The sequence below is a fragment of the Oncorhynchus clarkii genome, chromosome 20 (assembly GCF_045791955.1).
Source record: "Oncorhynchus clarkii lewisi isolate Uvic-CL-2024 chromosome 20, UVic_Ocla_1.0, whole genome shotgun sequence".
Taxonomy (NCBI): domain Eukaryota; kingdom Metazoa; phylum Chordata; class Actinopteri; order Salmoniformes; family Salmonidae; genus Oncorhynchus; species Oncorhynchus clarkii.
In genome coordinates, this window is record NC_092166.1 from 86,139,629 (window position 1) to 86,283,807 (window position 144,179).

Genomic DNA, 144,179 nt, shown 5'->3' on the forward strand with positions numbered 1-144,179 from the left:
CTTAGAAAGACAGTGTAGGATAGATACAGGTCTGTAGCAGTTTTGGTCTAGAGTGTCACCCCCTTTGAAGAGGGGGTTGACCGCGGCAGCTTTCCAATCTTTGGGAATCTCAGACGATACGAAAGAGAGGTTGAACAGACTAGTAATAGGAGTTGCAACAATTTCGGCAGATAATTTTAGAAAGAGAGGGCCCAGATTGTCTAGCCCGGCTGATTTGTAGGGGTCCAGATTTTGCAGCTCTTTCAGAACATCAGCTATCTGGATTTGGGTGAAGGAGAAATGGTGGGGGCTTGGGTAAGTTGCTGTGGGGGGGTGCAGGGCTGTTGACCAGTGTAGGGGTAGCCAGGTGGAAAGCATGGCCAGCCTTAGAAAAATGCTTATTTAAATTCTCAATTATAGTGGATTTATCGGTGGTAACAGTGTTTCCTTGCCTCAGAGCAGTGGGCAGCTGGGAGGAGGTGCTCTTATTCTCCATGAACTTTACAGTGTCCCAGAACTTTTTTGAGTTTGTACTACAGAATGCAAATTTCTGTTTGAAACAGCTAGCCTTAGCTTTCCCAACTGCCTGTGTATATTTGTTCCTAACTTCCATGAAAAGTTGCATATCACGGGGGCTATTCGATGCTAATGCAGAACGCCACAGGATGTTTTTGTGCTGGTGAAGGGCAGACAGGTCTGGAGGGAACCAAGGGCTATATCTATTCCGAGTTCTACATTTTTTGAACGGGGCATGCTTATTTCAGATGGTGAGGAAGGCACTTTTAAAGAATAACCAGGTATCCTCTACTGAAGGGATGAGGTCAATGTCATTCCAGCATACCCCGGCCAGGTAGATTAGAAAGGCCTGCTCGCAGAAGTGTTTTAGGGAGCGTTCATGACAGTGATGAGGGGTGGTTATTTGACAGCAGACCCATTACGGATGCAGGCAATGAGGCAGTGATCGCTGAGATCTTGGTTGAAAACAGCAGAGGTGTATTTGGAGGGCGAGTTAGTAAGGATGATATCTATGAGGGTGCCCGTGTTTACGGATTTGGGGTTGTAACTGGTAGGTTCATTGATAATTTGTATGAGATTGAGGGCATCAAGTTTAGATTGTAGGATGGCTGGGGTGTTAAGCATGTTCCAGTTTAGGTCACCTAGCAGCACGAGCTCTGAAGATAGATGGGGGGCAATCAGTTTACATTTGGTGTTGAGAGCACAGCTGGGGTCAGAGGGAGGTCTATAGAAGGCGGCAACAGTGAGAGATTTGTTTCTGGAAAGGTGCATTTTTAGAAGTAGAAGCTCGAATTGTTTGGGTACAGACTTGGATAGTAGGACAGAACTCTGCAGGCTATCTCTACAGTAGATTGTAACACCGCCCCCTTTGGCAGTTCTATCTCTACAGTAGATTGTAGCACCGCCCCCTTTGGCAGTTCTATCTCTATAGTAGATTGTAACATCGCCCCCTTTGGCAGTTCTATCTCTACAGTAGATTGTAACACCGCCCCCTTTGGCAGTTCTATCTCTACAGTAGATTGTAACACCTCCCCCTTTGGCAGTTCTATCTTGACGGAAAATGTTAAAGTTAAGGGATTGAGATGTCAGGGTTTTGGGGGTTCTCCTAAGCCAGGATTCAGACACGGCTAAAACACATATATCACTATCACCATAATACTATATATATATATATATATATATATATATATATATATATCAATATCACCATAATACTATATATATCTCACTATCACCATAGTATATGGTGTATATGTATACATACCAATATATCACCATAATACTGTAAATATACCATTATATCACGATAGTACTGTATATATACCATTATATACTGTATATATATCACTATCACCATAATACTGTATATATATATATATATATATATATATCACTACCACCATAATACTATATATATATATCACTATCACCATAATACTATATATATATATATATATATATCACTATCACCATAATACTATATATATATATGACTATCACCATAATACTGTATACATACCATTATATCACCATAATACTGTATATATACCATTATATCACGATAGTACTGTATATATACCATTATATACTGTATATATATCACTATCACCATAATACTGTATATACCATTATATCACCATAATACTGTATATATATATATCACTAACACCATAATGCTGTATATGTATATATGACTATCACCATAATACTGTATACATACCATTATATCACCATAATACTGTATATATACCATTATATCACGATAGTATTGTATATATACAGTACCATTATATACTGTATATATGTCACTATCACCATAATACTGTATATATATATATATATATATATATATATCACTATCACCATAATACTATATATATATGACTATCACCATAATACTGTATATATATATATATATATATATCACTATCACCATAATACTGTATATATACCATTATATCACCATAATACTGTATGCATATGTCACTATCACCATAATACTGTACATATACCATTATATCACCATAATACTGTCTGTATATATATATATCATCCTCATCATCACCATCATCCTCATCATCACCGTCATCATCATTATCATCGTCATAATCACAACCCTGTTTATTAGGACTGATCCCACTCAGAATGACTGTTGAGCTTTCTTCTCCACAAGAGCCTTCCAACCAATATTATAGATCCATTCCTCAAGAAACACAGACCACCCCAGAGTCCATGTCACAAGAAATAAGGAAATTGCACATGTCAAGTAGATTAAGTAGAGCTTCTGACTGGGGTGGTGGTGAAGGTCCAGGGTTGGGGGAGGAGGGTGGAGGGGGAGGGGGAGGTATAGTGTTGAGTTGGGGCCACAGAGACCACACATACTGAAGCATTGTCTATTAAAACCATTTCATAAATATCTGTAAGGGGGTAGGTACTGGCAGCAGAGAAGTCAGATGCAGGAGAGAAAACTGTGTTTCCAGCCACCCGAACAAGGAGAGGGACCAACTCCGGCGGAAGTCGTGACAGTGATACCGACCTCGGGGACGACCCAGAGGGCGAGGTGCAGGGCGATCCGGACGAAGACGGTGGAACTCCTGCAGCATAGATGGGTCCAACACGTCCTCGACCGGAACCCAGCTCCTCTCCTCCAGGCCGTACCCATCCCACTCCACGAGATACTGAAGGCCCCTCGCCCGAACAGAGTATGCCGGGGCCCCCCTGATGTCCAGAGGGAGGGGAGGAACCTCCCGCACCTCAGACTCTTGGAGCGGGCCAACCACCACCGGCCTGAGGAGAGACACATTGAACGAGGGGTTAATGCAGCAATCGGGGGGAAGCTGTAGCCTATAACATACCTCGTTCACTCTCCGCAGGACTATAAAATGGCCCCACAAACCGCGGACCCAGCTTCCGGCAGGGCAGGCGAAGGGGCAGGTTTCGGGTCGAGAGCCAGACCGGGGTCAGACCGGGGTCTCACTGCGGTGGTGATCTGCATTATTCTTCTGACGCGTCACGGCCTGCTGAAGGTGGAAACGGACAGCTTCCCATGTCTCCTCCGCGTGCCTGAACCAGTCGTCCACCGCAGGAACCTCGGTCTGACCCTGATGCCAAGGCGCCAGAACCGGCTGGTACTCAAGTACGCACTGGAAGGGAGAGAGGTTAGTGGAGGTGCGACTTCGACCACCGAACGAACAAGGAGAGGGACCAACTTCGGATGAAGTTGTGACAATATCCACGGCTGTACATAACGGAACAAAAGTCGAGGAGGAGCTGGGGACATTTAGTGTTGTTATTGGTAATTAACATGAGGAGCTGGGGACATTTAGTGTTGTTATTTGTAACTAACAGGAGGAGCTGGGGACATTTAGTGTTGTTATTGGTAATTAACAGGAGGAGCTGGGTACATTTAGTGTTATTGGTAATTAACAGGAAGAGATGGGGACATTTAGTGTTATTGGTAAATAACAGGAGGAGCTGGGGACATTTAGTGTTGTTATTGGTAATTAACAGGAGGAGCTGGGGACATTTAGAGTTCTTGGTAATTAACAGGAAGAGATGGGGACATTTAGTGTTCTTGGTAATTAACAGGAAGAGATGGGGACATTTAGAGTTCTTGGTAATTAACAGGAAGAGATGGGGACATTTAGAGTTATTGGTAATTAACAGGAGGAGCTGGGGACATTTAGTGTTGTTATTGGTAATTAACAGGAGGAGCTGGGGACATTTAGTGTTATTGGTAATTAACAAGAAGAGATGGGGACATTTAGTGTTATTGGTAATTAACAGGAGGAGCTGGGGACATTTAGTGTTGTTATTGGTAATTAACAGGAGGAGCTGGGGACATTTAGAGTTCTTGGTAATTAACAGGAAGAGATGGGGACATTTAGTGTTCTTGGTAATTAACAGGAAGAGATGGGGACATTTAGAGTTCTTGGTAATTAACAGGAAGAGATGGGGACATTTAGAGTTATTGGTAATTAACAGGAGGAGCTGGGGACATTTAGTGTTATTGGTAATTAACTGTAGGAGATTGTGACATTTAGTAGTCTGCGTGTATGCTGTACATATGTAGAAAGGAGTGGGAATGTGGCATACTCCTTCTCTCACTATCTCTTGCTGCTATTTGGGATGTTTTACATGTCACGGAGAAGATTATAAATTAATTATACAGTGACTCAAACATAAAATTAAAATCAAGTTGAAAATTATTTTTTCAAACAGGCAAGGCTGCTTTTAAAAAGCTTTCCAATACTAGTGTTGTAAGGAAGCCAAACCTCCAGGGAAGCACCCCTTAATCTGAGTGATCTTGTAGCAGGTGTGTGGGAACAACGTGAGAACGTCAAATAAAAGTGTCATGACTTCCGTCGAAGTCTCCTTGTTCGGGCGGCGTTCAACGGTCCGACGTCACCGGCCTTCTAGCCACCGCCGATCCACTTTTCATTTTCCATTTGTTTTGTCTTTGTCTTATCACACCTGGCTTCACTTATTCAATATAATTGGTTATTATTTAATCCCCTGTTCTACATGTTGTGTTCGTGAGTGATTGTTTAAAAAAAAAAAAAACTTTTTTCCCCAATTTTCGTGGTATCCAATTGTTTTTAGTAGCTACTATCTTGTCTCATCGCTACAACTCCCGTACGGGCTCGGGAGAGACGAAGGTTGAAAGTCATGTGTCCTCCGATACACAACCCAAACAAGCCACACTGCTTCTTAACACAGCTGGCATCCAACCCGGAAGCCAGCCGCACCAATGTGTCGGAGGAAACACCGTGCACCTGGCAACCTTGGTTAGCGCGCACTGCGCCCGGCCCGCCACAGGAGTTGCTGGTGTGCGATGAGACAAGGATTTCCCTACCGGCCAAACCCTCCCTAACCCGGAAGACGCTAGGCCAACCCAGAGAACCCAGAGTCTCTGGTGACACAGCTGGCCCTGCAATACAGCGCCCTTAACCACTGCGCCACCCGGGAGGCCGTGAGTGATTGTTTGTTGTATTGTGGTCCGTATAGTGTGGCCGTGTACGTGTTATGTTTGAAATTTTGAGTTAAGTCTTTTATTACTCATATCTGCTGTCCTACGCCTGACTCATCTATCCAGCTACACACAGACGCCTTTACAAAAAGAGAAACCTGAACACTGCTCTTGCAAACGTCCACTTATTTCATTCAAGCTTACGTGTGGGCCTCCTGGCCTTTAGTCAGAGATTTTTGATGAAGTGCTCTTATCTCTTTTTCTTCCCTGAAAGTCCAACTGAAAGAAGCTGTCAAATTCAAAGTGGTGAGTGGGAGACATGGAGTGGTAGAATCCATACTGTGGTCATTATAAATTAGCAGAGAGCTGTGGAAGACACCACCCTGTGTAGACTCCATACTGTGGTCTTTATAAAGCAGCAGTGTTCAGGTTTCTCTGTGGAAGACAACACCCTGAGTAGACTCCATACTGTGGTCTTTATAAAGTAGCAGTGTTCAGGTTTCTCTGTGGAAGACAACACCCTGAGTAGACTCCATACTGTGGTCTTTATAAAGCAGCAGTGTTCAGGTTTCTCTGTGGAAGACAACACCCTGTGTAGACTCCATACTGTGGTCTTTATAAAGTAGCAGTGTTCAGGTTTCTCTGTGGAAGACAACACCCTGTGTAGACTCCATACTGTGGTCTTTATAAAGTAACAGAGAGCTGCTGAAGACAACACCCTGTGTAGACTCCATACTGTGGTCTTTATAAAGTAGCAGTGTTCAGGTTTCTCTGTTGAAGACAACACCCTGTGTAGACTACATACTGTGGTCTTTATAAAGTAGCAGTGTTCAGGTTTCTCTGTGGAAGACAACACCCTGTGTAGACTCCATACTGTGGTCTTTATAAAGCAGCAGTGTTCAGGTTTCTCTGTGGAAGACAACACCCTGTGTAGACTCCATAACTGTGGTCTTTATAAAGCAGCAGTGTGTGTTCAGGTTTCTCTGTGGAAGACAACACCCTGTGTAGACTCCATACTGTGGTCTTTATAAAGTAGCAGTGTTCAGGTTTCTCTGTTGAAGACAACACCCTGTGTAGACTCCATACTGTGGTCTTTATAAAGTAACAGAGAGCTGCTGAAGACAACACCCTGTGTAGACTCCATACTGTGGTCTTTATAAAGTAGCAGTGTTCAGGTTTCTCTGTTGAAGACAACACCCTGTGTAGACTCCATACTGTGGTCTTTCTAAAGCAGCAGTGTTCAGGTTTCTCTGTTGAAGACAACACCCTGTGTAGACTCCATACTGTGGTCTTTCTAAAGCAGCAGTGTTCAGGTTTCTCTGTGGAAGACAACACCCTGTGTAGACTCCATACTGTGGTCTTTCTAAAGCAGCAGTGTTCAGGTTTCTCTGTTGAAGACAACACCCTGTGTAGTCTCCATACTGTGGTCTTTCTAAAGCAGCAGTGTTCAGGTTTCTCTGTGGAAGACAACACCCTGTGTAGACTCCATACTGTGGTCTTTATAAAGTAGCAGTGTTCAGGTTTCTCTGTTGAAGACAACAGCCTGTGTAGACTCCATACTGTGGTCTTTATAAAGCAGCAGAGAGCTGTTGAAGACAACATCCTGTGTAGACTCCATACTGTAGTCTTTATAAAGTAGCAGTGTTCAGGTTTCTCTGTTGAAGACAACACCCTGTGTAGACTCCATACTGTGGTCTTTATAAAGCAGCAGTGTTCAGGTTTCTCTGTGGAAGACAACACCCTGTGTAGAGAACAGTGGACATATATGGTGGACATATAACACGGTAACACGTCATTTATATTGTTGACGAAATATAAGCTAAATACGCTAAGTTAGCTAAGTACGGTATGTCATAATGACATTGTGAGCGACATGTGGAGCAGGTGAAATATCTCTGTATGTTCACCGTGCTTTTCTGTGTTCAAATGGGGTTTTTTTCAAGCACGTACCTACACAAACTATCTCTTTCTCACACACACACACACACACACACACACACACACACACACACACACACACACACACACACACACACACACACACACACTACAGTCTAGTTGACATCCCCAGTATATGTGGTCACATTTCACTCCTAAACGTTCACACGGTTTATACCCATACTGTCGTCTGTGTGTGAGTGTCTGTCTGAGCTAAGCAGGATGCTGTCTGGTAAGTGGTTTTATAAGAACTGCTAGTCAACCATTAATGCCTCTATAAACGCTGCATCAGTCAGAGCACTCAAACACCAGAATGGACCTTAAATGGTGGAGGTTATTGGACAAAGAACCACAAGTAGGTATTTTACTGTACTGCGCAATGAGAGAGGCAGAGGGGTAGAGAGAGACAGTGGGGGAGACAGAGACAGAGGGGGGGAGAGCGAGAGAGACAGAACTCTTTCATATCATCCTTAACTCTGGCATCTTCCCCAATATTTGGAACCAAGAACTGATCACCCCAATCCAGAACAGTGGAGACAAATTTGACCCCAATAACAGCAACCTTGAGAAAATCCTCTGCATTATCATTAACAGCAGACTGGTACATGTCCTCAGTGAAAACAATGTAATGAGCAAATGTCAAATTGTCTTTTTACCAAATGATTGTACGACAGACCACGTATTCACCCTGCACACCCTAATTAACAAACAAACAAAGGCAAAGTCTTCTCATGATTTGTTGATTTCAAAAAAATCCTACCGACTCAATGTGGCATGAGGGTCGGCTATACAAATTGATGGAAAGTGGTGTTGGGAGAAAATCATATAACATTATAAAATCCATGTACACAAACAACAGGTGTGCGGTTAAAATGCATGCAGAACTTATCCTGTACAACGCAAAACAACTGTAACGGGTGTCGTTTAATCAACATAAACCAGCGTCAACAGAACAAAACAATAAATAATTATGGACAAGGACATGGGGGGAACAGAGGGTTAAATACACAACCTGTAATTGATGGAATTGTAACCAGGTGTGATGGAAGACAAGACAAAACCAATGGAACATGAAAAGTGGATCGGCGATGGCTAGTAGGTCGGTGACCGCAGAACGTCGCCGGAACAAGGAGAGGGACCAACTTCGGCGGAAGTCGAGACAACAAGAAATAATGCATGCAGAGCAGAATTAGGCCGATACCCACTTGACGTTAAATTCTACAACCACCTAAAAGGAAAGGATTCCCAAACCTTCCAAAACAAAGCCATCACCTACAGAGAGATGAACCTGGAGAAGAGTCCCCTAAGCAAGCTGGTCCTGGGGCTCTGTTCACAAACACAAACACACCCCACAGAGTCCCAGGACAGCAACACAATTAGACCCAACCAAATCATGAGAAAACAAAAAGAGAATTATTTCCAATGTGTCAAGCATTTAAAAAAAAACATTAGAGCAAACTAGAATGCTATTTGGCCCTAAACAGAGAGTACACAGTGGCAGAATACCTGACCACTGTGACTGACCCAAACTTAAGGGCATATTGCTTGCTATTGAGAAAGGCCGCCGTAGGCAGACATGGCTCTCAAGAGAAGACAGGCTATGTGCTCACTGCCCACAAAATGAGGTGGAAACTGAGCTGCACTTCCTAACCTCCTGCCAAATGTATCACCATATTATAGATACATATTTCCCTCAGATTAAACAGACCCACAAAGAATTCGAAAACAAATCCAATTTTGATAAACTCCCATATCTACTGGGTGAAATACCACAGTGTGCCATCACAGAAGCAAGATTTATGACCTGTTGCCACAAGAACAGGGCAACCAGTGAAGAACACACACCATCAACCTATATTTATGTTTAATTATTTTCCCTTTTCTACTATAACCATTTGTACATCGTTACAACACTATACATACATAATATGACATTTGTAATGTCTTTATTCTTTTGGAACTTCTGTATGTGTAATGTTTACTGTTCATTGTTTATTTCACGTTTGTATATTACCTACCTCACTTGCTTTGTCAAAGTTAACACGTTTCCCATGCCAATAAACCCCCTTGAATTGAATTTAATTTAATTTAAATTCAATTTAATTTAATTGAAATTGAATTGAATTGTGCGGCAGAGAAACAGAGAGGGCAGAGAGAGGGGCAGAGAGAGAAAGGGGGGCAAAGAGAGCGAAAGAGGGCCAGAGAGGGCCAGAGAGGGCCCGAGAGCGAGAAAGGGGATGGGCAGAGAGTGAGAGAGAAAGGGGATGGGCAGAGAGCGAGAGAGAGGGGGACAGAGAGAGCAAGAGGGGCAGAAAGAGAGATACTACACAGATCTCAAATTCAAATGGGCTATTCTTAAAATCTTCAACAATATCAGCAGCTCTGGCATCTTCCCTAAACTTTCCCACAGTTTATACCCATGCTGTCTTCTGTGTGTGTCTGTCTGAGCTAAGCAGGATGCTGTCTGGTAAGTGGTTTTATAAGAACTGCTAGTCAACCATTAATGCCTCTATAAACGCTGCATCAGTCAGAGCACTCAAACACCAGAATGGACCTTAAATGGTGGAGGTTATTGGACAAAGAACCACAAGTAGGTATTTTACTGTACTGAGCAATGAGAGAGGAAGAGGGGTAGAGAGAGAGCGAGAGAGAGAGAGGGGCAAAGAGAAAGAGAGAGAGAGCAGGGGTTGGCAGAGAGAGAGGGACAGAGAGCGAGACAGAGGGGCAGAGAGTGAGACAAAGGGGCAGAGAGTGAGACAGAGGGGCAGAGAGCAAGACAGAGGGGCAGAGAGCGAGACAGAGGGGCAGAGAGCGAGACAGAGGGGCAGAGAGCGAGACAGAGGGGCAGAGAGTGAGACAGAGGGGCAGAGAGTGAAACAGAGGGGCAGAGAGTGAGACAGAGGGGCAGAGAGCGAGACAGAGGGGCAGAGAGTGAGACAGAGGGGCAGAGAGTGAGACAGAGGGGCAGAGAGCGAGACAGAGGGGCAGAGAGTGAGACAGAGGGGCAGAGAGTGAGACAGAGGGGCAGAGGGCGAGACAGAGGGGCAGAGAGTGAGACAGAGGGGCAGAGAGTGAGACAGAGGGGCAGAGAGCAAGGCAGAGGGGCAGAGAGTGAGACAGAGGGGCAGAGAGCGAGACAGAGGGGCAGAGAGCGAGACAGAGGGGCAGAGAGCGAGACAGAGGGACAGAGAGCGAGACAGAGGGGCAGAGAGCGAGACAGAGGGACAGAGCGCGAGACAGAGAGACAGAGCGAGAGACAGAGGGGCAGAGCGCGAGACAGAGGGACAGAGAGCGAGACAGAGGGACAGAGAGTGAGACAGAGGGGCAGAGAGCGAGACAGAGGGACAGAGGGACAGAGCGCGAGACAGAGGGGCAGTGAGTGAGACAGAGGGAGGCAGAAAGACAGAGAAATACAGACCACAAATTAAAATTGGCCATTCTTAAACATTACTTCCCCATTATTTGTAACCAAGATCTGATATACACAATCCACAAAAGTGGAGACAAATTTCGACCCCAATAATTACAGTGTAATATGCATCAGCAGACAAATCCAGTACCATCAACAGCAGACTAATGTCCTGATCAAATGTCAAATTGGTTTCTTACCAAAATACAGTATGACACCCCACGAATTCACCCTGCACACTCTAATTGACGAACAAACATACAGTGCCTTGCGAAAGTATTCGGCCCCCTTGAACTTTGCGACCTTCTGCCACATTTCAGGCTTCAAACATAAAGATAAAAACTGTATTTTTTTGTGAAGAATCAACAACAAGTGGGACACAATCTTGAAGTGGAACGACATTTATTGGATATTTCAAACTTTTTTAACAAATCAAAAACTGAAAAATTGGGCGTGCAAAATTATTCAGCCCCCTTAAGTTAATACTTTGTAGCGCCACCTTTTGCTGCGATTACAGCTGTAAGTCGCTTGGGGTATGTCTCTATCAGTTTTGCACATCGAGAGACTGAATTTTTTTCCCATTCCTCCATTGCAAAACAGCTCGAGCTCAGTGAGGTTGGATGGAGAGCATTTGTGAACAGCAGTTTTCAGTTCTTTCCACAGATTCTCGATTGGATTCAGGTCTGGACTTTGACTTGGCCATTCTAACACCTGGATATGTTTATTTTTGAACCATTCCATTGTAGATTTTGCTTTATGTTTTGGATCATTGTCTTGTTGGAAGACAAATCTCCGTCCCAGTCTCAGGTCTTTTGCAGACTCCATCAGGTTTTCTTCCAGAATGGTCCTGTATTTGGCTCCATCCATCTTCCCATCAATTTTAACCATCTTCCCTGTCCCTGCTGAAGAAAAGCAGGCCCAAACCATGATGCTGCCACCACCATGTTTGACAGTGGGGATGGTGTGTTCAGCTGTGTTGCTTTTATGCCAAACATAACGTTTTGCATTGTTGCCACAAAGTTCAATTTTGGTTTCATCTGACCAGAGCACCTTCTTCCACATGTTTGGTGTGTCTCCCAGGTGGCTCGTGGCAAACTTTAAACAACACTTTTTATGGATATCTTTAAGAAATGGCTTTCTTCTTGCCACTCTTCCATAAAGGCCAGATTTGTGCAATATACGACTGATTGTTGTCCTATGGACAGAGTCTCCCACCTCAGCTGTAGATCTCTGCAGTTCATCCAGAGTGATCATGGGCCTCTTGGCTGCATCTCTGATCAGTCTTCTCCTTGTATGAGCTGAAAGTTTAGAGGGACGGCCAGGTCTTGGTAGATTTGCAGTGGTCTGATACTCCTTCCATTTCAATATTATCGCTTGCACAGTGCTCCTTGGGATGTTTAAAGCTTGGGAAATCTTTTTGTATCCAAATCCGGCTTTAAACTTCTTCACAACAGTATCTCGGACCTGCCTGGTGTGTTCCTTGTTCTTCATGATGCTCTCTGCGCTTTTAACGGACCTCTGAGACTATCACAGTGCAGGTGCATATATACGGAGACTTGATTACACACAGGTGGATTGTATTTATCATCATTAGTCATTTAGGTCAACATTGGATCATTCAGAGATCCTCACTGAACTTCTGGAGAGAGTTTGCTGCACTGAAAGTAAAGGGGCTGAATAATTTTGCACGCCCAATTTTTCAGTTTTTGATTTGTTAAAAAAGTTTGAAATATCCAATAAATGTCGTTCCACTTCATGATTGTGTCCCACTTGTTGTTGATTCTTCACAAAAAAATACAGTTTTATATCTTTATGTTTGAAGCCTGAAATGTGGCAAAAGGTCGCAAAGTTCAAGGGGGCCGAATACTTTCGCAAGGCACTGTACAAACTGCTATATGAGTTGATGGAAAGTGGTGTTGGGGGAGAAGCATACGACATTCTAAAATCCATGTACACAAACAACAAGTGTGCTGTTAAAATTGGCAAAAACACACACATTTCTTACCACAGAGCCGTGGGGTGAGACAGGGATGCAGCTTAAGCCCCACCCTCTTCAACATATATAAATCAATTGGTGAGGGCACTAGAACAGTCTGCAGCATCCAGCCTCACCCTACTAGAATCTGAAGTCAAATGTCTACTGTTTGCTGATGATCTGGTGCTTCTGTCACCAACCAAGGAAGGCCTACAGCAGCACCTAGATATTCTGCACAGATTCTGCCAGACCAGGGCCCAGACAGTAAATCTCAGTAAGACAAAAATAATGGTGTTCCTAAAAAGGTCCAGTTGCCGGGACCGCAAATACAAATTCCATCTAGACACCGTTGCCCTAGAGCACACAAAAAAACGATACATACCTTGGCCTGAACATCAACACCACAGATAACTTCCACAAAGTTGTGAACGAGCTGAGAGACAAGGCAAGAAGGGCCTTCTATGCCATCAAAAGGAACATAAATTTCAACATACCAATTAGGATTTGGCTAAAAATACTTGAATCAGTCATAGAGCCCATTGCCCTTTATGGTTGTGAGGTCTGGGGTCCACTCACCAACCAAGACTTCACAAAATGGGACAAACACCCAATTGAGACTCTGCATGCAGAATTCTGCACAAATATACTTTGTATACAATGCAAAACCCCCCAAAAGGTGCCCACACATTCCAACACAATGCCCTTACCTACAGAGAGATTAACCTAGCTGGTTCTGGGGCTCTGTTCACAAACACCAACAGACCTCCCAGGAAAACATTTAGATCCAATCAAATGATTAAGGTAGAAAGATTTATTTAACACACTGGAAAGATCATTTCAAAGGCTAATTGATCATTAGAAACCATTTTGCAATTATGTTAGCACAGCTGAAAACTGTTGTCCTGATTAAAGAAGCAATAAAACTGGCCTTCGTTAGACTAGTTGAGTATCTGGAGCATGAGCATTTGTGGGTTCGATTACAGGCTCAAAATAACCCGAAACAAAGACCTTTCTTCTGAAACTCATCAGTCTCTTCTTGTTCTGAGAAATGAAGGCTATTCCATGCGAGAAATTGTCAAGAAACTGAAGTGTCCTACTTCCTTCACAGAACTCCGGGATGCTGGCCTTCTAAGCAGAGTTCCTCTGTCCAGTGTCTGTGTTCTTTTGCCCATCTTAATCTTTGATTTTTATTGGCCAGTCTGAGATATGGCTTTTTCTTTGCATCCCAGAGTCCTTTTAAATTGATAAACTTGGATTAGCTAACACAATGTGCCATTGGAACACAGGAGTGATGGTTGCTGATAATGGGCCTATGTAGATATTCCATAAAAAATCTGCCATTTCCAGCTACAATAGTCATTTGCAACTTTAACAATGTCTACAATATATTTCTGATCAATTTGATGTTATTTTAATGGACAAAAAATGTTCTTTCAGTTTCCCTTTCATATTTAAACTATTCACACATTGTTACAACACTGTACAATAATAGAACATTTGACCCCCATATCTCCTCCTCTACCGTCAGCTTTTTCTCTTCTTTCTCTCTTCTGTCTTCTGTCGAGAGAGAGAGAGAGGGATACACAGACAGAGAGAGAGAGAGAGAGAGAGAGAGAGAGAGAGAGAGAGGCAGAGAGAGAGAGAGAGAGAGAGAGAGGCAGAGAGAGACAGAGAGAGAGAGAGAGAGAGAGGGATACACAGACAGAGAGAGAGAGAGAGAGAGAGAGAGAGGGATACACAGACAGAGAGAGAGAGAGAGAGAGAGAGAGAGAGAGAGAGGGATACACAGACAGAGAGAGACACACATACAAACAGAGAGAGAGAGAGAGAGAGGGAGAGGGATACACAGACAGAGAGAGACACACAGAGCGAGACACACAGAGAGACAGACACAGAGAGAGAGAGAGAGACAGAGAGAGATACACAGACAGAGAGAGACACACATACAAACAGAGAGAGAGAGAGAAAGAGAGACAGACAGAGCGGTAGGGTTGACCGATTTTAACAGCTGCTGGGTGAAGCACTTAGAAAGTAATTTTGTTAAACTTGAATTGATCGTTCGATTTCCACCTCTCTCTCTGCTGCCGTTCACTGTGATGTAGAGGTTACCAGACCTGGACTAGGGCACGGCTAACCCTGGAGATCCATTAAATCTGATCTTAGTTTTTCTATAAGAGCCTTTTAATCTCCTCTAGGGTAATTCAGGCTCCCGAGTGGTGCACTGAATCTCAGTGCTAGAGGCATCACAACAGACCCTGGTTCGATTCCAGGCTATATCACAACCGGCCGTGATTGAGAGTCCCATAAGGCGACGAACAATTGGCCCAGCATTGTCCGGGTTTGGGTTTGACCCTGGGTCGGCCGTGATTGTAAATTAGAATTTGTTCTTAACTGACTTGCCTAGTTAAATAACTGTTATTTGACTGTGTTTGTTTTGCTTTTTTTAATAATAATAATAAGTAATAATTGTTCATTTATGTGCTTGACAAGTCTTCATTGTAAATAGAATGTTCTTTAATTAATTCATTAATTTATTAATCTAGTTTATGGTTAGTCTTATATACACTGATTGCACATGTCATTAAACCAGTTATGCCATCATACAGTAGTTAACAATTAAAACAAGTTTAAACACCTCACTTCAATGAATGCACATTGATCTAACTTGTTTGTAAATGTTAAACCTCTTAGTAAGTACAGTGGGGAGAACAAGTATTTGATATACTACCGATTTGCAGGTTTTCCTACTTACAAAGCATGTAGAGGTCTGTAATTTTTATCATAGGTACACTTCAACTGTGAGAGACGGAATCTAAAACAAAAATCCAGAAAATCACATTGTATGATTTTGAAGTAATTCATTAAATACCACAAACCCTCGAGGTGCCTCATTGCTGTTATTAACTGGTTACCAACGGAGATGGGTCAAGGTTCGGGTGGATGGAGTGAGATTGAAAAAACACGGAGGTGGAAGCAGGGACTCGGAGCTGGGTAAGATCTGGGGCCGTAAGAGTAAGAGTGTTGGTCTAGGATCAGTCTAGGATCAGTCTAGGATCAGTCTAAGATCAGTCTAAAATCAGTCTAGGATCAGCTCCTCTGAGTTTTCAACTCTCTAGAGACAGCAGGAGCGGTTGAGAAACTCTGAAAGATCGGCTATGAACTGACATTTACTCCAGAGGTGATGACTTGTTGCACTCTCGACAACTACTGTGATTATTATTATTTGACCATGCTGGTCATTTATGAACATTTGAACATCTTGGCCATGTTCTGTTAAAATCTCCACCCGGCACAGCCAGAAGAGGACTGGCCACCCCTCATAGCCTGGTTCCTCTCTAGGTTTCTTCCTAGGTTTTGGCCTTTCTAGGGAGTTTTTCCAAGCCACCGTGCTTCTACACCTGCATTGCTTGCTGTTTGGGGTTTTAGGCTGGGTTTCTGTACAGCACTTTGAGATATCAGCTGATGTAAGAAGGGCTATATAAATACATTGATATTTGAAAATATTCAATATGGTCTAAAGGCTAAACTGATCCTAAATCAGCACTCTTACTCTGAGACTCTTTATGGAAGAATATTCAACAACAGACAGTCACAGCCCCAGCTTTCACTCTGAAAAGTCAGTGAAGACTTGACACTTGACACACTTGATTATTGGTCCCCGCTTTGAGTACACGTCCTGGTAATCTGCCCAGTGGATTTGTGAATGTTGACCTGTTTAATGGTTTTGTTCACATCGGCTACCGACAGTGTTATCACACAGTCATCCAGAACAGCTGGTGCTCTCGTGCATGCTTCAGTGTTGCTTGCCTCGAAGCGAGCATAAAAGGCATTTAACTCATCTGGAAAGGCTCGCGTCACTGGGCAGCTTGCGTCTCGATTTCCCATAATAGTTTTCAAGACAGATCCGACGAGCGTCAGGATTCAATCTTAATCCTGTATTGACGCTTTGCTTGTTTGATGGTTGAGCTATGGATGTTGCCTGTAATCCATGGCTCCTGATTGGGATATGTATGTACAGTCACTGTGGGGACGATGTCATCGATGCATTTATTGATGAAGCCGATGACTGAGGTAGTGTACTCAATGTCATTTGATAAATCCCAGAACATATTCCAGTCTGTGCTATCAAAACAGTCCTGTAGTGTAGCATCCGTGTCATCTGACCACTTCCGTATTTAGCGAGTCACTGGTACTTCCTGCTTTAGTTTTCGCTTGTAAGCAGGAATCAGGAGGATAGAATTATGGTCAGATTTGCCAAATGGGGGGTGAGGGAGAGTTTTGAACGCATCTCTTTGTGTGGAGTAAAGGTGGTCTACCTCAACACTTCTTTAATATTAGACATCGCGCACCAGCTGTCAAAAAGACACACAACCCCACCCCTCGATTATCCAGAAGTTGTGTCTCTGTTCTGCCGGTGCATGGAAAATCCCGCTAGCTCTATATTTTCCGTGTCGTCGTTCAGCCACATCTCGGCAAAACATCAGAATCAAGTTGGTATCAATAATAGGAAGTAGAAGACCCAGCAGCAAGGTTAGTGATATAGGAATAACAAGGGTCCCATTATCGAACCCTGTGGGACACCATCTTGGATAACTTGGCCCCGGTAGATGCACATCAATTTGCATGAACGAATTTTTTTCAATCATCAATTAACATAACTATATAATAATTAAAATTATTACATAATTAAAATTAACATAACTATATAATCAATTATGTAATGTAATTTAGAAAGTAATATTGGAACGCTCTGGATAAATAAATAAAAATGCCAAGAGCGTATTCATTTAAGGGCTGGAAATATTTTATCCACAAGTTGCAAAAGAGCCATATCTGTGGAGCAGGTTTTTGTTTTACAAAAAAAACGTACTGGTGCTCATATAGAATACATTGTTGACATGAAATGTTTCAACATTCCCTTCTACACCAATTTTTCTAGGATTTTAGAAAAACTTGGTAGTACAGATAATGGGCGATGATTTGTAAAAGATATTGGGATCCCCGGATTAATAGTAACCTTTTTTTATATTTAGGAACAATACCAGTTTGCATAGATTTTGTTAAGATATATGTTAGAGGCTCAGTCATTGAGGAAGACACTGATTTCACCAAAGAGACACCAATCTCATGATGACCTGCTGCTGATATCTTTAAGTTACCGATTACCTCCATTACATCAGGTGAAATACATGAACAAAGTAGAGTAAATATGTGTGTGTCAAATCAGTGGACTATAGCTGAGTCACGTGTCATAGGCCTACGAGAGGGAGGGTGAACGACCAGCTGATCATACTTCAGGTACGCGATGTTGCCTTTCTTTTGTTCTTCTGTTGGTTGTGTCAACAGAGTCTCCCGTCTGTCCGGCAACGCCAGAGTCTCCCGTCTGTCCGGCACCGCCAGAGACTCCTGCCTGTCCGGCACCACCAGAGACTCCTGCCTGTCCGGCACCGCCAGAGTCTCCCGCCTGTCCGGCACCGCCAGAGTCTCCCTCCTGTCCGGAGCCGCCAGAGTCTCCCTCCTGTCCGGAGCCGCCAGAGTCTCCCTCCTGTCCGGAGCCGCCAGAGTCTCCCGCCTGTCCGGCACCGCCAGAGTCTCCCTCCTGTCCGGAGCCGCAAGAGTCTCCCTCCTGTCCGGAGCCGCCAGAGTCTTCCGCCGGTCCGGTGCCGCCAGAGTCTCCCTCTTATTCGGGGCCCACTGTAAGGGTCCCCAGTCCGAGATCGGCGGCGTGGGTCGCCACTCCAGAGGCGCAATATAAGTGGGCCAAGACTAAGGTGGAGTGGGGTCTACGTCCCGCACCAGAGCCGCCACCGCGGTGAATTGCCCACCCAGGCCCTGCCCTAAAGTTTCAGGTTGTGCGGCCAGAGTCCGCACCTTTGGGGGGGGGGGGGGGGGGGGGGTACTGTCATGTCCTGACCTTAGTTCCTTTTTTTATGTCTCTATTTTTGGTTTGGTCAGGGCGTGAGTTGGGGTGGGCATTCTATGTTTTTGTTCTATGTTTTGTATTTCTGTGTTTGGCCTGGTATGGTTCTCAATCAGAGGCAGCTGTCTATCGTTGTCACTGATTGAAAACCCTACTTATGTAGCCTGTTCCCACCTGTGTTTGTGGGTAGTTGTTTTCTGTTTTGTGTGTCTTCACCTTACAGAAACTGTTTTGTTTTGTTCCCTCTCTCTCTTTATTGGTTTAGTGGTTATTGCAGTGTTCAGGTTTATATATTTAAATTAACATGGACACTTACGACGCTGCGTTTTGGTCTGATCCTTCCTTTTCCTCATCCGAGGAGGACAACGATCGTTACAGAGTCACTTGCCATAGGCCTACGAGAGGGAGGGTGAACGACCAGCTGATCATACTTCAGGTACGCGATGTTGCCTTTCTTTTGTTCTTCTGTTAGTTGTGTCAGCAGTTCCTTTCTTTTGAGGCTTTTCGGAGAAGTCTTTATTGATGACGATGTTGGTTCAACACTATAGATCTGGGTTGTCCATCGGAGAGAAAATAAAGTGCCATTGCTATGTGCCCATCTCTATGAGTATGTATACGTCCTGGGAAATGTTCTTGTTTACTTACAACCTCATGCAAATCGCATTAGCCTACGTTAGCTCAACCGTCCCGCAGGGGGACTCATCAACCCCGAAGAAGTTTTTAAAGACAGAAGTTGGAAATTTAGAACAATAGAAAGTGGCTTTAGCAGTGGATACAGAAGAGAAGGTAGAGTGGAGGGAGGGGTAGGATGGATATAGTTTTCCTCCCTTTCAGCTCAGTTGCCCACAGCCCTGTTCTGTAAACTCACAATGAGTATCTCAGCTGCCCACAGCCCTGTTCTGTAAACTCACAATGAGTATCTCAGCTGCCCACAGCCCTGTTCTGTAAACTCACAATGAGTATCTCAGCTGCCCACAGCCCTGTTCTGTAAACTCACAATGAGTATCTCAGCTGCCAACAGCCCTGTTCTGTAAACTCACAATGAGTATCTCAGCTGCCTGCAGCCCTGTTCAGTAAACTCACAATGAGTATCTCAGCTGCCCACAGCCCTGTTCTGTAAACTCACAATGAGTATCTCAGCTGCCCACATCCCTGTTCTGTAAACTCACAATGAGTATCTCAGCTGCCAACAGCCCTGTTCTGTAAACTCACAATGAGTATCTCAGCTGCCTGCAGCCCTGTTCAGTAAACTCACAATGAGTATCTCAGCTGCCTACAGCCCTGTTCTGTAAACTCACAATGAGTATCTCAGCTGCCTGCAGCCCTGTTCTGTAAACTCACAATGAGTATCTCAGCTGCCTGCAGCCCTGTTCTGTAAACTCACAATGAGTATCTCAGCTGCCCACAGCCCTGTTCTGTAAACTCACAATGAGTATCTCAGCTGCCTGCAGCCCTGTTCTGTAAACTCACAATGAGTATCTCAGCTGCCTGCAGCCCTGTTCTGTAAACTCACAATGAGTATCTCAGCTGCCCACAGCCCTGTTCTGTAAACTCACAATGAGTATCTCAGCTGCCCACAGCCCTGTTCTGTAAACTCACAATGAGTATCTCAGCTGCCAACAGCCCTGTTCTGTAAACTCACAATGAGTATCTCAGCTGCCTACAGCCCTGTTCTGTAAACTCACAATGAGTATCTCAGCTGCCTGCAGCCCTGTTCTGTAAACTCACAATGAGTATCTCAGCTGCCCACAGCCCTGTTCTGTAAACTCACAATGAGTATCTCAGCTGCCTGCATCCCTGTTCTGTAAACTCACAATGAGTATCTCAGCTGCCTGCAGCCCTGTTCTGTAAACTCACAATGAGTATCTCAGCTGCCTACAGCCCTGTTCTGTGAACTCACAATGAGTATCTCAGCTGCCCACAGCCCTGTTCTGTAAACTCACAATGAGTATCTCAGCTGCCTACAGCCCTGTTCTGTAAACTCACAATGAGCATCTCAGCTGCCTACAGCCCTGTTCTGTAAGATCATAATGAGTATCTCAGCTGCCTACAGCCCTGTTCTGTAAGATCATAATGAGTTTCTCAGCTGCCTACAGCCCTGTTCTGTAAACTCACAATGAGTATCTCAGCTGCCTACAGCCCTGTTCTGTAAACTCACAAGGAGTATCTCAGCTGCCCACAGCCCTGTTCTGGAAGCTCACAATAAGTCACTCCACAGAGCAGGAGGGGAAGGCCGAGCTGGGAGGAAAGGGGACAGTGAGAGTCATAGGACGCGGAAAGGGAGGAGAGTAGAGTCGATGAGGCAGAATCAGAAGACATCAGAGAGGATTTAGCGGAATGGAGAGATGATAGAATAGAAAAGGAAAGAGAATACAAAAGATTGCGACGACCCATGACCATCTGGGTAAGGGGCTGAACGGTTAGGTTTGGAGGAGAGGGAGACAGTAAAAGAAACTAAGTAGTGATCAGAGACCTGGAGGGAGGTTACAGTGAGATTAAAACAGCCTCTAGTGAAGATGAGGTCAAGCGTATGAGCCTGCCTTGAGAGTTGGATGAGATTGAGAAAAGGTGGGGTCAAAAAAGGGAAAGGAGGGGAAAGAGAGAGTTGAAAAGAAATGAATCGAAGGCGTCGGGAGGGTTGAAGTCGCCAAGTACGAAGGGCGGTGAGTCATCGTCAGGAAATGAGCTTATCAAGGTGTCAAGCTCATTGAGGAACTCTCCAAGGACACCTGGTGGGCGATAGATAACAACAATGTTAAGCTTGAGTGGACAAGTGACGGCGACAGCATATAATTCAAATGAGGAGATGGACAGTTGAGAGAGGGAAGAAAAAATCTCCATTTAGGAGAAATGAGACCCCCTGTGCCGTCACCATGACAACCAGATGCTCTCGAACTATGAAGGAACACGTAGTCACATGACGAAAGAGAGTTGCTGGAGTAGCAGTGTTCTCTGGGCTGATCCATGTCTCCTGTCAGGGCCAAAAAGTCAAAGAAATGACCGAAATGAACTTGCGGTTCTTGGCCGCAGATCGGGCCGTTCCAAACATTACTAGAGACCCGGAATTCCACATGGCTCGTACGTGCAGGGTACACTGAATTAGATGGGTGTCAGGGGGGTGGGGAGCATCTGTAAAGCCTACAGGGAGAGGAGACAACTGGTATAGAAAATACACATAGTTGCCAAAACTACAGAAAAGCTAAATGAAATCATAAGAAAATAACTAGGTGAGAGTTGTGTGAGAGAGTGGTGTGAGAGAGTGGTGTGAGAGAGTGGTGAGAGAGAGAGTGGTGTGAGAGAGAGTGGTGTGACAGAGAGTGGTGAGAGAGAGTGGTGTGAGAGAGTGGTGTGAGAGAGAGTGGTGAGAGAGAGAGTGGTGTGAGAGAGTAGTGAGAGAGTGGTGTGTGAGAGAGTGGTGTGAGAGAGTGGTGAGAGAGAGAGTGGTGTGAGAGAGAGTGGTGTGAGAGAGAGTGGTGAGAGAGAGAGTGGTGTGAGAGAGTAGTGAGAGAGTAGTGAGAGAGTAGTGAGAGAGTAGTGAGAGAGTGGTGTGTGAGAGAGTGGTGTGAGAGAGTGGTGAGAGAGAGAGTGGTGTGAGAGAGTGGTGAGAGAGAGAGTGGTGTGAGAGAGTAGTGAGAGAGTAGTGAGAGAGTGGTGTGTGAGAGAGTGGTGTGTGAGAGAGTGGTGTGAGAGAGAGTGGTGTGAGAGAGTGGTGAGAGAGAGAGTAGTGTGAGAGAGAGTGGTGTGAGAGAGAGTTGTGTGAGAGAGAGTGGTGAGAGAGAGAGTGGTGTGAGAGAGTAGTGAGAGAGTGGTGTGTGAGAGAGAGTGGTGTGAGAGGGAGTGGTGTGACAGAGAGTGGTGAGAGAGTGGTGTGAGAGAGTAGTGAGAGAGTAGTGAGAGAGTGGTGTGTGAGAGAGTGGTGTGTGAGAGAGTGGTGTGTGTGAGAGAGTGGTGTGTGAGAGAGTGGTGTGAGAGAGAGTGGTGTGAGAGAGTGGTGAGAAAGAGAGTGGTGTGAGAGAGTGGTGTGAGAGAGTGGTTTGAGAGAGTGGTGAGAGAGAGAGTGGTGTGAGAGAGTAGTGAGAGAGTGGTGTGTGAGAGAGTGGTGTGTGAGAGAGTGGTGTGTGAGAGAGTGGTGTGTGAGAGAGTGGTGTGAGAGAGAGTGGTGTAAGAGAGAGTAGTGTGTGAGAGAGTGGTGTGTGAGAGAGTGGTGTGAGAGAGAGTGGTGTGAGAGAGAGTGGTGTGAGAGAGAGTGGTGTGTGAGAGAGTCGTGTGGTGTCTTCCTCTCTGTCCTTCCTGGAACAACTCTGCAGAACTGTCTTTGTTTCGGCGGCGGCCTTAGTTGTAATAAACCACACCCCCTCCAATAAACCACTCCCCTTCCAATAAACCACTCCCCTTCCAATAAACCACTCCCCATCCAATAAACCACTCCCCTTCCAATAAATCACTCCCCTCCAATAAACCACTCCCCCTTCAATAAACCACTCCCCCTCCAATAAACCACTCCCCTCCAATAAACCACTCCCCCTCCAATAAACCACTCCCCTCCAAAAAACCACTCCCCCTCCAATTAACCACTCCCCCTCCAATAAAACACTTGGTGTGTGTGTGTGTGTGTGTGTGTGTGTGTGTGATTAGTAGGGTCAGTCTCTTCAGTGTTTTATATACCATCACTGTGTCCACCCTGTAATGTTTTGTGTTAGATTCTCTGTGTCCCTGGTTCTGTAATGTTTGGTGTTAGATTCTCTGTGTCCCTGGTTCTGTAATGTTTGGTGTTACATTCTCTGTGTCCCTGGTTCTGTAATGTTTGATTCTCTGTGTCCCTGGTTCTGTAATGTTTGGTGTTAGAATCTCTGTGTCCCTGGTTCTGTAATGTTTGGTGTTTGATTCTCTGTGTCCCTGGTTTCCGTCCGTCCGTCCGTCCGTCCATGTGTCTGTCTGTCTCTCCGTCCGTCCACGTGTCTGTCTGTCTCTCCGTCCGTCCATGTGTCTGTCTGTCTCTCTGTCCGTCCACGTGTCTGTCTGTCTCTCCGTCCGTCCAAGTGTCTGTCTGTCTCTCCGTCCGTCCGACTGTCCATGTATCTGTCTGTGTCTACGTCCGTCCGTCCATGTGTCTGTCTGTCTGTCTCTCCGTCTGTCTGTCTGTCTGTCTGTCTGTCTGTCTGTCTGTCTGTCTGTCTGTCTCTCCGTCCGTCCATGTGACTGTCTGTCTGTCTGTCTCTCCGTCCGGCCGCCTGTCCGCCTGCATGTCTGTCTGTCTGTCTGTCTGTCCATCTGTCTGTGTAACTGTCTGTGTGCCTGTTTCTGTCTGTCTGTCTGTCTGTCTGTCCATCTGTCTGTGTAACTGTCTGTGTGCCTGTCTCTGTCTGTCTGTCTGTCTGTCCATCCGCCAGTCCGTCCGTCCGTCCGTCCACCCGTCCGTCTGTCTGTCTGTCTGCCTCTCGGTCCGTCCGTCCGTCTGTCCGTCCATGTGTCTGTCTGTTTGTCTGTCTGTCTGTCTCCGTCCGTCCGTCAATGTGTCTGTCTGTCTGTCTCTCCGTCCGTCCACATGTCTGTCTGTCTGTCTCTCCTTCCGTCCACCCATGTGTCTGTCTGTCTGTCTGTCTGTCTGCCTGTCTATCTGTGTGCCTCTATCTATCTGTCTGTCTGTCTGTCTGTCTGTCTGTCTGTCTGTCTGTCTGTCTGTCTGTCTGCTTGTGGGTAGCAGTCATTTCCTGGAACAGCTTGTCTGGCTGTCTGTCTGTCTCTCTGTCCGTCCGTCCATGTGTCTGTCTGTCTGTCTGTCTCTCCGTCCGCCCGTCCATGTGTCTGTCTGTCTGTCTGTCTGTCTGTCTGTCCGTCCTTCTGTCTGTGGGTAGCCAGTCGTTTCCTGTAACAGCTTGTCTGGCTGGAGGCCTGATTGGCTACGAAGCGTGACTCTTCAGATGTGAGGGTACAGAGAGAGAACAACAGACATGTCTGCCAGCAGTCTCTTTGACGGTATGCTGCATGCTATACCAGACAGACAATGTCAGTCAACGGTTACTGAGGTAATGAAATTTAACAAAGTTAAGGAAATTATGTCATTCATTTGGCTGTAATGTCATCCTCAATTATAAAATGTCTTTATGATTGTAAGATGTGTAGACAAACTGTAAAACGCTGCAACACACTAGAGAATATTGGGCAGGCCCCATGATATCAGGCCCCATGATCCCCCTCCCCTCCCCTCAGCCCCCATGATCCCCCTCCCCTCCCCTGGTCCCCCTCTCCTCCCTTGAGCTCCCTGATCCCCCTCCCCCTCCCCTCCCCTCAGCTCCCTGATCCCCCTCCCCTCAGCTCTCTGATCCCCCTCCACTCCCCTCAGCTCCCTGATCCCCCTCCCCCTCCCCTCAGCTCCCTGATCCCCCTCCCCTCCCCTCAGCTCCCTGATCCCCCTCCCCTCCCGTCAGCTCCCTGATCCCCCTCCCCTCCCCTCAGCCCCCATGATCCCCTCTCCTCCCCTCAGCTCCCTGATCCCCTCCCCTCCCCTCAGCTCCCTGATCCCCCTCCCCTCAGCTCCCTGATCCCCCTCCCCTCAGCTTCCTGATCCCCCTCCCCTCCCCTCAGCTCCCTGATCCCCCTCCCCTCCCCTAGGCTCCCTGATCCCCCTCCCCTCAGCTCCCTGATCCCCCTCTCCTCCCTTCAGCTCCCTGATCCCCCTTCCTTCCCCTCTGCTCCCTGATCCCCTCTCCTCCCCTCAGCTCCCTGATCCCCCTCCCCTCAGCTCCCTGATCCCCCTCCCCTCAGCTTCCTGATCCCCCTCCCCTCCCCTCAGCTCCCTGATCCCCCTCCCCTCCCCTAGGCTCCCTGATCCCCCTCCCCTCAGCTCCCTGATCCCCCTCTCCTCCCTTCAGCTCCCTGATCCCCCTTCCCTCCCCTCTGCTCCCTGATCCCCTCTCCTCCCCTCAGCTCCCTGATCCCCCTCCCCTCAGCCCCATGATCCCCCTAACCTCAGCTCCCTGATCCCCCTCCCCTCCCCTCAGCCCCCATGATCCCCTCTCCTCCCCTCAGCTCCCTGATCCCCCTCCCCTCAGCTCCCTGATCCCCCTCCCCCCAGCCCCCATGAACCCCCTCCCTTCCCCTCAGCTCCCTGATCCCCCTCCCTTCAGCTCCCTGACCCCCCTCCCCCTCCCCTCAGCTCCCTGATCCCCCTCCCCTCAGCTCCCTTATCCCCCTCCCCCTCCCCTCAGCTCCCTGATCCCCCTCCCTTCAGCTCCCTGATCCCCCTCCCCCTCCCCTCAGCTCCCTGATCGCCCTCCCCTCAGCTCCCTTATCCCCCTCCCCCTCCCCTCAGCTCCCTGATCCCCTCCCCTCCCCTCAGCTCCCTAAATCCCGCTCCCCTCAGCTCCCTGATCCCCTCTCCTCCCTTCAGCTCCCCGATCCCCCTCCCCTCCCCTAGGCTCCCTGATCCCCCTCCCCTCAGCTCCCTGATCCCCCTCTCCTCCCCTAGGCTCCCTGATCCCCTCTCCTCAGCTCCCTGATCCCCCTCCCCTCAGCTCCCTGATCCCCTCCCCTCAGCTCCCTGATCCCCCTCCCCTCAGCTCCCTGATCCCCCTCCCCTCAGCTCCCTGATCCCCCTCCCCTCAGCTCCCTGATCCCCCTCCCCTCAGCTCCCTGATCTCCTCCCCTCAGCTCCCTGATCCCCCTCCCCTCAGCTCCCTGATCCCCCTCCCCTCAGCTCCCTGATCCCCTCCCCTCAGCTCCCCGATCCCCCTCCCCTCCCCTAGGCTCCCTGATCCCCCTCCCCTCAGCTCCCTGATCTCCCTCTCCTCCCTTCAGCTCCCTGATCCCCCTCTCCTCCCCTCAGCTCCCTGATCCCCTCTCCTCCCCTCAGCTCCCTGATCCCCCTCCCCTCAGCTCCCTGATCCCCTCCCCTCAGCTCCCTGATCCCCCTCAGCTCCCTGATCCCCCTCCCCTCCCCTCAGCTCCCTGATCCCCCTCCCCTCCCCTCAGCTCCCTTATCCCCCTCCCCCTCCCATCAGCTCCCTGATCCCCCCTCCCCCTCCCATCAGCTCCCTGATCCCCCCTCACCCACCTCTCTCTGATAATCTCCTGGTATTTCTCTCCCCTCACCCCATCTCTCTCTGATAATCTCCTGGTATTTCTCTCCCCTCACCCCACCTTTCTCTAATTTTCTCCTGGTATTTCTCTCCCCTCACCCCACCTCTCTCTAATTTTCTCCTGGTATTTCTCTCCCCTCACCCCACCTTTCTCTAATTTTCTCCTGGTATTTCTCTCCCCTCACCCCACCTCTCTCTGATAATCTCCTGGATTTTCTCCTGTGTGTTTGCCCTCCTCCCATCTCTCTAAAGGACCGCATTACTGCCATCTCCACTAACTTGTCAAAACCAGTTTGCGTGCCTATTATCCCCCAAAACTGATTTCCCCATGACTCTTCCGTGGTAGCACCACCCCCTCCACCCCACCCCTCTCTGCACCCCTCGATTGAAACCCCCCAACACGACCTGTGCACCCCCTAAATAACTCCCTTGCCCCTGCCTGAGTTGGACATTTCTCTCTCTCTGTCTCTCAAATCATTTCAATTAAATTCAAAGGGCTCTATTAACGGTAATTAATTAGAAATTAACAGAAATGTAACCGTTAACATTCTACTCAAAAAATATTTGAAATAGACAGACATTTCAAGTGTTACATTATAGTTGTAGATAGTTGTAGTAGGAGAGGTAGGGGATCAATAAGCAGATAAGGATAGGTGGAATTTACAATGTTGTTTGTGTTCCACTGCGCCTGTTTTCATGGCAACGGGCAGAACACCTTGCTGCTGTGGAAGTTTGGAGATACGGGAGTTTATCAATGTTGTTTGTAGGTCTGAGTGATCTGTGGAAAATGTGTCTCTAATATGGCCGTACACATGGTAGGAGCTTAAGAAGAGCAGCTCATTTTGTGGACGGTGGGCTCATATCCGGTCTTCTCTTGATAGCCAGGTGTGTCTGTAACAAACTCTCTCTCTCTCTCTCTCTCTCTCTCTCACTCTCTCTCGCTCTACGTCTCTCTCTCCCCAATCCTTTCATCTTCTGACAAACTTTGAGCCGAAGAGAACAGAACAATGAAAGAAATACACACACACACACACACACACACACACACACACACACACACACACACACACACACACACACACACACACACACACACACACACACACACACACTCGCTCTCTAATACAACAAGGACAACAACAGCAGCAGTAACAACATAAAAGCCTGTTCAGGACTAGAAAATGTGCCCGACAATGAACCTCATCAACTTGTAATGATTGGTTTATTGGTGGCTACACAGTAGTTTCCACAAACACAATCCTCCAATCCTCCAAACCTCCATCCACCCCCCTCCATCCCTCCATCCAGACACTCCTCCACCCCCTCATTTTAGTTTTGTGAATCCTCCATCCTTCCCTTCACCCCCGCATCCCTCTCTCCCTTCCCCTCCCCTCCCTTCCCTTCCAATCCTATTACTCTCTCTGTCAATTAGCGCCTTCCCAATGACAACATGGAGGATCTTCATTAGAGTAGAATGTTTGATTATATCACTTGATATTCCTTTCCAAAACTAATTATCCCACTTGCATGTTAGCGCTCAGCTGACTGAGCATGCCCTCGCCCCTCTTTCCCATCCACGTCCCAAATGGCACCCTATTCCCTATTTAGTGCACTACTTTTATTAGTGGCTTAGGCTCATAGGACTCAGCTGACACATCATGTACTATGCAGGGAATAAGGTTTGGAATGTGAGGCACTCAGCAGTGGTTACTGATGTGATTTGCTCTTGGCTCCTCTCTCTGTCTCTCTCTCTCTCTCTCTCTCTCTCTCTCTCCCTCTCTCTCTCTCTCTCTAACGCTCTCTCTCTCTCTCTCTCTCTCTCTCTCTCTCTCTCTAATGCTCTCTCTCTCTCTGTCTCTCTCTCTCTCTCCCTCTCTCTCTCTAACGCTCTCTCTCTCTCTCTCTGTCTCTCTCTCTCTCTCTCTCTCTAATGCTCTCTCTCTCTCTGTCTCTCTCTCTCTCTCTCTCCCTCTGTCTCTCCCTCTCCCTCTCTCTCTCTAACGCTCTCTCTCTCTGTCTCTCTCTCTCTCTTTCTCTCTCTCTCTGTCTCTCTCTCTCTCTCTCTTGCTCTCTCTCTCTCTCCCTCTGTCTCTCCCTCTCTCTCTCTGTCTCTCTCTAACGCTCTCTCTCTGTCTCTCTCTCCCTCTGTCTCTCTCTCTCTCTCTCTCCATCTTCACCACACTCATTCACAATCACCCCAGTCGGTCAGTCTAACTCTGAATTACTGATCTCATTATGCTATAGCACCCATTCCTTCCTTCCTTCCTTCCTTCCTTCCTTCCTTCCTTCCTTCCTTCCTTCCTTCCTTCCTTCCTTCCTTCCTTCCTTCCTTCCTTCCGTTCCTCTCTCTCCATATCTCAGTCTTTCCTCCCCCTTCATCCTCACCACCCATCTTATTATTTCCTTAAAAGTTCTTCAGGCTAGGGTCTATTTTTCTCCACTTCCTGTCTGAATGATGTGCCCAAAGTAAACTGTCTGTTGCTCAGGCCCCGAAGCAAGGATATGCATATCATTTAATACCATTGGAAAGAAAACACTCTGCAGTTTGTAGAAATGTTAAAATAATGTAGGAGACTATAACACAATAGACATGAGATTTTGAGATTCTCTGCTCTTCCAATGGAACAAAAAAGAAAGTAATTAAATCCAGCTCCCAGTATGCAATTCCTATGGCTTCCACTGGGTGTCAGTAGTCTTTGTTCAATGTTTCATGCTTGGTCCTTCCAAAACGAGGAAGAATAATGAGTTTTGATCCAGAACTCAGACATGGAAATCAGTGTATGCGCCCGCAACGAAAAAGACGTGCACCTGCTAATATCGCTTTCCTATTGAACATACTTCTTTCCATATTAAATATTATAGTTTGATTACATTTTAGGGTATCTGAGGATTAAATAGAAATGTAGTTTGACTTGTTTTAACAAAGTTTAGCGGTAGCTTTTTGGAATCCTTTCTCTGCATGTTGAACGAGTGGATTACTCAAATCGATGGCGCCAACTAAACTGACTTTTTGGGATAAAAAGAAGTGTTTTATCTAACAAAACAGCACTACATGTTATAGCTGGGACCCTTTGGATGACAAATCAGAGGAAGATTTTCAAAAAGTAAGTGAATATTTAATCGCTATTTGTGAATTTATGAAACCTGTCCCTGTGGAAAAATATTTTGATGTGGGGCGCCGTCCTCAAACAATCACATGGCATGCTTTTCGCTGTAAAGCCTACCGTAAATCAGACAGTGCAGTTAGATTAACGAGAATTTAAGCTTTCGACCGACATAAGACACTTGTATGTTTAATATCCATCATTTGTATGATTATTTATTTGAATTGCGTGCAATCCAGTTTCCCCCGGAAGTTAGCAGGTCCCCTAGCTTGGTATTATGTCCTCCACACTTTCATCTCTCACCACCCATGGTATTATGTCCTCCACACCTTCATCTCTCATCACCCATGGTATTATGTCCTCCACCCCTTCATCTCTCATCACCCATGGTATTATGTATCCACCCCTTCATCTCTCACAACCCATGGTATTATGTCCTCCACCCCTTCATTTCTCATCACCCATCGTATTATTTCCTCCACCCCTTCATATCTCAGTATTTAAGTCCTAACAGTACTTAGTTACCAGTATTTAAGTCCTAACAGTACTTAGTTACCAGTATTTATGTCCTAACAGTACTTAGTTACCAGTATTTATGTCCTAACAGTACTTAGTTACCAGTATTTATGTCCTAACAGTACTTAGTTACCAGTATTCATGTACTAACAGTAATTAGTTACCAGTATTTATGCACTAACAGTAATTAGTTACCAGTATTTATGTACTAACAGTAATTAGTTACCAGTATTTATGTCCTAACAGTACTTAGTTACCAGTATTTATGTCCTAACAGTACTTAGTTACCAGTATTTATGCACTAACAGTAATTAGTTACCAGTATTTATTTCCTTGCCAGTCTTACTTTCCAAACGGTAATTTAGTGCCCCTGTTTTTTGTTAAAAACTAAATAGTGTGCCACAAAATGTTGCCAGAAGATTACAAATGTTTGTCAGAGTTTTTTTTTCAGGAAAACAAGATTATATTTTATTAATTTGTGACAAAAAAATATGTTTTGCTGTTTTCACATCTAAAACCAGTAACCTTTTACGACGCGGGGAGAAGAAAAATCTATTTGGTGCCGATATTTACATTCAGAAACTTTTCAGATCCTTCAATTTTTTTTCAGCATTTTGTAACCTCACAGCCTTATTATAAAATGTATTAAAAAAAAGATATATCTTCATCAATCTACACACAATACCCCATAATACCAAAGTGAAAACAGGTTTGTTTGCACATTTATTAAAAATATAAAACAGAAATAGCTTATTTAGATTCGTATTCAGACCCTTTGCTGTGAGAAAAGAAATTGAGCTCAGGTGCATCCTGTTTCCATTGATCATCCTTGAGATGTTTCTACAACATGATTGGAGTCCACCTGTGGTAAATTCAATTGATTGGACATGATTTGGAAAGGCACACACCTGTCTATATAAGGTCCCACAGTTGACAATGCATGTCAGAGCAACAACCAAGCCATGAGGACGAAGGAATTGTCCGTAGAGCGCCGAAATATGATTGTGTCGAGGCACAGATCTGAGGAAGGGTACCAAAACATTTAGGCAGCATTGAAGGTCCCCAAGAACACAGTGGCTTCCATCATTCTTAAATGGAAGAAGTTTAGGACCACCAAGACTCTTCCTAGAGCTGGTCACCCGGCCAAACTGAGCAATCTGGGGAGAAGGGCCTTGGTCAGGGACCCGGCCAAACTGAACAAACTGAGCAACGTGTGCCAGGCGTGTAGCATCATACCCAAGAAGACTAGGCTGTAATCACTTCAAATGGTGCTTCAACAAAGTACTGAGAAAAAAGGTCTGATGATGGGGGGGGGGGGGGGGGGATATTTAATCAATTTTAGAACAAGGCTGTAACAACAACATGTGGAAAAAGACAAGGAGTCTGAATACTTTCAGAAAGCACTATATGTATATGATGGTGTGTATAGACATTATGGACAGTATACGAATAGAAAATGACTCTACCCACACTCTCACTGTACTCTACCCACACTCTCACTGGTCTCTACCCACACTCTCATTGGACTCTACCCACACTCTCACTGTACTCTACCCACACTCTCACTGGACTCTACCCACACTCTCACTGTACTCTACACACACTCTCACTGGTCTCTACACACACTCTCACTGGTCTCTACACACACTCTCACTGGACTCTACCCACACTCACTGGACTCCACCCACACTCACTGACTATACCCACACTCTCACTGGACTCTACCCACACACACACTGGACTCTACCCACTCACACATTAGACTCTACCCACACACACACTGGACTCTACCCACTCACACACTGGACTCTACCCACACTCACTGGACTCCACCCACACTCACTGACTATACCCACACTCACACATTAGACTCTACCCACACACACACTGGACTCTACCCACTCACACACTGGACTCTACCCACTCACACATTGGACTCTACCACCTCACTCACTGGGCTCTACCCACACACTCACTGGACTCTACCCACACACTCACTGACTCTACCCACACTGACTGACTTTACCCGCACTCACTGGACTCTACCCACACTCATTTGACTCTACCCACACACTCACTGGAATCTACCCACACACTCACTGACTCTACCCACACTCACTGACTCTACCCACACTGACTGACTCTACCCACACACTCACTGACTCTGCCCGCACTGACTGACTCTACCCGCACTCACTGGACTCTACCTGCACTCACGGAATCTACCCAAACACTTACTGGACTCCACCCACACTCTCACTGGACTCTACCCACACTCTCACTGGACTCTATAGACAATCTCACTGGACTCTTCCCACACTGACTGACTCTACCCACACACTCACTGACTCTACCCACACTCACTGACTCTACCCGCACTCACTGGACTCTACCCACACATACCCACTGTACTCTACCCACACTCTCACTGGACTCTACCCAAACACACACTGGACTCTACCCACTCACACATTGGACTCTACCACCTCACTCACTGGGCTCTACCCACACACTCACTGGACTCTACCCACACACTCACTGACTCTACCCACACTGACTGACTTTACCCGCACTCACTGGACTCTACCCACACTCATTTGACTCTACCCACACACTCACTGGAATCTACCCACACACTCACTGGAATCTACCCACACACTCACTGGACTCTACCAACACTCGCACTGGACTCTATACACACTCTCACCTGGACTCTACCCACACACTCACTGACTCTACCCACACTCACTGACTCTACCCGCACTCACTGGACTCTACCCACACACTCACTGACTCTACCCACTCACTGACACTACCCGCACTCACTGGACTCTACCCACACATACCCACTGTACTCTACCCACACTCTCACTGGACTCTACCCAAACACACACTGGACTCTACCCACTCACACATTGGACTCTACCACCTCACTCACTGGGCTCTACCCACACACTCACTGGACTCTACCCACACACTCACTGACTCTACCCACACTGACTGACTTTACCCGCACTCACTGGACTCTACCCACACTCATTTGACTCTACCCACACACTCACTGGAATCTACCCACACACTCACTGGAATCTACCCACACACTCACTGGACTCTACCAACACTCGCACTGGACTCTATACACACTCTCACCTGGACTCGTCCCACACTCACTGGACTCTACCTACACACCCACTGTACTCTACCCAAACTCTCACTGGACTGTACCCACACTCTGACTGGACTCTAGCCACACACACACTGGACTCTACCTACACACCCACTGTACTCTACCCACACTCTCACTGGACTCTACCCACACTCTGACTGGACTCTACCCACACACACACTGGACTCTACACACACAAACACTGCACTCTACCCACACACACACCGGACTCTACCCACACACACCGGACTCTACCCAAACACACACTGGACTCTACCCACACACACACTGGATTCTAACCACAGTCTCACTGGACTCTACCCACACTCACTGGACTCTACCCACACTCACTGACTCTACCCACACTAACTGACTCTACCCACACTCACCTGACTCTACCCCACACTCACACTGGACTCACACTCTCACTGGACTCTACCCACACTCTCACTGTACTCTACCCACACTCTCACTGGTCTCTACCCACACTCTCACTGGTCTCTACCCACACTCTCACTGGACTCTACCCACAATCTTACTGGACTCTACCCACACTCTCACTGGACTCTACCCACACTCTCAGTGGTCTCTACCCACACTCTCACTGGATTCTCCCCTCACTCTTACTGGTCTCTACCCACACTCTCACTGGTCTCTACCCACACTAACTGGACTCTACCCACACTCTCACTGGACTCTACCCACAATCTTACTGGACTCTACCCACACACACACTGGACTCTACCCACTCACACACACTGGACTCTACCCACACACACACTGGACTCTACCACCTCACTCACTGGACTCTACCCACACACTCACTGACTCTACCCACACTCACTGACTCTACCCACACTGACTGACTCTACCCACACACTCACTGACTCTACCCGCACTGACTGACTCTACCCGCACTCACTGGACTCTACCTGCACTCACGGAATCTACCCAAACACTTACTGGACTCCACCCACACTCTCACTGGACTCTACCCACACTCTCACTGGACTCTATAGACAATCTCACTGGACTCTTCCCACACTGACTGACTCTGTTGTGTTGTGTGTGTGTGTGTGTGTGTGGTTTCGGGACACTGCTCAGCCTCTCCCATCCACAGACAGCTTCCACTCTGGCCCCGGCTGACCCCGTGTCAGAACCCATCAGCTCTGTTTACAAGGCATTCTTTAATCGGAATTAGGGGTTTGGGTGCTGGAGGAAGGGTGGTGGTGGTGGTGAAGGGGGAAAGGGGTGAGGGTGGAGGAATGGATTGGTGGAGGAATGGAGGAATGGAGGGGTAGAGGAATGGAGGAATGGAGGGGAAGAGGAATGGAGGAGTGGAGGGGTAGAGGAATGGAGGAGTGGAGGGGTAGAGGAATGGAGGAGTGGAGGGGTAGAGGAATGGAGGAGTGGAGGAATGGAGGAATGGAGGGGTAGAGGAATGGAGGAGTGGAGGAGTGGAGGGGTAGAGGAATGGAGGAGTGGAGGAGTGGAGGAATGGAGGAATGGAGGAATGGAGGGGTAGAGGAATGGAGGAGTGGAGGAATGGAGGAATGGAGGAGTGGAGGAATGGAGGAGTGGAGGGGTAGAGGAATGGAGGAGTGGAGGGGTGGAGGAATGGAGGAGTGGAGGAGTGGAGGAATGGAGGGGTAGAGGAATGGAGGAATGGAGGGGTAGAGGAGTGGAGGAGTGGAGGAGTGGAGGAATGGAGGAATGGAGGGGTAGAGGAATGGAGGAGTGGAGGAATGGAGGGGTGGAGGAATGGAGGAATGGAGGGGTAGAGGACTGGAGGAGTGGAGGAGTGGAGGAATGGAGGGGTAGAGGAATGGAGGGGTGGAGGAGTGGAGGAATGGAGGAATGGAGGAGTGGAGGAATGGAGGAATGGAGGGGTAGAGGAATGGAGGAGTGGAGGAATGGAGGAATGGAGGAATGGAGGAGTGGAGGAATGGAGGGGTAAAGGAATGGAGGAGTGGAGGAGTGGAGGAATGGAGGGGTAGAGGAATGGAGGAGTGGAGGAGTGGAGGAATGGAGGAATGGAGGAATGGAGGGGTGGAGGAATGGAGGAGTGGAGGAATGGAGGAGTGGAGGAATGGAGGAATGGAGGAATGGAGGAGTGGAGGAATGGAGGAGTGGAGGAATGGAGGAGTGGAGGGGTAGAGGAATGGAGGAGTGGAGGAATGGAGGAATGGAGGAGTGGAAGAATGGAGGAGTGGAGGAATGGAGGAGTCGAGGAATGGAGGAGTGGAGGAATGGAGGAGTGGAGGGGTAGAGGAATGGAGGAGTGGAGGGGTGGAGGAATGGAGGAATGGAGGAATGGAGGAATGGAGGGGTAGAGGAATGGAGGAGTGGAGGGGTGGAGGAATGGAGGGGTGGAGGAATGGAGGGGTGGAGGAATGGAGGAGTGGAGGAATGGAGGGGTGGAGGAATGGAGGGGTGGATGAGATGAGGAGTGGAGGAATGGAGGGGTGGAGGAATGGAGGGGTGGAAGAATGGAGGAATGGAGGAATGGAGGAGTGGAGGGGTGGAGGAATGGAGGAGTGGAGGAATGGAGGAATGGAGGGGTAGAGGAATGGAGGAATGGAGGGGTAGAGGAATGGAGGAGTGGAGGGGTAGAGGAATGGAGGAGTGGAGGGGTGGAGGAATGGAGGAGTGGAGGAGTGGAGGAATGGAGGGGTAGAGGAATGGAGGAATGGAGGGGTAGAGGAGTGGAGGAGTGGAGGAATGGAGGGGTAGAGGAATGGAGGAGTGGAGGGGTAGAGGAATGGAGGAGTGGAGGGGTGGAGGGGTGGAGGAATGGAGGAATGGAGGAATGGAGGAATGGAGGGGTGGAGGAATGGAGGAGTGGAGGAATGGAGGGGTGGAGGAATGGAGGAATGGATTGGTGGAGGAATGGAGGAATGGATTGGTGGAGGAATGGAGGAATGGAGGGGTAGAGGAATGGAGGAATGGAGGAATGGAGGAGTGGAGGAATGGAGGAATGGAGGAGTGGAGGGGTGGAGGAATGGAGGAGTGGAGGAATGGAGGAATGGAGGGGTAGAGGAATGGAGGAGTGGAGGGGTAGAGGAATGGAGGAGTGGAGGGGTGGAGGAATGGAGGAGTGGAGGAGTGGAGGAATGGAGGGGTAGAGGAATGGAGGAATGGAGGGGTAGAGGAGTGGAGGAGTGGAGGAATGGAGGGGTAGAGGAATGGAGGAGTGGAGGGGTAGAGGAATGGAGGAGTGGAGGGGTGGAGGGGTGGAGGAATGGAGGAATGGAGGAATGGAGGAATGGAGGGGTGGAGGAATGGAGGAGTGGAGGAATGGAGGGGTGGAGGAATGGAGGAATGGATTGGTGGAGGAATGGAGGAATGGATTGGTGGAGGAATGGAGGAATGGAGGGGTAGAGGAATGGAGGAATTGAGGGGAAGAGGAATGGAGGAGTGGAGGGGTAGAGGAATGGAGGAGTGGAGGGGTAGAGGAATGGAGGAGTGGAGGGGTAGAGGAATGGAGGAGTGGAGGAATGGAGGAATGGAGGGGTAGAGGAATGGAGGAGTGGAGGAGTGGAGGGGTAGAGGAATGGAGGAGTGGAGGAGTGGAGGAATGGAGGAATGGAGGAATGGAGGGGTAGAGGAATGGAGGAGTGGAGGAATGGAGGAATGGAGGAGTGGAGGGGTGGAGGGGTGGAGGAATGGAGGGGTGGAGGAATGGAGGAGTGGAGGAAAGGAGGAATGGAGGAATGGAGGAATGGAGGAATGGAGGGGTGGAGGAATGGAGGGGTGGAGGAATGGAGGAGTGGAGGAATGGAGGGGTAGAGGAGTGGAGGAGTGGAGGAGTGGAGGAATGGAGGAATGGAGGGGTAGAGGAATGGAGGAATGGAGGAATGGATTGGTGGAGGAATGGAGGAATGGAGGAATGGATTGGTGGAGGAATGGAGGAATGGAGGGGTAGAGGAATGGAGGAATTGAGGGGAAGAGGAATGGAGGAGTGGAGGGGTAGAGGAATGGAGGAGTGGAGGGGTAGAGGAATGGAGGAGTGGAGGGGTAGAGGAATGGAGGAGTGGAGGAATGGAGGAATGGAGGGGTAGAGGAATGGAGGAGTGGAGGAGTGGAGGGGTAGAGGAATGGAGGAGTGGAGGAGTGGAGGAATGGAGGAATGGAGGAATGGAGGGGTAGAGGAATGGAGGAGTGGAGGAATGGAGGAATGGAGGAGTGGAGGAATGGAGGAGTGGAGGGGTAGAGGAATGGAGGAGTGGAGGGGTAGAGGAATGGAGGAGTGGAGGGGTGGAGGAATGGAGGAGTGGAGGAGTGGAGGAATGGAGGGGTAGAGGAATGGAGGAGTGGAGGAATGGAGGAATGGAGGGGTAGAGGAATGGAGGAGTGGAGGAATGGAGGAGTGGAGGGGTGCAGGAATGGAGGAATGGAGGGGTAGAGGACTGGAGGAGTGGAGGAGTGGAGGAATGGAGGGGTAGAGGAATGGAGGAGTGGAGGAGTGGAGGAATGGAGGAATGGAGGAATGGAGGGGTGGAGAAATGGAGGAGTGGAGGAATGGAGGAATGGAGGGGTAGAGGAATGGAGGAATGGAGGAATGGAGGAATGGAGGAGTGGAGGAATGGAGGGGTAGAGGAATGGAGGAGTGGAGGAGTGGAGGAATGGAGGGGTAGAGGAATGGAGGAGTGGGGGAGTGGAGGAATGGAGGAATGGAGGAATGGAGGGGTGGAGGAATGGAGGAGTGGAGGAATGGAGGAGTGGAGGAATGGAGGAATGGAGGAATGGAGGAGTGGAGGAATGGAGGAGTGGAGGAATGGAGGAGTGGAGGAATGCAGGAATGGAGGAATGGAGGAGTGGAAGAATGGAGGAGTGGAGGAATGGAGGAGTGGAGGAATGGAGGAGTGGAGGGGTAGAGGAATGGAGGAGTGGAGGGGTGGAGGAATGGAGGAATGGAGGAATGGAGGGGTAGAGGAATGGAGGAGTGGAGGAATGGGGGAATGGAGGAGTGGAGGAATGGAGGAGTGGAGTGGTTGAGGAATGAAGGAATCGAGGGGTGGAGGGTGGAGGAATGGAGGGGTGGAGGAGTGGAGGAATGGAGGGGTGGAAGAATGGAGGGGTGGAGGAATGGAGGGGTGGAGGAATGGAGGTATGGAGGGGTGGAGTAGTGGAGGAATGGAGGGGTGGACGAATGGAGGGGTAGAGGAATGGAGGGGTGAAGTAGTGAAGGAATGGAGGGGTGGATGAATGGAGGAATGGAGGGGTGGACGAATGGAGGGGTAGAGGAATGGAGGGGTGAAGTAGTGAAGTAATGGAGGGGTGGATGAATGGAGTGGTGGAGGAATGGAGGGGTGGAGGGGTGGAGGAATGGAGGAATGGAGGGGTAGAGGAATGGAGGAATGGAGGGGTGGAGGAATGGAGGAGTGGAGGGGTGGAGGAATGGAGGGGTGGAGGGGTGGAGGAATGGAGGGGTGGAGGGGTGGAGGAATGGTTGAATGGAGGGGTGGAGGGGTGGAGGAATGGAGGAGTGGAGGAATGGAGGAATGGAGGGGTGGAGGAGTGGAGGGGTGGAGGAATGGAGGGGTGGAGGGGTGGAGGAATGGAGGAATGGAGGGGTAGAGGAATGGAGGAATGGAGGGGTGGAGGAATGGAGGAGTGGAGGGGTGGAGGAATGGAGGGGTGGAGGGGTGGAGGAATGGAGGGGTGGAGGGGTGGAGGAATGGTTGAATGGAGGGGTGGAGGGGTGGAGGAATGGAGGAGTGGAGGAATGGAGGAATGGAGGGGTGGAGGAGTGGAGGGGTGGAGGAATGGAGGGGTGGAGGAATGGAGGGGTGGAGGAATGGAGGAATGGAGGAATGGAGGGGTGGAGGAATGGAGGGGTAGAGGAATGGAAGAATGGAGGAGTGGAGGAATGGAGGAATGGAGGACTGGAGTGTGGAGGAATTGAGGAATGGAGGGGTGGAGGAATGGAGGAGTGGAGGAATGGAGGGGTGGAGGAATGGAGGAGTGGAGGGATGGAGGAGTGGAGGGGTGGAGGAGTGGAGGGGTAGAGGAGTGGAGGGATGGAGGAATGGAGGGGTAGAGGAATGGAGGAATGGAGGGGTAGAGGAATGGAGGAATGGAGGAGTGGAGGGGTGGAGGAGTGGAGGGGTAGAGGAGTGGAGGGATGGAGGAATGGAGGGGTAGAGGAATGGAGGAATGGAGGGGTAGAGGGGTGGAGGGGTGGAGGAATGGAGGGGTGGCAGAATGGAGGGGTGGAGGAATGGAGGGGTGGAGGGGTGGAGGAATGGAGGAATGGAGGGGTGGAAGGGTGGAAAAATGGAGAGGTGGAGGAATGGAGGAGTGGAGTGGTTGAGGAATGAAGGAATCGAGGGGTGGAGGGTGGAGGAATGGAGGGGTGGAGGAGTGGAGGAATGGAGGGGTGGAAGAATGGAGGGGTGGAGGAATGGAGGGGTGGAGGAATGGAGGTATGGAGGGGTGGAGTAGTGGAGGAATGGAGGGGTGGACGAATGGAGGGGTAGAGGAATGGAGGGGTGAAGTAGTGAAGGAATGGAGGGGTGGATGAATGGAGGAATGGAGGGGTGGACGAATGGAGGGGTAGAGGAATGGAGGGGTGAAGTAGTGAAGTAATGGAGGGGTGGACGAATGGAGTGGTGGAGGAATGGAGGAATGGAGGGGTGGAGGGGTGGAGGAATGGAGGAATGGAGGGGTAGAGGAATGGAGGAATGGAGGGCTGGAGGAATGGAGGAGTGGAGGGGTGGAGGAATGGAGGGGTGGAGGGGTGGAGGAATGGAGGGGTGGAAGGGTGGAGGAATGGTTGAATGGAGGGGTGGAGGGGTGGAGGAATGGAGGAGTGGAGGAATGGAGGAATGGAGGGGTGGAGGAATGGAGGAGTGGAGGAATGGAGGGTTGGAGGAATGGAGGGGTGGAGGAATGGAGGAATGGAGGGGTGGAGGGGTGGAGGAATGGAGGAATGGAGGGGTGGAAGAGTGGAAGAATGGAGAGGAGGAGGAATGGAGGAGTGGAGGAATGGAGGGGTGGAGGAAGGGAGGGGTGGAGGAATGGATGAATGGAGGGGTGGAGGGGTGGAGGGGTGGAGGAATGGAGGAATGGAGGGGTGGAAGAGTGGAAGAATGGAGAGGTGGAGGAATGGAGGAGTGGAGGGGTGGAGGAATGAAGGAATCGAGGGGTGGAGGGTGGAGGAATGGAGGGGTGGAGGAGTGGAGGAATGGAGGAATGGAGGGGTGGAGTAGTGGAGGAATGGAGGGGTGGAGTAGTGGAGGAATGGAGGGGTGGACGAATGGAGGGGTGGAGGAATGGAGGGGTGGAGTAGTGGAGGAATGGAGGGGTGGACGAATCGAGGGGTGGAGGAATGGAGGAATGGAGGAATAGAGGGGTGGAGGGGTGGAGGAATGGAGGGGTGGAAGAATGTAAGGGTGGAGGAATGAATAAATCGAGGGGTGGAGGGTGGAGGAATGGAGGGGTGGAGGAGTGGAGGAATGGAGGGGTGGAAGAATGGAGGGGTGGAGGAATGGAGGGGTGGAGGAATGGAGGGGTGGAGGGGTGGAGTAGTGGAGGAATGGAGGGGTGGACGAATGGAGGGGTGGAGGAATGGTGGTGTGAAGTAGTGAAGGAATGGAGGGGTGGACGAATGGAGGGGTGGAGGAATGGAGGAATGGAGGGGTGGACGAATGGAGGGGTGGAAGAATGGAGGGGTGGAGGAATGGAGGAATGGAGGGGTGGACGAATGGAGGGGTGGAAGGATGGAGGGGTGGAGGGGTGGAGGAATGGAGGGGTGGAGGGGTGGACGGGTGGAGGAATGGAGGAATGGAGGGGTGGAAGGGTGGAGGAATGGAGGAATGGAGGGGTGGAAGGGTGGAAAAATGGAGAGGTGGAGGAATGGAGGAGTTGAGTGGTGGAGGAATGAAGGAATCGAGGGGTGGAGGGTGGAGGAATGGAGGGGTGGAGGAGTGGAGGAATAGAGGGGTGGAAGAATGGAGGGGTAGAGGAATGGAGGGGTGGAGGGGTGGAGGAATGAAGGAATCGAGGGGTGGAGGAGTGGAGGAATGGAGGGGTGGAGGAGTGGAGGAATGGAGGGGTGGAAGAATGGAGGGGTGGAGGAATGGAGGGGTGGAGGAATGGAGGTATGGAGGGGTGGAGTAGTGGAGGAATGGAGGGGTGGACGAATGGAGGGGTCGAGGAATGTAGGGTTGAAGTAGTGAAGGAATGGAGGGGTGGATGAATGGAGGAATGGAGGGGTGGACGAATGGAGGGGTAGAGGAATGGAGGGGTGAAGTAGTGAAGTAATGGAGGGGTGGACGAATGGAGTGGTGGAGGAATGGAGGAATGGAGGGGTGGAGGGGTGGAGGAAATAGAGGAATGGAGGGGTAGAGGAATGGAGGAATGGAGGGGTGGAGGAATGGAGGAGTGGAGGGGTGGAGGAATGGAGGGGTGGAGGGGTGGAGGAATGGAGGGGTGGAAGGGTGGAGGAATGGTTGAATGGAGGGGTGGAGGGGTGGAGGAATGGAGGAGTGGAGGAATGGAGGAATGGAGGGGTGGAGGAATGGAGGAGTGGAGGAATGGAGGGTTGGAGGAATGGAGGGGTGGAGGAATGGAGGAATGGAGGGGTGGAGGGGTGGAGGAATGGAGGAATGGAGGGGTGGAAGAGTGGAAGAATGGAGAGGAGGAGGAATGGAGGAGTGGAGGAATGGAGGGGTGGAGGAAGGGAGGGGTGGAGGAATGGATGAATGGAGGGGTGGAGGGGTGGTGGGGTGGAGGAATGGAGGAATGGAGGGGTGGAAGAGTGGAAGAATGGAGAGGTGGAGGAATGAAGGAATCGAGGGGTGGAGGGTGGAGGAATGGAGGGGTGGAGGAGTGGAGGAATGGAGGAATGGAGGGGTGGAGTAGTGGAGGAATGGAGGGGTGGAGTAGTGGAGGAATGGAGGGGTGGACGAATGGAGGGGTGGAGGAATGGAGGGGTGGAGTAGTGGAGGAATGGAGGGGTGGACGAATCGAGGGGTGGAGGAATGGAGGAATGGAGGAATAGAGGGGTGGAGGGGTGGAGGAATGGAGGGGTGGAAGAATGTAAGGGTGGAGGAATGAATAAATCGAGGGGTGGATGGTGGAGGAATGGAGGGGTGGAGGAGTGGAGGAATGGAGGGGTGGAAGAATGGAGGGGTGGAGGAATGGAGGGGTGGAGGAATGGAGGGGTGGAGGGGTGGAGGAGTGGAGGAATGGAGGGGTGGAGGAATGGAGGGGTGGAGGAATGGTGGTGTGAAGTAGTGAAGGAATGGAGGGGTGGACGAATGGAGGGGTGGAGGAATGGAGGAATGGAGGGGTGGACGAATGGAGGGGTGGAAGAATGGAGGGGTGGAGGAATGGAGGAATGGAGGGGTGGACGAATGGAGGGGTGGAAGAATGGAGGGGTGGAGGGGTGGAGGAATGGAGGGGTGGAGGGGTGGAAGGGTGGAGGAATGGAGGAATGGAGGGGTGGAAGGGTGGAGGAATGGAGGAATGGAGGGGTGGAAGGGTGGAAAAATGGAGAGGTGGAGGAATGGAGGAGTTGAGTGGTGGAGGAATGAAGGAATCGAGGGGTGGAGGGTGGAGGAATGGAGGGGTGGAGGAGTGGAGGAATAGAGGGGTGGAAGAATGGAGGGGTAGAGGAATGGAGGGGTGGAGGGGTGGAGGGGTGGAGGAATGAAGGAATCGAGGGGTGGAGGAGTGGAGGAATGGAGGGGTGGAGGAATGGAGGAATGGAGGGGTGGAGGAATGGAGGGGTAGAGGAATGGAGGGGTGAAGTAGTGAAGTAATGGAGGGGTGGACGAATGGAGTGGTGGGGCGGCAGGGGCGGCAGGGTAGCCTAGTGGTTAGAGCGTTGGACTAGTAACCGGAAGGTTGCGAGTTCAAACCCCCGAGCTGACAAGGTACAATCTGTCGTTCTGCCCCTGAACAGGCAGTTAACCCACTGTTCCCAGGCCGTCATTGAAAATAAGAATTTGTTCTTAACTGACTTGCCTGGTTAAATAAAGGTAAAATAAAAAATAAAAATAAAATCACAGTAAGATCTGGTTATAATAGACCAATGACTGTTCGTCTGGAGTAAGGGGGTGGGCTCTCGAACATCCTATTAGCTCAGGACTGTGTATGCAAATAGCTTCAAATTTGTTTCTGATGTGGCTCATGCAATGGAACGTGATTTTGTAATGTCAGTTGAGTTGAATCAACAAATTCCAGCACACACGCTGAGTACACAAAACATGACATAGACTGACCAGGTGAATCCAGGTGAAAGCTATGATCCCTTATTGATGTCACCTATTAAATCCACTTCAATCAGTGTAGATGAAGTGTAACGTTCATCCTGACAGCCAACACCCACTCCATAGGGATAAAGTCAATCCCAATACTTTGTGCCTTTCTTTTTCCATCCAGAGTTTGTCATTTGCAGGCCAAGTTGTACAACGTTATTCGCATGCTACTAACCACCCAGTTGTGTATTGTGGATGGAATTTCCAGTTTCCAGTTTCCAGTGGTCAAAAGTGTTCCTGTGCTGCCTCCCGGTGGCGACCACCTGTATTACAAATAAATAATCAAACTGACCCACACTGACAGTCAGAGGAGAATGGATGTATCGTATTCTATACCTAACATGCACATGAATGCAACATGTAAAGTGTTGGTCCCATGTTTCATGAGCTGAAATAAAAGATCCCAGAAATGTTCCATACGCACAAAAATATTATTTAACTCAAATGTTTGCACAAATTAGTTTACATCCTTGTTTTTAAGCATTTCTCCTTTGCCAAGATAATCCATCCACCTGACAGGTGTGGCCTATCAAGATTCTGATTAGACCGCATGATCATTACACAGGTGCACCTTGTGCTGGGGACAATAAAAGGCCACTCTAAAATGTGCAGTTTTGTCACAACACAATGTCACAGATGTGTCAAGTTTTGAGGGAGCATGCAATTGGCATACTGACTGCAGGAACATTCACCAGAATTGTTGCCAGAGATTTGAATGTTCATTTCTCTACCTTAAGCCGTATTTGGACAATAAGCACAATCCCGCAGGTGAAGAAGCTGGATGTTGGAGGTCCTGGGTTGGCGTGGTTACATGTGGTTTGCGGTTGTGAGGCCGGTTGGACGTCCTGACAAATTCAAAACAACGTTAGTCAGGAAATGAAAACAACAAACAGTGAGCCATCGTATTCATGCATAATGAATGGAAAGCAGTGCAAGTTTGAATTTTGTAAAGTTAGTTTGTGAGAGGTGGAAAAATGATTGTTATCGATCATTAATGACAAACCTGCTGGCATTGACAACTTAGATGGCAAGCTACTGAGGATGGTAGCTGACTCTATAGCCACCCCTACTGAGGATGGTAGCTGACTCTATAGCCACTCCTACTAAGGATGGTAGCTGACTCTATAGCCACACCTACTGACTCTATAGCCACTCCTACTGAGGATGGTAGCTGACTCTATAGCCACCTACTGAGGATGGTAGCTGACTCTATAACCGCTCCTACTGAGGATGGTAGCTGACTCTATAGCCACCTACTGAGGATGGTAGCTGACTCTATAGCCACTCCTACTGAGGATGGTAGCTGACTCTATAGACACACCTACTGAGGATGGTAGCTGACTCTATAGCCACTCCTACTGAGGATGGTAGCTGACTCTATAGACACACCTACTGAGGATGGTAGCTGACTGTATAGCCACTCCTACTGAGGATGGTAGCTGACTCTATAGCCACACCTACTGAGGATGGTAGCTGACTCTATAGCCACTCCTACTGAGGATGGTAGCTGACTCTATAGCCACTCCTATTGAGGATGGTAGCTGACTCTATAGCCACTCTTACTGAGGATGGTAGCTGACTCTATAGCCACTCCTACTGAAGATGGTAGCTGACTCTATAGCCACACCTACTGAGGATGGTAGCTGACTCTATAGCCACACCTACTGAGGATGGTAGCTGACACTATAGCCACTCCTACTGACTCTATAGCCACTTCTACTGAGGATGGTAGCTGACTCTATAGCCACCCTTACTGAGGATGGTAGCTGACTCTATAGCCACTCCTACTGAGGATGGTAGCTGACTCTATAGCCACTCCTACTGAGGATGGTAGCTGACTCTATAGCCACTCCTACTGAGGATGGTAGCTGACTCTATAGCCACTCCTACTGAGGATGGTAGCTGACTCTATAGCCACTCCTACTGAGGATGTTAGCTGACTCTATAGCCACTCCTACTGAGGATGGTAGCTGACTCTATAGCCACCCCTACTGAGGATGGTAGCTGACTCTATAGCCACCCATACTGAGGATGGTAGCTGACTCTATAGCCACTCCTTCTGACTCTATAGCCACTCCTACTGAGGATGGTAGCTGACTCTATAGCCACACCTACTGAGGATGGTAGCTGACTCTATAGCCACTCCTACTGAGGATGGTAGCTGACTCTATAGCCACTCCTACTGAGGATGGTAGCTGACACTATAGCCACTCCTACTGACTCTATAGCCACTCCTACTGAGGATGGTAGCTGACTCTATAGCCACCCTTACTGAGGATGGTAGCTGACTCTATAGCCACTCCTACTGAGGATGGTAGCTGACTCTATAGTCACTCCTACTGAGGATGGTAGCTGACTCTATAGCCACTCCTACTGAGGATGGTAGCTGACTCTATAGCCACTCCTACTGAGGATGGTAGCTGACTCTATAGCCACACCTACATACTCTATAGCCACTCCTACTGACTCATTAGCCACTCCTACTGACTCTATAGCCACACCTACTGAGGATGGTAGCTGACTCTATAGCCACTCCTACTGAGGATGGTAGCTGACTCTATAGCCACCCCTACTGACTCTATAGCCACTCCTACTGACTCTATAGCCACTCCTACTGACTCTATAGCCACTCCTACTGACTCTATAGCCACTATTTAGCCACTCTATTTCACAATGATTCTCTACGCCACAGGAGGCTGCTGAGGGGAGGACGGCTCATCATAATGACTGGTATGACGTGAATGGAATGGCATCAAACACACGGAGACCGTGTACGGTGTTGGATCCCATTCCATTAATTCCGTTCCAGCTGTTATTATGAGCCCGTCCTTCCCACCTGCCCGTCTGTCTAAACCGCTGTGCTTCTACACTAGACTTGCTTGTTTTGCATAAACTGAAAAGAAGCGAAACGGTTAGAATTTTAGTATCCCTTTTAACACAGCTATGTCACAGAAAGCCTCCTCAAGCATCTGAGCCACTATTGAATTCTGATTAACAGAAAGCCTCCTCAAGCATCTGAGCCAGTATTGAATTCTGATTAACAGAAAGCCTCCTCAAGCATCTGAGCCACTATTGAATTCTGATTCACAAAAAGCATCAAGCATCTGAGCCAGTATTGAATTCCTGGGAGGGCAGGTGTTGAGTAGACACATTAAGGAGGGCAGTGTTGAGTAGACACATTAAGGAGGGCAGGTGCTCAAAGTCTAAAAAGGAACATATATCCAGTTTTTGTCATCTGTAGAAACTCTGCCTAGGGTGTATTCACTAGGAAACTAAACAAATTCCTAACTGAATTTTTTTACATGTTCAACAATGCCCTCTCACAGCAAGGTTGTATAATGTAAACAGCAGAGGGAGCACGTTCCTATCCACGTTGTCGAGACAGCAGTGAAGCAGGTGGAAAGGTTCACGTTCCTCGGCGTACACATCACTGACGATCTGAAATGTGGTGAAGGCGCAACAGCACCTCTTCAAACTCAGGAGGCTGAAGAAATTTTGCTTGTCACCTAAAACCCTCACAAAATTTTACAAATGCACAATCGAGAGCATCCTGTCACGCTGTATCACTGCCTGGCACGGCAGCTGCACCGCCCACAACCGCAGGGTAGGGAGGTCTGCCCAACACATCACCGGTGGCAAACTACCTTCCCCCCAGGACACCTACACCACCCGATGTCACAGAAAGGCCAAAAATATCATCAAGGACATCAACCACCCGAGCCACTGCCTGTTCACCCCGCTATCATCCAGAAGGTGAAGTCAGTACAGGTGCATCAAAGCTGGGGCCGAGAGACTGAAAAACAGCTTCTATCTCATGGCCATCAGATTGTTAAACAGCCATCACTAGCACAGAGAGGTGGCTGCCTACATACAGACTTGAGATCATTGGCCACTTTTTAATAAATGGAACACTAGTCACTTTAATAGTGTTTACACATCTTTCATTCCTCATCTCATGTGTATATACTGTATTATAGGCCATCTATTGCATCTTGCCTATGCCGCTCTGTCATTGCTCATCCATATATTTATATGTATATATTCCATCCCTTTACTTAGATTTGTGTGTATAGGTAGGTGTTGTGTAATTGTTAGGTTAGATTACTCGTTGGTTATTACTGCACTGTCAGAACTAGAAGCACAAGCATTTCACTACACTCGCATTAACATCTGCTAACCATGTGTATGTGACAAATAACATTTGATTTGAATAGGCAACCTGCGTTAAGTCCATGTACCCTGCCTTAATAGTCCATGTACCCTGCCTTAACAGTCCATGTACCCTGCCTTAACAGTCCATGTACCCTGCCTAAACAGTCCATGTACCCTGCCTAAACAGTCCATGTACCCTGCCTTAACAGTCCATGTACCCTGCCTTAACAGTCCATGTACCCTGCCTTAACAGTCCATGTACCCTGCCTTAACAGTCCATGTACCCTGCCTTAACAGTCCATGTACCCTGCCTTAACAGTCCATGTCCCCTGCCTAAACAGTCCATGTACCCTGCCTTAACAGTCCATGTACCCTGCCTTAACAGTCCATGTACCATGCCTTAACAGTCCATGTACCCTGCCTTAACAGTCCATGTACCCTGCCTTAACAGTCCATGTACCCTGCCTTAACAGTCCATGTACCCTGCCTTAACAGTCCATGTACCCTGCCTTAACAGTCCATGTACCCTGCCTTAACAGTCCATGTCCCCTGCCTTAACAGTCCATGTACCCTGCCTTAACAGTCCATGTCCCCTGCCTAAACAGTCCATGTCATTTGATCCTTTTTTCCCCAGGTATTCAAAGTGTGTTGTGCATCTTCCCCAACAAACATGAGGGGATTATATAGGTGCGGCATGACCAGGACTGAACAGATTGATTAATAACGTACAGTACCAGTCAAAGGTTTGGACACAAATCAAATTTTATTTGCAAGCAATTGCTTTAGCAATGAAAACAACTTTCTGACAACAGTAGAAATGTGTCTGAATCTGTAGATTCTTACCTGTATAGATGGATGCTTCCTGGCAGACTGCAGACTGCAGCCTCTTTAAACAAGACATCCTGTGTTGTTTCTGTTTAGTTTGCACAGCTTGTTTGGCCCATTTATTTATCCACTGATTTTCTAAACATGTTATTTTCAGAGTGAGAGAGAGTGTCACATCCTGACCATAGAAAAGCCTTTATCTTCTATGGTAGAGTAGGTCAGGGGGTGACTAGGGGGTTAGTCTAGTTTATATTGTCTATGTGGGGTACTAGTTGTTTTGTTTTTCTATGTTGGTGTTTTGGTATGATTCCCAATTAGAGGCAGCTGGTAACCGTTGTCTCTAATTGGGGATCATACTTATGTAGCATTTTTTCCACCTGTGTGTTTTTGGGATATTGCTTTGAGTAAGTTCCCGTAGCACCTCTGTTGTCACGGTTTGTTGTTTGTTTATTGTTTGTTTCGCTAAGTTTCCCTTTATAATAAATTATGTGGAACTCTACATCCTTGGTCCGTTAATTCTACAAACGGCCGAGGCACAAACTGCAGCCTCTTTTATAAGAGATCCACAGACGTTTTTTGTCGATATCGCCTGATAAATTCAGGGCAGCAATGTTATTGAGACCAGTAGCAACATATTTGCAGTTCTCCATGGCTAACGTTACATATTTTGAAAAAAAAACGCAGTAGAAAGGACTAGCTAGGCATAACGAGCAGCTCATTTTGTAGACACAACATACAACACCGCAGACCAATACAAACTCATCTCTAGGCATGTCCAGCCCACTCATTATCTCAGCCAATCATAGCTGGCGGGAAGGTTCCTGACTTTTTCCATGGCTAAGCTAACGTTGCTCTTAATTTAACAACTTTATTCGTATTTACAGATGACATACAAGTTTGATATTAAGACACATGAAAGTTCACATAATCGAGAAGACATTTATTCCAAAACACGCATTTTGATAAAAAAGCATTTTTTTAAAGTACATTCAAATGGCTCTCCTGTGAAGTCGTGAATTGCGACATACACCTAGTTTCCTGAATCGGGTTACATATGCTGGGAACGTGTTGGCTGCTTTTCCTTTACTCTGCGGTCCAACTCATCCCAAACCATCTCAATTGGGTTGAGGTTGGGTAATTGTGGAAGCCAGGTCATCTGATGCACTCCACCACTCTCCTTCTTGGTCAAATAGCCCTTACACAGCCTGGAGGTGTGTTGGGTCATTGTCCTGTTGAAAAACAAATGATAGTCCCGCAGCCTGGAGGTGTGTACTGTTTGTATTTTTATTATTTAATCTTTATTTAACTAGGCAAGTCAGTTAAGAACAACTTCTTATTTACAATGACTAGGAACAGCAGGTTAACTGCCTTGTTCAGGAGCAGAACGACAGATTTTTACCTCGTCAGCTCAGGAATGCGATCTAGCAACCTTTCGGTTACTGGCCCAACGCTCTAACCACTAGGCTACCTGTCTCTAACCCCGAGGTTACCTGCCTCTAACCACTAGGCTACCTGTCTCTAACCACTAGACTACCTGTCTCTAACCACTAGGCTACCTGCCTCTAACCACTAGGCTACCCGCCTCTAACCACTAGGCTACCCGCCTCTAACCACTAGGCTACCTGCCTCTAACCACTAGGCTACCCGCCTCTAACCACTAGGCTACCCGCCTCTAACCACTAGGCTACCTGCCTCTAACCACTAGGCTACCTGCCTCTAACCACTAGGCTACCTGCCTCTAACCACTAGGCTACCTGCCTCTAACCACTAGGCTACCTGCCTCTAACCACTAGGCTACCTGCCTCTAACCACTAGGCTACCTGCCTCTAACCACTAGGCTACCCGCCTCTAACCACTAGGCTACCTGCCTCTAACCACTAGGCTACCTGTCTCTAACCACTAGACTACCTGTCTCTAACCACTAGGCTACCTGCCTCTAACCACTAGGCTACCTGCCCCAAAATATCGACTTTATGTCAATATACCAGCATACCTTTAAGGTAAAAAAAAATGTTGAGGAATTAAGTCAATTTGATGATGTTTTAAAATCCAAATCTTTTTTAGGAAGTTTCTTCATTTTATCATGTCAAATGTAGCAGCGGTCATTCCTAAATCTTACGACTGCATGTTCTGTTCTACCTGATCATTCAGAAAGGAAACACAGTGTGTGTAACGGCTGTTGGTGGAAGAAGCTGAGGACCAAAGCGCAGCGTGGTAAGTGTTCATGATTATTTAATAGAACAGAACACTGAATGACAAAAACAACAAGAGACTGAACTGAAACCGAAACAGTTCTGTCTGGTGCAGACACAAAACTGAAAACACTCCCCCACAACCAAAACGGGGAAAACAGGCTACCTAAGTATGATTCTCAATCAGAGACAACGAACGACACCTGCCTCTGATTGAGAACCATACTAGGCCAAACACATAGAAATATAACATAGAAAAAAGAACATAGACTACCCACCCCAACTCACGCCCTGACCAACCTAACACAAAGACATAAAAAAGGAACTAAGGTCAGAACGTGACAGTGTGACTAAGAAGTTACTTTAATTACATTTTACTTAAGTAGAAGTAAAACTATTGGTGTAAAGAAAAAAAAACTAAAGTCTAAGTAAAACACAGCTTATTTAAAAAATACTTGGGATAAAAGTAATTTAGTTAAAAACATTGACCTGGTGGCAGTTCAGGAGGAGTCATAGGCTGCTTCTGAATTGTTTTATTTATTTATTGTTTATTAGGCCTAGTCCAAAAACATCTTGCACACGGACTAGCCTATAGCCTGTTCAGTTTGAGAAGGAGAGCGCGAAAATGAGAAGGAGGACCGGAGGTCAACTTTGATAGCTTGATTAAAAAACAATGTGTTTCTTGCACATAATAAATGCCTATTTATCAGAGTTATTGACCAAACAATAAGCCAGATTCGAGTAACCTACAACTTGCAGCAGCAACCGAGACACAATCAATCAGAAATGGACAGCTCATGGTGCTGAAATCCCAGTAGGTATCATTTCAACAGTCTTCATTTGCAATTAGACTTTACTAACAACAACGAGGACTTTGTGTTGGAGCCTATTTCTTCCTACTTATAAATAAACATAAACATAAGACATAAAATTAACAGGTAGTTTAAAGAGCAGCAGTAAAAAAACAATAGCGAGACTATACATGTGTTACATTACAGCCTTATTCTAAAATGGATTAAATCATTTCACTCCTCAATCTACACACAATACCCCATAATGACATCACAATACCCCATAATGACATCACAATACCCCATAATGACATCACAATACCCCATAATGACATCACAATACCCCATAATGACATCACAATACCCCATAATGACATCACAATACCCCATATAGGTATATTCTTGGGTATGACGCTACAAGCTTGGCACACCTGTATTTGGGGAGTGTCTCCCATTCTTCTCTGCAGATCCTCTCCAGCTCTGTCAGGTTGGATGGGGAGCGTTGCTGCACAGTCATTTTTCAGGTCTCTCCAGATGACCGTCGTATGAATAATTAGACCAAGGTGCGTGAGTAGAGTTCCACATTTGAATGATAGTGAAACTTCCAAAACAACAAAGCTATAATGATCGTGAAATACGCAGCGCACATAGGCACTCACACAAAACAATATCCCACATAGCAGGTGGGAAAACGGACACACTAAGTATGATCCCCAATTAGAGAGATGATTATCAGCTGCCTCTAATTGGGAACCATACACACACACCAACATAGAAATATGAAACCCCCCTAATCACGCCCTGACCTAAAACAGCATAGAGAACCCTGAGGGCTCTCTATGTTCAGGGCGTGACACCAGAGATGTTTGATCGGGTTCAAGTCCGTTTGGGCCACTCAAGGACATTCAGAGACTTTCTCGAAGTCACTGCTGCATTGTCATGGCTGTGTGCTTGGGGTCGTTGTCCTGTTGGAAGGTGAAATTTCGCCCCAGTCTCAGGTCCTGAGCGCTCTGGAGCAGGTTATCATCAAGGATCTCTCTGTATTTTTTTTTTGCTCCATTCATCTTTCCTTCGATCCTGACTAGTCTCCCAGTACCTGCCGCTGAAAAACATCTCCACAGCATGATGCTGCCACCACCATGCTTCACCGTAGGGATGTAGAAACATCTCAAGGATGATCAATGGAAACAGGATGCACCTGAGCTTCTTGTCTTGTATCATAGAAATTGGTCTGAATACTTATCTAAATAAGGTATTTCAGTTTTTTATTTTTAATAAATGTGCAACAATGTCTAAACCTGTATTATGGGGTATTGTGTGTAGCTTGCTGATGATTATTTACTTAATACATGTTAGAATAAGGCTGTAATGTAACAATTTAATGTAACAAAATGTGGAAAAGGTCAAGAGGTCTGAATACTTACCTAATTCACTGTAGGTAGGCTACATAGTAGTCATTAAAGTTGTGGAAGTGACCTTCTCACTGGCTAATTTGTACACAGGCCTGGTCACATGACCCACTACAGTGATTGTCAATCATCAAATCCTTGGAAAAAAATCTATAAATAATATTTACCTGTTTATTCGATTACATAATACGTAAGATCAAAAACCTGAAGAACGACCAATTTATCATTGTCTTTGTTGTCAGGAAGCCACAACGTACTGTAACGGTTCCATAACTACAGACGCTGGGAGACGGGAAGCAAGTACATTATTATTTAATAATAAATAGACATGAAACTAAACAAAGAACAGCATCTGGACAAGAGAAACAAAACAACATCAATGCAGACACGGAAATTAAACTGAGGAACTGACAGATAATCAATAGAGACACGGGGATGAAACTGAGGAACTGACAGATAATCAATGCAGACACGGGGATGAAACTGAGGAACTGACAGATAATCAATGACTTGATGGAGTCCAGGTGAGTCCAAAGAAGCGATGAAGTCCGCATAGCGATGGTGACAGGTGTGATGAGCAGCCTGGCGATGATGAGCAGCCTGGCGATGATGAGCAGCCTGGCGATGATGAGCAGCCTGGCGTTGATGAGCAGCCTGGTGACCTTGAGCGCCACAGAGGGGGATCGGGAGCAGACGTGACACTTACGACGGGTCGAACAAGAACCGATAATTAAAAACACAACATTCGAATAATCAAAATCATTATTCCGTTTCTCGTTATTTAATATTTCCTTTGGACAAAAAAACTAAACAGTTGTTTGATTTCAGATTCCAATAAACAAGGAAGGATTCTTTTACTATTTCATCTTGTCATCTAATAGGAACCCAAACTGCCCAGAATCCTTTTCAGTCTAATAGTGCTGCTGACCAGTCAATCCAGGAAGTAGACTGAAATTCCAAAAATGAATTGGAATGTGTGTGAGAGAGAGAGAGAGAGAGAGAGAGAGAGAGAGAGAGAGAGAGAGAGGAAAAGCATAACAAGTGATGACCAGAAAGGTACAAGGCAAGCAGAACAACAGAAGGTGTGAGAAAGTCCTTACAGTGTGAAGCGAGGAAGAGTAGTGTGACGAGGAGGACGGTACAGTTCTGGACAGCTCTCATGTTGATGGTGCTGGTTCCTCTTGGTACTTCGTTCCCGGTCCTTCCCTGGAGCGATGCGATCACACAATGAAAAGCAGGTTGTTTGCTGCTAAACCACCTCTCATCTTAAGTCTGTCTTCTTCTACCAGGGAGCTAATACCTCTGTCTGCCCGCACAGACCAGATTAGCGGTTACTGGTTAGCGGTTAGCTTTTCCAATGGGGGCCTATGGCTCGGTTAGCGGCTCCCGTCTCTGTCCCTGTCTTAATGAACCACAGGGTGCTTCCTTCCAACCAAACCTAATCAGTAGAGAGACAGATGGTGACGTAATGGGACTCATCCTACTGTGACCACTCCCTAACCACACCTGACTCCACCCTGCCTGACCCAGCCCGCCACACCCCTGACCCAGCCCTGCACACCCCTCCCTGCTCTGCCCTCTCTTAAGTCATCACTTATCACGTCACGCTTCTCATGTTTATCGTCAACAAGGCAGCGTACAAGGAAACTGTCAGGAAGAAACTGAGCCATATTTCTGACCTGCAGGTCAAGTTGATAAGGTGTTATTATTACAGTATAGTTAATGCAGCAACTAAGTAGGTAAAATATAGACTGAGCCGACCGATAGACTGAGCCGACCGATAGACTGAGCCGACCGATAGACTGAGCCTACTGATTGACTGAGCCTACTGATAGACTGAGCCAACCGATAGACTGGTCCTACTGAGACTGAGCCAACCGATCAACTGAGCCGACCGATAGACTGAGCCTACCGATAGACTGAGCCGACCGATAGACTGAGCCGACCGATAGACTGAGCCGTCCGATAGACTGAGCCGTCCGATAGACTGAGCCTACCAATAGACTGAGCCTACCGATAGACTGAGCCGTCCGATAGACTGAGCCGTCCGATAGACTGAGCCGACCGATAGACTGAGCCTACCGATAGACTGAGCCTACCGATAGACTGAGCCGACCGATAGACTGAGCCGTCCGATAGACTGAGCCGTCCGATAGACTGAGCCTACCGATAGACTGAGCCTACCGATAGACTGAGCCTACCGATAGACTGAGCCATTCGATAGACTGAGCCTACCGATAGACTGAGCCATTCGATAGACTGAGCCTACCGATAGACTGAGCCTACCGATAGACTGAGCCTACCGATAGACTGAGCCGTCCGATAGACTGAGCCGTCCGATAGACTGAGCCTACCGATAGACTGAGCCGTCCGATAGACTGAGCCTACCGATAGACTGAGCCTACTGATTGTTTAAATCAGCTATAGTTTGTGTTGTGAGAGGCTGGTTTTGGTTGAGGAAATTTAGATTAGCTAGAAGTATTTGTGCTGAAACTGACATCTAGCTACATGTGTAGCCAGTAACTAGATGAGCAGTGTCCATTTCATGTTTTAGCTAGCTATGTTTCATTAAAGAAAGAAGCTAACTAGGATATATTGTCAACATTGGTACAGTCTCGTTGGCTTGTAGCTACTGGCTAGTTGGCTAGCTAACTGGCTATAATAGCAGCCAAGGATGTTCGCTAGCTTTATTTGTTTGTTCTCTGATTTAGTTTACACAGATGACTTATGAAGTCATATGAAAAACTCTCCATAGCCAAATATACCTATCTAGCTAACTTCTTTTGCTTGTAGCTTGCTTCTCATCTCACTGGTGTTAGCTAGCTAGCGGCAGGTAGCCTAGTGGTTAGAGCAGTTAGCCTAGTGGTTAGAGACAGGTAGCCTAGTGGTTAGAGCCAGGTAGCCTAGTGGTTAGAGACAGGTAGCCTAGTGGTTAGAGCCAGGTAGCCTAGTGGTTAGAGCCAGGTAGCCTAATGGTTAGAGCCAGGTAGCCTAGTGGTTAGAGCAGGTAGCCTAGTGGTTAGAGCCAGGTAGCCTAGTGGTTAGAGCCAGGTAGCCTAGTGGTTAGAGCAGGTAGCCTAGTGGTTAGAGCCAGGTAGCCTAGTGGTTAGAGCCAGAAAGCCTAGTGGTTAGAGCCAGGTAGCCTAGTGGTTAGAGCAGGTAGCCTATTGGTTAGAGTGTTGGACTAGTAACCGTAAGGTTGCAAGATCAAATCCCCGAGCTGACAAGGTACAAATCTGTCGTTCTGCCCCTGAACAAGGCAGTTAACCCCACTGTTCCTAGACCGTCATTGTAAATAAGAATTTGTTCATAACTGACTTACCTAGTTAAATAAAGGTTAAATAAATAAAAAAAAATAAAAGCTAGCTACAGCTGCTCTCATGCTACTAGCTAGCTGCTGCTGTTGCCCAGCAACCGAGTTGCTGGTCCAAGTGATGAATTATACATTTAATAAAAAACATAGTCAATTCTACATCTTTTAAATCCAGTGGCCATTTACTGACCATTTTAATCCGAGGTCTTAGAACACTATTCAAAATAATTTCAAGGACTTTATCGGTGCTCGATCGACCTTTCCTGGCTTTAAGAGACCAAACAAATAGTCTCGAACCTGCAATTTGTCACTCCCGGGCCAGGCTAGAGCAAACGTCGAACGATTTCAAATACTGTTTGAACCCAGGTGTGCAGCTGTGCAGAGCTCTTTTATTTTTCTCTCCCCAATGGCTGCCACCGTGTGAAGACATCAACTGTGACATACCGGTCAGAAATGTAATTCATGTAATTAATGAACTGCCCTCTGTCCCAACAGCTGATTACTACAGTAACAATTACTTTTTTCATTATAAATAATATCCAAATTAAGAAAGTTATGACCCGAAATATGCAGCAAAAAGCATCTGAAAGATTTCACGAAGACATTTAAACGGACAGAATAGTGTATTTTTATAAGAATCATTCTAATCAGCCCCATTACCTATTTACAACAACAACAACAAGTTTATATGTTGACACTTCCACGTGCAGTTCTCTTACTAACTGAACGATTCCTTGATTTAGTCTGTCATCTACAGTGAGTGGACAAAACATTAGGAACACCTGTTCTTTCCATGACACAGACTGACCAGGTGAATCCAGGTGAAAGCTATGATCCCTTATTGATGTCACTTGTTAAATCCAATTCAATCAGTGTAGATGAAGGGGAGGAGACGGGTTAAAGAAGGATTTTTAAGCCTTGAGACATGGATTGTGTACGTGTGCCATTCAGAGGGTGAATGTGAAAAACGTAAGTGCCTTTGAACGAGGTTTCGGAGTCAACATGGGCCAGCATCCCTGTGGAACGAGGTACTGAAGTCAACATGGGCCAGCATCCCTGTGGAACGAGGTACTGAAGTCAACATGGACCAGCATCCCTGTGGAACGAGGTACTGAAGTCAACATGGGCCAGCATCCCTGTGGAACGAGGTACTGAAGTCAACATGGGCCAGCATCCCTGTGGAACGAGGTACTGAAGTCAACATGGGCCAGCATCCCTGTGGAACGCTTTCAACACCTTGTAGAGTCAACATGGGCCAGCATCCCTGTGGAACACTTTCAACACCTTGTAGAGTTCATGACCCGACGAATTGAGCCTGTTCTGATGGCTAAAGGGGGCCTCAATATTAGGAAGGTGTTCTTAATATTTTGTACACTCAGTGTGTATATATATATATATATGCACACACAATATTGCTGTTTTTCTTTTCATCCAAGGTTTTCACATCATTTGATGTCTTCAATCAATGCTCTTTCTTTCTATCACACACACACATAACCACCCACAACCCACGACCCACACACTCTCTCTCTCATTCATGACAACCATTTTTAAGTCCCTTTCACCAAACCATTGATACAGGATACGTGGTACACATTGGCACATCAAACTGTACATGGTGAGGAAGCCATTGACCAGGAGTTACCCTCCAATACTCTTGGGGGCGATGTTGCCAGTAGATACATGGAAATACTCTGTCATCCTCAGCTGTCCGTCAAATCCATCTGTCCAGGGAGTAGGAAACTTCCTCTCTCTGTCCTTCTCTTGTTTTCCTCCACCACTCAGTCCCCCTGAGGCCCTGGAGACATGGGCAGGATGTGTTCAGCGTTGCTAGCTCTTTCCTCTCTCTGTCCTTCTTCTGTTTTCCTCGACCACTCAGTCCCCCTGAGGCCCTGGAGACATGGGCAGGACGCGTTCAGCGTTGCTAGCTCTTCCCCATCTTGGCAATCAACTCGTCACAGATCTTGGTCAGCTCTTCGATCTCTTTGTTCTTTTAAGGAAGAGAGACAAAACCAAGAGGTTATTGTACATCCCTCTGAAAAGCTGACAGGAGACGTGGGCTCCGTTCTGTCAAGACTGAAGACTTCCATCTTGGCTTTTGGCTCAGAGGGCTAACATAGGCTTGTGGCATGCAGGACACCTGGGTTTGAATGCAGTCTTTCACACACGTGTGTGTGTGTTTGTGTGCGTGCGTGCATGTGTGATTGTACCTTCTGCTCTAGGGTTCTCTCCAGTGAGTCCACCTTCATGGTCTCCTTCCTGAGAGAGGCCTGGTACGCTGCTGTCTCCTGACGAGCCCTCATCCTCACCTGGGCGATGTCAGAGTTCGCCCTGGGGGTTAGGAGAGGGACACAGACTTTATGGCAACATTTCCACTGAGGATTCACCCTAGTGTTTTACCCCCAGTTTCTATCTACTTGGGCCGGCACCCACGTATCACTGGGCCATGGCTTCGGCCTACCTGCTCTGACTCGGAGCCAAGGCAAGGCCCCTGGTCATTTTCAGCCTATCATTTACATCAAAATCGCTATTCGTGTACTTAAACACCTTCTCACGAAGCAACAGTCTTGAACAATACAGAGGTTGTTGATTCTGCTTTGCCCAAGTCTTTTAAGTGTTACACTCCTGATGAAAACACAACAACACCAGACATTAACATTAAAACACTGGAAAACCCCTGGTTTAGATCTGTCTAGATGGCAACGCAACAGTCGTCATCTCACCAGCTTTTATCAACAAATGAATTGAAGCCAAGTGGAGAGGGAAAAAAACATCAGAGAAGGAAGAAACATAGAGAGGAACCAGACTCAGAGGAAAGGGAGGTCCATCCACCTGGCTGTGTAGAAAGACTACATAACCATTAGGTCTGGACTCACCTGTCTAGTTTCTCCAGAGGGGAGAGAGGCCCATCAGGACTCACCTGTCTAGTTTCTCCAGAGGGGAGGGAGGTCCATCAGGACTCACCTGTCTAGTTTCTCCTCGGCATGGATCTTCAGGGCTCACCTGTCTAGTTTCTCCAGAGGGGAGGGAGGTCCATCAGGACTCACCTGTCTAGTTTCTCCTCGGCATGGATCTTCAGGGCTCACCTGTCTAGTTTCTCCAGAGGGGAGGGAGGTCCATCAGGACTCACCTGTCTAGTTTCTCCTCGGCATGGATCTTCAGGGCTCACCTGTCTAGTTTCTCCAGAGGGGAGGGAGGTCCATCAGGACTCACCTGTCTAGTTTCTCCTCGGCATGGATCTTCAGGGCTCACCTGTCTAGTTTCTCCAGAGGGGAGGGAGGCCCATCAGGACTCACCTGTCTAGTTTCTCCAGAGGGGAGGGAGGTCCATCAGGACTCACCTGTCTAGTTTCTCCTCGGCATGGATCTTCAGGACTCACCTGTCTAGTTTCTCCTCGGCATGGATCTTCAGGACTCACCTGTCTAGTTTCTCCTCGGCATGGATCTTCAGAGCTCACCTGTCTAGTTTCTCCTCGGCATGGATCTTCAGGGCATGGTAACGCTGTTCCTCCTTCCTCACCCGGGACAGGTACTCCTGAGCACATTTCTTCAACACCTCCTCATTCTGATGGGGAGACGCACAGCCAGAAAGAGACACACCTGATTTAGGGTTTCAGTACAAAAGACCTCCAATCAACTATAGCACACACACACACACACACACGCACACACACAGACTGTGTTTGAATGGTAACACACACAGAGAGACTGTGTTTGAGAGGGAACACACACAAAGAGACTGTGTTTGAGAGGGAACACACACAGAGAGACTGTGTTTGAATGGTAACACACAAAGAGAGACTGTGTTTGAATGGTAACACACACAGAGAGACTGTGTTTGAGAGGGAACACACACAAAGAGACTGTGTTTGAGAGGGAACACACACAGAGAGACTGTGTTTGAATGGTAACACACAAAGAGAGACTGTGTTTGAATGGTAACACACACAGAGAGACTGTGTTTGAGAGGGAACACACACAAAGAGACTGTGTTTGAGAGGGAACACACACAGAGAGACTGTGTTTGAATGGTAACACACAAAGAGAGACTGTGTTTGAATGGTAACACACAAAGAGAGACTGTGTTTGAGAGGGAACACACACAGAGAGACTGTGTTTGAATGGTAACACACACAGAGAGACTGTGTTTGAAAGGGTCTCATATGAAGAGGCCCCTAAACAGACTCGTTCATCCTAATTTACACTGAGTTCTTATTTCCCTGTGGAAATTGAATCCACAACATCGCCGTTGCATCTCACTCTTACCAACTGAGCCATTTCAGACCACAAAGGCAGGACTAACAAAGGACCACATCAAACAACCGACTGAAGTCATGAAACCACAATAATAACTACTGGAATATCGTCATGATCGACATTGACGAACAGATTTCAGGCAAGTGTGTGTATGCAGTCGTCCGAAAGCCACCCCCCCCCCCCCCCACCTTGCGGTATCCCTCGAGGACGTCCTTCAGCTTCTCGTATCGTCTGAACAGTTCAGCCAGACTTTTCTCTACTGAGTTGAGGTCTGAAAGAGCCTGGTCCTTCTCTACGGTCAGCTGCTGGATGGTATGGTGAGACAGAGACTTATCCTTCTGCTCATCGTCTGGAGGGAGGGAGGACACAGAAAGAGAAGAGAGAGAGAGAGAGAGATGGAGGGACGAAGGTTGAAGAGATGAGAGAGATGGAGGGAGGATAGAGAGAGGAGAGGGAGGTTAGAGAGAGGAGAGGGAGAGGAGAGGGATGGAGTGAGGATAGAGAGAGGAGAGGGAGGATAGAGAGAAGAGAGGGAGGAGAGGGAGGACAGAGAGAGGAGAAGGATGGAGGGAGGATAGAGAAAGGAGAGGGAGGAGAGAGATGGAGGGAGGACAGAGAGAGAGGAGAGGGAGAGGGAGAGGGAGAGAGGGAGAGAGGGAGGACAGAGAGAGGAGAGGGATTGACGGAGGATAGAGAGAGGAGAGGGATGGAGGGAGGATAGAGAGAGGATAGGAGGAGGGAGGATATAGAGAGGAGAGAGATGGAGGGAGGGTAGAGATAGGAGAGGGAGGATAGAGAGAGGAGAGGGAGGATAGAGAGAGGGATGGAGGGAGGATAGAGAGAGGAGAGAGATGGAGGGAGGATAGAGAGAGGAGAGGGATGGAAGGAGGATAGAGAGAGGAGAGGGAGGAGAGGAGAGGGAGGATAGAGAGAGAGGATAGGGAGGATAGAGAGAGGAGAGGGATGTCGGATAGAGAGAGGAGAGGGAGGAGAGGGAGGATAGAGAGAGGAGAGAGATGAGGGAGGATAGAGAGAGGAGAGGGAGGATAGAGAGAGGAGAGAGATGGAGGGAGGACGGAGAGAGAGGAGAGGGAGGAGAGGGAGGATAGAGAGAGGAGAGGGAGGAGAGAAGAGGGAGGATAGAGAGAGAGGATAGGGAGGAGAGGGATGGAGGATAGAGAGAGGAGAGGGATGGAGGGAGGATAGAGAGAGGTGTGGGAGGAGAGGGAGGATAGAGAGAGGAGAGGGAGGAGAGGGAGGATAGAGAGGGAGGATAAAGAGGGAGGACAGAGAGAGGAGAGGGAGGACACAGATGAGATGGTGTTCCTGATTCTGCGCACACAAATACAAAAGACACTAAAACATGCACGCAGACACACACACACACACACACACAGGAATATGAATATCGACACACACACACACATGCTTACATATACACACTCACGCCCTGTTTATACCAGGTTCTGAAGTGTATCCATTGTCTTATCTTGTCCAGATTTTGATTGTGCCCACATTGTCCTAACAGATGTCGATGATTAAAAGACTAATTGTGATCCGATCTTCCTGACCCGCCTCCGGAGGCAGTCAGCCAATCATTGTGTCTGGACATCTTACACGTGTCTAGTTTGTTTACAGAGGGACCAAGAGATCCGGTCACAATGTGGACACAGTCGACGAATATTAGAGACATTTTAGTACCATGTGTAAACATAACATATTTTAGAAAATGTCAGGCACAATCAGAATGCGGACAAGATCAGGACTAAGGATGCATGTTAGCGCCAAGTATAAATGAGGCTAAACAGAGACACACTGGTAACTACATTCATTGAGAAATTTTAGAGAATGGATTTGACATCAATAAAATTTTAAAAAACGGAGTAAATTCCTACTACTACGTATTCCTACGTTAGTTAATGACGCATTAGGGACATTTTTAGCACGAAGGCAATGTTGATAAAACCCGGTGTTTCTGTGTGAAGCATGCAGACAGAACAAACACTGAACGATGAGCGAAATGAACGAGGCCCAAAAGGGGACTTCAGAGAAAATATACCTGAGTCAGTAAGACCTTTAAATAGGTGAACCCAGGGAGTTTGTTGCTACGACAACAACGTAAAACGTCTCCCCGAGGAGATGTTTGAAACCCCCCTATCGACAGTGAGCTCAAAAAGCATTGGGACAGTGACACATTTTTTGTTGTTGTTTTGGCTCTGATACAATGACATTGATACACAGCGGTGGAAAAAGTACCTAACTTGAGTAAAAGTAAAGATACCTTAATAGAAAATGACTGAAGTAAAAGTAAAAGTCACCCAGTAAAATACTACTTGAGTAAAAGTTTTAAAGTATTTGGTTTTACAGTGGGGCAAAAAAGTATTTAGTCAGCCACCAACAAATTCATTAAAAATCCTACAATGTGATTTTCTGGATTTTTTTTTTCTCATTTTGTCTGTCATAGTTGAAGTGTACCTATGATGAAAATGACAGGCCTCTCTCATCTTTTTAAGTGGGAGAACTTGACCAATTGGTGGCTGACTAAATAATTTTTTGCCCCACTGTATGTATTTATAATAATAATAATAATAATACTGTAAATATACTTAAGTATCAAAAGTAAAAGTATACGTCTTTTCAAATTCCTGATATTAGACGAACCAGAATTACATATAAATACAATTGTATTGTTTTTATTTACGGATAGCCAGGGGCCCACTCCAACACTCAGACATCATTTACAAATGAAGACTTTCTGTTTAGTGAGTCTGCCAGATCAGAGGCAGTAGGGACGACCAGGGATGTTCTCTGTTTAGTAAGTCCTCCAGATCAGAGGCAGTAGGGATGACCAGGGATGTTCTCTGTTTAGTGAGTCCTCCAGATCAGAGGCAGTAGGGATGACCAGGGAAGTTCTCTGTTTAGTGAGTCCTCCAGATCAGAGGCAGTAGGGACGATCAGGGATGTTCTCTGTTTAGTGAGTCCTCCAGATCAGAGACAGTAGGGATGGACCAGGGATGTTCTCTGTTTAGTGAGTCCTCCAGATCAGAGGCAGTAGGGATGACCAGGGATGTTCTCTGTTTAGTGAGTCCTCCAGATCAGAGACAGTAGGGATGACCAGGGATGTTCTCTGTTTAGTGAGTCCTCCAGATCAGAGACAGTAGGGATGGACCAGGGATGTTCTCTGTTTAGTGAGTCCTCCAGATCAGAGGCAGTAGGGATGACCAGGGATGTTCTCTGTTTAGTGAGTCCACCAGATCAGAGACAGTAGGGATGACCAGGGATGTTCTCTGTTTAGTGAGTCCTCCAGATCAGAGGCAGTAGGGATGACCAGGGATGTTCTCTGTTTAGTGAGTCCTCCAGATCAGAGGCAGCAGGGATGACCAGGGATGTTCTCTGTTTAGTGAGTCCTCCAGATCAGAGGCAGCCTCCAGGGATGTTCCCTGTTTAGTGAGTCCTCCAGATCAGAGGCAGTAGGGATGACCAGGGATGTTCTCTGTTTAGTGAGTCCTCCAGATCAGAGGCAGTAGGGATGACCAGGGATGTTCTCTGTTTAGTGAGTCCTCCAGATCAGAGGCAGTAGGGATGACCAGGGATGTTCTCTGTTTAGTGAGTCCTCCAGATCAGAGGCAGTAGGGATGACCAGGGATGTTCTCTGTTTAGTGAGTCCTCCAGATCAGAGGCAGTAGGGATGACCAGGGATGTTCTCTGTTTAGTGAGTCCTCCAGATCAGAGGCAGTAGGGATGACCAGGGATGTTCTCTGTTTAGTTAGTCTGCTGGATCAGAGGCAGTAGGGATGACCAGGGATGTTCTCTGTTTAGTGAGTCCTCCAGATCAGAGGCAGTAGGGATGACCAGGGATGTTCTCTGTTTAGTGAGTCCTCCAGATCAGTGGCAGCCTCCAGGGATGTTCCCTGTTTAGTGAGTCCTCCAGATCAGAGGCAGTAGGGATGACCAGGGATGTTCTCTGTTTAGTGAGTCCTCCAGATCAGAGGCAGTAGGGATGACCAGGGATGTTCTCTGTTTAGTGAGTCCTCCAGATCAGAGGCAGTAGGGATGACCAGGGATGTTCTCTGTTTAGTGAGTCCTCCAGATCAGAGGCAGTAGGGATGACCAGGGATGTTCTCTGTTTAGTGAGTCTGTCAGATCAGAGGCAGTAGGGATGACCAGGGATGTTCCCTGTTTAGTGAGTCCTCCAGATCAGAGGCAGTAGGGATGACCAGGGATGTTCTCTGTTTAGTGAGTCCTCCTGATCAGAGGCAGTAGGAATGACCAGGGATGTTCTCTGTTTAGTGAGTCCTCCAGATCAGAGGCAGTAGGGATGACCAGGGATGTTCTCTGTTTAGTGAGTCCTCCAGATCAGAGGCAGTAGGGATGACCAGGGATGTTCTCTGTTTAGTTAGTCTGCTAGATCAGAGGCAGTAGGGATGACCAGGGATGTTCTCTGTTTAGTGAGTCCTCCAGATCAGAGGCAGCAGGGATGACCAGGGATGTTCTCTGTTTAGTGAGTCCTCCAGATCAGAGGCAGCCTCCAGGGATGTTCCCTGTTTAGTGAGTCCTCCAGATCAGAGGCAGTAGGGAGGACAAGGGATGTTCTCTTGATAAGTGCGTGAATTGGACAATTTGTCTGTCATGCTAATCAAAATATAACGAGTTCTTTTGGGTGTCAGGAAAAATGTATGGAGTAAAAAGTACATAATTTTCTTTAGGAATGTAGTGTAAAAGTAGTCAAAAATATATATAAATGTTTAGCTTACGGGTTTAGGGTTAAAGGTTAGGGACTGAATTGTGCCCCCCCCACACAGGTTAGTTGTACAAGTATGTGTGTGTGTGTGTGTGTGTGTGTGTGTGTGTGTGTGTGTGTGGTTTTGAACTCACATAGTTATGGACTTCATTGGAAGAAGAAACTGAAGTACAATTAGCACTTGGGAGTGGTCTGAGTGGGGAGGGGAAAACTGAAAACTAGCTGCTATTGGCAGAGCGGTTTGGAACTCTCTTTCTTATTGGTTAATTAACTAATTTACCACCTGGTGATGTCACCAGGCAGGCCAAAACTCCATCTCATCAAAACAGGCTGAACATTTCAGGCGGTCTTTTCAAACAGCTCTTACACAAAAAGGACATTATCATAATTTTCTTAATTTCACAACATCACAGTGTTGAAATATAAAAATATAAAACACAGGAAAAATCTAATTTTTGAATGAAAGGAGCCTTTAAAGGGCCCTGCTTTATCCCATGACAGAAAGGCTCCTTTAAGAAAATCTGGTGCTGTGCATTGTAGAAACAAATTAAAGGTATAGTACCACCAGTTTCCTGACAAAGAAATGTTGAAAAGTGAAAGACAACAAACAATGTAAAGACAAATGTCACGAGACGAAGAGAGTTTTCTCTCTCTCTCTTTAACAGACGGATGTGATCTGGAGACACAAGCAACTAATGGGTAGAGTCCTCGATACTCACCTGGCAGCCCTGTTAGAGAGAGTTTACACAATAGGAACAGACCGAGACGGGAGCAGGAACACAAAATAAGGGGTTGTGTTATAAGTCAAGCTGGGAGGGTGCAGGACACATGAGTTGGGATCAATTCCATTTCAACAGAAATTCCAAATTTCATGTGTCTCATAATTGAGGAACATTGGAATAGGAATTTCAACTTACTTCATGAATTGAGTGAATTGAAATGGAATTGACTCCAACCCTGCCAGACAGGTGAGAGAGCCGTTTCTGAGTGTCTGAGTGATAATGGAGTTGACCCCTCCCCGGTGCCATATGGATAATGGAGTTGACCCCTCTACCTGGTGCTGTGGGGATAATGGAGTTAACCCCTCCCTGGTGCCATATGGATAATGGAGTTGACCCCTCCCCTGGTGCTGTGTGGGGATAATGGAGTTGACCCCTCCCTGGTGCTGTGGGGATAATGGAGTTGACCCCTCCCCTGGTGCTGTGGGGATAATGGAGTTGACCCCTCCCCTGGTGCCATATGGATAATGGAGTTGACCCCTCCCCTGGTGCTATATGGATAATGGAGTTGACCCCTTCCTGATGCTATATGGATAATGGAGTTGACCCCTCCCTGGTGCCATATGGATAATGGAGTTGACCCCTCCCCTGGTGCTGTGGGGATAATGGGGTTAACCCCTCCCCTGGTGCTGTGTGGATAATGGAGTTGACCTCACCCCTGGTGCCATATGGATAATGGAGTTGACCCCTCCCCTGGTGCTGTGGGGATAATGGGGTTAACCCCTCCCCTGGTGCTGTGTGGATAATGGAGTTGACCTCACCCCTGGTGCTGTGGGGATAATGGAGTTGACCCCTCCCTGGTGCTGTGTGAATAATGGAGTTGACCTCACCCCTGGTGCCATATGGATAATGGAGTTGACCCCTCCCCTGACGCTGTGGGGATAATGGAGTTGACCCCTCTACCTGTGACTGTGGGGATAATGGAGTTAACCCCTCCCCTGGTGCTATATGGATAATGGAGTTGACCCCTCCCTTGGTGCTATATGGATAATGGAGTTGACCCCTCCCCTGGTGCTATATGGATAATGGAGTTGACCCCTCCCCTGGTGCTATATGGATAATGGAGTTGACCCCTCCCCTGGTGCTGTGCGGATAATGGAGTTGACCCCTCCCCTGGTGCTGTGTGGATAATGGAGTTGACCCCTCCCCTGGTGCTGTGTGAATAATGGAGTTGACTCCTCCCCTGGTGCTGTGGGGATAATGGAGTTTACCCCACCCCTGGTGCTATATGGATAATGGAGTTGACCCCTCCCCTGGTGCTATATGGATAATGGAGTTGGTGGAGAGAGGAGGAGGAGAGCGGAGGAGGAGAGAGGAGGAGAGCGGAGGAGGAGAGCGGAGGTGGAGAGAGGAGGAGGAGAGCGGAGGTGGAGAGAGGAGAAGGAGAGAGGAGGAGGAGAGCGGGGGAGGAGAGCGGAGGTGTAGAGCGGAGGAGGAGAGCGGAGGAGGAGAGAGGAGGAGGAGAGCGGAGGTGTAGAGCGGAGGAGGAGAGCGGAGGAGGAGAGAGGAGGAGGAGAGCGGAGGAGGAGAGCGGAGGAGGAGAGCGGAGGTGGAGAGAGGAGGAGGAGAGCGGAGGAGGAGAGCGGAGGAGGAGAGCGGAGGTGGAGAGAGGAGGAGGAGAGCGAAGAGGAGAGTGGAGGAGGAGAGCGGAGGAGGAGAGCGGAGGTGGAGAGAGGAGGAGGAGAGCGGATGAGGAGAGCGGAGGAGGAGAGCGAAGAGGAGAGCGGAGGAGGAGAGCAGAGGAGAGCGGAGGTGGAGAGAGGAGGAGGAGAGTTTGTGAGGTAAGGGAGAATGAACCAAATATTGATATAAATCCTCTGTGATGTTAAATCCCCTGTGATGTTAAATCCTCTGTGATGTTAAATCCTCTGTGATGTTAAATCCTCTGTGATGTTAAATCCTCTGTGATGTTAAATCCTCTGTAATGTTAAATCCCCTGTGATGTTAAATCCTCTGTGATGTTAAATCCTCTGTAGTGTTAAATCCTCTGTGATGTTAAATCCTCTGTGATGTTAAATCCTCTGTAATGTTAAATCCTCTGTGATGTTAAATCCTCTGTAATGTTAAATCCCCTGTGATGTTAAATCCCCTGTGATGTTAAATCCCCTGTAATGTAAAATAGTGAGTTGTTTATGGCTCATGTCTCATGTCAAATAATTACATTGGATATGTTTTCTTTAGGCACAGATCTAAATGTTGTCGTAACGTTCAAGACAATAATTCTAAAGTATTAAAACCCCTGAGCTTCGCTGGGGATGGGACAGTATGACTGTAGCTGTCAGAGAAACACTCACCAATCATCTGTGCAATGGTCTTCTCATACTCTGACACGATTCTCCTATGAACCACAAACGGCAAAAGATTAATTGATTAAAAAAATACAAATATTCAACACTTTGTTTCATGAGCATGGTTCTGAAAGACACATATGAGTTCTTGGATAGGTAGGTCAAAACACAGGTTGGTTCTGAAAGACACATATGAGTTCTTGGATAGGTAGGTCAAAACACAGGTTGGTTCTGAAAGACACATATGAGTTCTTGGATAGGTAGGTCAAAACACAGGTTGTTTCTGAAAGACACATATGAGTTCTTGGATAGGGAGGTCAAAACACAGGTTGTTTCTGAAAGACACATATGAGTTCTTGGATAGGTAGGTCAAAACACAGGTTGTTCCTGAAAGACACATATGAGTTCTTGGATAGGTAGGTCAAAACACAGGTTGAGTTTTTCTTTGCGTCGGTCCATCACTCACAATGTTATGACTCAAAAATAGGGCTGGTACAACTACTGTATCACTGTGTAACCGATGGTTACGGATCAAGACTGACAAGAAAATATAATAACCGTAAATATATATATATATATATATATATATACATGCACACACAAACAGAATACAGCTGAAGTTGGAAGTTTACATCCATTTAGGTTGGAGTCTTTAAAACTTGTTTTTCAACCACTCCACAAATTTCTTGTAACAAACTATAGTTTTGGCAAGTCGGTTAGGACATCTACTTTGTGCAATGACACAAGTAATTTTTCCAACAATTGTTTACAGACAGATTATTTCACATATAATTCACTGTATCACAATTCCAGTGGGTCAGAAGTTTACATACACTAAGTTGACTGTGCCTTAAACAGCTTGTAAAATTCCAGAAAATGATGTCATGGCTTTAGAAGCTTCTGATAGGCTAATTGACATCATTTGAGTCAATTGGAGGTCTACCTGTGGATGTATTTCAAGGCCTACCTTCAAACTCAGTGCCTATTTGCTTGACATCATGGGAAATCAAAAGAAATCAGCCAAGTCCTCAGAGAAAATAATTGTAGACCTCCACGAGTCTGGTTCATCCATGGGATCAATTTCTAAACACCTGAAGGTACCACGTTCATCTGTTCAAGCAATAGAACGCAAATATAAACACCATGGGACCACGCAGCCATCATACCGCTCAGGAAGGAGAAGCGTTCTGTCTCCTAGAGATTAACGTACTTTGGTGCGAAAAGTGCAAATCAATCCCAGAACATCAGGAATGGCCCTTGAAGATGCTGGAGGAAACAGGTACAAAAGTATCTATATCCACAGTAGAACGAGTCCTATATAGACATAACCTGAAAGCCCGCTCAGCAAGGAAGAAGCCACTGCTCCAAAACCGCCTTAAAAAAAGCCAGACTACGGTTTGCAACTGCACATGGGGACAAAGATCGTACTTTTTGGAGAAATGTCCTCTGGTCTGATGAAACAAAATAGAACTGTTAGGCCATAATGACCATCGTTATGTTTGGAGGAAAAAGGGGGAGGCTTGCAAGTTGAAGGACACCCTCCCAACCGTGAAGCATAGGGGGTGGCAGCATTATGTTGTGGGGGTGCTTTGCTGCAGGAGGGACTGGTGCACTTCACAAAATAGATGGCATCATGAGGTAGGAAAAGTATGTGGATATATTGAAGCAACATCTCAAGTCATCAGTCAGGAAGTTAAAGCTTGGTCACAAATGGGTCTTCCAAATGGACATTGACCCCAAGCATACTTCCAAAGTCGTGGCAAAATGGCTTAAGGACAACAAAGTCAAGGTATTGGAGTGGCCATCACAAAGCCCCGACCTCAATCCCATAGATAATGTGTGGGCAGAACTGAAAAGGCGTGTGCGAGCAAGGTCTACAAACCTGACTCAGTTACACCAGCTCTGTCAGGAGGAATGGGCCAAAAATCACCCAACTTATTGTGGGAATCTTGTAGAAGGCTACCCGAAACGTTTGACCCAAGTTAAACCATTTAAAGTCAATGCTACCAAATACTAATTGAGTGTATGTTAACTTCTGACCCACTGGGAATGTGATGAAAGAATTCAAATCTGAAATAAATCATTCTCTCATTCTCCCTGACCTTAGAGATCCTTATTATTCTCTATGTTTGGTTAGGTCAGGGAGTGACTCGGGTGGGAAAGTCTATGTTTTGTATTTCTCTGTTTTTGATCCTAACTGACCTAAAACAGGGAATTTTTACTAGGATTAAATGTCAGAAATTGTGAAAAACTGAGTTTAAATGTATTTGGCTAAGGTGTGTGTAAACTTCTGACTTCAACTGTATATATACAAATAGTGTATATATATATATATATATATATACACATACAGTAAATATACACATACAGTATACACTATCGTTCAAAAGTTTGGGGTCACTTAGAAATGTTCTTGTTTTTGAAAAACAAGCTCATTTTTTGTCCATTAAAATAACATCAAATTGATCAGAAATACTGTGTAGACATTGTTAATGACTATTGTAGCTGATTTTTCATGAAATATCTACATAGGCGTACAGAGGCCCATCATCAGCAACCATCACTCCTGTGTTCCAATGGCAGGTTGTGTTAGCTAATCCAAGTTTATAATTTTAAAAGGCTAATTGATCATTAGAAACCATTTTGCAATTATGTTAGCTGAAAACTGTTGTCCTGATTAAAGAAGCAATAAAACAGGCCTTCTTTAGACTAGTTGAGTAATTGGAGCATCAGCATTTGTGGGTTTGATTACAGGCTCAAAATGTCCAGAAATAAAGTACTGTCTTCTGAAACTCATCAGTCTATTCTTGTTCTGAGAAATGAAGGCTATTCCATGCGAAAAATTGCTTTTGCTTTTAAAATGATACATTTTGGATTAGCTAACACAAAGTGCCATTGGAACACAGGAGTGATGGTTGCTGATAATGGGCCTCTGTAGATATTCCATTACAAATAATCTGCCGTTTCCAGCTACAACAGTCATTCACAACATTAACAATGTCTACACTGTATTTCTGATCAATTTGATGTTATTTTAAATGAACAATAGATTTGCATTTCTTTTAAAAACAAGGTCAGGGGAAAAAGTATAAATGTATGTACTAAAAACTATTATTTTCTTTAGGAATGTAGTAAAGTAAAAGTTGTCAAAAATATAAATAGTAAAGTACACATACCCTCCAAAAAACAAATGAAGTAGTATTTTAAAGTATTTTTACATAAGTACTTTACACCTTTACACATGTCAAGAAAGAAAACTAGTAGCATGATACAGGAACTATAGTATTTACAAAGACTGCATATACTGTACGTCGGAGCAGGTCAGCCTGTAGACATAACATCAGCACACACAACAGCAATGCTTTTGGACGCATGCGTTTAGTCTTTTTCAGACAGCTTTGTTTTGTTGTTGTCGGATAGAGAGGTAAGCGGGTGGATTAGCCTTGCCTCCCCTCTTAGCTACTTAACCCTCCTTATCGTTGGGGCCAATCAGCCTAATGAAATAAGTCCCCTAGTTAATCTGAACTACACTCTTACAAAAAAAACTGGGATATCTACAAACTAAAAAGGTTATTTTTGGATGTCCCCATAGGAGAACCCTTTGAAGAACCCCTTTTTGGTTCCAGGTAGAAACGTTTTGGGATCCATGTAGAACAATTTCCACAGAGGGTTCTACATGGATCCTAAAAGGGTTCTACCTGTAACAAAGTAGGGTTCTACCTGGAACAAAAAAGGGTTCTACCTGGAACAAAAAAGGGTTCTACCTGGAACAAAAAGGGGTTCTACCTGGAACAAAAAGGGGTTCTACCTGGAACAAAAAGGGTTCTACCTGGAACAGAAAAGGGTTCTACCTGGAACAAAAAGGGTTCTACCTGAAACAGAAAAGGGTTCTACCTGGAACAAAAAGGGTTCTACCTGGAACAAAAAGGGTTCTACCTGGAACAGAAAAGGGTTATACCTGGAACAAAAAGGGTTCTACCTGGAACAAAAAGGGTTCTACCTGGAACAGAAAAGGGTTCTACCTGGAACAAAAAGGGGTTCTACCTGAAACAGAAAAGGGTTCTACCTGGAACAAAAAGGGGTTCTACCTGAAACAGAAAATGGTTCTATCTGGAACAGAAAAGGGTTCTACCTGGAACAAAAAGGGTTCTACCTGGAACAAAAAGGGTTCTACCTGGAACAGAAAAGGGTTCTACCTGGAACAAAAAGGGGTTCTACCTGGAACAAAAAGAGGTTCTACCTGGAACAGAAAAGGGTTCTACCTGGAACAAAAAGGGGTTATCTTATGGGGACAGTTGAAGAACCCTTTTGGAAACCTTTTTACTAAGAGGGTATGCTCTCCTCTCTAGATGGACACCACCACCGCTCTACACCAACCTGACTGTTGTCATAGTGATGTGACCGGCTGTTCTCAAGGTAACGTGACTGACTGTTGTCATAGTAACGTGACTGACTGTTGTCATAGTAACGTGACTGACTGTTGTCATAGTGACGTGACCCACTGTTGTCATAGTAACGTGACTGACTGTTGTCATAGTAACGTGACTGGCTGTTCTCAAGGTAACGTGACTGACCGTTGTCAAGGTAATGTGACACCATTGTCAAGGTAACGTGACTGACTGACAGTTGATCCTCTCACCTCATCTCCAGCACTTCCTGTCGACTGTCCTCGTACTTCCTCTGCCACTCCAGGACCTCCTTCTCCTTGGACACGATCTGAGAGGGAGGAAGGGAGAACTTTAGTAGGTGCAGTTCATGTACACATCAGGAGAAAAACTATGAAGGGATCTGTCTGTATAAGGTAAACATTTGTATGAATATGACTACTACTGAATGTCAACCTGTTCCTCCAACACAGTAACACTCCCGCTTTGAGGACAATACAGTGCCACTGACACGGCCTGCAACGAAAACATGCGGTCTCTCCTTCACTGCAGCCGAGGTGAGTAAGACATTTAAACGTGTTAACCCTCGCAAGGCTGCAGGCCCAGACGGCATCCCCAGCCGCGCCCTCAGAGCATGCGCAGACCAGCTGGCCGGTGTGTTTACGGACATATTCAATCAATCCCTATACCAGTCTGCTGTTCCCACATGCTTCAAGAGGGCCACCATTGTTCCTGTTCCCAAGAAAGCTAAGGTAACTGAGCTAAACGACTACGCAGCAGCGCCTCTTCAACCTCAGGAGGCTGAAGAAATTTGGCTTGTCACCAAAAGCACTCACAAACTTCTACAGATGCACAATCGAGAGCATCCTGTCGGGCTGTATCACCGCCTGGTACGGCAACTGCTCCGCCCTCAACCGTAAGGTTCTCCAGAGGGTAGTGAGGTCTGCACAACGCATCACCGGGGGCAAACTACCTGCCCTCCAGGACACCTACACCACCCGATGTCACAAGAAGGCCATAAAGATCATCAAGGACATCAACCACCCGAGCCACTGCCTGTTCACCCCGCTATCATCCAGAAGGCGAGGTCAGTACAGGTGCATCAAAGCTGGGACCGAGAGACTGAAAAACAGCTTCTATCTCAAGGCCATCAGACTGTTAAACAGCCACCACTAACACGGAGTGGCTGCTGCCAACACACTGACACTGACTCAACTCCAGCCACTTTAATAATGGGAATTGATGGGAAATGATGTAAATATATCACTAGCCACTTTAAACAATGCTACCTTATATAATGTTACTTACCCTACATTATTCATCTCATATGCATACGTATATACTGTACTCTATATCATCGACTTTATCCTTATGTAATACATGTATCACTAGCCACTTTAACTATGCCACTTTGTTTACATACTCATCTCATATGTATATACTGTACTCGATACCATCTACTGTATCTTGCCTATGCTGCTCTGTACCATCACTCATTCATATATCCTTATGTACATATTCTTTATCCCCTTACACTGTGTACAAGACAGTAGTTTTGGAATTGTTAGTTAGATTACTTGTTATTACTGCATTGTCGGAACTAGAAGCACAAGCATTTCGCTACACTCGCATTAACATCTGCTAACCATGTGTATGTGACAAATAAAATTTGATTTGATTTGACAATGGATATGAATTTGACAGTAGTGAGTGGTGTGGGTGGTGTGGGTAGAGGGGCACCTCTTCTCGTGCGATGCCCAGAGAGTAATCTAGGTCTTTGGGTAGGTAGGGGCTCTCCCTTTCCCCGTCTCCGTAGCTCGCCGTCCGGGTGCAATTCTTGGTCACCATGCTGTCCCTGTCCACTGTTGATGACATCACTTCTCTGTCTCTCTGCTGCCCAGGTCAAGCGTCAGGGAAGAGGAAGAGGAAGAGGAGGGGGGAGAGAGACAGGTACAGACAGTTGGTTAGGTATCTGGTTGATCTAATGGTTGTTTCTGGTAGCTTTCCCAGAATCCCCAGGTTTTTCCAAAAATCCCAGTGGGAAGATTCTGGAATCAGCAGGGAATGAGCAGGGAATGAGCAGGCAATCAGCAGGGAATCAGCTGGGAATCAGAAGGGAATGAGCAGGGAATCAGCAGGGAATCAGCAGGGAATGAGCAGGGAATCAGCAGGGAATTAGCAGGGAATGAGCAGGGAATCAGCAGGGAATCAGCAGGGAATCAGCTGGGAATCAGCAGGGAATCAGCAGTGAATCAGTAGGGAATCAGCAGGGAATCAGCAGGGAATCAGCAGGGAATCAGCAGGGAATCAGCAGGGAATGAGCAGGGAATCAGCAGGGAATCAGCTGGGAATCAGCAGGGAATGAGCAGGACATCTGGAATCCTTCCTGTAAAACAACAACAGGGAAAGTTACCTGCATTTAAAACCCTACAGACAACATAATACACTCTTTATAGGATCCTGAACTAAACCAAACCCCTATGTAGCATCGTATTGGATCAGAAAGATGCCCCCACACCACAGCCAAACTCTATATGCAAAATGAGGCAGCCTCTGCAATGATGGTAGCTACAAAGTGGGATCCTTGGGACTTCCCTACTCTAAACCTAACCTTACCCCTACCCTAACCTTTGCCTAACCTCTACTCTACTCTAAACCTAACCTTAACCCCTACCATAACCTTTACCTAACCCCTACCCTACCCTACTCCTAACCGTAACCCCTACCCTACACTTAACCGTAACCTTAACCATAACCTTTACCTAACCCCTACCCTACCCTACACCTAACCGTAACCTCTACCCTAACCTTAACCCCTACCATAACCTTTACCTAGCCCCTACCCTACCCTACACCTAACCGTAACCCCTACCCTAAACTTAACCTTAACGTTAACCATAACCTTTACCTAACCTCTACCCTACCCCACACTTAACCGTAACCCCTAAACTTAACCTTAACGTTAACCATAACCTTTACCTAGCCCCTACCCTACACCTAACCGTAACCCCTACCCTAAACTTAACCTTAATGTTAACCATAACCTTTACCTAGCCCCTACCCTACCCTACACCTAACCGTAACCCCTACCCTAAACTTAACCTTAACGTTAACCATAACCTTTACCTAACCCCTACCCTACCCTACACCTAACTGTAACCCCTACCCTAAACTTAACCTTAACGTTAACCATAACCTTTACCTAGCCCCTACCCTACCCTACAACTAACCGTAACCCCTACCCTAAACTTAACCTTAACGTTAACCATAACCTTTACCTAGCCCCTACCCTACCCTACACCTAACTGTAACCCCTACCCTAAACTTAACCTTAACGTTAACCATAACCTTTACCTAGCCCCTACCCTACCCTACACCTAACCGCAACCCCTACCCTAACCCTTAACCATAACGTTAACCATAACCTTTACCTAGCCCCTACCCTACCCTACACCTAACTGTAACCCCTACCCTAAACTTAACCTTAACGTTAACCATAACCTTTACCTAGCCCCTACCCTACCCCACACTTAACCGTAACCCCTACCCTAAACTTAACCTTAACGTTAACCATAACCTTTACCTAGCCTCTACCCTACCCCACACCTAACCGCAACCCCTACCCTAACCTTAACCATAACGTTAACCATAACCTTTACCTAGCCCCTACCCTACCCTACACCTAACCGTAACCCCTACCCTAAACTTAACCTTAACGTTAACCATAACCTTTACCTAACCCCTACCCTAACCCTTAACCATAACGTTAACCATAACCTTTACCTAACCCTTAACTTTAACGTTAACCATAACCTTTACCTAACCTCTACCCTACCCCACACCTAACCGCAACCCCTACCCTAACCTTAACCATAACGTTAACCATAACCTTTACCTCTCCCCTACCCTACCCTACACCTAACCGTAACCCCTACCCTAAACTTAACCTTAACGTTAACCATAACCTTTACCTAACCCCTACCCTACCCTACACCTAACTGTAACCCCTACCCTAAACTTAACCTTCATGTTAACCATAACCTTTACCTAGCCCCTACCCTACCCTACACCTAACCGTAACCCCTACCCTAAACTTAACCTTAACGTTAACCATAACCTTTACCTAGCCCCTACCCTACCCCACACTTAACCGTAACCCTTACCCTAAACTTAACCTTAACGTTAACCATAACCTTTACCTAACCCCTACCCTACCCCACACCTAACTGTAACCCCTACCCTAAACTTAACCTTAACGTTAACCATAACCTTTACCTAACCCCTACCCTACCCTACACCTAACTGTAACCCCTACCCTTAACTTAACCTTCATGTTAACCATAACCTTTACCTAGCCCCTACCCTACCCTACACCTAACCGTAACCCCTACCCTAAACTTAACCTTAACGTTAACCATAACCTTTACCTAGCCCCTACCCTACCCTACACCTAACTGTAACCCCTACCCTAACCCTTAACCTTAACGTTAACCATAACCTTTACCTAGCCCCCACCCTACCCTACACCTAACCGTAACCCCTACCCTAAACTTAACCTTAACGTTAACCATAACCTTTACCTAGCCCCTACCCTACCCCACACTTAACCGTAACCCCTACCCTAAACTTAACCTTAACGTTAACCATAACCTTTACCTAACCCCTACCCTACCCCACACCTAACTGTAACCCCTACCCTAAACTTAACCTTAACGTTAACCATAACCTTTACCTAACCCCTACCCTACCCTACACCTAACTGTAACCCCTACCCTTAACTTAACCTTCATGTTAACCATAACCTTTACCTAGCCCCTACCCTACCCTACACCTAACCGTAACCCCTACCCTAAACTTAACCTTAACGTTAACCATAACCTTTACCTAGCCCCTACCCTACCCTACACCTAACTGTAACCCCTACCCTAACCCTTAACCTTAACGTTAACCATAACCTTTACCTAGCCCCTACCCTACCCTACACCTAACCGTAACCCCTACCCTAAACTTAACCTTAACGTTAACCATAACCTTTACCTAGCCCCTACCCTACCCCACACTTAACCGTAACCCCTACCCTAAACTTAACCTTAACGTTAACCATAACCTTTACCTAACCCCTACCCTACCCTACACCTAACTGTAACCCCTACCCTAAACTTAACCTTAACGTTAACCATAACCTTTACCTAACCCCTACCCTACCCTACACCTAACTGTAACCCCTACCCTAAACTTAACCTTAACGTTAACCATAACCTTTACCTAGCCCCTACCCTACCCTACACCTAACCGTAACCCCTACCCTAAACTTAACCTTAACGTTAACCATAACCTTTACCTAACCCCTACCCTAACCCTTAACCATAACCTTAACCATAACCTTTACCTAACCCTTAACCTTAACGTTAACCATAACCTTTACCTAACCTCTACCCTACCCCACACCTAACCGCAACCCCTACCCTAACCTTAACCATAACGTTAACCATAACCTTTACCTCTCCCCTACCCTACCCTACACCTAACCGTAACCCCTACCCTAAACTTAACCTTAACGTTAACCATAACCTTTACCTAACCCCTACCCTACCCTACACCTAACTGTAACCCCTACCCTGAACTTAACCTTCATGTTAACCATAACCTTTACCTAGCCCCTACCCTACCCTACACCTAACCGTAACCCCTACCCTAAACTTAACCTTAGCGTTAACCATAACCTTTACCTAGCCCCTACCCTACCCCACACTTAACCGTAACCCCTACCCTAAACTTAACCTTAACGTTAACCATAACCTTTACCTAACCCCTACCCTACCTCACACCTAACTGTAACCCCTACCCTAAACTTAACCTTAACGTTAACCATAACCTTTACCTAACCCCTACCCTACCCTACACCTAACTGTAACCCCTACCCTTAACTTAACCTTCATGTTAACCATAACCTTTACCTAGCCCCTACCCTACCCTACACCTAACCGTAACCCCTACCCTAAACTTAACCTTAACGTTAACCATAACCTTTACCTAGCCCCTACCCTACCCTACACCTAACTGTAACCCCTACCCTAACCCTTAACCTTAACGTTAACCATAACCTTTACCTAGCCCCTACCCTACCCTACACCTAACCGTAACCCCTACCCTAAACTTAACCTTAACGTTAACCATAACCTTTACCTAGCCCCTACCCTACCCCACACTTAACCGTAGCCCCTACCCTAAACTTAACCTTAACGTTAACCATAACCTTTACCTAGCCCCTACCCTACCCTACACCTAACTGTAACCCCTACCCTAAACTTAACCTTAACGTTAACCATAACCTTTACCTAACCCCTACCCTACCCTACACCTAACTGTAACCCCTACCCTAAACTTAACCTTAACGTTAACCATAACCTTTACCTAACCCCTACCCTACCCTACACCTAACTGTAACCCCTACCCTAAACTTAACCTTAACGTTAACCATAACCTTTACCTAGCCCCTACCCTACCCCACACTTAACCGTAACCCCTACCCTAAACTTAACCTTAACGTTAACCATAACCTTTACCTAACCTCTACCCTACCCCACACCTAACCGCAACCCCTACCCTAACCTTAACCATAACGTTAACCATAACCTTTACCTAGCCCCTACCCTACCCTACACCTAACCGTAACCCCTACCCTAAACTTAACCTTAACGTTAACCATAACCTTTACCTAACCCCTACCCTACCCTACACCTAACTGTAACCCCTACCCTAAACTTAACCTTAACGTTAACCATAACCTTTACCTAACCCCTACCCTACCCTACACCTAACTGTAACCCCTACCCTAAACTTAACCTTAACGTTAACCATAACCTTTACCTAGCCCCTACCCTACCCCACACTTAACCGTAACCCCTACCCTAAACTTAACCTTAACGTTAACCATAACCTTTACCTAACCTCTACCCTACCCCACACCTAACCGCAACCCCTACCCTAACCTTAACCATAACGTTAACCATAACCTTTACCTAGCCCCTACCCTACCCTACACCTAACCGTAACCCCTACCCTAAACTTAACCTTAACGTTAACCATAACCTTTACCTAACCCCTACCCTACCCTACACCTAACTGTAACCCCTACCCTAAACTTAACCTTCATGTTAACCATAACCTTTACCTAGCCCCTACCCTACCCTACACCTAACCGTAACCCCTACCCTAAACTTAACCTTAACGTTAACCATAACCTTTACCTAGCCCCTACCCTACCCCACACTTAACCGTAACCCCTACCCTAAACTTAACCTTAACGTTAACCATAACCTTTACCTAACCCCTACCCTACCCCACACCTAACTGTAACCCCTACCCTAAACTTAACCTTAACGTTAACCATAACCTTTACCTAGCCCCTACCCTACCCTACACCTAACTGTAACCCCTACCCTAAACTTAACCTTAACGTTAACCATAACCTTTACCTATCCCCTACCCTACCCCACACTTAACCGTAACCCCTACCCTAAACTTAACCTTAACGTTAACCATAACCTTTACCTAGCCCCTACCCTACCCTACACCTAACTGTAACCCCTACCCTAAACTTAACCTTAACGTTAACCATAACCTTTACCTAACCCCTACCCTACCCTACACCTAACTGTAACCCCTACCCTAAACTTAACCTTAACGTTAACCATAACCTTTACCTAACCCCTACCCTACCCTACACCTAACTGTAACCCCTACCCTAAACTTAACCTTAACGTTAACCATAACCTTTACCTAACCCCTACCCTACCCTACACTTAACCGTAACCCCTACCCTAAACTTAACCTTAACGTTAACCATAACCTTTACCTAACCTCTACCCTACACCTAACCGTAACCTCTACCCTAACCCTTAACCTTAACGTTAACCATAACCTTTACCTAACCCCTACCCTACCCTACACCTAACCGTAACCCCTACCCTAAACTTAACCTTAACGTTAACCATAACCTTTACCTAACCCCTACCCTACCCTACACCTAACCGTAACCCCTACCCTAAACTTAACCTTAACGTTAACCATAACCTTTACCTAGCCCCTACCCTACACCTAACTGTAACCTCTACCCTAACCCTTAACCATAACGTTAACCATAACCTTTACCTAACCCCTACTTGAACTATTTTAAATGTGAACTTCAATGGGGTTACATCAGAGTTAGACGTCCCAAGGATCCCTCTTAGATTTTTCCCTGCAATGATGCTCCTGGAGGTTTGGGCAGCTGGTAGCAACATAAGCAATCGTCAATCCCAGAGCTGTGGCCCTGTGATTGGCTGAAGCTGCAACAGCTTGGCTGTGATTGGGTCCAGGCAAGGGAAAGAGGCGGTATTGCTGGGGGAGGGATAGGAATAGGGTAGCAGCTAGGGTTGTGCCGGTCAACCGGTAATTGACTGTTAATTAACGTAAACACATTTAGCATGTCCTGGCTTCCACACACAGCCTACAAGCCACTGATATGCAGACCTTTGGAACAGCTACATTTTAAAAAGTCTAATAAATCCATATAATATATCCTACACCATCACAATAAATCCATTTATTTTAGACAGGTCTAAATAAACATTATGATATGAAGAAAATGTATTCTATTTCAGAAGAAGTTGTCCTGATGTTAGGTCCTGATCTGGCTGTGCCACATGGCTGTGGGCTACATACTCTGAGTTGTCTTCATGTTAGGTCCTGATCTGGCTGTGCCACATGGCTGTGGGCTACATACTCTGAGTTGTCTTCATGTTAGGTCCTGATCTGGCTGTGCCACATGGCTGTGGGCTACATACTCTGAGTTGTCTTCATGTTAGGTCCTGATCTGGCTGTGCCACATGGCTGTGGGCTACATACTCTGAGTTGTCTTCATGTTAGGTCCTGATCTTGCTGTGCCACATGGCTGTGGGCTACACTAGTTCATTTAGCAGACAAGATTAGCTTATAATTCCGTGGCATTATTTTACAGTATGAAGAATACAATTGAACAAAGCTGAATAAAATCGAAAGGATGTTTTCTACAAACGATTTGAGAGAGTGCGGATATTCTGTGTTGAGCGTTTTGGGTAATATGTTGGGTAATACGTTGGGTAATATGTGTTGATTTTTAATACATTGTTAGGCTGCATGATGCGACTCTAATGATGATTTGAAAAAAGTAGCATGACAGGCATGAGCTCTGTTTTGTTTTTTTGAGCAGGCTGCACACACTTCATCAGTCTCTCATTCACAATTTGACAAGCACTTGATAATGCCCTGAATTTCTCAGCAGCATCCCCTTAGTGTGGCTGCAATGCCACCTAAAAAAATAATCCATGCCTTTTGCACCCAGTGGCCATTGTGCCTTGGGCTGAATATAATAATTATAATTCAGTCAGACAACAACATTGACGAATACGCTGATTCGGTGAGCGAGTTCATTAGAACGTGCGTTGAAGATGTCGTTCCCATAGCAACAATTAAAACATTCCCAAACCAGAAACTGTGGATTGACGGCAGCATTCGTGTGAAACTGAAAGTGCGAACCACTGCTTTTAATCAGAGCAAGGTGACCGGAAACATGACCGAATACAAACAGTGTAACTATTCCCTCCGCAAGGCAATCAAACAAGCTAAGCGTCAGTATAGAGACAAAGTAGAGTCACAATTCAACGGCTCAGACACAAGAGGCATGTGGCAGGGTCTACAGTCAATCACGGATTACAAAAAGAAAACCAGCCCCTTCACGGACCAGGATGTCTTGCTCCCAGGCAGACTAAATCACTTTTTTGCCCGCTTTGAGGACAATACAGTGCCACTGACACGGCCCGCAACTAAAACATGCGGACTCTCCTTCACTGCAGCCGACGTGAGGAAAAAATTTAAACGTGTCAACCCTCGCAAGGCTGCAGGCCCAGACGGCATCCCCAGCCGCGCCCTCAGAGCATGCGCAGACCAGCTGGCTGGTGTGTTTACGGACATATTCAATCAATCCCTATCCCAGTTTGTTGTTCCCACATGCTTCAAGAGGGCCACCATTGTTCCTGTTCCCAAGAAAGCTAAGGTAACTGAGCTAAACGACTACCGCCCCGTAGCACTCACTTCCGTCATCATGAAGTGCTTTGAGAGACTAGTCAAGGACCATATCACCTCCACCCTACCTGACAACCTAGACCCACTCCAATTTGCTTACTGCCCAAATAGGTCCACAGACGATGCAATCTCAACCACACTGCACACTGCCCTAACCCATCTGGACAAGAGGAATACCTATGTGAGAATGCTGTTCATCGACTACAGCTCGGCATTTAACACCATAGTGCCCTCCAAGCTCGTCATCAAGCTCGAGACCCTGGGTCTCGACCCCGCCCTGTGCAACTGGGTACTGGACTTCCTGACGGGCCGCCCCCAGGTGGTGAGGGTAGGCAACAACATTTCCACCCCGCTGATCCTCAACACTGGGGCCCCACGAGGGTGCGTTCTGAGCCCTCTCCTGTACTCCCTGTTCACCCACGACTGCGTGGCTACGCACGCCTCCAACTCAATCATCAAGTTTGCAGACGACACAACAGTGGTAGGCTTGATTACCAACAACGACGAGACGGCCTACAGGGAGGAGGTGAGGGCCCTCGGAGTGTGGTGTCAGGAAAATAACCTCACACTCAACGTCAACAAAACTAAGGAGATGATTGTGGACTTCAGGAAACAGCAGAGGGAACACCCCCCTATCCATATCGATGGAACAGTAGTGGAGAGGGTAGTAAGTTTTGAGTTCCTCGGCGTACACATCACAGACAAACTGAATTGGTCCACCCACACAGACAGCATCGTGAAGAAGGCGCAGCAGCGCCTCTTCAAACTCAGGAGGCTGAAGAAATTTGTCTTGTCACCAAAAGCACTCACAAACTTCTACAGATGCACAATCGAGAGCATCCTGTCGGGCTGTATCACCGCCTGGTACGGCAACTGCTCCGCCCACAACCTTAAGGCTCTCCAGAGGGTAGTGAGGTCTGCACAACGCATCACTGGGGGCAAACTACCTGCCCTCCAGGACACCTACACCACCGGATGTCACAGGAAGGCCATAAAGATCATCAAGGACATCAACCACCCGAGCCACTGCCTGTTCACCCCGCTATCATCCAGAAGGCGAGGTCAGTACAGGTGCATCAAAGCTGGGACCGAGAGACTGAAAAACAGCTTCTATCTCAAGGCCATCAGACTGTTAAACAGCCACCACTAACGTTGAGTGGCTGCTGCCAACACACTGACTCAACTCCAACCACTGTAATAATGGGAATTGATGGGAAATGATGTAAAATATATCACTAGCCACTTTAAACAATGGTACCTAATATAATGTTTACATACCCTACATTATTCATCTCATATGTATATTTATATACTGTACTCTATATCATCTACTGCATCTTTATGTAATACATGTATCACTAGCCACTTTAACTATGCCACTTTGTTTACATACTCATCTCATATGTATATACTGCACTCAATACCATCTACTGTATCTTGCCTATGCCGCTCTGTACCATCACTCATTCATATATCTTCATGTACATATTCTTTATCCCCTTACACTTGTGTCTATAAGGTAGTAGTTTTGGAATTGTTAGTTAGATTACTTGTTATTACTGCATTGTCGGAACTAGAAGCACAAGCATTTCGCTACACTCGCATTAACATCTGCTAACCATGTGTATGTGACAAATAACATTTGATTTGATTTGATTTGATTTATAATTCCCTTCTCCCGGCTGCGTGCTCCGAAGCACCTCTCACTCACATGGCTCTCAGATATCTCAGTTCCTATTAGCCAATGCCTGTTAAGTAATCTCACAGGCTACAAGTGAAGACAGACACATTTGGGACGCAACTGCGCGGGTCCTTATAGAATTCCGAGGCGCATATTGTAAGTGAAGATTGTATGTATGTATGTAATGCTTTAATTATAAAGTAGATTTTGTTTTTAGTGGTGAAAATTATCTTTGAGGCATTTGAAACTCACGCACTGCGTATGTATGTAGTCCCTTGTAAAGCGGATTAATGTGTATATTTTATTAAGAAGAAGCATCATACCACCCTGCATACCACTGCTGGCTTGCTTCTGAAGCTAAGCAGGGTTGGTCCTGGTCAGTTCCTGGATGGCAGACCAGATGCTGCTGGAAGTGGTGTTGGAGAGCCAGTAGGAGGCACTCTTTCCTCTGGTCTAGAAAAAATATCCCAATGCCCCAGGGCAGTGATTGGGCACTGCCCTGTGTAGGGTGCCGTCTTTCGGATGGGAAGTTAAACGGGTATCCTGACTCTCTGAGGTCATTAAAGATCCCATGGCACTTATCGTAAGAGTAGAGGTGTTAACCCTGGTGTCCTGACTCTCTGAGGTCATTAAAGATCCCATGGCACTTATTGTAAGAGTAGGGGCGTTAAACCTGGTGTCCTGGCTGAATTCCCAATCTGGCCCTCACACCATCACGGTCACCAAATAATCCCCAGTTTTCAATTGACTCATTCATCCCCCTCCTCTCCCCTGTAATTATTCCCCAGGTCGTTGCTGCAAATGAGAACGTGTTCTCAGTCAACTTACCTGGTAAAAAATATATATAATAATATGTTAATTGTGATACAAACCTTATCGAAAAATATATAGACCTATGGGCTAGGTTAAATGAGGTGTGAGATTTGAAAAAAGTCGCAACAAAAACAAGGCATCATTCACAGGACAATATTGTCACCCATTAGAATATTATTGATCTTGTCTTTACATAGACTAAATAACATATGTGTGAATCTTGTTTTGATTTAGAATGGACCTTTATCATGCACCTGCATCGAAACAGGAAAACACATGTCATCTAGGGAAAACACATGTCATCTAGGGAAAACACATGTCATCTAGGGAAAATACATGTCATCTAGGGAAAATACATGTCATCTAGGGAAAATACATGTCATCTAGGGAAAACACATGTCATCTAGGGAAAATACATGTCATCTAGGGAAAACACATGTCAACTAGGGAAAACACATGTCAACTAGGGAAAACACATGTCATCTAGGGAAAATACATGTCATCTAGGGAAAACACATGTCATCTAGGGAAAACACATGTCATCTAGGGAAAACACATGTCATCTAGGGAAAACACATGTCATCTAGGGAAAACACATGTCATCTAGGGAAAACACATGTCATCTAGGGAAAACACATGTCAACTAGGGAAAATACATGTCATCTAGGGAAAATACATGTCATCTAGGGAAAACACATGTCAACTAGGGAAAATACATGTCATCTAGGGAAAACACATGTCATCTAGGGAAAATACATGTCATCTAGGGAAAACACATGTCATCTAGGGAAAACACATGTCATCTAGGGAAAACACATGTCAACTAGGGAAAACACATGTCATCTAGGGAAAACACATGTCATCTAGGGAAAACACATGTCATCTAGGGAAAACACATGTCATCTAGGGAAAACACATGTCATCTAGGGAAAACACATGTCATCTAATGCACTTAACTTCTTGGTGACTGGGGGGCAGTATTGAGTAGCTTGGATGAATAAGGTGCCCAGAGTAAACTGCCTGCTACTCAGTCCCAGGTGCTAATATATGCATATTATTATTAGTATTGGATCGAAAACACTCTGAAGTTTCTAAAACTGTTTGAACGATGTCTGTGAGTGTAACAGAACTCATATGGCAGGCAAAAACCTGAGAAAAATCCAACCAGGAAGTGGGACATCTGAGGCTTGTAGTTGTTTTTTTTTTTACTTAACCCCTATTGTAGACACAGTGGGATATTGGTTATGTTGCACTTCCTAAGGCTTCCACTAGACTACCTACTAACTTTATTAACCCCCCCCCCCAACCCCACAAAAAAACGTAAATGGTTTAATCCTCTCTATGGGGGATAAGAGGATGAGTTGATTGAATTGGGGCCTCATGGGGGTGTAGGAGATTTATAGCCCCACTAATATAGAGAGTTCTTTCTACCTGTTCATTTTATTGCTTCTTTAAATCAGAACAGTTTTCAGCTGTGCTAACATAATTACAAAAGGGTTTTCTAATGATCAATTAGCCTTTTAAAATGATAAACTTGGATTAGCTAACACAACGTGCCATTGGAACACAGGAGTGATGGTTGCTGATAATGGACCTCTGTACAACTATGTAGATATTCCATTAAAAAAATCTGCCGTTTTCAGCTACAATAGTCATTTACAACATTAACAATGTCTACACTGTATTTCTGATCAATTTGATGTTATTTTAAATGGACAAAAAATAGCTTTTCTTTCAAAAACAAGGACACTTCTAAGTGACCCCAAACTTTTGAACGGTAGTGCACTATACAGGGCTCTGGTCTAAAGTAGTGCACTATACAGGGCTCTGGTCTAAAGTAGTGCACTATACAGGTCTCTGGTCTAAAGTAGTGCACTATACAGGGCTCTGGTCTAAAGTAGTGCACTATACAGGTCTCTGGTCTAAAGTAGTGCACTATACAGGTCTCTGGTCTAAAGTAGTGCACTATACAGGGCTCTGGTCTAAAGTAGTGCACAATACAGGGCTCTGGTCTAAAGTAGTGCACTATATAGGGCTCTGGTCTAAAGTAGTGCACTATACAGGGCTCTGGTCTAAAGTAGTGCACTATACAAAGCTCTGGTCTAAAGTAGTGCACTATACAGGGCTCTGGTCCTAGTCGTTACTGACATAAAGCTTTGTTCTGCCAGGTAAGATACTTTACTGTTTTATCCTCCCTCCCTCCCTCCCTCCCTCCCTCCCTCCCTCCCTCCCTCCCTCCCTCCCTCCCTCCCTCCCTCCCTCCCTCCCTCCCTTTCTCTACCTCCCTCTACCTACCTCCCTCCTCCCTCCCTCTACTTCTCTCCCTCTACCTACCTACCTCCCTCCCTCGCTCCCTCTACTTCTCTCCCTCTACCTCCCTCCCTCCCTCCCTCCCTCCCTCCCTCTACCTACCTCCCTCTACTTCTCTCCCTCTACCTACCTCCCTCCCTCCCTCCCTCAACTTCTCTCCCTCTACCTACCTACCTCCCTCCCTCCCTCCCTCTACCTCCCTCCATCCCACTCTCCCTCCCTTCCTCTACCTTCCTCTACCTACCTCCCTCCCATTCTCCCTCCCTTCCTCTACCCCCTCCCTCCCTCCCTCCCTCCCTCCCTCCCTCCCTCCCTCCCTCCCTCCCTCCCTCCCTCCCTCCCTCCCTCCCTCCCTCCCTCCCTCCCTCTACCTAATATACTTTACATAGAGGTAAACCTTCAGACAATAACAAACCAGACACATTAGCAACGGAGGATTGGAATGGGAACAACAGAACAGCAGAGACGAGAAGATATTGATGAAGAGAGAGAGAGAGGGAGAGGGAGAGGGAGAGAAAGAGAGAGAGAGAGAGAGAGAGAGAGAGAGAGAGAGGGAGAGAGAAAGAGAGAGAGAGAGAGAGAGAGAGAGAGAGAGAGAGAGAGAGAGAGAGAGAGAGAGAGAGAGAGAGGGAGAGGGAGAGAGGGAGATGGGGAGAGAGAGAGAGAGAGAGAGAGAGGGGGAGAGGGAGAGGGAGAGAGGGAGATGGGGAGAGAGAGAGAGAGAGAGAGATGGAGAGAAAGAGAGAAAGAGAGAGATGGAGATGGAGAGAGAGAGAGAGAGAGAGAGAGAGAGCGAGAGAGATGGAGATGGAAATGGAGACAGAGAGAGAGAGAGAGATTGAGAGAGAGATGAGAGAGAGATGGAGAGAAAGAGAGAGATAGAGAGATGGAAATGGAGAGAGAGAGAGAGAGAGAGAGTGAGAGATGGAGAGAGAGATGAGAGAGAGATGGAGAGAGATATGGAGAGAGAGAGAGATTGAGTCCATGTTACAGACCTTTTAGATAGAAGTGGATGGGATCTAGTTCTGTCTTTAGTTGGATTAGGGCATTGGGGGAACAGTTACTTGGGGGTGACTGGTCAGGGGGTGAGGGGTAAAAGGTCAGTAGGACAACAGTTACTAGGGGGTAACAGGTCAGTAGGAGAACAGTTACTAGGGAGTGACTGGTCAGTAGGAGAACAGTTACTAGGCAGTGATTGGTCAGTAGGAGAACAGTTACTAGGGGGTAACTGGCCAGGAGGAGAACAGTTACTAGGGGGTGACTGGTCAGTAGGAGAACAGTTACTAGGGGGTGACTGGGCAGTAGGAGAACAGTTACTAGGGGGTGACTGGTCAGTAGGAGAACAGTTACTAGGGGGTAACTGGTCAGTAGGAGAATAGTTACTAGGGAGTGACATTTCTACTCTTACTTTGGGTGAACTGAAGAGATTCCACCTGCTGGGCTTCTTGAGGAGGGACTGTGGAGTGGGGAAACATCAGACAGCGTGAGACAGAGACGAGATGGGAGGAAGAGGAGGAAGAGGAGTGGGGAAGAGACATGGGAATAGACAGAGGTAGGGTTTCAGGTCCTTTCGGAAGACTCTGCTGTCCTAGCTTCAGGGGGGAAGATGGGAAGGGACTCTGGTGTCCTAGCATCAGGGGGAAGATGGACAGGGACTCTGGTGTCCTAGCTTCAGGGGAAAGATGGACAGGGACTCTGCTGTCCTAGCATCAGGGGGAAGATGGGCAGGGACTCTGCTGTCCTAGCATCAGGGGGAAGCTGGTTCCACCATTGTGGTGCCAGGACAGAGAAGAGCTTGGACTGGGCTGAGCGGGAACTGACTTCCCATAGGGGTGGGAAGTCCAAGAGACCAGAGGTGGACTGTAGATTACTTTCAGGGTGATGAAACATCTAAAAATCAAGTTGTGAAATCTCGCACCTTCTCCAAACCTTCAACCAGGCGTCAATGAACCTTCTTTCTGCGGACATTCAACCTGAAATGAGGTTATGTGTTGACACTTGAGGAAACCTACCCAACAGACCTCACTTTCAGCACATCTGGCGTGACCCTGTTGTGTTCATCAGTGTTGTTGTTAGTTGTTGTTATTTACCAGAAATCATCATAAAAAAATGACTCCCATTTGATTGAGGAATGACTACAGATTGATGAGTAGGTTTTGCAAAATTCCAGTAGCTTTCACTAAAATTCCCAAGTTTTCCAGAAATCAGTGTTGGAAGAGTCCCGGAATAAAGATAGAATAAGCAGGTGGAAATCCCGATTCCTCCAAACAGGATTCTTGGAAAACCTGGGAATTTTACCGGAATTGTGCAACCCTAGGAATGAGGATAACGTGGAGTTTTCAGATGGTGACTGACCCAGATGAAGTCAACGATATCCCAAGTCACCTTCGTGTTTATCGAAGCCTTTCCTGATCAGGCCAACAGGCAACATGCATGGATGGGTTTGATTACAAAGGAGAGAAAAGGCCCAGCGCTCTTTTCTGCTGATTGATTCAGGAAAGCTGGTGATTGGAATTCAGGGGTTAGGGGTCACAAGTCAGGGGCTACAAGCCGTGTTAGAGATGTTACGTGGGGAAATACAGGGAGAGGCAGCAGCAATTATTGTTATTGTTGAGTAACAGCCATGGGCTCACACAATGGTGTGACTAAAATGGGGGGGGGGGCAGGCTGAGACACGCTCATGCTGCTCTCACAGTCACACATCGACACACACACACACGGTGAGCAGGTACAGGTGCAGGCTGGTTCAGCTCAGTACCTGGGGGGTGACAGTGGAGAGGGAGGGGCTGTCTGAGATGTGTTTGGCTACCTGCAGAGCCTCTATCCTCAGAGCAGCTAGAACCAGTTCCTCCTGAGACGCAGGTAGGACGGGGGGTGGGGGGGGGGGTGAGTGGGAGGAGTGGGAGAAGGGAGGGTGTGGCCGGAGGGAGGAGGAGGAAGGGTGTGGCCGGAGGGAAGGGGAGGAAGGGTGTTGCCGGAGGGAGGAGGAGGAAGGGTGTGGCCGGAGGGAGGAGGAGGAAGGGTGTTGCCAGAGGGAGGAGGAGGGGGAGGAGTGGGAGAAGGGAGGGTGTGGCCGGAGGGAGAAGGAGGAGACATAAAGAGAACCAGAAGTTGAGGCAACTTACTTCCCACCTACAGTACCCACACACACTCACAGATCACCAAACAGTCACACACACATACAGCAGTCAACACTTAACAGGCTAACATATTGTAGATAAAAGGAAGCTCAATGAAAGTAATGGAGTAGCTAAGGTAAAGGAAACGGACTAGACACCAGGGTGAAAATGAAGAGAAGACACACTCATCCTCAAACACCAATAGTATTACCATGATAAATCAATAATATAACCATGATATATCAATAATATAAATCAATAATATAACTATGATAAATCAATAATGTAAATCAATAATATAAATCAATAATATAACTATAATAAATCAATAATATAAATCAATAATATAACTATGATAAATCAATAATATAATAATATTCAATAATATAACTATGATAAATCAATAATATAATAATATTCAATAATATAACTATGATAAATCAATACTATAAATCAATAATATAACTATAATAAATCAATAATATAAATCAATAATATAACTATGATAAATCAATACTATAAATCAATAATATAAATCAATAATATAACCATGATAAATCAATAATATAATAATATTCAATAATATAACTATGATAAATCAATACTATAAATCAATACTATAAATCAATAATCTAAATCAATAATATAACCATGATAAATTAATCATCTAAATCAATAATCATGATAAATCATGAATACGATAGAGAGGGTCCAACAGGAAGCAGGTTGACACGCGAGGGAGGACTCTGACTCTAATCAACACACCTGTAGTTTGAGTGCGAAGGCAGTGGGGTTGGTCTCTGCCAGGTGAGGCTCCACAGCCTCCAGGTGCACCAGGGGGTCAGGGCACTCAGACAGCCTGGGTAAGTGGGGTGCGTCTGGGGCAAGGACCTCCATAGGGCCCTGGGAGGGTAGCTACAGTACAGGGGGTGGCAGCAGGGAGGCGGAAGGAGGTGAGGAGCGGGGTGAGGAGGGGGCGAGGAGGGGGCGAGGAGGGGGCGAGGAGGGGGCGAGGAGCGGGGTGAGGAGGGGGTGAGGAGGGGGTGAGGAGGGGGTGAGGAGCGGGGTGAGGAGGGGGCGAGGAGCGGGGTGAGGAGGGGGTGAGGAGGGGGTGAGGAGGGGGGTGAGGAGGGGGTGAGGAGGGGGTGAGGAGCGGGTGAGGAGGGGGGTGAGGAGGGGGTCAGCATTGCACAGCAAAGCTTTGGGCAGTGTCAGCAGAAGGTTGGGAGGGGCTGAGTTGCTGAGACGGAGGTATGAGTTGTTTCTTGCTGGCCGGTAGGTTGTTTATGGTAGTTACCTTATAGAAGTTAACTTAAGCCAGGGATTTGAAAGTTTAACCGGGGTAGCATCTACACTGTAGGCCATACAGTATTTAGGGTTGGCACTGTCGCCCTCTACTGTACACATGACACGGACAGAGTTGAGAGGTCACGGCATAGCAAACTGGGAAAGAAAATGTGTCGTAACATTGTATTCTGAGACGAGCCTGACACAAAGAGCATGCATATGGAAGACGACGAGAAACACACAGTCAATTCATCAGGTGTATTGATCCATTCCCCCCCCACCTCCCCCAAACGTATTGATTGACAACCAGAGAGTTCGGTATTGTGACTCACCACTCCATGTTCCCTGTCTGTGCTCTGTGTCCGGCTGAGTGACTGGCTCTCTTTCTTCCTGGTCTTCTCCTTCTCTCCAGCGGACCACTCCGGACCGGGCCGAGAACCCAGCACCGGGGTCTTCATCTGGGCTGTGATCTGGGCCTCTATCTCCTCAAAACTCCTAGAGAGGGGGAGAGAAGGAAGAGGGATGTTGAGGAGAACAGACAGGATGTCTGTGTGGTAGAAGCATTACAATAGTGACCAGAACGGGATAATGAAATGTTGTTCGGCATACCCTTCTAAATCTGAATGACATTTAGAACTAATTACCAATGACTTTAAAATGCAGTGCTCATGTTGATTATTGTGTGAGACTAAAGGGTGTGTGTGTGTGCGTGCGTGCATGTGTGTGTGTATGTGTGTGTGTATCTCAGTGTGTTGTACCCTGTGCAGGGAGAGTTGGGTTCTGATCCGTGGTTAGGCTTGGTCAGGCTGTCTGTCACAGAGTCCAGCTTCAAGTAGAGAACAGAAGGTTTCTTCACAGACAGAGGATGGAGAGAGAGAGTGTGAGAGAGAGAGCAGGAGTGTGAGAGAAAGACAAAGAGAGTGTGAGAGAGAGAGTAGGAGTGTGAGAGAAATACAGAGAGAGTGAGAGAGAGAGAGAAGGAGTGTGAGAGAAATACAGAGAGAGTGTGAGAGAGAGAGCAGGAGTGTGAGAGAAAGACAGAGAGAGTGTGAGAGAGGGCAGGAGTGTGAGAGAAAGACAGAGAGAGTGTGAGAGAGGGCAGGAGTGTGAGATAAAGACAGAGAGAGTGTGAGAGAGAGAGCAGGAGTGTGAGAGAAATACAGAGAGAGTGTGAGAGAGAGAGCAGGAGTGTGAGAGAAATACAGAGAGAGTGTGAGAGAGGGCAGGAGTGTGAGAGAAAGACAGAGAGAGTGTGAGAGAGAGCAGGAGTGTGAGAAAAAGACAGAGAAGGTGTGTGTGTGAGTGAGAGTGTTAGAGATAGACAGAGAGTGTGAGAGAGAGAGAGCAGGAGTGTGTGAGAAAGACAGAGAGAGTGTGAGAGAGGGCAGGAGTGTGAGAGAAAGACAGAGAGTGTGAGAGAGGGCAGGAGTGTGAGAGAAAGACAGAGAGAGTGTGAGAGAGAGAGCAGGAGTGTGAGAGAAATACAGAGAGAGTGTGAGAGAGAGAGCAGGAGTGTGAGAGAAATACAGAGAGAGTGTGAGAGAGAGAGCAGGAGTGTGAGAGAAATACAGAGAGAGTGTGAGAGAGGGCAGGAGTGTGAGAGAAAGACAGAGAGAGTGTGAGAGAGAGAGCAGGAGTGTGTGAGAAAGACAGAGAAGGTGTGTGTGTGAGTGAGAGTGTGAGAGATAGAGTAGGGGAGAGAGAGAGAGTAGGAGAGGACATTAATACAATTAGACCCAACCAAATCACGAGAAAACAAAAAGACAATTACTTGACACATTGGAAATAATTAACAAAAAACAGAGCAAACTAGAATGCTAGTTGGCCCTAAACAGAGAGTACACAGTGGCAGAATACCTGACCACAGTGGCAGAATACCTGACCACTGTGGTAAATACCTGACCACTGTGGTAAAATACCTGACCACTGTGGCAGAATACCTGACCACTGTGGTAAAATACCTGACCACTGTGGTAAACACCTGACCACTGTGGTAAAATACCTGACCACTGTGGTAAAATACCTGACCACTGTGGTAAAATACCTGACCACTGTGGTAAAACACCTGACCACTGTGGTAAAACACCTGACCACTGTGGTGAAATACCTGACCACTGTGGTAAAACACCTGACCACTGTGGTGAAATACCTGACCACTGTGGTAAAACACCTGACCACTGTGGTAAAATACCTGACCACTGTGGTAAAACACCTGACCACTGTGGTAAAACACCTGACCACTGTGGTAAAATACCTGACCACTGTGGTAAACACCTGACCACTGTGGTAAAATACCTGACCACTGTGGTAAAACACCTGACCACTGTGGTAAAATACCTGACCACTGTGGTAAACACCTGACCACTGTGGTAAAATACCTGACCACTGTGGTAAAATACCTGACCACTGTGGTAAAATACCTGACCACTGTGGTAAAATACCTGACCACTGTGGTAAAATACCTGACCACTGTGGTAAAATACCTGACCACTGTGGTAAAACACCTGACCACTGTGGTAAAACACCTGACCACTGTGGTAAAATACCTGACCACTGTGGTAAAATACCTGACCACTGTGGTAAATTACCTGACCACTGTGGTAAAATACCTGACCACTGTGGTAAATTACCTGACCACTGTGGTAAAATACCTGACCACTGTGGTAAAACACCTGACCACTGTGGTGAAATACCTGACCACTGTGGTAAAACACCTGACCACTGTGGTAAAATACCTGACCACTGTGGTAAAACACCTGACCACTGTGGTATAATACCTGACCACTGTGGTAAAATACCTGACCACTGTGGTAAAATACCTGTCCACTGTGGCTGACCCAAACTTAAGGGAAGCTTTGACTATGTACAGACTCGGTGAGCATAGCCTTGCTATTGAGAAAGGCCACCGTAGGCAGACATGGCTCTCAAGAGAAGACGAAGAGGAACCTTCCTATCTGACTGTGGATAGATACTCACCGATGAAGAAGAGACCATCTTTTCCATGTACTCAATCTCATAGTCGGACACTGATGGAGACAACAGAAAAGACTGAGTTAGAGACAGAAAGAGAAGATAGTCAGAGGAAGAGAGGAATGAGAGAAGAGGAAGAACAGAGACAGTTAAGGACAGAAAATGCTGGACTAGACTAGGCTGGACTAGACTAGACTTGGCTGGACTAGACTAGACTTGGCTGGACTAGACTAGGCTGGACAAGACTGGACTAGACTAGGCTGGACTAGACTGGACTAGACTTGGCTGGACTAGACTTGGCTGGACTAGACTGGACTGGACTGGACTAGACTAGACTGGACTAGACTTGGCTGGACTAGACTGGACTAGACTAGACTGGACTAGACTGGACTAGACTTGGCTGGACTAGACTTGGCTGGACTAGACTAGACTAGGCTGGACTAGACTATACTAGGCTGGACTAGACTTGGCTGAACTAGACTCGACTAGACTTGGCTGGACTAGACTGGACAAGACTTGGCTGGACTAGACTTGGCTGAACTAGACTGGACTAGACTAGACTGGACTAGACTTGGCTGGACTAGACTTGACTAGACTAGACTGGACTAGACTAGACTGGACTAGATTTGGCTGGACTAGACTTGGCTGGACTAGACTAGACTAGGCTGGACTAGACCATACTAGGCTGGACTAGACTAAACTAGACTGGACTAGACTAGGCTACCCTAGGCTGGACTAGACTGGGCTGGACTAGGCTGGACTAGACTAGGCTGGACTAGACTTGGCTGGACTAGACTGGACAAGACTTGGCTGGACTAGACTTGGCTGAACTAGACTGGACTAGACTAGACTGGACTAGACTTGGCTGGACTAGACTGGACTAGACTAGACTGGACTAGACTAGACTGGACTAGATTTGGCTGGACTAGACTTGGCTGGACTAGACTAGACTAGGCTGGACTAGACCATACTGGGCTGGACTAGACTAAACTAGACTGGACTAGACTAGGCTACCCTAGGCTGGACTAGACTGGGCTGGACTAGACTGGGCTGGACTAGGCTGGACTAGACTAGGCTGGACTAGACTAGGCTGGACTACCTGGACTAGACTAGGCTGGACTAGACTAGGCTGGACTAGGCTGGACTGGGCTTGGCTGGACTAGACTAGGCTGGACTGGGCTTGGCTGGACTAGACTAGGCTGGACTGGGCTTGGCTAGACTAGGCTGGACTGGGCTTGGCTGGACTAGACTAGGCTGGACTAGACTAGGCTGGACTGGGCTTGGCTGGACTGGGCTGGACTAGGCTGGACTAGGCTTGGCTGGACTAGACTTGGCTGGATTGGGCTTGGCTGTATTAGGCTAGACTTGGTTGGACTAGATTAGACTAGGATGGACTAGGTTAGACTAGGAAGGACTAGGTTAGACTAGGTTGGACTGGGTTAGACTAGGTTAGACTAGGTTGGACTAGGTTAGACTAGGTTAGACTAGGTTGGACTAGGTTAGACTAGGTTAGACTAGGATGGACTAGGTTAGACTAGGATGGACTAGGTTAGACTAGGATGGACTAGGTTAGACTAGGTTAGACTAGGTTGGACTGAGTTAGACTAGGTTGGACTGGGTTAGACTAGGTTGGACTGGGTTAGACTAGGTCTAGGGTCAGGGTTTAGCAGAGTACTGGGTAGGGTGGGTAGGGTGGCTCTCCTCTCCTGATCTAGGGTCAGGGTTTAGCAGAGTCCTGGGCAGGGTGGGTAGGGTGGCTCTCCTCTCCTGATCTAGGGTCAGGGTTTAGCACAGTCCTGGGCAGGGTGGGTAGGGTGGCTCTCCTCTCCTGATCTAGGGTCAGGGTTTAGCAGAGTACTGGGCAGGGTGGGTAGGGTGGCAGCATAGCTAGCTGCTCAACGTCAAATAGAAATCAATAGCGATGCTGCTAACAGCATGCAGACATTAACTTACCTCGACTGTTGACAAAGGCTGTGAGGTCAGAGGGTTGAGGGAAGTCCTCATGGGGGTCAGAGGTTATCTCTGCCTCCCTGGATGCCCACTTGTGGTTGGCTGAGGAGACCAACTTCTCTTTTTGATTGGAGGAAGAGGCCAGCTTCTCTTCGTCTGTTGCGTGGTCGTCCTGTAGCGGGGGGATAGGAGACTGGGCTTCATCTACTGGGGTGAGCTCCTGGAGCGGAGGAAGGAGGAAGTGAGGAGGTGTGTGTGTGTGTGTGTGTGTGTATGTGTGTGTGTGTGTGTGTGTGTGTGTGTGTGTGTGTGTGCCTGTGAGTCTGTGTGTGTGCCTGTGTGAGTGTGTGTGCCTGTGTGTGTGTGCCTGTGAGTCTGTTTGTGTGTGTGTGTGCCTGTGTTTGTGTGTGTGTGTGTGTGTGTGTGTGTGTGTGCATGTGTGTGTGCGTGTGTGTTTGTGCCTGTGTGTTTGTGCCTGTGTGTGTGTGTGTGTGTGTGTGTGTGTGTGTGTGTGTGTGTGTGTGTGTGTGTGTGTGTGTGTGTGTGTGTGCGTGCGTGCGTGCGTAAGTGAGAGAAGACAGACTGACTTGTGATGATAGATCAGACATGGGCGATCTCTTTGGGGACCTCTTGACTCTGAAAGTATTACTGGAAGAGGAAGGGGGAGGAAGGGGAGAGAGCGGTGGAGGATCAGAACAAGTCTCCCCCTGCAGAGACTTCATCAATGAAGACTTCATCAATAAGTCAATCAATACGTCAACTCTATTGTCTTTTTAAAAACAAGAGGCGTATTACTCTCCCTGTGTCTAGCTCAATAAGATGTGTACTAGTCATTCACAACACAAGGGGGATGTTGAAAATGATAATGATTTCTGTATGCATGGCGTATTACTCTCCCTGTGTCTAGCTCAATAAGATGTGTACTAGTCATTCACAACACAAGGGGGATATTGAAAATGATAATGATTTCTGTATGCATGGCGTATTACTCTCCCTGTGTCTAGCTCAATAAGATGTGTACTAGTCATTCACAACACAAGGGGGATGTTGAAAATTATAATGATGCATGGTGTAAAGCAGTATCATCAAAACTCAAAAAACATAATACTCACATGTTGTTGAACTGATAATACATGTTTCAGTATTTAGCGTCGCTAGTTTAGTTAGCGTACATTGCGTTAATTTGACTAGAATTACAGTAGGTTGAAAGTCAATTTCTGCCCCCTCCCCCCCCAAAAAATTGCTGCCATGATTCACTTTTGATGGTATACATTAGACGCCCCAGATGTTTCAAACCTCCCCTCGGGGACCTGCACACGATTCAAACCTCCCCTTGGGGACCCCCAGACATTACAACCCCCCCACCCCACAGATGTTTCACTGTTACATTTTAGCCCTGAACTAGCAAAACTGATTCAAGTAGTCAGGGGCTTAAGGATTAGTTGAATCAGGTCCTAGTTCTGGAATAAATCAAATGCATGGAAAGGCTGCATTAGGCAACAGACGCCAATGTTAATTCTTTGCTAAGTTAGCGTGTTAGCAAGTTAGCGAGTTAGCGTGTTAGCGTGTTAGCGAGTTAGCGTGTTAGCGAGTTAGTGTGTTAGCGTGTTAGTGTGTTAGCGTGTCAGCGAGTTAGCGTGTTAGTGTGTTAGCGTGTCAGCGAGTTAGCGTGTTAGTGTGTTAGCGTGTCAGCGAGTTAGCGTGTTAGTGTGTTAGCGTGTCAGCGAGTTAGCGTGTCAGCGAGTTAGCGTGTCAGCGAGTTAGCGTGTTAGCGTGTCAGCGAGTTAGCGTGTTAGTGTGTTAGCGTGTCAGCGAGTTAGCGTGTTAGTGTGTTAGCGTGTCAGCGAGTTAGCGTGTCAGCGAGTTAGCGTGTCAGCGATATGAGATGAATAGTTCAAACTAATGCTGTCTTGATACCAGTATTGGGATACTAATATACCAGATTTTCTAGAAGCAGATTTCACTCTTTAGTCCTTTAAGACCTACTTTTGTAAAATAGTGAGCGAGTTTGTTTTGCTCGGTGCCCATTAGTCCAACTGTGGCACCGGGTAATGCCAAGCGAACCGGGCCCATTGTGTTCTGTACAGTAGCTTTCAAAAGAAACAAATGCGAATCTGTGTGTTTCCAACATTAGGACTGTATTTCTTCCAGAAATGAATTCTGCTTCATGTTTTTTTTGGTTTCCCTTCCACAATACGGGTATTGTGACAACCCTCAGTCTAAACCCAGGTATCTACAACCAACCTAGACCACACAGATTCACTGCTCCTTAGTGTGACCACGACTAACCTCTGTTGCTCTTCAATAGAGGAGGTGCTACCGTGTGAATGTTCTCTTTCCCTTGGAGAAGGGGTGCACCTGTACAAGACTGGTTACATTTATATGGCAGGATGCTCATTGAAGAAAATGGGCATGGTAGAGCTTCTCTGATTGGTTGGTTTTGCATGGTAGAGCTTCTCTGATTGGTTGGTTTTGCATGGTGAAGCTTTTCTGATTGGTTGGTTTTGCATGGTAGGGCTTCTCTAATTGGTTGGTTTTGCGTGGTAGAGCTTCTCTAATTGGTTGGTTTTGCGTGGTAGAGCTTCTCTGATTGGTTGGTTTTGCGTGGTAGAGCTTCTCTGATTGGTTGTCTTTATGTTACTGTTGTGTTAATAGGGAGGAGGACAGGGTTGAAAAACGTCCCATGTTTTCCAGAAATCCTGGTTGGGAAGATTCCCAGAATTTCAGGAGAACTTGTGAATTTGGGGAAAGTTAGAAGGAGATGAGCACGACGGGGCTACAAGCTCTCTCTGAGAGTAGGAATGTTTAGAAAAACTGAAACATTATTTACATAAACAGTTAGAGGTCAAAACAGTCCTGCTGCCATTCCTGTACTTACAACAGACAACACAGAGAGGAACCCTTCGACTTCCTGTGGCACACGAGAACACACAGACAGGTGACAGAGAGACAGACAGGTGACAGAGAGGCAGACAGGAGACAGAGAGACAGACAGGAGACAGAGAGACAGACAGGAGACAGAGAGGTGACAGAGAGACAGACAGGAGACAGAGAGACAGACAGGTGACAGAGAGACAGACAGGAGACAGAGAGACAGACAGGTGACAGAGAGACAGACAGGAGACAGAGAGGTGACAGAGACACAGACAGGTGACAGAGAGACAGACAGGAGACAGAGAGACAGACAGGAGACAGAGAGACAGACAGGTGACAGAGAGACAGACAGGAGACAGAGAGGTGACAGAGAGACAGACAGGAGACAGAGAGACAGACAGGAGACAGAGAGACAGACAGGAGACAGAGAGACAGAAAGGAGACAGAGAGACAGACAGGAGACAGAGAGACAGACAGGTGACAGAGAGACAGACAGGAGACAGAGACAGACAGGAGACAGAGAGGTGACAGAGAGACAGACAGGTGACAGAGAGACAGACAGGTGACAGAGAGACAGACAGGTGACAGAGAGACAGACAGGAGACAGAGAGGTGACAGAGAGACAGACAGGTGACAGAGAGACAGACAGGTGACAGAGAGACAGAGACAGACAGGTGACAGAGAGACAGAGAGACAGACAGGAGACACAGAGACAGACAGGTGATAGAGAGACAGACAGGTGACAGAGAGACAGGTGGCACAGACAGACAAACACATTCTCTCTCCCAATTTGGATAGAGAGATAACAAAACACACACACACACACACACACACACACACACACACACAGCTAAAATAATTCAGTACTAAATATACAAACAGAAACACATAAACAAATGACAACGTGAAAGTGCCTTATAACCACCTAATAATGCAATGGCATTTAAACTTACGATTTGATTGGTTTCTTCTTGGTCTTGGTCGGTTTGTTCTGGTTGTGGTCCTCCAGCTCCCTAACTTCATCGTTATCGTTATCAACCTCGTCGTCATTGGCCGACACCTCGAAAGAGGCGGAGCCAGAGGCAGCCTTGGGTGGAAGCGCAGCCGTCCTATTGGACGAACCCTTGAAGGAGTTGACAGCTGACTCATTGAAGGTGTCAGAGTCAAAACTATAGGAGGGTTTGTTCAGCTCGGGAGAGATAGGGATCCCGCTGTTCGAGCCGAAAGGATTGAAGTTAAGGTCGTCCCACTGAGCCGGGTCAGAGTTATAGGAGGGCTTAGAGACGAGGATGTCATCGGGGATTAGGCTGTTGTCTAGGGGTTCACATGGGGGCTGGACGGCCTTCTTCAGACCCATCCTGGGCTTCCTTAGAGGCATCTGATAATAACAAAAAAATACATCATATTAATAACTATACAGTCTATTAATTTTAAAAACACTACAAAGTAACTTTACATAGTCAATATAATAATAATATATAATATAATCAGTAAAATAAAACACAGATCAAACACACAGATTAAACATGAAGACCAAGGAGAGCACTAAACATGACAACAGACTAGAGTCAAAATCCAACTGGGATTTCTGGAAGATCAGGGAATTTGGGGAAAGTTAATAGAATTTTGCAACCCTTTTGACAGACAGACCTTGGAACCTGCTTTTTTGCCCAGCTTCTTGGGTGGTGGAGAGGCCTTGGGAGGCTCCTCGAGGGTCTCCTCAGAATAGTCAAACTCCAGTCTGACCGCCCCTGGGGTTCGAATAGGGGGGCTGGTTGAGGGAAGAGTTGGCTCGGCGTTAGGGCGCTCCGGGGAGTTAGCGACTTTACGCCCTCCGTTGTTGAACGGGTCGATGTCTTCAAAGTTGTCTGGGTCCCATTTGTAGGTCCCACTGAGGGGAGAGCCTTCGCTGCCTGGGGGGGCCTCCGGCACGGAGATGGGGGTGTCCTCCTGTCGGTTGGGTATAGAGATAGCTGGGGTCGGGGTCAGAATAGAAGTAGGGGCCAGGATTAGTTGATTATCTGTCTCTGGGCTAGTGTGATTGGTCTCTTCAGTGAGCGAGGCGGAGTCTACTGTGGCTCCTCCTACTTCCAGATCCTCAGAGACCAATAGGGGTCTGGCTGCTCTGGTGGGCTCGGCACCCCTCTCCAGCTCCGGTGTGGTTCCGGAGGACGGCAGTTGGGGGCTCTCTAGGTTAGAGCTCTGCCTGGGGAGAGGCTTCTTTTTCAGGGAGCCGCCTGGGCGGAGAGGCCCCTTCTTGGAGGGTCTGCGGAGAGTCCCTGGAGCACTCTCAGTACCACAGTCAACACTAAAGGCCTCAGCTAAGGGACGGGAGTCTCCGATTGAGATGGAGGATCCTCCGCCGTCTAGGGGGCCGGAGCCATCTAGCTCCCCAGCCTGGAGGCTCAGAGAGCGGGTTAGAGATCGGCTCTGGGACTCAGCAGCAGCAGCAGCAGCAGCAGCAGCTATGAGCTGGTCTAGGTTATACGCTCCGCTAGCAGCTATGGGCTTGTCCTCGTCAAAGACTATGGACAGGGAGCTACCATGGTGACCTTTAGCCTCTGACCCGGGTTCACCGTCTGCCTCAGAGTCACAGCCAAGACCTGGAGGAACAGAGAAATATAAATGATAGGTAATATATAGTCATGACACAATCCCGATATGGTGTTTGAATGAGAGAGAGAAATGACATTCTTCTGATGCTTGTTAGTTGTATTCGTTTGAGAGAGAGAGAAACATGTGTTTCCATTGCAATAAAGCCCTAAAATGTTATTGAGAGAGAGAGAGAGCGACTGTACAACACTGTATATATACAGTAGGTGAAGATGTATATATACATAATATGACATTTGAAATGTCTTTATTCTTTTTAAATTTTTATATGTGTAATGTACATTTGTACATTTGTTTATGTCAACACATTTTACCCATGCCAATAAAGCCCTTCAATGGAATTAAATTGAGAGAGGGAGATCGAGAGAGACGGAGAGAGAAAGAGAGAGAGATGATGGTGAAGGCTGTGTCTGGTTTTAGACTAATTCAATTGGTGAATGAGCTCTGAATATTTCATCACAACCTCCCAGCCAATCAGTAAAACACAAACGAACATTGTGATGAATGGCTGAAGCTTTCCTGCATTGATAATACCTGCTTATATCCGTTAGCAGCTCTGTGATGCTGGTCTGAATGACTGAACAGAGAAAACCTCTTTGTTTGAAGTACCAGTAGTCACCAGTAGAGGGCATTCTAAATCTCTGTCTCTCTGTGTGTGTCTCTCTCTCTCTGTGTGTGTGTGTGTGTCTCTGTGTGTGTGTGTGTCTCTGTGTGTGTGTGTGTGTGTGTGTGTGTGTGTGTCTCTCTCTGTGTGTGTGTGTGTGTGTCTCTCTCTCCGTGTGTGTGTGTGTCTCTCTCTCTGTGAGTGTGTGTGTGTGTGTGTGTCTCTCTCTCTCCGTGTGTGTGTGTCTCTCTCTGTGTGTGTGTGTGTGTCTCTCTCTCTGTGAGTGTGTGTGTGTGTCTCTCTCGCTCCGTGTGTGTGTGTCTCTCTCTCCGTGTGTGTGTGTGTGTGCCTCTCTCTCTCTCTCTCTCTCTCTCTCTCTCCCTCTCGCTCTCTGTGAATGTGCACGAGTCTCTCTCACCGGTGTCTTCAGAGGTCAGCAGCTGGACATGAGGGTCTGTCTCCGTGGGGGACTTGACAGGGGTGGTCGACTCTGGCGTCTCGAACGCTCCGTCAGAGTCTGAGCTCCTATAGGACAGAGAGAGAGAGACTCAGTATCACTGTAGACCTCATAAATGACCATAGTGTGAAGGGAAGGAGACATGACACCACCAGGGTCTCATTTTCACTGGTACGATGAGTCCACAAAGTAGAAGATGTAAAAATATATCAGATCCAATAACAATACGATACTCCAGAACATCATAGCATCAGAAACTAGTTACTAAATCTATCAGATCCAATAACAGTACGATACTCCAGAACATCACAGCATCAGAAACTAGTTACTAAATCAATCAGATCTAATAACAGTACGATACTCCAGAACATCACAGCATCAGAAACTAGTTACTAAATCTATCAATCAATCAAAACAATTGCACAGCTCAGTGAACTCATACATCGTCAGGGCTTTAAAGTGCCCTAGTGGCACCAGGGAATCCAAACGGAACCAGGGGATCCAAACGGAACCAGGGAATCCAAAAGGAACCAGGGAATCCAAACGGAACCAGGGAATCCAAAAGGAACCAGGGAATCCAAACGGAACCAGGGAATCCAAACGGAACCAGGGAATCCAAACGGAACTAATGTTAATGTAAGTGATTCCAAAAAAGCGGATTTCCTAAAAGCGGATTTACTTAATTCCGTGGAGACCCTTTGGGACCTCAAGAGTTAACCAAACCTGTGAACGGGTTTGGTATCTCATTATTTTATACGTTAGCAATGAAGTTCGGTAAGTTGGAAGCTTTGTGTAGCAGGGCTTTGTAAACAGTAAGGGAATAATGGAGTGATCTACGGGACTTTAGTGAGGTTCAGCTGTTGATACAGGAAGCAGTGAGGAGTAGCAAAATGGTCACCTGTGATGAAACGAATGGTGCTTTGGTAGACGGCATACAAAGGGTTAAGAGTAGTGGCTGCTGCAATCTGGTAAAATGGTGTCACCATAATCAAGAACTGGCAGGAAAAGTAGACTGAACAATCTACTTCCTGCTATTTAGGGAGAGGAAAGATCTATTTCTAAAAAAAATAAGTCCACTTTAAATATTATATTTTGAGCTAGCTCATCCGTACGTTTTTTAAAACATGAAATCTTTGTCAATCCAGATACCCAGATATTTGTAGGCGGGAACCTGATCGATGGGAGAACCATCCAGTGAATAAATATGTAGTTCATCTGGAAAATTCTGTAGAGAACGAGAGAACAGCATGTACATAGTCTTGCCCATGAGAACATGTTTTAAACCAACCAGGGCTTTCTGGTAACAAGGTCAGATTGAAGCGCAAACAGCCTAGTCAACAGTTGGATCAATTAAACAGTGTCGTCTTCATACAGATGAATAGTACTTTCTTTTTCTTAAATAGACCGATATTATTTCTATGAACAGTAAAGAACCCTGCAGAATACCTTTCATAATATCCAGCAGACTGACATGAACACTGTCAGAGATACTACACATTGAGTCCTGTCTCACAGATCATTTTCAAACCAGGCCGACTTCAGCAGACTATTGAATAAGAATGTAATGGTCAACAGGATCGAAGGTCTTGGAACGGGGTATAAATAAGGCAGCTCAAATTTGTTTTATTGATCCAAACAATTTCAAACATATCATCTATAACCAGCTGAAACAGTACTATGTCCAGGCTATAACCAGCTGAAACAGTACTATGTCCAGGCTATAACCAGCTGAAACAGTGTTATGTCCAGGTCTATAACCAGGTCTATAACCAGCTGAAACAGTTCTATGTCCTGGTCTATAACCAGCTGAAACAGTGTTATGTCCAGGTCTATAACCAGCTGAAACAGTGTTATGTCCAGGTCTATAACCAGGTCTATAACCAGCTGAAACAGTGTTATGTCCAGGTCTATAACCAGGTCTATAACCAGCTGAAACAGTGTTATGTCCAGGTCTATAACCAGCTGAAACAGTGTTATGTCCAGGTCTATAACCAGCTGAAACAGTGTTATGTCCAGGTCCATAACCAGCTGAAACAGTGCTATGTTCAGGTCTATAACCAGCTGAACAGTGTTATGTCCAGGTCTATAACCAGCTTAAACAGTGTTATGTCCAGGTCTATAACCAGCTGAAACAGTGTTATGTCCAGGTCTATTACCAGCTGAAACAGTACTATGTCCAGGTCTATAACCAGCTGAAACAGTGTTATGTCCAGGTCTATTACCAGGTCTATAACCAGCTGAAACCCGACTATGTCCAGGTCTATAACCAGGTCTATAACCAGCTGAAACAGTGTTATGTCCAGGTCTATAACCAGCTGAAACAGTACTATGTCCAGGTCTATAACCAGCTGAAACAGTACTATGTCCAGGTCTATAACCAGCTGAAACAGTACTATGTCCAGGTCTATAACCAGCTGAAACAGTGTTATGTCCAGGTCTATGAGAATACCAGGGGAGGACACCCGCTTTCCAGATTTTAGAGGGAACACCAGAATACCAGGGGAGGCCATCCGCTTCCCAGATCTTAGGGAGAACAGCAGAATACCAGGGGAGGCCATCCGCTTCCCAGATTTTAGAGGGAACACCAGAATACCAGGGGAGGCCATCCGCTTCCCAGATTTTAGAGGGAACACCAGAATACCAGGGGAGGACACCCGCTTCCCAGATTTTAGAGGGAACACCAGAATACCAGGGGAGGCCATCCGCTTCCCAGATTTTAGAGGGAACAGCAGAATACCAGGGGAGGCCATCCGCTTCCCAGATTTTAGAGGGAACACCAGAATACCAGGGGAGGCCATCCGCTTCCCAGATTTTAGAGGGAACACCAGAATACCAGGGGAGGCCATCCGCTTCCCAGATTTTAGAGGGAACACCAGAATACCAGGGGAGGACAACCGCTTCCCAGATTTTAGAGGGAACACCAGAATACCAGGGGAGGCCATCCGCTTCCCAGATTTTAGAGGGAACACCAGAATACCAGGGGAGGCCATCCGCTTCCCAGATCTTAGGGAGAACACCAGAATACCAGGGGAGGCCATCCGCTTCCCAGATCTTAGCGATGACATCAGAATACCAGGGGAGGCCATCCGCTTCCCAGATCTTAGCGATGACATCAGAATACCAGGGGAGGCCATCCGCTTCCCAGATTTTAGAGGGAACACCAGAATACCAGGGGAGGCCATCCGCTTCCCAGATCTTAGCGATGACATCAGAATACCAGGGGAGGCCATCCGCTTCCCAGATCTTAGGGAGAACACCAGAATACCAGGGGAGGCCATCCGCTTCCCAGATCTTAGGGAGAACACCAGAATACCAGGGGAGGCCATCCGCTTCCCAGATCTTAGCGATGACATCAGAATACCAGGGGAGGCCATCCGCTTCCCAGATCTTAGCGATGACATCAGAATACCAGGGGAGGCCATCCGCTTCCCAGATTTTAGAGGGAACACCAGAATACCAGGGGAGGCCATCCGCTTCCCAGATCTTAGCGATGACATCAGAATACCAGGGGAGGCCATCCGCTTCCCAGATCTTAGCGATGACATCAGAATACCAGGGGAGGCCATCCGCTTCCCAGATCTTAGGGAGAACACCAGAATACCAGGGGAGGCCATCCGCTTCCCAGATCTTAGCGATGACATCAGAATACCAGGGGAGGCCATCCGCTTCCCAGATCTTAGCGATGACATCAGAATACCAGGGGAGGCCATCCGCTTCCCAGATTTTAGAGGGAACACCAGAATACCAGGGGAGGCCATCCGCTTCCCAGATTTTAGAGGGAACACCAGAATACCAGGGGAGGCCATCCGCTTCCCAGATCTTAGCGATGACATCAGAATACCAGGGGAGGCCATCCGCTTCCCAGATTTTAGAGGGAACACCAGAATACCAGGGGAGGCCATCCGCTTCCCAGATTTTAGCGAGAACACCAGAATACCAGGGGAGGCCATCCGCTTCCCAGATTTTAGCGAGAACACCAGAATACCAGGGGAGGCCATCCGCTTCCCAGATCTTAGCGATGACATCAGAATACCAGGGGAGGCCATCCGCTTCCCAGATTTTAGAGGGAACACCAGAATACCAGGGGAGGCCATCCGCTTCCCAGATTTTAGCGATGACATCAGAATACCAGGGGAGGCCATCCGCTTCCCAGATTTTAGAGGGAACACCAGAATACCAGGGGAGGCCATCCGCTTCCCAGATTTTAGCGAGAACACCAGAATACCAGGGGAGGCCATCCGCTTCCCAGATTTTAGCGAGAACACCAGAATACCAGGGGAGGCCATCCGCTTCCCAGATCTTAGCGATGACATCAGAATACCAGGGGAGGCCATCCGCTTCCCAGATTTTAGAGGGAACACCAGAATACCAGGGGAGGCCATCCGCTTCCCAGATTTTAGCGAGAACACCAGAATACCAGGGGAGGCCATCCGCTTCCCAGATCTTAGCGATGACATCAGAATACCAGGGGAGGCCATCCGCTTCCCAGATTTTAGAGGGAACACCAGAATACCAGGGGAGGCCATCCGCTTCCCAGATTTTAGCGAGAACACCAGAATACCAGGGGAGGCCATCCGCTTCCCAGATCTTAGCGATGACATCAGAATACCAGGGGAGGCCATCCGCTTCCCAGATTTTAGAGGGAACACCAGAATACCAGGGGAGGCCATCCGCTTCCCAGATTTTAGAGGGAACACCAGAATACCAGGGGAGGCCATCCGCTTCCCAGATTTTAGAGGGAACACCAGAATACCAGGGGAGGCCATCCGCTTCCCAGATTTTAGAGGGAACACCAGAATACCAGGGGAGGCCATCCGCTTCCCAGATTTTAGAGGGAACACCAGAATACCAGGGGAGGACACCCGCTTCCCAGATTTTAGAGGGAACACCAGAATACCAGGGGAGGACACCCGCTTCCCAGATTTTAGAGGGAACACCAGAATACCAGGGGAGGACACCCGCTTCCCAGATTTTAGAGGGAACACCAGAATACCAGGGGAGGCCATCCGCTTCCCAGATCTTAACGATGACATCAGAAACAATTGACAAGTAAAAAATATAGCTCAGTGGTTCTGCAGTAAGTGGAGCAGAGGGCTGCAGTTAGAAGGAATCAAGTGAATCAGCCTCTATGGATTTAACATAAATCTCTACTGCAGTTAGAAGTGAATCAAGTGAATCAGCTCCTATGGTTTTATACTGCAGTTAGAAGGAATCAAGTGAATCAGCCTCTATGGATTTAACTTCAATCTGTACTGCAGTTAGAAGGAATTAAATGAATCAGCTCCTATAGTTTAATTCTACAGTTAGAAGTGAATCAAGTGAATCAGCTCCTATAGTTTAATTCTACAGTTAGAAGTGAATCAAGTGAATCAGCTCCTATGGTTTTATTCTACAGTTAGAAGTGAATCAAGTGAATAAGCTTCTATAGTTTAATATTGCTGTTAGACAGAATCAAGTAAATCAGCTCCTATAGTTTAATTCTACAGTTAAAAGTGAATCAAGTGAATCAGCTCCTATGGTTTTATACTGCAGTTAGAAGTGAATCAAGTGAATTAGCTCCTATAGTTTAATTCTACAGTTAGAAGTGAATCAAGTGAATCATCTCCTATGGTCTACAGAACAATAGACACTACAGCCAGTCTTTTCAGAACTCACAACAGACAGACCAAAAGAACAACGGACCACCTGACCACCTGAACAACTGACCACCTGACCAACTGACCACCTGACCACCTGACCAACTGACCACCTGACCAACTGACCACCTGACAAACTGACCACCTGACCATCTGACAAACTGACAAACTGACCACCTGACCACCTGACCAACTGACCACCTGACCACCTGACCACCTGAACAACTGACCACCTGACCACCTGACCACCTGACCACCTGACAAACTGACCACCTGACCAACTGACCACCTGACCAACTGACCACATGACCAACTGACCACCTGACCAACTGACCACCTGACCACCTGACCAACTGACCACCTGACCACCTGACCAACTGACCACCTGACCACCTGACCAACTGACCACCTGACCACCTGACCAACTGACCAACTGACCACCTGACCACCTGACCAACTGACCACCTGAAAAACACTGGAAACAGCGGAGAATAATAGCATTTATATTCATCCTCACACGCCATATTTAGATTGATATACTAATGCACAGGCACACACACACACATGCACTCGCATGCACACACACACACAGGCACACACACACACACGCACACACACACGCACACACACACACAGACACAGGCACACACACACAGGCACACGCACACACGCACACACACACAGGCACACGCACGCACGAACACACACACACACACACAGGCACACACACACACGCACACACGCACACACATACACACAGGCACACACACGCACGCACAGACGCACACACACACATACACACATACACACGCACACTTAATTTGCTTAAACACACTTAACATGCACACACATTTATATTGTATATAGTCACCTTCCCCCTATACATATCTACCTCCATCACTCCAGTATCCCTGTCCCCTTCCCCCTATACATATCTGCCTCCATCACTCCAGTATCCCTGTCTCCTTCCCCCTATACATATCTACCTCCATCACTCCAGTATCCCTGTCTCCTTCCCCCTATACATATCTACCTCCATCACTCCAGTATCCCTGTCTCCTTCCCCCTATACATATCTACCTCCATCACTCCAGTATCCCTATCACCTTCCCCCTATACATATCTACCTCCATCACTCCAGTATCCCTGTCTCCTTACCCCTATACATATCTACCTCCATCACTACAGTATCCCTGTCTCCTTCCCCCTATACATATCTACCTCCATCACTCCAGTATCCCTGTCTCCTTCCCCCTATACATATCTACCTCATCACTCCAGTATCCCTGTCTCCTTACCCCTATACATATCTACCTCCATCACTCCAGTATCCCTGTCCCCTTCCCCCTATACATATCTGCCTCCATCACTCCAGTATCCCTGTCTCCTTCCCCCTATACATATCTACCTCCATCACTCCAGTATCCCTGTCTCCTTCCCCCTATACATATCTACCTCCATCACTCCAGTATCCCTGTCTCCTTCCCCCTATACATATCTACCTCCATCACTCCAGTATCCCTGTCTCCTTCCCCCTATACATATCTACCTCCATCACTCCAGTATCCCTATCACCTTCCCCCTATACATATCTACCTCCATCACTCCAGTATCCCTGTCTCCTTACCCCTATACATATCTACCTCCATCACTACAGTATCCCTGTCTCCTTCCCCCTATACATATCTACCTCCATCACTCCAGTATCCCTGTCTCCTTCCCCCTATACATATCTACCTCATCACTCCAGTATCCCTGTCTCCTTACCCCTATACATATCTACCTCCATCACTCCAGTATCCCTGTCCCCTTCCCCCTATACATATCTGCCTCCATCACTCCAGTATCTCTGTCTCCTTCCCCCTATACATATCTACCTCCATCACTCCAGTATCCCTGTCTCCTTCCCCCTATACATATCTACCTCCATCACTCCAGTATCCCTGTCTCCTTCCCCCTATACATATCTACCTCCATCACTCCAGTATCCCTGTCTACTTCCCCCTATACATATCTACCTCCATCACTCCAGTATCCCTGTCTCCTTCCCCCTATACATATCTACCTCCATCACTCCAGTATCCCTGTCCCTTCCCCCTATACATATCTACCTCCATCACTCCAGTATCCCTGTACATTGTTAATATGGTACTGACCCTGTATATAGTCACCTGACATGAATAATTCAAAGTTGGGCTGTACAACATGCAAATAAATAGGGAGCTTGGGTCTAGAAACAACCGGAGCCAGTCTACAGAACAATAGACACTACAGCCAGTCTACAGAACACAGACACTACAGCCAGTCTACAGAACACAGACACTACAGCCAGTCTACAGAACAATAGACACTACAGCCAGTCTTCAGAACACAGACACTACAGCCAGTCAACAGAACACAGACACTACAGCCAGTCTACACAACAATAGACACTACAGCCAGTCTACAGAACACAGACACTACAGCCAGTCTACAGAACAATAGACACTACAGCCAGTCTACAGAACACAGACACTACAGCCAGTCTACAGAACACAGACACTACATCCAGTCTACAGAACACAGACACTACAGCCAGTCTACAGAACACAGACACTACAGCCAGTCTACAGAACAATCGACACTACAGCCAGTCTACAGAACAATAGACACTACAGCCAGTCTTCAGAACACAGACACTACAGCCAGTCTACAGAACACAGACACTACAGCCAGTCTACAGAACACAGACACTACAGCCAGTCTACAGAACACAGACACTACAGCCAGTCTACAGACCAATAGACACTACAGCCAGTCTACAGAACAATAGACACTACAGCCAGTCTTCAGAACACAGACACTACAGCCAGTCAACAGAACACAGACACTACAGCCAGTCTACACAACAATAGACACTACAGCCAGTCTACAGAACACAGACACTACAGCCAGTCTACAGAACAATAGACACTACAGCCATTCTACAGAACACAGACACTACAGCCAGTCTACAGAACAATAGACACTACAGCCAGTCTACAGAACAATAGACACTACAGCCAGTCTACAGAACAATAGACACTACAGCCAGTCTACAGAACAATAGACACTACAGCCAGTCTACAGAACACAGACACTACAGCCAGTCTACAGAACAATAGACACTACAGCCAGTCTACAGAACAATAGACACTACAGCCAGTCTACAGAACAATAGACACTACAGCCAGTCTAGAATATTTACTGCAGGTTGTAACCATCACAGCATCAGACCAGAATATTTTCCTCCATTGTTCAATAAAACAGATGTGGAGAAAGAAGCTCCTTCCTCTTCCTCTGCAGCCCCCAGGCTGACACACACACACACACACACACACACACACACACACGCTAATCATCAGATAACATGATGAGTTAAGGGGGAGAACTGGGGGAATCAGGGGAAATCAGTCACCCCCACTGTGAGCATGGAGACAGATTAAATAATCATGAATATGGATCCATAACAACCAGCCAGACAGACAAGGGTCCAGACACACCACCCTGAAACACACCACACACACTCACAGGAACACATGGATCAGACAACAGCAGGATAATATGAGCCCCTGTTAAGTCAACCTGCTGTCGTTACAGGCATCAGTCGATGGCAGGGTAAAACAACTCAAACCTGTTCAATAATCTGGACTTCCCCTGGGGCAGCAGGGTGGGACAGGTCACAGCAGAGATGGAGGACAAGGAGTCCTCTGTGATGGTCTTTTTCCCATAAAAACTACATCTTCTAGATTTACATAGGAAATGAAAGCTGAACTGTTTTTCAGTGACAGCGAGTTGGGTATCTGTGCTAGTCTACATGAAGAAGGAGGCTATGACCTCTATGTCAGTATGACCTCTATGTCAGTATGACCTCTATGTCAGTATGACCTCTATGTCAGTATGACCTCTATGTCAGTATGACCTCTATGTCAGTATGTCTACAAGCTACATAAATGTCAAAGTACCTTCCAAATTCATCATAATATTGTCCTTCAGTAGTAATTTAAGAGTTATGGGATATGAACAGTTTGTAGCTCCAGTGCAGTGCCAGTGAAGGATAGTGGCATTGTAATCCCTGTCTCCTCCAGCAGGATTAGGTTCACTACAACCAGGGATTTGGGGGTCAAACCATACTACAAATGTGGAATTAAGTGATTGCTGGGTATTCCCCTATGATCTGAAGCACTGGCTATAGAATGATCCATACAGGCAAACAGGCATAATCCATAGGATCCATAGTAACCATTATCTATAGTAACCTTAATACATAGGATCCATAGTAACCATTATCTATAGTAACCATACTACATAGGTTCCATAGTAACCATTATCCATAGTAACCATTATCTATAGTAACCATACTACATAGGATCCATAGTAACCATACTACATAGGATCCATAGTAACCATACGACATAGGATCCATAGTAACCATACTACAAATGTGGAATTAAGTGATTGCTGGGTATTCCCCTATGATCTGAAGCACTGCCTATAGAATGATCCATACAGGCAAACAGGCATAATCCATAGGATCCATAGTAACCATTATCTATAGTAACCATACTACATAGGATCCATAGTAACCATACTACAAATGTGGAATTAAGTGATTGCTGGGTATTCCCCTATGATCTGAAGCACTGCCTATAGAATGATCCATACAGGCAAACAGGCATAATCCATAGGATCCATAGTAACCATTATCCATAGTAACCATACTACATAGGATCCATAGTAACCATACTACATAGGATCCATAGTAACCATTATCCATAGTAACCATACTACATAGGATCCATAGTAACCATACTACATAGGATCCATAGTAACCATTATCCATAGTAACCATACTACATAGGATCCATAGTAACCATTATCCATAGTAACCATAATCCATAGGATCCATAGTGACCATTATCCATAGTAACCATACTACATAGGATCCATAGTAACCATACTACATAGGATCCAAATTAGCCATTTTCCATAGTAACCATAATCCATAGAATCCATAGTAACCATTATCCATAGTAACCATACTACATAGGATCCATAGTAACCATACTACATAGGATCCATAGTAACCATACTACATAGGATCCATAGAAACCATACTACATAGGATCCTTAGTAACCATTATCCATAGTAACCATACTACATACGATCCATAGTAACCATACTACATATGATCCATAGTAACCATTATCCATAGTAACCATAATCCATAGGATCCATAGTAACCATAATCCATAGGATCCATAGTAACCATTATCCATAGTAACCATAATCCATAGGATCCATAGTAACCATTATCCATAGTAACCATACTACATACGATCCATAGTAACCATACTACATAGGATCCATAGTAACCATTATCCATAGTAACCATACTACATAGGATCCATAGTAATCATTATCTATAGTGACCATACTAGATAGTATCCATAATAACCATTATCCATAGTAACCATACTACATAGGATCCATAGTAACCATAATCCATAGGATCCATAGTAACCATTATCCATAGTAACCATACTACATAGGATCCATAGTAACCATAATCCATAGGATCCATAGTAACCATAATCCATAGGATCCATAGTAACCATTATCCATAGGATCCATAGTAACCATTATCCATAGTAACCATACTACATAGGATCCATAGTAACCATAATCCACAGGATCCATAGTAACCATTATCCATAGGATCCATAGTAACCATTATCCATAGTAACCATACTACATAGGATCCATAGTAACCATTATCCATAGGATCCATAGCAACCATTATCCATAGTAACCATACTACATAGGATCCATAGTAACCATAATCCATAGGATCCATAGTAACCATTATCCATAGTAACCATACTACATAGGATCCATAGTAACCATACTACATACGATCCATAGTAACCATACTACATAGGATCCATAGTAACCATACTACATAGGATCCATAGTAACCATACTACATAGGATCCATAGTAACCATCATCCATATGATCCACAGTAACCATTATCCATAGTAACCATACTACATAGGATCCATAGTAACCATACTACATAGGATCCATAGTAACCATACTACATAGGATCCATAGTAACCATTATCCATAGTAACCATACTACATAGGATCCATAGTAACCATAATCCATAGGATCCATAGTAACCATTATCCATAGGATCCATAGTAACCATTATCCATAGTAACCATACTACATAGGATCCATAGTAACCATAATCCATAGGATCCATAGTAACCATTATCCATAGTAACCATACTACATAGGATCCATAGTAACCATACTACATACGATCCATAGTAACCATACTACATAGGATCCATAGTAACCATACTACATAGGATCCATAGTAACCATACTACATAGGATCCATAGTAACCATCATCCATATGATCCACAGTAACCATTATCCATAGTAACCATACTACATAGGATCCATAGTAACCATGCTACATAGGATCCATAGTAACCATACTACATAGGATCCATAGTAACCATACTACATAGGATCCATAGTAACCATTATCCATAGTAACCATACTACATAGGATCCATAGTAACCATACTACATAGGATCCATAGTAACAATTATCCATAGTAACCATACTACATGGGATCCATAGTAACCATACTACATACGATCCATAGTAACCATACTACTTAGGATCCATAGTAACCATACTACATAGGATCCATAGTAACCATACTACATAGGATCCATAGTAACCATACTACATAGGATCCATAGTAACCATACTACATATGATCCATAGTAACCATACTACATAGGATCCATAGTAACCATACTACATAGGATCCATAGTAACCATAATCCATAGGATCCATAGTAACCATACTACATAGGATCCATAGTAACCATACTACATAGGATCCATAGTAACCATACTACATAGGATCCATAGTAACCATACTACATAGGATCCATAGTAACCATACTACATAGGATCCATAGTAACCATAATCCATAGGATCCATAGTAACCATTATCCATAGTAACCATACTACATAGGATCCATAGTAACCATACTACATAGGATCCATAGTAACCATACTACATAGGATCCATAGTAACCATACAACATAGGATCCATACCAACCATTACCCTTAATAACATAATCCATAGGAACCATAGTAACCATAATCGATAGGATCCATAGGAACCATGATCCATATTAACCATGATCCATAGTAACCATGATCCATATTAACCATGATCCATACCAACCATTACCCTTAATAACATAATCCATAGGATCCATACTAACCATAATCCATAGTAACTAGGATTCATTGTAACCATAATCCATATGATCCATAGAAACCATAATCCTCTGTAAACAGGATCTATAGTAACCACAATTCATAGTACCCAGAATCCATAGTAACCAGAATCCATAGTAACCAGAATCCATAGCAACCCAACTCCTTTGGATTAAGGTGTTCAACAGGAACTCTCTCCCTTACCAAGCAATAACTGAACATATTTGAAAAGGCCAATAAATTTGACTCTTTTGACATTAGGCCAAAGTGATATAGGTCTAGCTCAGTGGTTACGAGTAATGTGTTCGGCAGTAATTTGCCAAGGTAATTAGCAGCTGTTTAGCGGCCCAGTCTACACTGAAGAGGACATGTCACATTGTGTATGACACCATGGTAACGTGGAGATATACAGTGCCTTGCGAAAGTATTCGGCCCCCTTGAACTTTGCGACCTTTTGCCACATTTCAGGCTTCAAACATAAAGATATAAAACTGTATTTTTTTGTGAAGAATCAACAACAAGTGGGACACAATCATGAATTGGAACGACATTTATTGGATATTTCAAACTTTTTTAACAAATCAAAAACTGAAATATTGGGCGTGCAAAATTATTCAGCCCCCTTAAGTTAATACTTTGTAGCGCCACCTTTTGCTGCGATTACAGCTGTAAGTCGCTTGGGGTATGTCTCTATCAGTTTTGCACATCGAGAGACTGACATTTTTTTTCCCATTCCTCCTTGCAAAACAGCTCGAGCTCAGTGAGGTTGGATGGAGAGCATTTGTGAACAGCAGTTTTCAGTTCTTTCCACAGATTCTCGATTGGATTCAGGTCTGGACTTTGACTTGGCCATTCTAACACCTGGATATGTTTATTTTTGAACCATTCCATTGTAGATTTTGCTTTATGTTTTGGATCATTGTCTTGTTGGAAGACAAATCTCCGTCCCAGTCTCAGGTCTTTTGCAGACTCCATCAGGTTTTCTTCCAGAATGGTCCTGTATTTGGCTCCATCCATCTTCCCATCAATTTTAACCATCTTCCCTGTCCCTGCTGAAGAAAAGCAGGCCCAAACCATGATTCTGCCACCTTTGACAGTGGGGATGGTGTGTTCAGCTGTGTTGCTTTTACGCCAAACATAACGTTTTGCATTGTTGCCAAAAAGTTCAATTTTGGTTTCATCTGACCAGAGCACCTTCTTCCACATGTTTGGTGTGTCTCCCAGGTGGCTTGTGGCAAACTTTAAACAACACTTTTTATGGATATCTTTAAGAAATGGCTTTCTTCTTGCCACTCTTCCATAAAGGCCAGCACGCACGCACGCACGCACGCACACACACACACACGCATGCACGCACGCACGCACGCACGCACACACACACGCACGCACACACACACACACACACACACACACACGCACGCACACACACACACACACACACACGCACACACACACACACACACATGCTCACGCAGACACACATAGAGACACAAACATATACTGTATACTGTACAGACTCGCATACAAAGCACATAAGAGCAAAGTAGTCTCATAAGGGGCCAACCAATCTGGTATATCTATACATTAGGAACACCTCCCCTCTTTTTCCCTCAGAACTCAGCCTCAGTTCATCGGGGCGTTTTATAACATTCCACAGGGATGCTGGCCCATGTTGACTCCAGTGCTTCCCACAGTTGTATCAGGTTGGCTGGATGTCCTTTGGGTGGTGGACCATTCTTGATACACACTTGAAACTGTTTAGTGTGAAAACTCCAGCAGCGTTGCAATTCTTGACACACATAAACTGATGTACCCTCTTCAAATAAAACATGTTGTCTTGCCCATTCACCCTCTGAACGGCACACATATTCAATCCATGTGTCAACTGTCTCAAAGCTTAAAAATGTAACCTGTGTTTTAAATTCATCTACACTGATTGAAGTGGATTTAACAAAGTGACATCAATAAGGGATCATAGCTTTCACCTGGATTCACCTGGTCAGTCTATGTCATGAGGGGCTTCAATGGCAAATGGGTCTGTGTTCCCACCTTTGTATCCACCACCCACCTTGCAAGCAAAAAATATATTAATGTTTTAAAGTTAATTTACTGGAAGTCTGCTCATTTTGCCACGGGGCAAGGGGAGAAAATGTTGCCGTTATAAAGCAGGTTTGCTGCAATTCTGCAACGTCCACTCCTGCTACCCGGCGATCGACAGCGCCGGTCTACTATCCACCGTCCTGGCAACCCTCATTACTCACACCTGGCAACCCATCATTACACACACCTGGCAACCATCATTACGCACACCTGGCAATCCTCATTACACACACCTGGTAACCCATCATTACTCACACCTGGCAACCCATCGTTACTGACACCTGGCAACCCATCATTACTCACACCTGCAAACCCATCATTACTCACACCTGCCAACCCATCATTACTCACACCTGGCAACCCATCATTACTCACATCTGGCAACCCACCATTACTCACACCTGGCAACCCTCATTACTCACACCTGGCAACCCTCATTACTCACACCTGCGCCGCATCATTAGGTACACCTGGACTTCATCACCTCCCTGATTACTTCTCCTTTATCCAGCACTCCCCAGCATCACTCTTCAGAACGTTTTTTGTTGATTTCAAAAAAGCCTTTGACTCAATTTGGCATTAGGGTGTGCTATACCAATGGATGGAAAGTGGTGTTGGGGGAAAAACATATAACATTATAAAATCCATGTACACAAACAACAAGTGTGCGGTTAAAATTGGCAAAAAACACACACATTTCTTCACACAGGGTCGTGAGACAGGGATGCAGCTTAAGCCCCACCCTCTTCAACATATATATCAACGAATGGGCGAGGGCACTAGAACAGTCTGCAGCACCCGGCCTCCCCCTGCTAGAATATGAAGTCAAATGTCTTCAGACTCTACAAATACAAATTCCATCTAGACACTGTTGCCCTAGAGCACACAACAAATTATACATACCTTGGCCTAAACATCAGCGCCACAAGTAACTTCCACAAAGCTGTGAACGATCTGAGAGACAAGGCAAGAAGGGCATTCTATGCCATCAAAAGGAACATAAAATTAAACATACCAATTAGGATTTGGCAAAAAATACTTGAATCGGTTATTAAACCAATTGCCCTTTATGGTTGTGAGGTCTGAGGTCCGCTCACCAACCAAGAATTCACAAAATGGGACAGGCAGACCTGACTCTCAAGAGAAGACAGGCTATGTTCACATTGCCCACAAAATCAGGTGGAAACTGAGCTGCACTTCCTAACCTCCTGCCAAATGTATGACCATATTAGAGAGACATATTTCCCTCAGATTACAAAAAAAAATTATTTACATTTTGATAAACTGCCATATCTATTGGGTGAAATACCACAGTGTGACCAGATTTGTGACCTGTTGCCACAAGAAAAGGGCAACCAATGAAGAACAAACACCATTGTAAATACAACCCATATTTATGTTTGTTTATTTTCCCTTTTGTACTTTAACTATTTGTACATCTTTACAACACTGTATATAGACATAACATGACATTTGAAATGTCTATTCCTTTGGAACTTGTGAGTATAATGTTTACTCTTCACTTTTTATTGTTTATTTGTGTGTCAATAAGGGTCCCGTCCCCCACCCCATACAGAGGCCCATGGGTGTGCATATGCTCATACATGTGTTTGGATACTGTATGGGTACAAAAGCCTTTTGTTGATGGGTAGTGTGTATAGAGATCCCTACAACAACAAGTCACAGCCCAGGTGGACCGGACCAGGCATCAGAACTCAGTTTGTAACCTCGTATGCATGGAGGAGATCCTTACAACAACAAGTCACAGCCCAGGTGGACCAGACCAGGCATCAGAACTCAGTTTGTAACCTTGTATGCATGGACATCCACACAACCAAAACAACAAGAGAAATGGCCCCATCAGTCCAGACAAAACCCCAGAGCACACAGCCCAGTCCAACCATACCCCCAACTCAGAACAACAATCCCTAGAACTCAAAACTCGGGAACTCAGAACCTAGAACTCAGGAATCAGAACTCACATGGTCTCTGTGTGCTCCTTGGTTAGACAGGGAGCCTGTCCATCTTCCAGGGACTGCTCAGCTCCCATTCTCCTCCTCTGCTAGATCTCCCTCAACCCCACTGTCCTCCTGCTGCGCCCCAGCCCCCTCTTCATCTACCCCTCCCCCTCCTCCTGGTCTGAGCTCCTCTCTGCCTCTCCCACTGCCGGGAGGAGAGGAGAGCACACTTACATCCAGAGAAAAGATTTAGGACTGATTCCGTCTCTCACTCTGTCCACAGCATATGTTTTATCTTTCGCTCTCTTTCTCTGTTCTGTTAATCCTTCTCTCTCTCTTCTCCTGGAATGGTTCCTTGTTTTCTTCTCTCCGAGTCTCGTTGCTTCTCTCGCTCTCTCTGTTGTTATGGGTCCGTTTTTCACAGCCTCTCCTCTAGTCTCTCCTCTAGTCTCTCCGTCATTCTCAGTAGATGTATCTGTCTACATCACAGACAGTCTCTGTCTGTCCATGAGGTAACCAGGCAAAGCGTAGAGTGATGCAGCAGAAATCCAAGAGAATGAATCTTCCACCGGAGGGAGATAAACGGACAGAAAAATCCCAAAACAAAAAACGGATGAGAGGGATACAATTATATTCCCTCTCTATGTCTCTCTGAGGTGCCTGTTTGCGGTGTAGCTGCTGCTCTCTGCCTCCTCCCCCTCTCCTCCTTTCCTCTCCTCTCTCTCTCTCCTCAGCTTCCTCTGAGAGACCAGAAGCCTTTAAAAACTCGAGCACGGGTGCAGGGCAGCAGAGTGACAAGAGCTCTCTCTCTCTCTCTCTCTCTCTCTCTCTCTCTCTCTCTCTCTCTCTCTCTCTCTCTCTCTCTCTCTCTCTCTCTCTCTCTCTCTCTCTCTCTCTCTCTCTCTCTCTCTCTCTCTCTCTCTCTCTCTCTCTCTCTCTCTCTCTCTCTCTCCCTCCCTTCTGGCTCTCTCTTTCTCTTTCCCTCCCTTGTGGCTCTCTCTCTCTCTTTCCCTCTCTTGTGGCTCTCTCTCTCTCTCTCTCTCTCTTTCTCCTGTTAGAATAAGGACATATCATGTCATTGTGTGTGTGTCCCTCCTTTTCACACAATGGAAGCTTCCAGCTCAGCTCCAGTGTGGCTAACCAGAGGTAAAGAATGGAGCCTGAGAAAGTGGAGCTATTATAACCCTCCCCTTCCCCCACCCCTTTCTCTGTTTCTATCCCTCCCTTTACCTCCCCTTTCTCTGCCTCTCTCTCTCCCTCCCCACCTCCCTCTATCTCTCTACCTCCCCTCTCTCTCTCTCTCCCTCCCTCTACCTCCCCTCTCTCTGTCTGTCTCCCTCTACCTCTCCTCTCTCTCTCTCTCTCTCTCTCTACTTCCCCTCCCTCCCTCTTCTCTGTTTCTCTCTCTCTCTCCCTCCCTCCCCCACCTCCTCTCTACCTCCCCTCCCTCCCTCCTCTCTGTTTCTCTCCCTCCCTCCCCCATCTCCTCTCTACCTCCCCTCCTCACCACCTCCACCTCCCCACCTCCTCTATCCTCCCTCCCACCTCCTCTCTGTTTCTCTCTCTCCCTAACTCTCTATAATGCTCATGTGAACTCTGTCTATATCGGTCACACAAATGACAATACGACTCTCGCCCTCCAATAACCTTTTCTATCAATTTCAAAAGATGCATCAAACATTTGCCAACAGCCTCAAATGACATCACTTCCACCAGGTGTGGCTGCTAGGTTATGGACATAAATATAGCATCACCACATGTGATGTCTGTTTCCTTTCTTGTTGATCCCTAGCAGCGATTCCAAAGGAGCCCTCGCTCTCTTCCCAGAATAGACATGGATACTTTAGTGGTGCCAACCCTGTCTCAGTCATCTCATCTCTAGCCACTCGGCTGAATCCCTAGGGACCAGGGCTGTTTTAGGTGGAGATCTCTCTGTCTCAGTTATCTCATCTCTAGCCACTCGGCTGGATCCCTAGGCACCAGGGCTGTTTTAGGTGGAGATCTCTCGGTCTCAGTCATCTCATCTCTAGCCACTCGGCTGGATCCCTAGGGACCAGGGCTGCTTTAGTGGAGATCTAATTTACTGGCACTACCATACATCAGAGACTGAAGATTAAATTGTGTGTGTGTGAGCAATGGGACATTAGACTGGTGGAAATCTATCCTTTTGTCTGATGAGTCCAAATTTGATGTTTTTGGTTCAAACTGCCGTGTCTTTGTGAGATGCGGAGTAGGTGAACGGATGATCTTCTCATGTGTGGTTCCCACCGTGAAGTATGGAGGAGGTGTGATTGTGCTTTGCTGGTGACACTGTCAGTGATTTATTTAGAATTCAAGGCACACATAACCAGCATGGCTACCACAGCATTCTGCAGCTTTGATGAGATAGAGAGCTTGACGTCATTTCCGGTCACAACTTGCATTTTTTTTCCTCAACTTTTTCACTCCGGACGCTTTATCTGGACACGATTCGTCAGGACCTCCAACAGCCGAAGCTAAGTAGTAACATTAACATGATGCCTTCTAATTGCAGTCGTTGTACTCGCCTTACGGCGAGGATAGCTGTGCTACAAGCCCAGCTACAGACGCAATCGTTAGGCAAGGGTAATTTCAGTGTAGGAAAGGACGAAACAGCGTCTGTGCCACCAGTAAGTACAGATAGTAGTATAAATCCCCTGGCAGAGTCCCCGCAGCTGGACAACATTCTCACGGTTTCTGGAAGGAAATGCTGTTGGAACGCTCAACTGGTGTCGCTCATTCAGCCGACAGAAACTTTCAACCGGTTTTCCCCATTAAGCAGCGAGTCTGAGTCGGAGTCAGAGGCCGAGTCTTCTCTGGTCTCTACTCCTCCCGTTACGGGGTCTGAGACGCCGAAGCTTCCCACCATTAGCTCTGACAAATTGAAAACTCTAGTCATTGGCGACTCCATTACCCGCAGTATTAGACTTAAAAACGAATCATCCAGCGATCATACACTGTTTACCGGGGGGCAGGGCTACCGACGTTAAGGCTAATCTGAAGATGGTGCTGGCTAAAGCTAAAACGGGCAAGTGTAGAGAGTATAGAGATATTGTTATCCACGTCGGCACCAACGATGTTAGGATGAAACAGTCAGAGATCACCAAGCGCAACATAGCTTCTGCATGTAAATCAGCTAGAAAGATGTGTCGGCATCGAGTAATTGTCTCTGGCCCCCTCCCAGTTAGGGGGAGTGATGAGATCTACAGCAGAGTCTCACAACTCAATCGCTAGTTGAAAACTGTTTTCTGCCTCTCCCAAAATATATAATTTGTAGATAATTGGCCCTCTTTCTGGGACTCACCCATAGACAGGACCGATCCTGACCTGCTGAGGAGTGATGGACTCCTAGCTGGAGGGGTGCTCTCATTTTATCTACCAACATAGACAGGGCTCTAACTCCTCTAGCTCCACAATGAAATAGGGTGCAGGCCAGGCAGCAGGCTGTTAGCCAGCCTGCCAGCATAGTGGAGTCTGCCACTAGCACAGTCAGTGTAGTCAGCTCAGCTACCACCATTGAGAGGTCTGTGCCTCGACCTAGGTTGGGCAAAACTAAACATGGCGGTGTTCGCCTTAGCAATCTCACTAGGATAAAGACCACCTCCATTCCTGTCATTATTGAAAGAGATCATGATACCTCACATCTAAAAATAGGGCTACTTAATGTTAGATCCCTTACTTCAAAGGCAATTATAGTCAATGAACTAATCACTGATCACAATCTTGATGTGATTGGCCTGACTGAAACATGGCTTAAGCCTGATGAATTTACTGTGTTAAATGAGGCCTCACCTCCGGGCTAAACTAGTGACCATATCCCCCGTGCATCCCGCAAAGGCGGAGGTGTTGCTAACATTTACGATAGCAAATTTCAATTTACAAAAAAAAAAATGACGTTTTCGTCTTTTGAGCTTCTAGTCATGAAATCTATGCAGCCTACTCAATCACTTTTTATAGCTACTGTTTACAGGCCTCCTGGGCCTCAGCGTTACTCACTGAGTTCCCTGAGTTCCTATCGGACCTTGTAGTCATAGCAGATAATATTCTAATCTTTGGTGACTTTAATATTCACATGGAAAAGTCCACAGACCCACTCCAAAAGGCTTTCATCGACTCAGTGGGTTTTGTCCAACATGTCTCTGGACCCACTCACTGTCACAGTCATACGCTGGACCTAGTTTTGTCCCATGGAATAAATGTTGTGGATCTTAATGTTTTTCCTCATAATCCTGGACTATCGGACCACCATTTTATTACGTTTGCAATTGCAACAAATAATCTGCTCAGACCCCAAACAAGGAACATCAAAAGTCGTGCTATAAATTCACAGACAACACAAAGATTCCTTGATGTCCTTCCAGATTCCCTCTGTCTACCCAAGGACGCCAGAGGACAAAAATCAGTTAACCACCTAATTGAGGAACTCAATTTAACCTTGCGCAATACCCTAGATGCAGTTGCACCCCTAAAAATTAAAAACATTTCTCATAAGAAACTAGCTCCCTGGTACACAGAAAATACCCGAGCTCTGAAGCAAGCTTCCAGAAAATTGGAACGGAAATGGCGCCACACCAAACTGGAAGTCTTCCGACTAGCTTGGAAAGACAGTACTGTGCAGTACCAAAGAGCCCTTACTGCTGCTCGATCATCCTATTTTTCTAACTTAATTGAGGAAAATAAGAACAATCCGAAATTCCTTTTTGATACTGTCGCAAAGCTAACTAAAAAGCAGCATTCCCCAAGAGAGGATGACTTTCACTTTAGCAGTGATAAATTCAGGAACTTCTTTGAGGAAAAGATTATGATTATTAGAAAGCAAATTACGGACTCCTCTTTAAATCTGCGTATTCCTTCAAAGCTCAGTTGTCCTGAGTCTGCACAACTCTGCCAGGACCAAGGATCAAGAGAGACGCTCAACTGTTTTAGTACTATATCTCTTGACACAATGATGAAAATAATCATGGCCTCTAAACCTTCAAGCTGCAAGCCCTATTCCAACTAAACTACTGAAAAAGCTGCTTCCTGTGCTTGGCCCTCCTATGTTGAACATAATAAACGGCTCTCTATCCACCGGATGTGTACCAAACTCACTAAAAGTGGCAGTAATAAAACCTCTCTTGAAAAAGCCAAACCTTGACCCAGAAAATATAAAAAACTTTTGGCCTATATCGAATCTTCCATTCCTCTCAAAAATGTTAGAAAAGGCTGTTGCGCAGCAACTCACTGCCTTCCTGAAGACAAACAATGTATACGAAATGCTTCAGTCTGGTTTTAGACCCCATCATAGCACTGAGACGGCACTTGTGAAGGTGGTAAATGACATTTTAATGGCATCGGACCAAGGCTCTGCATCTGTCCTCGTGCTCCTAGACCTTAGTGCTGCTTTTGATACCATCGATCACCACATTCTTTTGGAGAGATTGGAAACCCAAATTGGTCTACACGGACAAGTTCTGGCCTGGTTTAGATCTTATCTGTCGGAAAGATATCAGTTTGTCTCTGTGAATGGTTTGTCCTCTGACAAATCAACTGTACATTTCGGTGTTCCTCAAGGTTCCGTTTTAGGACCACTATTGTTTTCACTATATATTTTACCTCTTGGGGATGTTATTCGAAAACATAATGTTAACTTTCACTGCTATGTGGATGACACACAGCTGTACATTTCAATGAAACATGGTGAAGCCCCAAAATTGCCCTTGCTAGAAGCATGTGTTTCAGACATAAGGAAGTGGATGGCTGCAAACGTTCTACTTTTAAACTCGGACAAAACAGAGATGCTTGTTCTAGGTCCCAAGAAACAAAGATATCTTCTGTTGAATCTGACAATTAATCTTAACGGTTGTACAGTCGTCTCAAATAAAACTGTGAAGGACCTTGGCGTTACTCTGGACCCTGATCTCTCTTTTGAAGAACATATCAAGACCATTTCAAGGACAGCTTTTTTCCATCTACGTAACATTGCAAAAATCAGAAACTTTCTGTCCAAAAATGATGCAGAAAAATTAATCAATGCTTTTGTCACTTCTAGGTTAGACTACTGCAATGCTCTACTTTCCGGCTACCCGGATAAAGCACTAAATAAACTTCAGTTAGTGCTAAATACGGCTGCTAGAATCCTGACTAGAACCAAAAAATGTGATCATATTACTCCAGTGCTAGCCTCTCTACACTGGCTTCCTGTCAAAGCAAGGGCTGATTTCAAGGTTTTACTGCTAACCTACAAAGCATTACATGGGCTTGCTCCTACCTATCTCTCTGATTTGGTCCTGCCGTACATACCTACACGTACGCTACGGTCACAAGACGCAGGCCTCCTAATTGTCCCTAGAATTTCTAAGCAAACAGCTGGAGGCAGGGCTTTCTCCTATAGAGCTCCATTTTTATGGAACGGTCTGCCTACCCATGTCAGAGACGCAAACTCGGTCTCAAGCTTTAAGTCTTTACTGAAGACTCATCTCTTCAGTGGGTCATATGATTGAGTGTAGTCTGGCCCAGGAGTGGGAAGGTGAACGGAAAGGCTCTGGAGCAACGAACCGCCCTTGCTGTCTCTGCCTGGCCGGTTCCCCTCTTTCCACTGGGATTCCACTGGGCTGAGTCACTGGCTTACTGGGGCCCTCTCATGCCGTCCCTGGAGAGGGTGGATTCACTGATGTGGTCATCCTGTCTGGGTTGGCGCCCCCCCCCCCCCCCCCCTTGGGTTGTGCCGTGGCGGAGGTCTTTGTGGGCTTTGTGGGCTTTGTGGGCTTTGTTGTCTCAGGATGGTAAGTTGGTGGTTGAAGATATCCCTCTAGTGGTGTGGGGGCTGTGCTTTGGCAAAGTGGGTGGGGTTATATCCTTCCTGTTTGGCCCTGTCCGGGGGTGTCCTCGGATGGGGCCACAGTGTCTCCTGACCCCTCCTGTCTCAGCCTCCAGTATTTATGCTGCAGTAGTTTATGTGTCGGGGGGGCTAGGGTCCGTTTGTTATATCTGGAGTACTTCTCCTGTCCTATTCGGTGTCCTGTGTGAATCTAAGTGTGCGTTCTCTAATTCTCTCCTTCTCTCTTTCTTTCTCTCTCTCGGAGGACCTGAGCCCTAGGACCATGCCCCAGGACTACCTGACATGATGACTCCTTGCTGTCCCCAGTCCACCTGGCCGTGCTGCTGCTCCGGTTTCAACTGACCTGAGCCCTAGGACCATGCCTCAGGACTACCTGACATGATGACTCCTTGCTGTCCCCAGTCCACCTGACCGTGCTGCTGCTCCAGTTTCAACTGTTCTGCCTTATTATTATTCGACCATGCTGGTCATTTATGAACATTTGAACATCTTGGCCATGTTCTGTTATAATCTCCACCCGGCACAGCCAGAAGAGGACTGGCCACCCCACATAGCCTGGTTCCTCTCTAGGTTTCTTCCTAGGTTTTGGCCTTTCTAGGGAGTTTTTCCTAGCTACCGTGCTTCTACACCTGCATTGCTTGCTGTTTGGGGTTTTAGGCTGGGTTTCTGTACAGCACTTTGAGATATCAGCTGATGTACGAAGGGCTATATAAATAAATTTGATTTGATTTGATTTGCAGCAAAACGCCATCCCATCTGGTTTATGCTTAGTGGGACTAATATTTGACTATCATTTGTTTTTCAACAGGACAATGAACCAACACACCTCCAGGCTGTGTAAGGGCTATTTGACCAGGGAGAGTAGTGGAGTGCTGCATCAGGTGACCTGGCCTCCACAATCACCCAACCTCAACCCAATTGAGATGGTTTGGGATGAGTTGGACAGCAGAGTGAAGGAAAAGGAAGTGCTCAGCATATGTGGGAACTCCACTAAAAACTCCTCTAAAATATTAAATACATTTTGATTTGTTTAACACTTTTTTGGTTACTACATGATTCCATATGTGTTATTTCATAGTTGTGAGGTCTTCACTATTATTCTACAATGTAGAAAATTATTTAAAAAATAAAGAAAACCCTGAAATGAGTAGATGTAGTTACTATCTTGTCTCATCGCTACAACTCCCGTACGGGCTCGGGAGAGACGAAGGTCGAGAGCCATGCGTCCTCTGATACACAACCCAACCAAGCCGCACTGCTTCTTAACACAGCGCGCATCCAACCTGGAAGCCAGCTGCACCAATGTGTCGGCGGAAACACTCCCGGCCCGCCACAGCAGTTGCTAGTGAGCAATGAGATAAGGATATCCCTACCGGCCAAACCCTCTCTAACCCGGACGACGCTAGGCCAATTGTGCGTCGCCCCATGGACCTCCCGGTCGCGGCCGGCTGCGACAGAGCCAGCTCGAACCCAGAGTCTCTGGTGGCACAGCCTTAGACCACTGCACCACCCGGGAGGCCCCTGAAAAATAGTTTTTTATCTCAACGAGACTAACTAAAATAAATTAATAAATATTTTATGTTATTGTCTGTTCCAGTTGAGGAGGACGGAGGAGTCTCACCAGGAAGCTACAGAGAAGGAGGTAGAGAGGATTCTGGGATACCTGCAGGGCTACTTCAATGATGACCGTGAGTCATGACTGTTGTCTAATAATAATACATTATATTTAAATAGCGGTTTTCAAGGACTGTCTCTTTACAATTGTATAAAGGAAAACACAAGACAACAGAACTAAACAGAAAGGAATGAAAAAGATGAAACAGATTAGGGCTCAAGGAAAAGAAAGGTTGTGATGACTCTAGCTATGACTCTGACTCTGACTCTAGCTATGACTCTGACTATGACTCTAACTGTAGCTATGACTCTGACTATGACTCTGACTCTAGCTATGACTCTGACTATGACTCTGACTCTAGAAAGGGAATACCCCCCTGAATTGGACAAAAATGAATGGCAAGATATTGGCATTGGACAAACCATTTACACAATGTCCAATACCACCCAAAGCGACGTTGATTCGTGCAAAGTATATGGCAAATGCCATATGGCAATTGCCAATTGTAACACTTCAAAAATCCAACAGGGGGCGAGTGCGCTCCACCGGGGTTTTTCATATTGGAAATGCAGCCCAAGTCAACATCCAAAAGCAAAATTTTGAAAAAAGATTTTTTTTTTTTTAAACTTATCACCCCTTAATAAAAAAGTGCTTTCTGGGCCGTTTTTCGAAATTCTTTCGATTTTTTTGTCAATTACACATGTGTAAGAACTGTATGAATATACTTTTGTCCAATTTTGTTATCATATTTTTTTTTTTTTAATTACATGCGCATAAGGCATATGTTTTGTCCATTTTTAATATGATTTCATAGGAAGTCAAAAGTCAAAAGTCAAAAATGTCAAAATTTGGTAAAAAACTTCACACATCCTTAAAAAAGTGCTTTCTGGACCGTTTTTCAAAATTCTTTCAATTTTTGTGTCAATTACACATGTATAAGAACTTTATCAACATACTTTAGTCATACTTTATTATCTTTTTTTTTTTTTTTTACTTGTGCATAAGGCATATGTTTTCTCCATTTAGAATATGATTTCATTGGAAGTCAAAAGTCAAAAGTCAAAAATGTCAAAATTTTATAAAAAACTTCACACACCCTTAAAAAAGTGCTTTCTGGACCGTTTTTCAAAATTCTTTCGAATTTTGTGTCAATTACACATGTATAAGAACTTTATCAACATACTTTAGTCATACTTTATTATCTTTTTTTTTTTTTTTTTACTTGTGCATAAGGCATATGTTTTCTCCATTTAGAATATGATTTCATTGGAAGTCAAAAGTCAAAAGTCAAAAATGTCAAAATTTTATAAAAAACTTCACATACCCTTAAAAAAGTGCTTTCTGGACCGTTTTTCAAAATTCTTTCGAATTTTGTGTCAATTACACACAGAATTGTATCAACATACTTTATTCATATTTTATTATCATAACTTTTTTTTTTTTTTTTACTTGTGCATAAGGCATATGTTTTGTCCATTTGCAATATGATTTAATAGGATGTCAAAAGTCGAAAATTATATATTTTTTAAAAACTTTAAAAACTAAAAAAAAAGTGCTTTCTGGACCGTTTTTCGAAATTGTTTCGATTTTAAGACAATTAATCATGTGTAAGAAGTGTATGAATATACTTTTGTAAAATGTTATTATCATAATTTTTTTTTTTTTACTTGTGCATAAGGAATATGATTTGTCCATTTGCAATATGATTTCATAGGAAGTCAAAAGTCAAAGTCAAAAGTCAATTTTTTTTGGGCCAAAATTGACTGAACTGATGAACTCGGGACGGCCGGGCAGTGATTCTGGTTCATCTCAATCGCTCGTTAGTGTTGATTTCAGAATGTCCATTTGGTGATGTTTTTTCACTATGGAATCATATTGCAAATGCACGTGCAACTGGTAACCCAAAAATAAAAAAATGGTGATTTCATTATGTCCATTTGTTTATGTTTCCTTACTTTTTCAAAGTCACCGTACATTTGCAATATGGTTCAATGGGCATGTACCAACACGAATTTGGCATGCTCAAAATTCAAACTATACTTTGCTCAAACTATACTTTTGTCAACTTGTATTATCATATTTTTTTTTTTTTTTACTTGTGCATAAGGCATATGTTTTGTCCATTTGCAATATGATTTCATAGGAAGTCAAAAGTCAAAGTCAAAAGTCTATTTTTGGGGGGGCCAAAATTGACTGTACTGATGAACTCGGGATGGCCGGGCAGTGATAGTTGTTCATTTCCATCACTCGTTGTGTTGATTTCATCATGTCCATTTGGTGATGTTTTTTCACTATAGAATCATATTGCAAATGCACATGCATTGTTGTGCAACTGGTAACCGAAAAAAAAAATGGTGATTTCATTATGTCCATTTGTTTATGTTTCCTTACTTTTTCAAAGTCACTGTGCATTTGCAATATGTTTTAATGGGCAGGTACCATCACGAATTGGTCATGCTATAAAAATCCTGCAGGAATGTGAAATTGACTGGCCCGATGAACTCGGGATGGCTTTGCAGTGATTCTGGGTCATCTCAATCGCTCGTTTGGGTTGATTTCATCATGTCCATTTGGTGATGTTTTTTCACTATAGAATCATATTACAAATGCACGTGCAACTGGTAACCAAAAAAAAAAAATGATGATTTCATTATGTCCATTTGTTTATGTTTCCTTACTTTTTCAAAGTCACTGTGCATTTGCAATATGTTTTAATGGGCAGGTACCATCACGAATTTGTCATGCTATAAAAATCCTGCAGGAATGTGAAATTGACTGGCCCGATGAACTCGGGATGGCTTTGCAGTGATTCTGGGTCATCTCAATCGCTCGTTTGGGTTGATTTCAGAATGTCACTTTGGTGATGTTTTTCACTATAGAATCATATTGCAAATGCACATGCATTGTTGTGCAACTGGTAACCAAAAAAAAAAAATGGTGATTTCATTATGTCAATTTGTTTATGTTTCCTTACTTTTTCAAAGTCACTGTGCATTTGCAATATGTTTTAATGGGCAGGTACCATCACGAATTGGTCATGCTATAAAAATCCTGCAGGAATGTGAAATTGACTGGCCCGATGAACTCGGGATGGCTTTGCAGTGATTCTGGGTCATCTCAATCGCTCATTAGGGTAGATTTCAGAATGTCGCTTTTGGTGATGGTACCTCACTGTTTAAACATATTGCAAATGTACAAGAGTCAAGTGGACAAGAGTCCATCAGTCAATTAGATATCATTCTGACACCAAACTGATACAAACTGACACCAAACCCACTTTTTCCAACTCGTTTAGTAGCCAACTATTACATACTTCAGAGCTGGCCCAAAATTCACAACGCCTTCAAAAAAACATAAAACACGTAGTTACGTTCTAGCTGCGGGTCCATTTCTTATGTTATGTGTTGGCCTAGCTGAGGCGACCCCGAATCCCAAGTTTCGGCTCGATAGGTCATTTGGTGTCCGAGAAAAACCCTAATTTGTGCTGAAAATCCACTATTTTCCATGCCTTGCTACGGGGTCCTTGAACGAGCTATCGGACAGAAACGTTGGGGTCCGTCTCTATGGGCCGAGCCGGTTTCAATGCACCTAGCCTTGCGTCTCTGAGAATTTTCTAAACGTCGTCATTTTCGTAATGGTCAAAATGAATTGAAGGTATTGCAAATGTACAAGGCTGTTTCTCGGTCCGAGAACCGTCTAGAGCCACGTAACTCACCACGCACCATCGACCGGAGGTCTAGAACAGGTTTCTAAAATTTCGGAACTCTAGGTCTGACGATTCTTTTTTAGCTCGAACAAAGCTAACTATTGCAGCCACTGTCTGTCTCTACGCACCCCAATACGTCCCTCCTTCCAAGTTGTGTTTTAGTGTGATTTTTTTTTCCTTTGAATTTTTTTGGGAAAAATGACTGATTTACAGTTCATGGGGGTTGCCTAATCACATATATGAAGTTTTGGACAGATCTGACTTTTTTAACCCTTCGAAACAGCCCCTGAGACACCAATTATGGCACTTCCGGTTGGCACAGGAAGCTATAAATCAACACATATCCTCATTGGGGTATGCTGTTACAGAATCCTGAGTTTTACGTTAAGAATTGACTGATTTACACAGGGTTGAATGCACTATGTCTATCAAACTGCAGGCAGGGTATGGGTAAACACTTTTAGGGTGATTTTAACCACTTCTGGTTGGTCCAGGAAGCTTAGAATCAACACAGGTAGACCTCATAGTGGCCTGATGGACTGGTACCGAAGACAGGTTCATACAGGCATTCATAACCCATATAGACTTCAGGTTGAAATTAGGGGTGCAGGCAATGTATTCCTATGGGGAGAGATGACACTGTAATCTGTGAGATCAAAAAACACTGTTTTACTGTTAAGGGTTAATGCCACACAGTCAAGGTTAGGCTTGCACGGATCGGGAGGACCTTAGGAACATTCCTGTGGTGGAATTTTTCTTCTCACCCTAACGGTTCTCTCACTCTCACCCAAAATCAAATGACATTGTGGGGCAGGCTTCATTTTGGGCCTACTATTCTAATGGTCGCTGCGCCTAGACCGAGCGAGCTACGGTCAAGCGGGATATCTCGTTGAACTCGGCACAGCCTAGGGATTATGGTAATGCCATTTCCTGCTCTCTGTGTCTTTAAGCACCGCACTTTATCACTCCATCCTTCCTGTGTGTGTGTGAGGGAGCTTTTCTTTGACATCTGTTGGGAGAAATGACTGATTTACAGTTCAGAAGGGTTACCTAGTCACACATATGAAATTTTGGAGAGATCAGACTTTTTTAACCCCTCGAAACAGCCCCTGAGACACCAATTATGGCACTTCCGGTTGGCACAGGAAGCTATAAGTCAACACATATCTTGATTGACATAGCCACTTACAGAATCCTGAGTTTTAAGTCTTTACGTTAAGAATTGACTGATCTACACAGGGTTGAATGCACTATGTCTATCAAACTGCAGGCAGGGTATGGGTATACACTTTTAGGGTGATTTTAACCATTTCCGGTTGCTCCAGGAAGCTTAGATTCGACACAGGTAGACCTCATAGTGGCCTGATGGACTGTCATAGAAGACAGGTTCATAAGGCATTCATAACCCACATAGGCTTCAGGTTGAATTTAGAGGTGCAGGCAATGTATTCCTATTGGGAGAGAAGTCAAAGCAAGCTGTTTCAAGTAAACACCTTCTTTTTACTGTGAAGGGTTAATGCCACACGGTCAAGGTTAGGCTTGCACGGATCGGGAGGACCTCAGGAACGTACCTGAGGTCGAATTGTGCTTCTCACCCTAACGGTTCTCTCACTGCCACCCAAAATCAAATGACATTGTGGGGCAGGCTTCATTTTGGGCCTTCTTTTTTTCAAGTTCGCTGCACTCAGAACGAGCTACGGTCAAGAGGGGCGTCTCGTTGAACTCGGCACAGTCTGGAGACTATGGTGATGCCATTTTTTGTGTTGATTTCAGAATGCCATTTTGGTGATGGTCCCTCTCCGTTTAAACATATTGCAAATGCACAAAAGTCAACTAGCAAGTCAGTGTCCATCAGTCAATTAGATGTCATTATGACACCAAACTGATATCAATTGACACCAAACCCACTTTTTCCTACTCATTTAGAAGCCAACTATCACATATGTCAGAGCAGTCCCATAATTCACAGCGCCTTTAGTTTAAAACATAATAAAAAGGTAAAACACATAGTTACGTTCTAGCTGCGGGTCCAGTTCGGACATTATGTGAAGGCCTATGTGAGGCGACCCCGAATCCCGAGTTTCGGCTCGATAGGTCATTTGGTGTCCGAGAAAAACCCTAATTGGTGCTGAAAATCCACTTTTTTCCATGCCTTGCTACGGGGTCCTTGAACGAGCTATCGGACAGAAACGTTGGGGTCCGTCTCTATGGGCCGAGCCGGTTTCAATGCACCTAGCCTTGCGTCTTGCGATTTTTTTTTCCTTTGAATTTTTTGGGGAAAAATGACTGATTTACAGTTCATGGGGGTTACCTAATCACATATATGAAGTTTTGGACAGATCTGACTTTTTTAACCCTTTGAAACAGCCCCTGAGACACCATTTAAGGCACTTCCGGTTGGCACAGGAAGCTATAAATAAACTCATATCCTGATTGGGGTATGCCCATAATCCTGAGTTTTAAGTCTTTACGTTAAGAACTGAGTTATTTACGGAGGGTTTAGTATGTGTGTGTTATTTCAGAAAATCATAGAAAATCACAGAAATCTCGCAGAGCTCCGCAGCACACTTTAAAAATATTCGTATGAACACCCTGCAACTGGATCTGTAACCGTTGAAAAAAAACCCCGCCTATTTGTGAACATCACCAAGTTGTCATTGTTCCGTTTCTCTTAAATGACGATAGATAAATGGCTGGTTCTTTTTTTATTGACACCGGAGGCTCCTTGACTTTGACCTGAAGTGGAAAAATAATTTCTCTATTTCCATTTTGGACCTTTAATCCCAGAAAAATGGCCATAACTCAAAAACCGTTGAGGCCTAGACGCCATCTTGTTCGGGGCCAACTGCCCATTATGCCAAACCTACGCTCACCAAGTTTCGGCTTCGAAATATTTTCCGTTTTCGAGATAAGGCCCCGTCGTGATTCGTGATGTTTTGCCAAATTGCCATATGATTCCGTATGCCCTCTTGTGGGAATTTCCGGGATAGCGGAAAAATGGTCCAAAACTTGTTTATTTTATAAAACGGAAACCGAATGTCCGACAAAGTTCATTTGATGACTTCCCGGTAGGTCCGGCCCTACCGCACGGCCCGACGCCGACCGCAAATTTTACAAACGATTTCGCACGTCTAGTAAGGGACCGTACATTTGCAATATGGACTTTTTCACTAATCATACACGAAATGCCAAAATGTTCCCTTAAGGTATGCTATGACTCTGACTCTAGCTATGACTCTGACAATGACTCTAGCTATGACTCTGACTCTAGCTATGACTCTAACTCTGACTCTAGCTATGACTCTGACTATGACTCTAGCTATGACTCTGACTCTGACTCTGACAATGACTCTAGCTATGACTCTGACTCTAGCTATGACTCTGACAATGACTCTAGCTATGACTCTGACTCTAGCTACGACTCTAACTCTGACTCTAGCTCTGACTCTGACTATGACTCAAGCTAAGACTCTGACAATGACTCTTGCTATGACTCTGACTCTAGCTCTGACTCTGACTATGACTCTAGCTATGGCTCTGACTATGACTCTAGCTCTGACTATGACTCTGACAATGACTCTAGCTATGACTCGGACTCTAGCTATGACTCTGACTCTAGCTATGACTCTGACTCTAGCTATGACTCGGACTCTAGCTATGACTCGGACTCTAGCTATGACTCGGACTCTAGCTATGACTCTAGCTCTGACTATGACTCTAGCTATGACTCTAGCTATGACTCGGACTCTAGCTATGACTCAGACTCTAGCTATGACTCTAGCTCTGACTAAGACTGTGACTCTAGCTATGACTCTGACTCTAGCTATGACAAACTGATACAGAACAGATTGTTGTTGTACACAAAGGGAAATGGTGCAGTACACAAACAGAGCTCTATGGTCCTGATGGGATTGTCACTGTCAGTCGATAGTTCACAGCCCTAGGGCAACGATCTAGTGGTCACTACTAGAAACATACAACTGAAGAGAAATCATTGATCCACAAACAAACCCATTTTACAGAAATTAAGCTAAATAGGTCACGGAAGACAGAGGGTAGAAACAAAGCAGTCAAAAATATAGAAACACTCAGAGAGTAGGCTGCACCATGCAGTTCCCTCACACACTCTCAGAGAGTAGGCAGCACCATGCAGGTCCCTCACACACTCTCAGAGAGTAGGCAGCACCACGCAGGTCCCTCACACACTCTCAGAGAGTAGACAGCACCACTCAGGTCCCTCACACACTCTCAGAGAGTAGGCAGCACCACGCAGGTCCCTCACACACTCTCAGAGAGTAGGCAGCACCACCCAGGTCCCTCACACACTCTCAGAGAGAGTAGACAGCACCACTCAGGTCCCTCACACACTCTCAGAGAGTAGACAGCACCACTTAGGTCCCTCACACACTCTCAGAGAGTAGGCAGCACCACGCAGGTCCCTCACACACTCTCAGAGAGTAGGCAGCACCACTCAGGTCCCTCACACATTCTCAGAGAGTAGGCAGCACCACGCAGGTCCCTCACATACTCTCAGAGAGTAGGCAGCACCACTCAGGTCCCTCACACACTCTCAGAGAGTAGGCAGCACCACTCAGGTCCCTCACACACTCTCAGAGAGTGGGCAGAACCACGCAGGTCCTTCACATACTCTCAGAGAGTAGGCAGCATCACTCAGATCTTCTGCTAGCCCCTCAGCACAGATCGAGGAAGTTATAAATGTTTCAAGCGAGGCAGGGAAGAAGACGTTATTTCTATGGCAGGTGTTTGTGAAAGATTCATAACCTTGGTGTGCATGGTGAATGTAGGTCACTAGAGTCCCTGTGATTTAAACAGCAGATGTACAGAGTTGGTTGTTAGTCCATACCAGGGCCAGGTTGGAAGAGAGCCTATGGTTTCTTAGAGTCCTATATGGATAATAACTGACTGCCAACAGCATACCACCCTGCAACCAGCAGCATACCACCCTGCATACCACCCTGCAACAAACAGCATACCACCCTGCAACCAGCAGCATACCACCCTGCATACCACCCTGCAACCAACAGCATACCACCCTGCAACCAGCAGCATACCACCCTGCATACCACCCTGCAACCAACAGCATACCACCCTGCAACCAGCAGCATACCACCCTGCAACCAGCAGCATACCACCCTGCAACCAGCAGCATACCACCCTGCAACCAGCAGCATACCACCCTGCAACCAGCAGCATACCACCCTGCATACCACCCTGCAACCAGCAGCATACCACCCTGCAACCAGCAGCATACCACCCTGCAACCAGCAGCATACCACCCTGCAACCAGCAGCATACCACCCTGCATACCACCCTGCAACCAGCAGCATACCACCCTGCAACCAGCAGCATACCACCCTGCAACCAGCAGCATACCACCCTGCATACCACCCTGCAACCAGCAGCATACCACTCTGCAACCAGCAGCATACCACCCTGCAACCAGCAGCATACCACCCTGCATACCACCCTGCAACCAGCAGCATACCACCCTGCATACCAGCAGCATACCACCCTGCATACCAGCAGCATACCACCACTGCTGGCTTGCAGGGTGGTATGGCAGGGTTAGTCCTGGTCAATCCCTGGGTGGGAGACCAGATGATGCTGGAAGTGGTGTTGGAGGGCCAGTAGGAGGCACTCTTTCCTCTGGTCTAAAAAAATATATATCCCAATTCCCCAGGGCAGTAATTGGGGACACTGCTCTGTGTAGGGTGCAGTCTTTCAGATGGGATGTTAAATGACTGTTCTGACTCTCTGTGGTCACTAAAGATCCCATGGCACTTATCGTAAGAGTAGGGGTGTTAACCCCGATGTCCTGGCTAAATTCCTAATCATCCCCATTTTACAATTGGCTCATTCATCTCCCTTTCCCCAGGTCGTTGCTGTAAATGAGAATTTGTTCTCAGGGATCTTTCCTGGTAAACTAGGGGTTAAATAAAATGAAGACGCTAACTCACCTCACAGATGAAGAAGTGAGGAACATGAATATTCAACTAAGTTCTCGCTTTAAGTACCTACATACAATCCTGTATAACTACTGTCTATACACACATCCTATATAACTACTGTCCATACTGTCTGTACACACCTTCCTATATAACTACTGTCTATACACACCATCCTATATAACTACTGTCTATACTGTTTATACACACCATCCTATATAACTACTGTCTATACACACCATCCTATATAACTACTGTCTATACACACCATCCTATATAACTACTGTCTATACACACCATCCTATATAACTACTGTCTATACACACCATCCTATATAACTACTGTCTATACACACCATCCTATATAACTACTGTCTATACTGTCTATACACACCATCCTATTATAACTACTGTCTATACACACCATCCTATATAACTACTGTCTATACACACCATCCTATATAACTACTGTCTATACACACCATCCTATATAACTACTGTCTATACTGTCTATACACACCATCCTATATAACTACTGTCTATACACACCATCCTACATAACTACTGTCTATACACACCATCCTATAATAACTACTGTCTACACTGTCTATACATACCATCCTATATATCTACTGTCTATACTGTCTATACACACCATCCTATATAACTACTGTCTATACTGTCTATACACACCATCCTATATAACTACTGTCTATAGTGTCTATACACACCATCCTATATAACTACTGTATATACTGTCTATACACACCATCCTATATAACTACTGTCTATACCATGGGTGTCAAACTCTGGCCCGTGGGCCAAATTTGGCCCGCGGGGTAATTATATTTGGCCCGCGAGACAATACCAAATTACTACTAGAGCTGGCCCGCCGGTATTATACAGCGCATTCACCACTAATACTACGAATCCCATAATGCTCTGCTGTTTTCGCGCGCCAATCAGGACAGGACCCAGAAACGCTCTCTCCTCTGTGACAGTAGTCATAGCAACATAGACGCTACAACTGTCAGCGAGCTAACCCTTCCCAAAAATGGCGAAAAGAAAGGCAGAAAACAGGAGCTTTCTGGACAAGTGGGAGGCAGAATATCTGTTTACATATGTAAAAGACAAACCTGCAGATCTCTACCGCCGTGTTCCCATGCGCACAGTTTGCTGAAAAACTCAGTGTTCTCGCCGCTGAGTTTAGCCGGCGATTTGCCGACTTCGATTTCCAGAAATGGAAGTTTGAACTGCTTAGTAATCCCTTCGCAGTTGATGTGGAAAATGCACCAACCAACATCCAAATGGAGCTGATTGAACTCCAGTGCAACGACACGCTGAAGTCAAAGTATGATGCTGTGGGCGCCGCACAGTTTCCACGGTTCATCCCTGACACAATGCCTCAGCTCCGCACTCAAGCTGCTCAGATGCTCTCCATGTTCGGCAGCACTTATCTATGCGAGCAACTTTTCTCCTCGATGAAGATGACCAAAACAACTCACAGGAGACGTCTGACTGATGAACATCTTCGCTCGATACTGAGGATTTCTTCAGCTCAGAGCTTGAGCCCAGACATTGATGAACTAGCATCCAAGAAGAGATGCCAGGTATCTGGCTTGGGCACATCAGATTAGACCAGTGTGCAATAATTAACGTTTTCTTTATGCACTTTTTCTTGCTACAAGGCATGGGCTTGAATGGTTGACTGATTTATTATCATTTTATTTGTAAAATTATTAGCCAGTGGAAAAAGTTTATTTTGGTATTTAAATCAGAAGGCTGCAAATAGAAAAGAGGCATACAATTTTTATTTAAATTTTATTTATTTAATAAATGAATGCCATTGATGTGTTTTTTCATTTGAAATTCGATTTTGCATGTCTCCACTATTAAATTATATATTGTATGGTAATAAGCGATGCTTGTTCCATATTCAATGTTAAAGCAAAACTTGTTTGGGTCCATATTAAAAGGTTAATTTGTTCAATGTTGGCCCGTGACTTTGTTCAGGTTTTACATTTTGGCCCACTGGGTATTTGAGTTTGACACCCCTGGTCTATACTGTCTATACACACCATCCTATATAACTACTGTATATACTGTCTATACACACCATCCTATATAACTACTGTCTATACACACCATCCTATATAACTACTGTCTATACTGTCTATACACACCATCCTATATAACTACTGTCTATACTGTCTATACACACCATCCTATATAACTACTGTCTATACTGTCTATACACACCATCCTATATAACTACTGTATATACTGTCTATACACACCATCCTATATAACTACTGTCTATACTGTCTATACACACCATCCTATATAACTACTGTCTATACTGTCTATACACACCATCCTATATAACTACTGTCTATACACACCATCCTATATAACTACTGTCTATACACACCATCCTATATAACTACTGTCTATACACACTATCCTATATAACTACTGTCTATACACACCATCCTATATAACTACTGTATATACACACCATCCTATATAACTAACTACTGTCTATACACACCATCCTGTATAACTACTGTCTATACTGTCTATACACACCATCCTATATAACTACTGTCTATACACACCATCCTATATAACTACTGTCCATACTGTCTATACACACCATCCTATATAACTACTGTCTATACACACCATCCTATATAACTACTGTCTATACAACTACTGTCTATACACACCATCCTATATAACTACTGTCTATACACACCATGCTAAACAACTACTGTCTATACACACCATGCTAAACAACTACTGTCTATACTGTCTATACACACCATCCTATATAACTACTGTCTATACTGTCTATACACACCATCCTGTTTAACTACTGTCTGTACACACCATGCTATATAACTACTGTCTATACTGTCTATACACACCATGCTATACAACTACTGTCTATACACACCATGCTATACAACTACTGTCTATACTGTCTATACACACCATCCTATATATCTACTCTCTATACACACCATCCTATTATAACTACTGTCTATACACACCATCCTATGTATCTACTGTCTATACACATCATCCTATATAACTATTGTCTATACACACCATCCTATATAACTACTGTCTATACTGTCTATACACACCATCCTATATAACTACTGTCTATACACACCATCCTATATAACTACTGTATATACACACCATCCTGTATAACTACTGTCTATACACACCATCCTATATAACTACTGTCTATACAAACCATCCTATATAACTACTGTCTATACACACCATCCTTTATAACTACTGTCTATACACACCATCCTGTATAACTACTGTCTATACTGTCTATACACACCATCCTATATAACTACTGTCTATACACACCATCCTATATAACTACTGTCTATACTGTCTATACACACCATCCTATATATAACTACTGTCTATACACACCATCCTACATAACTACTGTCTATACACACCATCCTATAATAACTACTGTCTATACTGTCTATACACACCATCCTATATATCTACTGTCTATACTGTCTATACACACTATCCTATATAACTACTGTCTATACTGTCTATATACACCATCCTAAATAACTACTGTCTATACACACCATCCTATATAACTACTGTCTATACACACCATCATATATAACCACTGTCTATTCACACCATCCTATATAACTACTGTCTATACTGTCTATACACACCATCCTATATAACCACTGTCTATACACACCATCCTATATAACTACTAACTATACCGTCTATACACACCATCCTATTATAACTACTTTCTATATACACCCTCCTATATAACTAATGTCTATACACACCATCCTATTATAACTACTGTATATACACACCATCCTTTATAACTACTGTCTATACTGTCTTACACACCATCCTATTATAACTACTGTCTATATACACCCTCCTATATAACTACTGTCTATACACACCATCCTATATAACTACTGTCTATACTGTCTATACACACCATCCTATTATAACTACTGTCTATACACACCATCCTATATAACTACTGTCTATACTGTCTATACACACCATCCTATATAACTACTGTCTATATACACCATCCTATTATAACTACTGTCTATACTGTCTATACACACCATCCTATATAACTACTGTCTATACACACCATCCTATATAACTACTGTCTATACACACCATCCTATATAACTACTGTCTATACACACCATCCTGTATAACTACTGTCTATACTGTCTATACACACCATCCTATATAACTACTGTCTATACACACCATCCTTATATAACTACTGTCTATACTGTCTATACACACCATCCTATATAACTACTGTCCATACTGTCTATACACAGAATCCTATATAACTACTGTCTATACACACCATCCTATATAACTACTGTCTATACACACCATCCTATATAACTACTGTCTATACACACCATCCTATATAACTACTGTCTATACACACATTATCCTATATAACTACTGTCTATACACACCATCCTATATAACTACTGTCTATACACACCATCCTGTATAACTACTGTCTATACTGTCTATACACACCATCCTATATAACTACTGTCTATACACACCATCCTATATAACTACTGTCTATAAACACCATCCTATATAACTACTGTCTATACACACCATCCTAAAACTACTGTCTATACTGTCTATACACACCATCCTATATAACTACTGTCTATACACACCATCCTATATAACTACTGTCCATACTGTCTATACACAGCATCCTATATAAACTACTGTCTATACACAGCATCCTATATAACTAATGTCTATACTGTCTATACACACCATCCTATTATAGCGTTGCTGCACAGATTTGTTCAGGTCTCTCCAGAGATGTCATATCGGTTCAAATCTAGAATCTGTCTGGGCCACTAAAGGACATTCAGAGACTTGTCCCGACTCCTGCGTTGTATTTGGCTTTGTGCTTAGGGTCATTGTCCTGTTAGAATGTGAACTTTTGCCCCAGTTTGAGGTCCTGAGCGCTTTGGAGCAGCTTTTCATCAAGGTTCTTTCTGTGCTCTGCTCCGTTCATCTTTCCCTCGATCCTGACTAGTCTCCCAGACCCCACCGCTGAAAAACATCCCCACAGCATGATGTTGGCATATAGGCCTGATTGGTGGAGTGCTGCAGAGATGGTTGTCCTTCTGGAAGGTTCTCTCATCTCCACAGAGGAACTCTGGAGCTCTGTCTGAGTG

The 144,179-nt window shown here is 46.0% G+C and overlaps 1 protein-coding gene across 5 annotated transcripts; it reads right to left on the minus strand.

Moving 5' to 3' along the window:
• Positions 1–57,909: 57,909 nt before the first annotated feature.
• LOC139377008 (transforming acidic coiled-coil-containing protein 2-like) lies at positions 57,910–120,910 on the minus strand. Of its 5 annotated transcripts, none has more exons than XM_071120062.1 (19): positions 120,810–120,910; positions 103,713–103,819; positions 101,728–102,680; positions 101,031–101,455; positions 97,791–97,851; positions 97,207–97,423; positions 95,260–95,309; positions 93,042–93,133; positions 92,616–92,778; positions 91,762–91,911; positions 90,636–90,728; positions 89,286–89,333; positions 74,710–74,862; positions 73,224–73,300; positions 68,591–68,634; positions 60,965–61,125; positions 59,978–60,084; positions 58,731–58,851; positions 57,910–58,510 (listed from the first exon to the last, which is right to left on the minus strand). In XM_071120062.1, the coding sequence occupies exons 1-19, from the start codon at positions 120,875–120,877 to the stop codon at positions 58,445–58,447; spliced, it is 3,156 nt and encodes a 1,051-aa protein (XP_070976163.1). In that variant the 5' UTR covers positions 120,878–120,910; the 3' UTR covers positions 57,910–58,444. The 5 variants fall into 5 exon arrangements, with proteins under 5 accessions (XP_070976163.1, XP_070976164.1, XP_070976166.1 ...); XM_071120063.1 differs by lacking the exon at positions 90,636–90,728 and adding an exon at positions 100,082–100,114; XM_071120065.1 differs by lacking the exons at positions 90,636–90,728; positions 91,762–91,911 and adding an exon at positions 100,082–100,114.
• Between the last annotated feature and the right edge of the window lie 23,269 nt (positions 120,911–144,179).

What these genes read in the sequence shown, in the direction of transcription:
- LOC139377008 (XM_071120062.1), bottom strand. Translation starts at nt 120,877, where the DNA reads ATGGGAGCTGAGCAGTCCCTGGAAGATGGACAGGCTCCCTGTCTAACC. An exon ending in ATCTCTTCAGTTCACCCAAA is followed by an intron (nt 74,863 to 89,285) that starts GTAAGAGTAGAA and finishes TGACCTGGGCAG; the next exon opens with CAGAGAGACAGAGAAGTGAT. An exon ending in TGGGCATCGCACGAGAAGAG is followed by an intron (nt 73,301 to 74,709) that starts GTGCCCCTCTAC and finishes CCTCCCTCTCAG; the next exon opens with ATCGTGTCCAAGGAGAAGGA.